The sequence below is a fragment of the Pristiophorus japonicus genome, chromosome 7 (genome assembly GCF_044704955.1).
Source record: "Pristiophorus japonicus isolate sPriJap1 chromosome 7, sPriJap1.hap1, whole genome shotgun sequence".
Taxonomy (NCBI): domain Eukaryota; kingdom Metazoa; phylum Chordata; class Chondrichthyes; family Pristiophoridae; genus Pristiophorus; species Pristiophorus japonicus.
Genome location: NC_091983.1, coordinates 238,166,396 through 238,310,574, shown reverse-complemented (window position 1 = coordinate 238,310,574; position 144,179 = coordinate 238,166,396). Strand labels below are relative to the sequence as shown.

Below are 144,179 nucleotides of genomic sequence, written 5' to 3'. Positions count from 1 at the left end.
TAGCCCATTTGCTTAACCTATCCAAATCTCCTTGCAGTCTCTCTGAGTCCTCTACACAACCCGCTTTCCCACGAATCTTAGTGTCATCTGCAAATTTTATTACATTACACTCTGTCCCCTCTTCCAGGTCATCTATGTATATTATAAACAGTTGTGGTCCCAGCACCGATCCCTGTGGCACATCACTAACCACCAATTTCCAACCCGAAAAGGACCCATTTATCCCGACTCTCTGCTTTCTGTTTGCCAGCCAATTCTCTATCCATGCTAATATATTTCCTCTGACTCCGCATATCCTTATCTTCTGCAGTAACCTTTTGTGTGGCACCTTATCGAATGTCTTTTGGAAATCTAAATACACCACATCCATCGGTACACCTCTATCCACCATGCTTGTTATATCCTCAAAGAATTCTAGTAAATCAGTTAAACATGATTTCCCCTTCATGAATCCATGCTGCGTCTGCTTGATTGCACTATTCCTATCCAGATGTCCCGCTATTTCTTCCTTAATGATAGTTTCAAGCATTTTCCCCACTACAGATGTTAAACTAACCAGCCTGTAGTTACCTGCCTTTTGTCTGCCTGCTTTTTTAAACAGAGGCGTTGCATTAGCTGTATTCCAATCCGTTGGTACCTCCCCAGAATCCAGAGACTTTTGGTAGATTATAACGAATGCATCTGCCATAACTTCCGCCATCTCTTTTAATACCCTGGGATGCATTTCCACAGGACCAGGGGACTTGTCTACCTTGAGTCCCATTAGCCTGTCCAGCACAACCCCTGTTGTAGGCATTAGGCACCTGCTGAATATATCAAAACACTAGGCATTATGCACCTGCTGAATATATCTAAACTCATATAGGTTTAAAGTAGCCACATATAAAACGGCTGCCCAAGCATGATGGGAACTCAGTTAGTCAAGTAATGAACTGGGGCTGACCGAGCAATGACCGAGCAATGACCCTGTGAGGCCCACTACCGGGAATGCCTTGGCTCACTCACTTGAGACAAGATAACTATAAGGAACCATTATAGTACCTGATGTGGAATGTCCTTTGATTAAGGACTTCACACAGCAGAGTCCGAGGAACAGAGATAAGGGAGGGGGGGGGCCCCCCTCACATAACGAAGTCATTAATCAGCCCGAGCTGACAAAAATCGAACATGCAGCCCCTGAGGTATCAGGGGAATTTTATTGGGTTAAAGAAACCTATATGTAATCTATAATCGTTATGATTGGATTGTGTCCAGCCGAAGTGGGCTGAGTAACTGTAAATAACTATTGTAAAACAGATAAATATCGATGAATTTCTTTGTTCGTTGGAGAGAAGTGCCTGGATTCAGTCCTGAGGCTTCCTCCCCGCCGGTTAAAATAAGGGCCGCATTGGCGTTGGAACTGACTCTGAGTGTTGAGTGATTCTTCCGAGAAAATATTCACGCTAACAACCCCCCTAGTGATAGTGATTGACTCAAGGTCCTCCCTTTTCACATTCCTGTGACCAGCAATTTTTGGCATGGTTTTTGTGTCTTCCACTCTGAAGACCGAAGCAAAATAATTGTTTAAGGTCTCAGCCATTTCCACATTTCCCATTATTAAATCCCCCTTCTCATCTTCTAAGGGACCAACATTTACTTTAGTCACTCTTTTCTGTTTTGTATATCTGTAAAAGCTTTTACTATCTGTTTTTATGTTTTGCCCAAGTTTACCTTCGTAATCTATCTTTCCTTTCTTTATTGCTTTCTGAGTCATTCTTTGCTGTTGTTTAAAATTTTCCCAATCTTCTTGTTTCCCACTAACCTTGGCAACCTTATATGCATTGGTTTTTAATTTGATACTCTCCTTTATTTCCTTGGTTATCCACGGCTGGTTATCCCTTCTCTTACCACGCTTCTTTTTCACTGGAATATATTTTTGTTGAGCACTATGAAAGAGCTCCTTAAAAGTCCTCCACTGTTCCTCAATTGTGCCACCGTTTAGTCTGTGTTTCCAGTCTACTTTAGCCAACTCTGCCCTCATCCCATTTTGTCCCCTTTGTTTAAGCATAGTACGCTCGTTTGAGACACTAGTTCCTCACCCTCAATCTGTATTTCAAATTCAACCATACTGTGATCACTCATTCCGAGAGGATCTTTTACTTGGAGATCGTTTATTATTCCTGTCTCATTACACAGGACCAGATCTAAGATAGCTTGCTCCCTTGTAGGTTCTGTAACATACTGTTCGAAGAAACAATCCCGTATGCATTCTATGAATTCCTCCTCAAGGCTACCGCGTGCGATTTAATTTGACCAATCGATATGTAGGTTAAAATCCCCCATGATTACTGCCATTCCTTTTTCACATGCCTCCATTATTCCCTAGATTATTGCCTACCCCGCCGTGAAGTTATTATTTGGGGGCCTGTAAACTATGCCCATCAGTGACTTTTTCCCCTTACTATCTCTAATCTCCACCCACAATGATTCACATTTTGTTCATTAGAGCCAATATCTTCTCTCACAACTGCCCTGATATCATCCTTTATTAACAGAGCTACCCCACCTCCTTTCCCTTCTTGTCTATCTTTCCGAATCGTCAGATACCCCTGTATGTTTAATTCCCAGTCTTGGCCACCCTGCAACCACGTTTCTGTAATGGCCAGCAAATCATACCCATTTGTAATGATTTGTGCCATCAACTCATTTACTTTATTTCGAATGCTGCGTGCGTTTAGGTAGAGTTTTTTAATACTAGTTTTTAAACCATGATTTTTAGTTTTGATCGCTCCTGTAGCCCCGTTATAATTCGTGGCCCTTTTTGTTTTTTGCCTTGTGTTTCTCTGCCCTCCACTTTTACTCATCTCCTTTCTGTCTTTTGCTTTTGTCTCCTTTTTGTTTCCCTCTGTCTCCCTGCATTGGTTCCCATCCCCCTGCCATATTAGTTTAACTCCTCCCCAACAGCACGAGCAAACACTCCCCCTAGAACATTGGTTCCAGTCCTGCCTAGGTGCAGACCGTCCGGTTTGTACTGGTCCCACCTCCCCCAGAACCGGTTCCAATACCCCAGGAATTTGAATCCCTCCCTGCTGCAACACAGCTCAAGCCACGTATTCATCTGAGCTATCCTGCGATTCCTACTCTGACTAGCACGTGGCACTGGTAGCAATTGAAGATTAATACTTTTGAGGTCCTACGTTTTAATTTAGCTCCTAGCTCCTTAAATTTGTATCATAGGACCTCATCCCTTATTTTACCTATATCTTTGGTACCAATGTGCACCACGACAACTGGCTGTTCAGCCTCCCTTTTCAGAATGTCCTGCACCCGCTCCAAGACATCCTTGACCCTTGCACCAGGGAGGCAACATACCATCCTGGAATCTCGGTTGTGGCCGCAGAAACGCCTATCTATTCCCCTTACAATCGAATCCCCTATCACTATTGCTCTCCCACTCTTTTTCCTGCCCTCCTGTGCAGCAGAGCCAGCCACAGTGCCATGAACTTGGCTGCTGCTGCCCTCCCCTGACGAGTCATCCCCCTCAACAGTACTCAAGACGGTGTATCTGTTTTGCAGGGGGATGACCGCAGGGGACCCTTGCACTGCTCTTCCTGCTGGTCTTCCATTCCCTAGCTGGCTGTGGACCCTTCACCTGTGGTAAGATCAACTCACTACACGTGCTACTCACGTCATTCTCAGCATCATGGATGCTCCAGAGTGAATCCACCCTCAGCTCCAATTCAAAAAGATCACCTCTCATTCTTCTGAACTCTAATGTGTATAGGCCCAACCTACTCAACCTGTGCTCATAAATCAACCCCCTTGTGTCTGGAATGAACCTAGTGAACTTTCTCTCAACAACCTCCAATGCAAGTATATCCTTCCTTAAATACTGAGACCAAAACTGTACACATTACTCCAGGTGTGGCCTCACCAATACCCTATACTGTTGTAGCAGGATTTATCTGCTTTTATACTCTATCCCCCTTGCAATAAAGGCCAACATTCCATTTGCCTTCCTGATTACTTGTTGTACCTGATTACCTTTTGTGTTTCATGCACAAGGAACCCCAGGTCTCTCTATACTGCCACACTTTGCAATTTTTCTCCATTTAAATTATAATTTGCTTTTCTATTATTTCTGCCAAAGTGGCTAACCTCACATTTTCCCACATTATACTCCATCTGCCAAATTTTTGCCCACTTACTTAGCCTCTCTATATCCCTTTGCAGATTATTTGTGTCCTCCCCACTAATTGCTTTCCCACCCGTCTTTGTGTCATTAACAAACTTGGTTACATTACACTCGGTCCCTTCATCCAACTCATTAATATAGATTGTAAATAGTTGAGGCCCCAGCACCGATCCCTGCGGCACCCTATTAGTCACTGTTTTGTTTGTCAACTGGAAAATTATCTATTTATCCTGACTCTCTGTTTTCTGTTAATTAGCCAATCCTCTATCCATGCTAATATATTACCCCTAACCCCATGAGCTTTTATCTTGTGCAGTAACCTCTTATGTGGCACATTATCGAAAGTCTTCTGGAAATGCAAATACACCACATCTACTGGTTCCCCCTTAACCGTCCTGCTCATTTCATCCTCAAAGAACTCCAACAGGTTTGTCAAATGTGATTTGCCTTTCATACAACCATGCTGACTCTGCTTGATTGAATCATGCTTTTCCAAATGTCCTGCTACTGCTTGCTGAATAATGGACTCCAGCATTTTTCCAACGACAGATTTTAGTTTCCTTGTCTATAGTTTCCTGCTTTCCTCCTCTGAACCGCCCCCCAATTACTTTTAATCTATAAATGCTCAGCAGTCGGGCAGTCCGGGGAGCGTCGAGAGAGGCGGGAGTCGGGGAGAGGCAGCGGCCTATAAAGGCTCAGCAGTCGGGCAGTCCGGGGAGCGTCGAGAGAGGCGGGAGTCGGTGAGAGGCAGCGGCCTATAAAGGCTCAGCAGTCGGGCAGTCTGGGGAGAGTCGAGAGAGGCGGGAGTCGGTGAGAGGCAGCGGCCTATAAAGGCTCAGCAGTCGGGCAGTCTGGGGAGCGTCGAGAGAGGCGGGAGTCGGTGAGAGGCAGCGGTTTATAAAGGCTCAGCAGTCGGGCAGTCTGGGGAGTGTCGAGAGAGGCGGGAGTCGGTGAGAGGCAGCGGCCTATAAAGGCTCAGCAGTCGGGCAGTCTGGGGAGAGTCGAGAGAGGCGGGAGTCAGCGAGAGGCAGCGGTTTATAAAGGCTCAGCAGTCGGGCAGTCCGGGGAGAGTCGAGAGAGGCGGGAGTCGGTGAGAGGCAGCGGCCTATAAAGGCTCAGCAGTCGGGCAGTCTGGGGAGTGTCGAGAGAGGCGGGAGTCGGTGAGAGGCAGCGGCCTATAAAGGCTCAGCAGTCGGGCAGTCCGGGGAGAGTCGAGAGAGGCGGGAGTCAGCGAGAGGCAGCGGCCTATAACGGCTCAGCAGTCGGGCAGTCTGGGGAGAGTCGAGAGAGGCGGGAGTCGGTGAGAGGCAGCGGCCTATAACGGCTCAGCAGTCGGGCAGTCCGGGGAGAGTCGAGAGAGGCGGAGCTTGTACAGCTCCAGCTTGGAGAGAAAGCAAAAAAGAAGTAGAATGAAATCAAGAGGTGACGTCACAGCCAAGGGGGTAAGTGATTGGCTGGTGATTGGTTAGTAGCTTTTCATTTTCTTTCTTTTTTATATCAGTCAGTAACTTTTAGCATTGTTATTGCCAATTTAAGTGCATCTAAGGGTTAAGTCATGGCAGGGGAGCTCGGTCACGTGATATGCTCCTCCTGTACCATGTGGGAACTCAGGGACACTTCCGGTGTCCCTGACGACTACATCTGCGGGAAGTGTATCCGCCTCCAGCTCCTGACGGACCGCGTTGTGGAATTGGAGCTAAGGGTGGATTCACTCTGGAGCATCCACGATGCTGAGAATGACATGAGTAGCATGTGTAGCGAGTTGGTCATACCGCAGGTGAAGGGTCCACAGCCAGCTAGGGAATGGAAGACCAGCAGGAAGAGTAGTGCAAGGAAGGTAGTGCAGGGGTCCCCTGTGGTCATCCCCCTGCAAAAGTGATACACTGCTTTGAGTATTGTTGAGGGGGATGACTCATCAGGGGAGGGCAGCAGCAGCCAAGTTCATGGCACCGTGGCTGGCTCTGCTGCAAAGGAGGGCAGGAAAAAGAGTGGGAGAGCGATAGTGATAGGGGAGTTAATTGTAAAGGAAATAGATAGGCACTTCTGTGGCTGCAACCGAGACTCCAGGATGCTATGTTGCCTCCCTGACGCAAGGGTCAAGGATGTCTCAGAGCGGGTGCAGGACATTCTAAAAATGGAGGGAGAACAGCCAGTTGTCGTGGTACACATTGGTACCAACGACATAGGTAAAAAAAGGGATGAGGTCCTACGAAACAAATTTAAGGAGCGAGGAGCTAAATTAAAAAGTAGGACCTCAAAAGTAGTAATCTCGGGATTGCTACCAGTGCCACGTGCTAGTCAGAGTAGGAATCGCAGGATAGCGCAGATGAATACGTGGCTTTAGCAGTGGTGCAGCAGGGAGGGATTCAAATTTCTGGGGCATTGGAACCGGTTCTGGGTGAGGTGGGACCAGTACAAACCGGACGGTCTGCACCTGGGCAGGACCAGAACCAATGTCCTCGGGGGAGTGTTTGCCAGTGCTGCTGGGGAGGAGTTAAACTAATATGGCAGGGGGATGGGAACCAATGCAGGGAGACAGAGGGAAACAAAAAGGAGACAAAAACAAAAGACAGAAAGGAGATGAGGAAAAGTGGAGGGCAGAGAAATCCAAGGCAAAGAACAAAAAGGGCCAATGTACAGCAAAATTCTAAAAGGACAAAGGGTGTTAAAAAAACAAGCCTGAAGGCTTTGTGTCTTAATGCAAGGAGTATCCGTAATAAGGTGGATGAATTAACTGTGCAAATAGGTGTTAAGAAATATGATGTGATTGGGATTACAGAGACGTGGCTCCAGGTTGATCAGGGCTGGGAACTCAACATCCAGGGGTATTCAACATTCAGGAAGGATAGAATAAAAGGAAAAGGAGGTGGGGTAGCATTGCTGGTTAAAGAGGAGATTAATGCAATATTTAGGAAGGACATTAGCTTGGATGATGTGGAATCTATATGGGTAGAGCTGCAGAACACCAAAGGGCAAAAAACGTTAGTGGGAATTGTGTACAGACCTCCAAACAGTAGTAGTGATGTTGGGGAGGGCATCAAACAGGAAATTAGGGGTGCATGCAACAAAGGTGCAGCAGTTATAATGGGTGACATTAATATGCACATAGATTGGGCTAACCAAACTGGAAGCAATACGGGGGCGGAGGATTTCCTGGAGTGCATAAGGGATGGTTTTCTAGACCAATATGTCGAGGAACCAACTAGGGGGGAGGACATCTTAGACTGGGTGTTGTGTAATGAGAGAGGATTAAGTAGCAATCTCATTGTGCAAGGCCCCTTGGGGAAGAGTGACCATAATATGGTGGAATTCTGCATTAGGATGGAGAATGAAACAGTTAATTCAGAGACCATGGTCCAGAACTTAAAGAAGGGTAACTTTGAAGGTATGAGGCGTGAATTGGCTAGGATAGATTGGCGAATGATACTTAAGGGGTTGACTGTGGATGGGCAATGGCAGACATTTAGAGACCGCATGGATGAACTACAACAATTGTACATTCCTGTCTGGCGTAATAATAAAAAAGGGAATGTGGCTCAACCGTGGCTATCAAGGGAAATCAGGGATAGTATTAAAGCCAAGGAAGTGGCATACAAATTGGCCAGAAATAGCAGCGAACCCGGGGACTGGGAGAAATTTAGAACTCAGCAGAGGAGGACAAAGGGTTTGATTAGGGCAGGGAAAATGGAGTATGAGAAGAAGCTTGCAGGGAACATTAAGACGGATTGCAAAAGTTTCTGTAGATATGTAAAGAGAAAAAGGTTAGTAAAGACAAACGTAGGTCCCCTGTAGTCAGAATCAGGGGAAGTCATAACGGGGAACAAAGAAATGGCAGACCAATTGAACAAGTACTTTGGTTCAGTATTCACTGAGGAGGACACAAACAACCTTCCGGATATAAAAGGGGTCAGATGGTCGAGTAAGGTGGAGGAACTGAGGGAAATCCTTATTAGTCGGGAAATTGTGTTGGGGAAATTGATGGGATTGAAGGCCGATAAATCCCCAGGGCTTGATGGACTGCATCCCAGAGTACTTAAGGAGGTGGCCTTGGAAATAGCGGATGCATTGACAGTCATTTTACAACATTCCATTGATTCTGGATCAATTCCTATCGAGTGGAGGGTAGCCAATGTAACTCCACTTTTTAAAAAAGGAGGGAGAGAGAAAACAGGGAATTATACACCGGTTAGCCTGACATCAGTAGTGGAGAAAATGTTGGAATCAATTATTAAGGTTATCATAGCAGCACATTTGGAAAGAGGTGACATGATAGGTCCAAGTCAGCATGGATTTGTGAAAGGGAAATCATGCTTGACAAAATTTCTGGAATTTTTTTAGGATGTTTCCAGTATAGTGAACAAGGGAGAACCAGTTGATGTGGTGTATTTGGACTTTCAGAAGGCTTTCGACACGGTCCCACACAAGAGATTAATGTGCAAAGTTAAAGCACATGGGATTGGGGGTAGTGTGCTGACGTGGATTGAGAACTGGTTGTCAGACAGGAAACAAAGAGTCGGAGTAAATGGGTACTTTTCAGAATGGCAGGCAGTGACTAGTGGGGTACCGCAAGGTTCTATGCTGGGGCCCCAGCTGTTTACATTGTACATTAATGATTTCGACGAGGGGATTAAATGTAGTAACTCCAAATTTGCAGATGACACTAAGTTAGGTGGCAGTGTGAGCTGCGAGGAGGATGCTATGAGGCTGCAGAGTGACTTGGATAGGTTTGGTGAATGGGCAAATGCATGGCAGATGAAGTATAATGTGGATAAATGTGAAGTTATCTACTTTCGTGGTAAAAACAGAGAGACAGACTATTATCTAAATGGTGAAAGATTAGCAAAAGGGGAGGTGCAATGAGACCTGGGTATCATGGTACATCAGTCATTGAAGGTTGGCATGCAGGTACAGCAGGCGGTTAAGAAAGCAAATGGCATGTTGGCCTTCATAGCGAGGGGATTTGAGTACAGGGGCAGGGAGGTGTTGCTACAGTTGTACAGGGCCTTGGTGAGGCCACACCTGGAGTATTGTGTACGGTTTTGGTCTCCTAACTTGAGGAAGGACATTCTTGCTATTGAGGGAGTGCAGCGAAGTTTCACCAGACTGATTCCTGGGATGGCGGGACTGACCTATCAAGAAAGATTGGATCAACTGGGCTTGTATTCACTGGAGTTCAGAAGAATGAGAGGGGACCTCATAGAAATGTTTAAAATTCTGATGGGTTCAGACAGGTTAGATGAAGGAAGAATATTCCCAATGTTGGGGAAGTCCAGAACCAGGGGTCACAGTCTAAGGATAAGGGGTAAGCCATTTAGGACCGAGATGAGGAGAAACTTCTTCACCCAGAGAGTGGTGAACCTGTGGAATTCTCTACCACAGAAAATTGTTGAGTCCAATTCACTAAATATATTCAAAAAGGAGTTAGATGAAGTCCTTACTACTAGGGGGATCAAGGGGTATGGCGAGAAAGAAGGAATGGGGTACTGAAGTTGCATGTTCAGCCATGAACTCATTGAATGGCGGTGCAGGCTAGAAGGGCCGAATGGCCTACTCTTGCACCAATTTTCTATGTTTCTATGTTTCTATGCCCTCTGGTTGTTGACCGCTCTGCCAAGGGAATCAAGTCCTTCCTATCCACTCTATCCAGGCCCCTCATAATTTTATATATGTCAATCAGGTCTCTGCTCAGCCTCCTCAGTTCCAAAGAAAACAGACCCAGCATCTCTAATCTTTCCTCACAGCCAAAATTCTCCAGTCCAGGCAACATTCCTCTAAATCTGCTCTGCACCCTTTCCAGTGAAATCGCATCTTTCCTGTAATGTGGTGACCAGAACTGCACACGGTACTCCAGCTGCGGCCTAACCAGTGTTTTATACAATTCAAGCAACCCCTCCTAGCTCTTGTGTTCCATGCCTCGACTAATAAAGGCAAGTATTCCATATGCCTTCTTAACCATCTTATCTACCTGGTCTGCTATCTTCAGGGATCTGTGGACCTGCACTCCAAGGTCCTTCTGTTCCTCTGCACTTCTCAGTACCATTTAATATATATATATCCCCTTTCCTTGCTAGCCCTCCCCAAATGCATTGCCTCACACTTATCTGGATTGAATAGCAACATAGAAAATAGGTGCAGGAGTAGGCCCTTCGGCCCTTCGAGCCTGCACCGCCATTCAATGAGTTCATGGCTGAACATGCAACTTCAGTACCCCATTCCTGTTTCTCGCCATACCCCTTGATCCCCTAGTAGTAAGGACTATATCCAACTCCTTCTTGAATATATTTAGTGAATTGGCCGCAACAACTTTCTGTGGTAGAGAATTCTACAGGTTCACCACTCTCTGGGTGAAGAAGTTTCTTCTCATCTCGGTCCTAAATGGCTTACCCTTTATCCTTAGACTGTAACCCCCGGATCTGGACTCCCCCAACATTGGGAACATTCTTCCTGCATCTAACCTGTCTAAACCCATCAGAATTTTAAACGTTTCTATGAGGTCCCCTCTCATTCGTCTGAACTCCAGTGAATACAAGCCCAGTTTATCCAGTCTTTCTTGATATGTTAGTTCCGCCATCCCGGGAATCAGTCTGGTGAACCTTCGCTGCACTCCCTCAATAGCAAGAATGTCCTTCCTCAAGTTAAGAGACCAAAACTGTACACAATACTCCAGGTGTGGCCTCACCAAGGCCCTGTACAACTGTAGTAACACCTCCCTGCCCCTGTACTCAAATCTCCTCGCTATGAAGGCCAACATGCCATTTGCTTTCTTAACCGCCTGCTGTACCTGCATGCCAACCTTCAATGACTGATGTACCATGATACCAGGTCTCGTTGCACCTCCCCTTTTCCTAATCTGTCACAATTCAGATAATAGGCTGGCTCTTAGTTTTTACCACTAAAATTGATAACCTCACATTTATCTACATTATACTTCATCTGCCATGCATTTGCCCACTCACCTAACCTATCCAAGTCACTCTGCAGCCTCATAGCATCCTCCTCGCAGCTCACACTGCCACACAATTTAGAGTCATCCACAAATTTTGAGATACTACATTTAATCCCCTCGTCTAAATCATTAATGTACAATGTAAACAGCTGGGGCCCCAGCACAGAACCTTGACTAGTCACTGCCTGCCATTCTGAAAAGTACCCATTTACTCCTACTCTTTGCTTCCTGTCTGACAACCAGTTCTCAATCCCAATCCACGTCAGCACACTAACCCCAATCCCATGTGCTTTAACTTTGCATATTAATCTCTTGTGTGGGACCTTGTCGAAAGCCTTCTGAAAGTCCAAATACACCACATCAACTGGTTCTCCCTTGTCCACTATACTGGAAACATCCTCAAAAAATTACAGAAGATTTGTCAAGCATGATTTCCCTTTCACAAATCCATGCTGACTTGGACCTATCATGTCACCTCTTTCCAAATGCGCTGCTATTACATCCTTAATAATTGATTCCATCATTTTACCCACTACCGATGTCAGGCTGACCGGTCGATAATTCCCTGGTTTCTCTCTCCCTCCTTTTTTTAAAAGTGGGGTTACATTGGCTACCCTCCACTCGATAGGAACTGATCCAGAGTCTATGGAATGTTGGAAAATGACTGTCAATGCAAGCGCTATTTCCAACGCCATCTCTTTAAGTACTCTGGGATGCAGACCATCAGGCCCTGGGAATTTATCGGCCTTCAGTCCCATCAATTTCCCCAACATAATTTCTCAACTAATAAGGATAACCCTCAGTTCCTCCTTCTGACAAGACCCTTTGACCCCTTTTATGTCCTCTTTAGTGACTACTGAACCAAATTACTTGTTCAATTGGTCTGCCATTTTTTTGTTCCCAGTTATGACTTCCCCTGATTCTGACTGCAGGGGACCTACATTTGTCTTTACTAACCTTTTTCTCTTTACATATCTATAGAAGCTTATGCAGTCCATTTTAATGTTCCCTGCAAGCTTCCTCTCGTACTCTATTTTCCCTGCCCTAATCAAACCCTTCGTCCTCCTCTGCTGAGTTCAAGTCACCCATGATAACTGCTGCACCTTTATTGCATGCACCCCTAATTTCCTGTTTGATGCCCTCCCCAACATCACTCCTACTGTTTGGAGGTCTGTACACAACTCCCACTAGCGTTTTCTGCCCCTTGGTATTCCGTTGCTCCACCCATACCGATTCCACATTATCCAAGCTAATGTCTTTCCTTACAATTGCCTTAATTTCCTCTTTAACCAGCAATGCCACACCGCCTCCTTTTCCTTTCTGTCTATCCTTCCTAAATGTTGAGTACCCTTGGATGTTGAGTTCCCAGCCTTGGTCACCCTGGAGCCATGTCTCCGTGATGCCAACCACATCGTATCCATTAACTGCTATCTGCACAGTTAATTCGTCCAACTTATTCCGAATACTCCTCGCATTGAGGCACAGAGCCTTCAGGCTTGCCTTTTTAACACACTCGGACTCTTTAGAATTTTGCTGCAAAGTGGCCCTTCTTGTTTTTTGCCTTGGGTTTCTCTGCCCTCCACTTTTACTCATCTCCTTTCTGTCTTTTGCTTCTGTCTCCAATTTGTTCCCCTCGTCTCCCTGCATTGGTTCCCATCCCCCTGCCATATTAGTTTAAATCCTCCCCAACAGCACTAGCAAACACTCCTGCTAGGACATTGGTTCCGGTCCTGCCTAGGTGCAGACCATCTGGTTTGTACTGGTCCCACCTCCCCCAGAACCGGTTCCAAAGCCCCAAGAATTTGAATCCCTCCCTGCTGCACCACTGCTGAAGATATCTTGCGATTCCTACTCTGACTAGCACGTGGCACTGGTAGCAATCCCGAGATTACTTTTTTGATGTCCTACTTTTTAATTTAGCTCCTAGCTCCTTAAATTCATCTTGTAGGACCTCATCCCATTTTTTACCGATATCGTTGGTACCAATGTGCACCACGACAACTGGCTGTCCACCCTTCCTTTTCAGAATGTCCTGCACCCGCTACGAGACATCCATGACCCTTGCACCAGGGAGGCAACATACCATCCTGGCGTCTCGGTTGTGGCCGCAGAATCACCTATCTATTCCCCTTACAATCGAATCCCCTATCACTATCGCTCTCCCACTCTTTTTCCTGCCCTCCTGTGCAGCAGAGCCAGCCACGGTGCCATGAACTTGGCTGCTGCTGCTCCCCCCTGATGAGTCATCCCCCTCAACAGTACTCAAAACCACTGTTCTGCCCACTGACCAGTATATTGTTATCTTCCTGCAGTCCGCAGCTTTCTTCTTCATTATCAACCATACAGCTTATTTTAGTGTCATCTCCCAACTTCTTAATCATACCCCCAACATTCTATTCCAAGTCATTGATATATATCACAAAAAGCAAGGAACCCAGCATTGAGCCCTGTGGAATGCTACTGGATACAGCCTTCCAGCCAAAAAAGCACCCATCAACCATTACCCTTTGTTTCCTGCCTCTCAGCCAATTTTGGATCGAACTTGCCACTTTGCCCTGGATCCCATGGGCTTTTACTTTCATGACGAGTCTGCCATGTGGGACCTTATCAAAAGCTTTGCTACAATCCATATACACTACATCATATGCACTGCGCTCATCAACCCTCCCGGTTGTCTCCTCGAAAAATTCAATCAAGTTCGTCAGACAGGACCTTCTCTTAACAAATCCATGCTGAATAACCTTGATTAATCCATATCTTTCCAAATGAAGATTTATCTTGTCCCTCAGGATATTTTCCAATAAATTTCCCACCACTGACTGGCCTGTAATTACTCGGTCTATCGCTTTCTCCCTTTTTAAACAAAGGTACAACATTAGAAGTCTTCCAGTCCTCTCTGGCTCCACACGTGTAGCCAGAGAGGACTGGAAAATGATGGTCAGAACCTCTGATATTGCCTCTTTTGCTTCTCAACAGCCTGGGCTACATTTCATCTGGGCCTACGGATTTATGCACTTTCAAAGCTGCTAAGCCCTGCAATACTTCCTCTCTCACTATGTTTATCTTATCTAATATTTCACACTCCTCCTCCCTCATTGGAAAGTCTGCATCACCCCTCTTCTTTGTGAAAACAGATGCAAAGTATTCATTAAGAACCATCCCCACATCTTCTGCCTCTACACATAGATTTCCTTTATGGTCTCTAATAGGCCCCAATCTTTCTCTAATTATCCTCTTGCTCTTCATGTCTTTAAAAACCATCTTTGGGTTTTCCCTGATTTTACTTGCCAACATTCTTTCATGCTCTCTCTTTATTTTCCTGATCTATTTTTTAGTTGCACCCCTGCACTTCTTATACTCCGCTAGAGTTTCTGCAGTATTGAGTTCTCGGTATCTGTCATAAGCTTCTCTGCTTTTCTTTATCTTACCATGTATGTCCCTTGACATCAAGAGGGCTCTAGATTTGTTCGGCCTACCCTTTTTTTTAGGGGAACATACTTGCTCTGTACCGTCAGGATCTCCTCCTTGAATGTCTCCCACTGCTCTGACACTGAGTTACAATCAAGTCCACTTTGGCCAAATCCCATCTCAGCTCAGCAAAATTGGCTTTACTCCAATTGAGAACTTTTATTCCTGGACCACCTTTGTTCTTTTCCATAACTACCCTAAATCTTACTGAATTATGATCACTGACACCAACATGCTCTCTCACTGATACCCCTTCCACCTGCCCCTCTTCATTCCCCAAAATTAAGTCCAGAACCGCCGCTCCCTTGTTGGGCGAGTTACATACTGGCTAAAGAATTACTCCTGAATGCATTTTAGGAATTCTGCACCTTCTGTACCATTCACACTACTTTTTTCCCCAGTTAATATTAGGGTAGTTGAAATCCCCCACTATTACAGCTCTATAGTTTTTGCACTTTGCAGCAATTTGCCCACATGTTTATTCTTCTATCTCCCTCTGACTGTTTGGGGTCTATAGTATACTCCCAGTAGTGTGATCACCCTTTGTTTGTTGTTCAATTCAACACATATGGTGTCATTTGATGACCACTCTAACATATCATTCCTTCTCACAGATGTAATTGTTTCTTTAATTAATATTGCCTTTTTTATCCCCCTCTCAATCTCATCTGAAAACCCTGTAACCAGGAATGTTGAGCTGCCATACCTGCCCTTCTTTCAACCATGTCTCTAATAGTTATAATATCGGACTCTCAAATGTCAATCTGTGCTCTCAGTTCATCTGCCAAATTCCCTATACTCCTTGCACTGAAGTATATACCATTTAGCACTGCCAAACTCACTTGATGTCTATTTTCCAGCCCTTGTTTCCTGTCTTCCAAATTCACTTTCTGCTTTTCTGGTGATTTTATCATAACAACTTTATTTCAGTGACTCATTTGGTCTTCCATTTATAATAAATGATATGCAAATAATAAAACCTGGTTCCTAGGCTCCGACCATCTCCGACAACACTCTCTGATCTCCGAGAACAACACAAGTCCTGGGGTGATCAGCTCCTGCCCTCCTGGCCCTCCGTGCGGTTGTATCCTGACCCATGAGAACGCCCTGAAGTTGAAGGGGTCCTGGTTCTATTCTTATACTATAATACAACCTTGGCCCGTCCTACGCAATATGTAAATTGTACGCTCAGCTGAGGCCGCAGCTTCTAATCTTTTCACATTTGCCCCTATGCTACGAGCTTTGTTTATAGTACAGTAAGTGGTTAGGTCAAATCTTTTGCCTGTTCCCTCATCCTGTTGTTTATATCTGGAGACAAGATTAAGTTCCATTCTCTCACATTTGCTCTATGATGAAAAATGCTAAAAGAAAGAGATGCTGGAGTAGATTGATTTTTTAAATGAAGGACTGCAGCTCAGCACCACCTTCTCAAGGGCAATTAGAGACGGGCAACACCCACATTCCGGGAATTAATTAAAAAATATGCATTTCATAAAATAAGATCAAAGTAGTCACTGCAATGTGTTATTATGAAAACCACAGCGGAATTACTGTGTCCGGATTAACAACTCTTTGTTGTGAAGGTAACCACAGAGAAACATAGAAACATAGAAAATAGATGCCGGAGTAGGCCATTCGGCCCTTCGAGCCTGCACCACCATTCAATAAGATCATGGCTGATCATTCACCTCCAAACCCCTTTCCTGCTTTCTCTCCATACCCCTTGATCCCTTTAGCCATAAGGGCCATATTTAACTCATCCCTGCTCCTATACTCAAATCCCCTAGCTTTGAAGGCCAACATGCCATTTGCCTTCTTCACCGCCTGCTGTACCTGCTTGTAACTTTCAATGACTGATTTACCATGACACCCGTGTCTCATTGCACCTCCCCTTTTCCTAATCTGCCGCCATTTAGATAATATTCTGCCTTCACGTTTTTGCCAACAAAGTGGATAACCTCACATTTATCCACATTATACTGCATCTGCCATACATTTGCCCACTCACGTAACCTGACCAAGTCACATTGCAGCCCCTGAGCATCCCCCTCACAGCTCACACCGCCATCCAGCTTAGTGTCATCTGCAAACTTGGAGATAATACACTCAATTCCTTCATCTAAATCATTGATGCATATTGTAAATAGCTGGGGTCCCAGCACTGAGCCCTGCGACACTCCACTAGTCACTGCCTGCCATTCTGAAAAGTAACCATCTATCCCGACTCTCTGCTTCCTGTCTGCCAACCAGTTCTCTATCCGCGTCTGTACATTACCCCCAATACCATGTGCTTTAATTTTGCACAACAATCTCTTGTGTGGGACCTTGTTAAAAGCCTTTTGAAATTCCAAGTACAGCACATCCACTGGTTCTCCCTTGTCCACTCTGCTAGTTACATCCTCAAAAAATTCTAAAAGATTTGTCACGCATGATTTACCTTTCATAAATCCATGCTGACTTAGACTGATCATATCATTGCTTTCCAAATGCGCTGCTATTTCATCTTTAATAATTGATTCCAACATTTTCCTCAGTACCGATGTAACGCTAACCAGTGTATAATTCCCCGTTTTCTCTCTCCCTCCTTTTTTAAAAAGTCGTGTTACATTAGCTACCCAGCAGTCCATAGGAACTGATCCAGATTCGATAGCTTGTCGGAAAATGACCATCAATGCATCCACTATTTCTAGGGCCTCTTCCTTAAGTACTCTGGGATGCAGACTATCAGGCCCTGGCGAATTATCGGCGTTCAATCCCATCAATTTCCCGAACACAATATCCTGACTAATAATGATTTCCTTCAGTTCTTCTTGCTAGATCCTCTGTCGCCTAGTATTTCCAGAAGGTTAATTGTGTCTTCCTTCGTGAAGACAGAGCCAAAAGTATTTGTTCAATTGGTCTGCCATTTTTCTGTTCCCCATTATAAATTCACCTGATTCTGACTGTAAGGGATCTATGTTTATCTTCACTAATCTCTTTCTCTTCACATATCTATAGAAGGTTTTGCAGTCAGTTTTTATGTTCCCTGCAAGCTTCCTCTCATACTCTATTTTTCCCCTCCTAATTAAACACGTTGTCCTCCTCTGCTGGATTCTAAATTTCTCCCAGTCCTCAGGTTTGCTGCTTTTTCTCGCCAATTTATATGCCTCTTCCTTGCATTTAACACTATCCCTAATTTCCCTTGTTATCCACAGTTGAGCCACCTTCCCAGTTTTATTTTTACTCCAGACAGAGATGTACAATTATTGAAATTCATCCATATGATATTTAAATGCCTGCCATTGCCTATCCACCGTCAACCCTTTAACTATAATTCCGAAGTCTAATCTCGCCAATTCCCATCTCATACCATGAACATTACCTTTCCTGAAGTTCTGGACGCTAGTCTCTGAAATAACTATGTCACTCTCCATCTTAATAAAGAATCCTACCATATTATAGTCACTCTTCCCCAAGGGACCTCGCACAACAAGATTGCTAATTAGTCCTTGCTAGTTAGTTCCTCGACATATTGGTCGAGAAAATCATCCCTAATACACTCCAGGAAATCCTCCTCCACCGTATTGCTATCAGTTTGTTAGTCCAATCTATATGTAGATTAAAGTCGCCCATGATAACAGCTGTACCTTTATTGCACGCATCACTACTTTCTTGTTTGATGTTGCCCCCAACCTTCCAACTACTGTTTGGTAGTCTGTACACAACTCCCACTAGCGTTTTCTGCCCTTTGGTATTCCGCAGCTCTACCCATACAGATTCCATATCATCCAAGCTAATGTCCTTCCTTACTATTGCGTTAATTTCCTCTTTAACCAGCAATGCTACCCCATCTCCTTTTCCTTTCTGTCTATCCTTCCTGAATGTTGAATACCCCTGGATGTTGAGTTCCCAGCCTTGGTCACCCTGGAGCCATGTCTCCGTGATGCCAATTATATGATATTCGTTAATAGCTGCCTGCGCAGGTAATTCATCCACCTTGTTAAGAATACTCCTCGCATTGAGGCGCAGAACCTTCAGGCTTGTTTTTTTTAACACACTTTGTCCCTTTAGAATTTTGCTGTAATGCTGCCCTTCACTTTTACTTTTCTTCTTTCTATCTTTTGCTTCTGACTCCATTTTATTTCCCTCTGTCTCCCTGCCTAAGTTCCCATCCCCCTGCTATATTAGTTTAACCCCTCCCCAACAGCACTAGCAAACACTCCCCCAAGGACATTGGTTCCGGTCCTGCCCAGGTGCAGACCGTCCAGTTTGTACTGGTCCCACCTCCCCTAGAACCGGTTCCAATGTCCCAGGAATTTGAATCCCGCCCTCCTGCACCACTGCTCAAGCCACATATTCATCTTAGCTATCCTGCAATTCCTAATCTGACGAGCACGTGGCACTGGTAGCAATCCTGAGATTACTACCTTTGAGGTCCTGCTTTTTAATTTAATTCCTAGCTGCCTAAATTCAGCTTGCAGGACCTCATCCCATTTTTTTACCTATATCGTCGGTACCTATATGCACCATGACAACTGGCTGTTCACCCTCCCCCTCCAAAATGTCCTGCATCCGCTCTGAGACATCCTTGACCCTTGCACCAGGGAGGCAACATACCATCCTGGAGTCTCGATTGTGGCCGCAGAAACGCCTATCGATACCCCTTACAATAGAATCCCCTACCACTATAGCTCTCCCACTCTATTTGCTGCCCTCCTGTGCAGCAGAGTCACCCATGGTGCCATGAACTTGGCTGCTACTGCCCTCCCCTGATGAGTTATGCCCCGCAACAGTACACAAAATGGTGTATCTGTTTTGCAGGTTGATGAGCACAGGGGACCCCTGCACTACCTTCCTTCCACTGCCCTTCCTGCTGGTCACCCATTCTCTCTCTGTCTTTGTAACCTTTGTCTACGGTGTAACCAACTCACTAAACATGCTATTCACGATATCCTCAGCATCGCGGCTGCTTCAGAGTGAATCCATGCGCAGCTCCAGTGCCGCAATACTGTCTGTCAGGAGCTGCAGTTGGATACACTTCCTGCACAATTTGTTGTCATGGACGCTGGAAGCGTCCCTGAGTTCCCATATAGCACAGGAGGAGCATAACATGTGTCTGGGCTCTCCTGCCATGACTTAACCCTTAAATTAACATAATTTGGCAACAATGATAAAGGTTACCTAATGATAAAGGAAAAGAAAAAGAAGAAAAACTGCTCACCAGCCAATCACTTACATCCTTGGCTGTGACGTCACCCTTCGATTTCTTTCTAATATTTTTTGCAGTTCTCTCCCTGCTCCAACTGGATCCTCATCCACGCTGCCGCTCTCCGAGTGTTGGGCCTTTTATAGGCCTCCAGACTCACCGCGCCTCCTCCTCGACCCGCTAACATTGGTGTCCCTGGGTGAGCACCAGTTAAAGGTGGGAGATGACAGTGTTAATAGAGTGGCTGGTTTCCGACAGGAGAATGGATTAGCTTAAGCCTAATATTGGAAGGAGAAGGAAAGCACACAGGCGTGAATCACTGTGGACTCAGGGTGAATGAGACCGCTGAATGAAAGGGTTAAGCGGCATTTGATCTTTGCCACCACTGTGCTCTTCGAGTGTATCAGCTTCACGGGCGTGATCTTTGGCTGGGCTTGTCTTCATACTGAAGAAGGATGAATATTTCTCCAACCTCTGTATCCCACTGCACAACTCCAGCAACCTCAAAGCGAATAATGGCACCAGAGAGTGTCCGGGGTGGGGCGGGGGGCGGCGGTGTCGGGAGGCGGTGAGGGAGAGCGAGAACGAACGCAAGGAAAAAGTGCAAGAGTGAGAGTGGGAGCGATCAAAGGAGGGAGGGAGGGAGAGAGAAATCACGCATGAGGACATATAGAACATAAGAACATAAGAATTAGGAACAGGAGTAGGCCATCTAGCCCCTCGAGCCTGCTCCGCCATTCAACAAGATCATGACTGATCTGGCCGTGGACTCAGCTCCACTTACCCGCCCGTTCCCCATAACCCTTAATTCCCTTATTGGTTAAAAATCTTTCTATCTGTGATTTGATTACATTCACTGAGCTAGCCTCAACTGCTTCCTTGGGCAGAGAATTCCACAGATTCAAAACCCTCTGGGAGAAGAAATACCTTCTCAACTCAGTTTTAAATTGGCTCCCCCGTATTTTGAGGCTGTGCCCCCTAGTTCTAGTCTCCCCGACCAGTGGAAACCACCTCTCTGCCTCTATCTTGTCTTAAGGGAGAGGAAGGGAGAGAAAGAAGGAGGAAGCGAGAGGGAGAGGGAGACAGTGCAGCACACCCTCAGTCCTGCCTCCTCCAACAATGCAGTGCTCCCTCAGTACTGTCACTCAAACGTGCAGCGCTCCCTCAGTACTTCCCTTCCGACAGTGCAGTGCTCCCTCAGTACTGCCCCTCCGACAGTTCAGTGCTCCCTCAGTACTGCCCCTCTGACAGTGCAGCACTCCCTCAGTACTGCCCCTCTGACTGTGCAGCACTCCCTCAGTACTGCCCCTCTGACTGTGCTGCACTCACTCAGTATTGCCCTCCGACATTGTAAGGCCCTCTCAGTACTGTCCCTCTGACAGTGCAGCGCTCCCTTAGTAATGCCCTCCTGACAGTGCAGCACTTCCTCGGTACTGCCCCTCCGACAGTGCAGCACTTCCTCGGTACTGCCCCTCTGAAAGTGCAGTACTTCTTCAGTACTGCCTCTCTGACCGTGCAATACTCCCTTATTACTGCCCCTCTGATTATGCAGTGCTCCCTCAGTACTGCCCCTCTGACAGTGTAGCGCTCCCTCAGTACTGACCCTCTGACTGTGCACTGCTCCCTCAGTACTGCCCCTCTGAGAGTGCAGCGCTCCCTCAGTACTGCCCTTCTGACAGTGCAGCACTCCGTCAGTACTGCCCATCTGAATGTGGAGTGCTGCCTCAGTACTGCCCCTTTGACAGTGCACCGCTCCCTCAGTACTGCCTCTCCGACAGTGCAGCACTCCCTCAGTACTGCCCCTCTGACAGTGCAGCACTCCCTCAGTACTGCCCTTCTGACAGTGCAGCACTCCCTCAGTACTGCCTCTGCGTCAGTGCAGCAGTGAACGGGCGGTGCTGAATCACGCACTTATATGGGCAGTTGGAGTTTGGAATATCACTATTTTGGGAAGGGAATTTATTTGAACTTTAAGGAAGTTTTGCAAAGGTAATATGACAAATATTTTTATCTGCGGGTCCCTGTATCTTTCAGCATCAATGAGCTGTCTTTTATTTTTAGCGTCTCGTTAATGTTTTCTATAGCTCCATCAAATGTTCTGTATTTCAACAAAAGTGATATGGGTAGTGAGAGAGAGAGAAAAAGAAAGTGAGGGAGAGACAAAGGGAGGGAGCGAGGGAGAGAGAAAGAGAGGAGAGAGAAATAAATCAAGTATTGAAGGGCAGTACATTTGTCACGATTGTGGTAAAATGCAAAATTATCCACTTAGGTAGGAAAAATAGAAAAGCAGATTATTTTTTAACTGGTGAGAGATTGGTGTTCAGAGGAAGCTGGGTGTCTTTGGACACGGATCACTGAAAGTTCACTTGCAGATACAGGAAGCAATTAAGAAAGCAAATGGTATGTTGGCTCGACATCTTACTACAATTATATAGGGCCCTGGTGAGACGGCACCTGGAGCATTGTGTACAGTTTTGGGGCTGAAATTGCCCCTTTTTCTTTAAGAGATGTGACCACATTAAAGAGGCAGCAGGAGGACATTAAGGACTCACCGCCTTGTGAGCATGGAGTCACCAACATTTATGAAATTGCCCTCCATTTGTTTACCAGCGGTGTTGGTCCGCTCCAAACCCCACCCACCGGCGGCAACCCTTTTCCACCCCGCGTGGGAAATTGCCCGGCGGGAAATTGCCCGCAGGAGCGGATAGGCCGTCGCTCGATGCCCCCGACAGCGTTCTCCTGCAGGAAGCTGAGTGTGGCTGGGCAGTGCGTCCGTCCTTAAAGGGGAGGTCGCTCTGCCGCTGCCGCCATTTTATTTCAATTGTCAGCCGATTACAAGTTAGGCCCGACAATGGCGGCCACGGGTTTGGCCGGGCCTCCAGGAGGCAGCCCGGCAACCCTCTTGGGTACCGGGCGGCTGGCCCGGCCAAACCCTCCCTGGTGGCCCAGTGGACCAAATTAAACTAAGTGCAGAGCTCACAGCGGCCTTCCCCTTTAACTGAGGGGAGGGACGTTGTGACGCATCAACACAACACTGATGACTTTGAGTGATGTCCGCTCTGCTCCAAGTGTACTTCCGTCCCGCAGCTGCCCCAAACACCGCCCCGACCAGAAAAAAAATCAAAGAACTGAATTTTGTTCTCCTTCAGGATCGGCGAGTGCGAACCCTTTCAGTCGGAGAACAATTTTGCCCCTTGATCTCCTTACCTAAGGAAGTATATACTTGCCATAGAGGGAGTGTAACAGTGGTTTACCAGACTGATTCCAGGGATGGGGGGATTGTCCTGTGGGGAGAGATTGAATAGACTAGGTGTATATTCTCTAGAGATTAGAAGAATGAGAGGGGATCTCATTGAAACATAAAAAATGATTGCAGGACTTGACAGGGTAGATGCAGGGAGGATGTTTCCCCTGGCTGGGGAGTCTAGAAACAGGGGTCACTGTCTCAGAGTAAGGGGTTGGCCATTTCGGACTGAGATGAGGAGAAATCTCTTCACTCTGACGGTGGTAAATCTTTGGAATTCTCTACCCCTGAGGGCGATGGAGGCTCAGTAGTTGAGTGTATTCAAGACGGAGATTGATAGATATTTGAATATTAAGGAATCAAGGGATATATGGATAGTGTAGGAAAGTGGAGTTGATCTAGAAGATCAGCCATGATCTTATTGAATGGTGGAGCAGGCTCGAGGGGCCGAATGGCCTACTCCTGCTCCTAATTCTTATGTTCTTATGATTTTCCTCCCATGGGCGAATGATCATTTTCAGAAAGTACAATCGAGCCCACGGAATTCTTTCCAACAATGTTGCAGGAGACTTGGCAACGTTTTCAGATGGACTTTCTTGGCACATTACTGATATTACATTCTTCTGCATAGATTATTGTCATGGATGTACTTTGGGATCATTAGCACTAGATGGTGGCACTGGGAGGCCATTGGGCTGCACCAAGTGTGTGCAGCCCAAGTATAAAAGGCCAGCCATTTTGTATATTAGTCACTTTGGGCCTTAATAAAGCAGAGCCAAGGTTATACCTCTTGGAGTTAAACAGTACTCAGTCTAACAGTTACTGCATACACAACATTTGGCGATGAGGCAACAAGAACCTTTGCATGCAAAAATGAGCACAATTGGATTGTTGGAGTGATTTGTGGAAGGAGAAGATTGAGCAGACTTTGTGAGCTGTTTGAGCCAGTTCTTCATGGCCAACAAAATGGAGGAGGTCGGCGACGCAGATCGGCGCCAGGTGGTGTTCCTCGTGGTTTGCGGTTCAACAATTTATGGTCTGATAAAGAATCTACTCCTGTTTGTGAGTCCAACAGAGAAGACATATGAAGAATTGTGTACACTGGTACAGGACCACCTTAAGACAGACAAAGGCATCATCATCTCGAGATACAGATTTAAACACACGTTCGCTCAGAGGGCCAGAATGCGGCAGAATTTGTTGCTGACCTGTGACATCTAGCGGGACCGTGTAAGTTCGGGGCTGTGTTGGCAGACATGCTGCGGGACTTCTTTGTAGTCGGCATGAACCACGAGGTGATCCTGCGTTAGCTACTGGCAGTGGAGACATTGGACTTGAATAGGGCCATCATGATCGCTCAGTCATACATGACGACGGATAGAAGTCTAAAGCAGATATCAGTGAAAAATCGAAAATCAGGAAGTACTGTAAATATGATTGATTCGGCGTTCGGCAGAACGACACATGGCAGGGCCTACCTGACTGCGTATGCAAAACCTGTTGCTGCCCAAAGTCCGCCAGCGGCAATTAATCTGATTTCTCTGTGTTGGCATTGTGGGGGAAATCACCGGCACCAGCAGTGCTGATTTAAGCAATATAGTTGCAAAGGTTGTCTGAGAGTGGGGCAAGTGTCTGCAGATGAGCAAGCGTGCTGCAACACACCATGTGGAGGATGATGGTCAGAAGTGCGGATCTAGATACGCAATCCATGATACCAGAGGAGGAAGTGTATGGACTGTACTCATTTCTAATGAAGAGCAAACCAATAATGATCAACATGAAATTTAATGGGGTACCGGTATCGATGGAACTGGACATGAGGGCGAGTCGATCGATAATGAGCCAGAGGGCATTCAACAAGCTGTGGAACATTAAGGCTGTGAGGCCCAGGCTGATTCCAGTCACTGCCAAGTTGCGCACGTACACCAAAGAACTCATAACGATGATTGGCAGTGCCACATTTAAAGTGTCGTATGACAGTGCGGTTCATGAGTTACTGCTGTGGATTGTCCCAAGCAACGGCCCAATGCTGTTCGGCAGGAACTGGCTTGAAAAAATATGATGTGACTGGAATGACGTCAAGGCATTGTCGTCGGAGGAAGATACATGTGCCCAAATATTGAAAAAGTTCCCCTCACTGTTCGAACCAGGCATCGACAACTTCACGGGAGCCAAGGTACAGATCCACGTGGACTTGGATGCAAGGCCCGTCCATCATAAAGCTCGGCAATTCCATATATGATGAGGGAGCAGGTCGAAATCGAACTGGACAGACTCCAGCATGAAGGGATCATATCACTGGTTGAATTTAATGAATAGGCCAGCTCCATTGTTCCTGTGCTGAAAAGTGATGGCACAGTCAGAATCTGTGGAGACTACAAGGCTACGATCAACAGGGTTTCGAAACAGGATCAGTACCCATTACCGAAGGCTGATGACTTGTTGCAATGCTAGCCGGAGGGGAAGTCGTTTACCAAACTGGACTTGATGTTGGCCTACTTGACACAGGAGCTGGTCGAGAAGTCGAAGAGACTTCCATGCATTAACACGCATAAAGGACAGTTTATTTATCACAGGTGGAATTCGCTCGGCTGCAGCAATATTTCAGAGGAACATGGAGAGTCTACTGAAGTCTGTTCCCAGAACCGTCGTGTTCCAACTTGACATCCTGATCACAGATCGTGACTCCGAGGAGCTTCTGAACATCCTGGAAGAGGTTCTACATCGTCTGGACAAAGTGGGACTCAGACTGAAATGCTCGAAGTGCGTCTTCATGGCACCAGAGGTTGAATTCCTGGGGAGGAAAATTGCTGCTGACGGCATCAGGCCCACGGACGCAAAAACCAAGGACATCAAGAATGCACCCAAGCCGCAGAATGTGACGGAGCTGCATTTGTTCCTGGGTCGACTCAACTACTTCGGTAACTTCCTATCTAAATTGAGCACCATATTAGAACCACTGCACATGCTGCTAAAAAAAGGCGTCAACTGGGTGTGGGATGCGTCTCACGACAGAGCTTTTGAGAAAGCCACTAATCTGCTTTGCTCTAACAAGCTGTTGGTACATTATGACCCATGTAAACATTTAGTATTGGCCTGCGATGTTTCGTCATATGGAATTGGTTGCGTACTCCAACAAGCTAATGAGTTGGATAAACTTTAACCAGTCGTGTATGCTTCAAAAAGTTTGTCTAAAGTGGAAAGAGCCTACAGTATAGCAGAGAAAGAAGCACTAGCCTGTGTGTATGGGGTTAAAAAGATGCATCAGTATCTGTTTGGTCTTTGGCTTGAACTGGAGACAGATCACAAGCTGCTCATTTCACTGTTCTCTGAAAACAAAGGTATCAATACCAATGCTCCATCGTGCATCCAGAGGTGGACGCTGACATTATCCGCTTACGATTATGTCATTCGCCATAGACCTGGCACCGAGAATTGTGCCGATATTTTGAGCCATCTGCCGTTGCCCACACCGGAGGTGGAAACACCACAACTGGCGGACCTATTGTTAGTTATGGATGCTTTTGAGAGTGAAGGATTCCCTGTCACGGCTCAACAAGCTAAGACCTGGACCATCCATGACCTGATTTTATCGGTGGTGAAGAGTTGCATCCTCAAAGTTGATTGGTCTGCCATACCCAAGCAAATGTGCGAGGAGACCAAACCTTACATTGGTCGTAAAGACGAACTGTCTATTCAGTCGTGTTGTTATGCCCAAGAAAGGGAGAGAGAAATTTGTGCGTGAGCTACATAGCACACATCCCGGCATTGTAATGATGAAAGCCATCACCAGGTCTCATGTATGGTGGCTAGGAATTGACTCTGAGCTGGAATCATGTGTGCATCAGTGCAACACTTGCATGCAGCTCAGCAAAGCACCAGCGGAACCACCATTGAGTCTGTGGTCGTGACCGTCCAAACCATGGTCCAGGATCCACATAGACTTTGCAGGTCCATTCCTGGAGAAGATGTTTTTAGTTGTGGTGGATGCATATTCGAAGTGGATAGAGTGTATAATCATGTCATCCAGTACATCCACAGCTGCCATTGAGAATGTCAGTGTCATGCTTGCGACACATGGTCTGCCTGACATGGTTGTTAGCGACAACGGATCGTGCTTCACCAGTCAGGATTTATGAAACTCAATAGTATCAAACATGTAAAGTCAGCACGGTTCAACCTACATCCAATTGGCAAGCAGAACGTGCTATCCAAATCATAAAGCAGAGTATGAAGCGAGTAACCCAAGGGTCACTGCAGACCCACCTATCATGCATACTGCTTAGTTACAGGACAAGACCACACACGCTTACCTGGGTCTCACCGGCTGAACTAATGGTGAAGAGAGGTCTTAAGACCAAGCTATCTCTTGTACACCCTGACTTGAATGATCATGTTGAATATAGAAGACAAAGTCAGCACGGGTATCACGATCGCGCTGCTGTGTCACACGATATCTCTGTAAATGATCCTGTATATATTCTGAATTATGGTCAGGGTCCCAAGTGGATCGCTGGCACTGTCATGGCCAAGGAGGGCAACAGAGTATTTATTGTCAAGCTCAAAAATGGCCAAACATGCGGGAAACATATGGATCAGACAAAGCTGTGGCACACAGACGAACCGGAACTGTCAGAGGAAGAGACAATCGATGCGTGCAATAAAGGTGCAGCAGTTATAATGGGTGACTTTAATATGCACATAGATTGGGTTAACCAAACTGGAAGCAATACGGTAGAGGAGGATTTCCTGGAGTGCATAAGGGATGGTTTTTTAGACCAATATGTCGAGGAACCAACTAGGGGGGAGGCCATCTTAGACTGGGTGTTGTGTAATGAGAGAGGATTAATTAGCAATCTCGTTGTGCGAGACCCCTTGGGGAAGAGTGACCATAATATGGTGGAATTCTGCATTAGGATGGAGAATGAAACAGTTAATTCAGAGACCATGGTCCAGAACTTAAAGAAGGGTAACTTTGAAGGTATGAGGCGTGAATTGGCTAGGATAGATTGACGAATGATACTGAAGGGGTTGACTGTGGATGGGCAATGGCAGACATTTAGAGGCCGCATGGATGAACTACAACAATTGTACATTCCTGTCGGTCGTAAAAATAAAAAAGGGAAGGTGGCTCAACCGTGGCTATCAAGGGAAATCAGGGATAGCATTAAAGCCAAGGAAGTGGCATACAAATTGGCCAGAAATAGCAGAGAACCCGGGGACTGGGAGAAATTTAGAACTCAGCAGAGGAGGACAAAGGGTTTGATTCGGGCAGGGAAAATGGAGTATGAGAAGAAGCTTGCAGGGAACATTAAGACGGATTGCAAAAGTTTCTATAGATATGTAAAGAGAAAAAGGTTAGTAAAGACAAACGTAGGTCCCCTGCAGTCAGAATCAGGGGAAGTCATAACGGGGAACAAAGAAATGGCGGACCAATTGAACAAGTACTTTGGTTCGGTATTCACTGAGGAGGACACAAACAACCTTCTGGATATAAAAGGGGTCGGAGGGTCTAGTAAGGAGGAGGAACTGAGGGAAATCCTTATTAGTCGGGAAATTGTGTTGGGGAAATTGATGGGATTGAAGGCCGATAAATCCCCAGGGCCTGATGGACTGCATCCCAGAGTACTTAAGGAGGTGGCCTTGGAAATAGTGGATGCATTGACAGTCATTTTCCAACATTCCATTGACTCTGGATCAGTTCCTATGGAGTGGAGGGTAGCCAATGTAACCCCACTTTTTAAAAAAGGAGGGAGAGAGAAAACAGGGAATTACAGACCGGTCAGCCTGACAGCGGTAGTGGGTAAAATGATGGAATCAATTATTAAGGATGTCATAGCAGTGCATTTGGAAAGAGGTAATATGATAGGTCCAAGTCAGCATGGATTTGTGAAAGGGAAATCATGCTTGACAAATCTTCTGGAATTTTTTGAGGATGTTTCCAGTAGAGTGGACAAGGGAGAACCAGTTGATGTGGTATATTTGGACTTTCAGAAGGCTTTCGACAAGGTCCCACACAAGAGATTAATGTGCAAAGTTAAAGCATATGGGATTGGGGGTAGTGTGCTGACATGGATTGAGAACTGGTTGTCAGACAGGAAGCAAAGAGTAGGAGTAAATGGGGACTTTTCAGAATGGCAGGCAGTGACTAGTGGGGTACCGCAAGGTTCTGTGCTGGGGCCCCAGCTGTTTACACTGTACATTAATGATTTAGACGAGGGGATTAAATGTAGTATCTCCAAATTTGCGGATGACACTAAGTTGGGTGGCAGTGTGAGCTGCAAGGAGGATTCTATGAGGCTGCAGAGCGACTTGGATAGGTTAGGTGAGTGGGCAAATGCATGGCAGATGAAGTATAATGTGGATAAATGTGAGATTATCCACTTTGGTGGTAAAAACAGAGAGACAGACTATTATCTGAATGGTGACAGATTAGGAAAAGGGCAGGTGCAAAGAGACCTGGGTGTCATGGTACATCAGTCATTGAAGGTTGGCATGCAGGTACAGCAGGCGGTTAAGAAAGCAAATGGCATGTTGGCCTTCATAGCGAGGGGATTTGAGTACAAGGGCAGGGAGGTGTTGCTACAATTGTACAGGGCCTTGGTGAGGCCACACCTGGAGTATTGTGTACAGTTTTGGTCTCCTAACCTGAGGAAGGACATTCTTGCTATTGAGGGAGTGCAGCGAAGGTTCACCAGACTGATTCCTGGGATGGCGGGATTGACCTATCAAAAATACTGGATCAACTGGGCTTGTATTCACTGGAGTTCAGAAGAATGAGAGGGGATCTCATAGAAACGTTTAAAATTCTGACGGGGTTAGACAGGTTAGATGCAGGAAGAATGTTCCCAATGTTGGGGAAGTCCAGAACCAGGGGACACAGTCTAAGGATAAGGGGGAAGCCATTTAGGACCGAGATGAGGAGGAATTTCTTCACCCAGAGAGTGGTGAACCTGTGGAATTCTCTACCACAGAAAGTTGTTGAGGCCAATTCACTAAATATATTCAAAAAGGAGTTAGATGAAGTCCTTACTACTCGGGGAATCAAGGGGTATGGTGAGACAGCAGGAATGGGGTACTGAAGTTGCATGTTCAGCCATGAACTCATTGAATGGCGGTGCAGGCTAGAAGGGCCGAATGGCCTACTCCTGCACCTATTTTCTATGTTTCTCTGTTTCTATGACCAACCAACCTACCCCCAGTCATCAGAGGACTCAGTGGTCATCAGTGAACCACGACTTTCAATCACTGACATGTTCAATGAAAATAGACTTTCAATCCCTGACATGGCCATTGCCACTCCCATCAGGTCAGCCACCCAGCCAACAGTCACAACAGACTCTGAACACTCACCCAAGGCTGGAGTTGAATTGAGATGGTCAACCCGAGAGGGTAAAACACCGGACCATCTCAATTTATAAAAGACTGTGTTAATATCTCAGAGGTGGGTATTGTCATGTATGTACTTTCGGGATCACTAGCCACTAGATGGCATCACTGTTGGAGGCCATTGGGCTGCACGCATATGTGTGCAGCCCAAGTATAAAAGGCCAGCCATTTTGTATATTATTCATTTTGGGCCTTACTAAAGCAGAGCCAAGGACATACCTCTTGGAGTTAAACAGTACTCAGTCTAACAGTTGTTGCATACACAACAATTATTATCTACCATAATTTCTTCTTATCTCACCACATTTATTTTTGTTTTGATTTTGAGCACTGTATAATTTGCATTTTAGATTTTACGGAAGTAGTCAGCAAATTATAGATGAATGAGGAAGAGTTTTCCGCAAGTGTAACAAAATATTTACAGCACAGAAAATAGCCATTGGGCCCAACAGGTCTATGCCAGTGGTTATGCTCCACACGGGCCTTCTCCCACCACACTTCATCTCACCCCGTCAACTTATCCTTCAATTGCTTTCTCACACTTGTGATTATCCAGCTTCCCCTTTTTGTATCTCACCTCAATCATGAGTTCCTCATTCTCACCCCTCCCTGGGTAAAATTGAGAATCACTGAACAGGATTCTCCGCATTCCTTTCGGAGTGTAACCAACGATGACGTCTCATGAGGGTGGGACAATACTGGGAGGGTCAGTACTGAGTGAGTGCTGTCCTGTCGGAGGCTCAGTAGTGAGGGAACGCTGTACTTCGGATGGTCAGTACTGAAGGAGCATTGCCCTGTCGGAAGGTCAGTACTGATCGAGCGCTGCCGTGTCGGAGGGTCAGTATTGAGGGAGCTCTTCCCCGTCAGAGGGTCATTACTGAGGGAGCACTGCACTATCGGAGGGTCATTACTGAGGGAGCACTGCACTATCGGAGGGTCAGTACTGAGGGAGTGCTGCACTGTTGTAGGGTCAGTATTGAGGGACGCTGCACTGTTGTAGGGTCAGTACTGAGGGGTGCTGCACTGTTGTAGGGTCAGTACTGAGGGACGCTGCACTGTTGTAGGGTCAGTACTGAGGGACGCTGCACTGTTGTAGGGTCAGTACTGAGGGACGCTGCACTGTTGCAGGGTCAGTACTGAGGGAGCAGTGCATTGTTGTAGGGTCAGTACTGAGCAAGCGCTGCACTGTTGTGGGGTCAGTACTGAGGGAGCAGTGCATTTTTGTAGGATCAGTACTGAGCAAGCGCTGCACTGTTGTGGGGTCAGTACTGAGGGACGCTGTATTGTTGTAGGGTTAGTACTGAGGGAGCACTGCACTGTTGTAGGGTCAGTACTGAGGGAGCACTGCATTGTTGTAGGGTCAGTACTGAGCAAGTGCTGTACTGTTGTAGGGTCAGTACTGAGGGAGCACTGCACTGTTGTAGGTTCAGTACTGAGGGACGCTGCACTGTTGTAGGGTCAGTACTGAGGGAGCACTGCACTGTTGGAGTTTCAGTACTGAGTGAGCACTGCACTGTTGTGGGATCAGTACTGAGGGAGCACTGCACTGTCAGAGGGTCAGTACTGAGGGAGCACTGCACTGTTGTAGGGTCAGTACTGAGGGACGCTGCACTGTTGTGGGATCAGTACTGAGCAAGCACTGCACTGTTGTGGGATCAGTACTGAGGGAGCACTGCACTGTTGTAGGGTCAGTACTGAGGGAGCACTGCATTGTTGCAGGGTCAGTACTGAGGGAGCAGTGCATTGTTGTAGGGTCAGTACTGAGCAAGCGCTGCACTGTTGTGGGGTCAGTACTGAGGGAGCAGTGCATTTTTGTAGGATCAGTACTGAGCAAGCGCTGCACTGTTGTGGGATCAGTACTGAGGGAGCAGTGCATTGTTGTAGGGTCAGTACTGAGGGATGCTGCACTGTTGTAGGGTCAGTACTGAGGGAGCACTGCACTGTTGTAGGGTCAGTACTGAGGGACGCTGCACTGTTGTAGGGTCAGTACTGAGGGAGCACTGCACTGTTGGAGTTTCAGTACTGAGTGAGCACTGCACTGTTGTGGGATCAGTACTGAGGGAGCACTGCACTGTCAGAGGGTCAGTACTGAGGGAGCACTGCACTGTTGTAGGGTCAGTACTGAGGGACGCTGTATTGTTGTAGGGTTAGTACTGAGGGAGCACTGCACTGTTGTAGGGTCAGTACTGAGGGAGCACTGCATTGTTGTAGGGTCAGTACTGAGCAAGTGCTGTACTGTTGTAGGGTCAGTACTGAGGGAGCACTGCACTGTTGTAGGTTCAGTACTGAGGGACGCTGCACTGTTGTAGGGTCAGTACTGAGGGAGCACTGCACTTTTGGAGTTTCAGTACTGAGTGAGCACTGCACTGTTGTGGGATCAGTACTGAGGGAGCACTGCACTGTCAGAGGGTCAGTACTGAGGGAGCACTGCACTGTTGTAGGGTCAGTACTGAGGGATGCTGCACTGTTGTGGGATCAGTACTGAGCAAGCACTGCACTGTTGTGGGATCAGTACTGAGGGAGCACTGCACTGTTGTAGGGTCAGTACTGAGGGAGCACTGCACTGTCAGAGGGTCAGTACTGAGCGAGCACTGCACTGTTGTGGGATCACTACTGAGCGAGCACTGCACTGTTGTAGGGTCACTACTGAGGGACGCTGCACTGTTGTGGGATCAGTACTGAGGGAGCACTGCACTGTTGTAGGGTCAGTACTGAGGGAGCACTGCACTGTCAGAGGGTCAGTACTGAGGGAGCACTGCACTGTTGTAGGGTCAGTACTGAGGGAGCACTGCACTGTTGTAGGGTCAGTACTGAGGGAGCACTGCACTGTTGTAGGGTCAGTACTGAGGGACGCTGCACTGTTGTAGGGTCATTACTGAGGGAGCACTGCACTATCGGAGGGTCATTACTGAGGGAGCACTGCACTATCGGAGGGTCAGTACTGAGGGAGTGCTGCACTGTTGTAGGGTCAGTATTGAGGGACGCTGCACTGTTGTAGGGTCAGTACTGAGGGGTGCTGCACTGTTGTAGGGTCAGTACTGAGGGACGCTGCACTGTTGTAGGGTCAGTACTGAGGGACGCTGCACTGTTGTAGGGTCAGTACTGAGGGACGCTGCACTGTTGCAGGGTCAGTACTGAGGGAGCAGTGCATTGTTGTAGGGTCAGTACTGAGCAAGCGCTGCACTGTTGTGGGGTCAGTACTGAGGGAGCAGTGCATTTTTGTAGGATCAGTACTGAGCAAGCGCTGCACTGTTGTGGGGTCAGTACTGAGGGACGCTGTATTGTTGTAGGGTTAGTACTGAGGGAGCACTGCACTGTTGTAGGGTCAGTACTGAGGGAGCACTGCATTGTTGTAGGGTCAGTACTGAGCAAGTGCTGTACTGTTGTAGGGTCAGTACTGAGGGAGCACTGCACTGTTGTAGGTTCAGTACTGAGGGACGCTGCACTGTTGTAGGGTCAGTACTGAGGGAGCACTGCACTGTTGGAGTTTCAGTACTGAGTGAGCACTGCACTGTTGTGGGATCAGTACTGAGGGAGCACTGCACTGTCAGAGGGTCAGTACTGAGGGAGCACTGCACTGTTGTAGGGTCAGTACTGAGGGACGCTGCACTGTTGTGGGATCAGTACTGAGCAAGCACTGCACTGTTGTGGGATCAGTACTGAGGGAGCACTGCACTGTTGTAGGGTCAGTACTGAGGGAGCACTGCATTGTTGCAGGGTCAGTACTGAGGGAGCAGTGCATTGTTGTAGGGTCAGTACTGAGCAAGCGCTGCACTGTTGTGGGGTCAGTACTGAGGGAGCAGTGCATTTTTGTAGGATCAGTACTGAGCAAGCGCTGCACTGTTGTGGGATCAGTACTGAGGGAGCAGTGCATTGTTGTAGGGTCAGTACTGAGGGATGCTGCACTGTTGTAGGGTCAGTACTGAGGGAGCACTGCACTGTTGTAGGGTCAGTACTGAGGGACGCTGCACTGTTGTAGGGTCAGTACTGAGGGAGCACTGCACTGTTGGAGTTTCAGTACTGAGTGAGCACTGCACTGTTGTGGGATCAGTACTGAGGGAGCACTGCACTGTCAGAGGGTCAGTACTGAGGGAGCACTGCACTGTTGTAGGGTCAGTACTGAGGGACGCTGTATTGTTGTAGGGTTAGTACTGAGGGAGCACTGCACTGTTGTAGGGTCAGTACTGAGGGAGCACTGCATTGTTGTAGGGTCAGTACTGAGCAAGTGCTGTACTGTTGTAGGGTCAGTACTGAGGGAGCACTGCACTGTTGTAGGTTCAGTACTGAGGGACGCTGCACTGTTGTAGGGTCAGTACTGAGGGAGCACTGCACTTTTGGAGTTTCAGTACTGAGTGAGCACTGCACTGTTGTGGGATCAGTACTGAGGGAGCACTGCACTGTCAGAGGGTCAGTACTGAGGGAGCACTGCACTGTTGTAGGGTCAGTACTGAGGGATGCTGCACTGTTGTGGGATCAGTACTGAGCAAGCACTGCACTGTTGTGGGATCAGTACTGAGGGAGCACTGCACTGTTGTAGGGTCAGTACTGAGGGAGCACTGCACTGTCAGAGGGTCAGTACTGAGCGAGCACTGCACTGTTGTGGGATCACTACTGAGCGAGCACTGCACTGTTGTAGGGTCACTACTGAGGGACGCTGCACTGTTGTGGGATCAGTACTGAGGGAGCACTGCACTGTTGTAGGGTCAGTACTGAGGGAGCACTGCACTGTCAGAGGGTCAGTACTGAGGGAGCACTGCACTGTTGTAGGGTCAGTACTGAGGGAGCACTGCACTGTTGTAGGGTCAGTACTGAGGGAGCACTGCACTGTTGTAGGGTCAGTACTGAGGGACGCTGCACTGTTGTAGGGTCAGTACTGAGGGAGCACTGCACTGTTGTAGGGTCAGTACTGAGGGAGCACTGCACTGTCAGAGGGTCAGTACTGAGGGAGCACTGCACTGTAGGATACGCTGTCTTTCGCGATTTTAAACCAAAGTTCCATCTATCCCCATGGGAGGACATAATAGAACCTCTGGCCATTATTGGAAGAAGATCAGGGAATGAGGTTTCTCCCGTGTCCTGGGACCCAATATTTATCCCTTAACCAACATCAATATAAACAGATTATCTGGTCATTGATCACATTGCTGTTTGTGGGTTCTTGCTGTGTGCAAATTGGCTGCGGCGTTTCCTTCATTACAACAATGACTACACTTCAAAAATAGGTCATTGACTGTACAGCGATTGGGATGTCCTGAGGTGGTGAAAGGCACTGTAGAAATGGGAGCTCTTTCTTTCAGGCACTGGATCAGGAACCTCCCAGGTTATAAAAGGGCATTTTACAAGACTCGGGGTCAATGGCACCGTTGAACAAGAAGGTTAAGCGGTATTTGACCTTTGCCACCGGGCTCTTCGAGTGTATCAGCTTCACGGGCGTGATCTTCGGCTGGGCTTCCCTCGTCTTCGTCCTGAAGAAGGAGGAATATTTCTCCGACCTCTGTGTCCCATTGCACAACTCCAGCGACCCCGGCGCGAGGAATGGCACCAGTGAGTATCTGCGGGATGAGGGAAGGGAGGGGGTAGGGGAAAGAGGGAGAGAGAGTGACTGAGTTTGGAATGGCACCAGTAAGTGTCCGAAGGGAGGGAGATAGAGGGACAGAAAGAGAGAGGGACAGAGAGAGAGGGACAGAGAGAGAGGGCAACAGAGAGAGATAGTGACAGAGAACGAGAGAGAGAGACAGAGAGAGAGAAAGGGGTGACAGAGAGAGAGGGACAGAGAGAGAGGAGGAGAGAGAGTGAACGAGAGGGACAGAGGGAGACAGAAATACAGAGAAAGAGAGAGAGAGAGGGACAGAGATTGAGAGAGGGACAGAGAGAGTGAGGGAGGGAGAGGGCCAGAGAGAGAGACAAACAGAGAGACAGAGAGAGAGAGAGAGACACAGAGAGAGAGAGAGAGGGAAACAGAGAGAAAGAGAGAGAGAGAAAAGGGTGACAGAGAGAGGGACAGAGAGAGAGTGAGGGAGAGAGAGAGACACAGAGAGAGAGAAAGAGAGAGAGAGAGAGAGAGGGACAGAGAGAGAGAGAAAGGGGTGACAGAGAGAGAGGGACAGAGAACGAGAGGAACAGAGAGAAAGAGCGAGCGGGACAGAGAGAGAGACAGAAAGACAGAGAATGAGAGAGAGAGGGACAGAGAATGAGAGAGGGACAGAGAGAGAGAGAGTAAGGAGTGACAGAGAGAGAGGGACAGAGAGAGAGCGCGAGAGAGAGTGATGGAGGGAGAGGGACAGAGAGAGAGAGAAACAGAGAGAGAGAGGGAGAGAGAGTGAGGGAGAGGGACAAAGAGAGAGACAGAGAAAGAGAGAGAGGGAAAGAGAGAGACAGGGGTGACAGAGAGGGACAGAGAGAGAGAGGAACAGAGAGAGCGAGGGAGAGGGACAAAGAGAGAGATAGAGAGCGAGAGAAACTGAGAGAGAGAAAGGGATGACAGATCGAGAGAGGGACAGTGAAAAAGAGTGACAGGGAGAGAGGGACAGAGCAAACTATATCAGTATGAGGGGTGACTTGGCTAAGGTAGATTGGGAAACTACATTAAAAGATATGATGGTAGACAAGCAATGGCTAGCATTTAAAGATCTAATACATCATTTACAACAAATATACATTCTTTTAAGACGCAAAAACCTCACAGGAAAACTGGTTAAACATGGCTAACAAGAGATGTTAAAACTACTATTAGATCGAATGAAGAGGCTTGTAATGGTGCCAAAAAGACTAATAAGCCTGAGGATTAGGAGGATTTTAGAATTCAGCAAAGGAGGACCAAGAAATTGATCAAGAAAGAGAAAAAGAATATGGGAGTAAATTAGGAAGAGACATAAAAACAGATTGTAACCATTTCTATAGGTATGTAAATAGGAAGAGATAAGTAAAGGGAATGACATAGGTAGAAAAAGGGGTGAGGTCCTGCAGGCAGAGTTTAGGGAGCTAGGAGAAAGATTAAAAAGCAAGATCTCAAAGGTAGCAATCTCCGTGTTACTCCCGGAGCCACGTGCTAGTGAGTACAGAAATAGGAGGATAGAGAAGATGAATATGTGGCTGCAGAGATGGTGCATGCGGGAGGGCTTTAGATTCCTGAGGCATTGGGACTGTTTCTGGGGGAGATGGGACCTGTCCAAGCCGGACAGGTTGCTCCTCAATATACCCATGACCAATATCCTCGCGGGAGGTTTTGCTATTCTTATTGGGGAGGGTTTAAATTAGCTTGGCAGGGGGATGGGAACTGGAGAATAGATTCAGTGGGAAGAGAAGTAAAGCTGGAATTGGGCATCAGAGTAGTAGAAGTAGAAAGTGAATTTGGAAGATAGATGAAACAAGGGCTGAAAAATAGACAAAAGGGTAGTTTAGCAATACTAAATGTGATATACTTCAATGTAAGGAGTATAGGAAATAAGGCAGATGAGCTGAGAGCACAGATTGACACTTGGCAGTATGATATTATAGCTATTACTGAGACATGGCTGACAGAAGGATAGGTATGACTGCTCTACTTTCCTGGTTACAGGGTTTTCAGACTGGATAGAGAGGGGGGTAAAACAGGAGCGGGTGTACAGTATTGATTAAAGAAACAATCACATCTGTGGGAAGGGATGATATGTTAGAGGAGTCATCAAACGAGGCTATATGGGTTGAATTAAAGAATAAAAAAGGGGCGATCACAATATTGGGAGTGTACTATAGACCCCCAAGCAGTCAGAGTGAGATAGAAGAACAAATATGTGGGCAAATTGCTGCAAAGTGCAAAATCTATCGAGCTGTAATAGTGGGGGATTTCAACTATGCCCATATTAACTTGGAAAAAGGTAGTGTGAATGGTACAGAAGGTGCGGAATTCCTAAAATGCATTCAGGAAAAATTATTTTGTCAGTACATAACAAACCCAACAAGGAAGGGTCAGTTCTGTACTTAGTTTTGGGGAATGAAGAGAGGCAGGTGGAAGGGGTATCAGTGGGAGAGCATTTTGGTGCTAGTGACCATAATTCAGTAAGATTTTGGGTAGTTATGGAAAAGGAAAAAGGGGGACCAGTGAAAACAGTTCTCAACTGGGGAAACGCCAATTTTGCTGAGCTGAGATGGGATTTGGCCAAAGTGGACTGGAAATGGCTACTTGATAGTAAATCAGTGTCAGAGCAGTGGGAGGCATTCGAGGAGGAGATCCTGAGGGTACAAGGCAAATATGTTCCACTAATAAAAGGGTGGGGCTAACAAATCTAGAGCCCTCTGATGTCAGAGGACATATAGAGTAAGATAAAGAAAAAAAGGGAAGCTTATGACAGATACGGAGAACTCAACACTGCAGAAACTCTAGCGGAGTATAAGAATTAAAAAAGATATCAGGAAGTCAGAGAGAGAGCATGAAAGAATGTTGGCAGTAAAATCAGGGAAAAGCCAAAGATGTTTTATAGATATAATGAGCAAGAGGATAACTAGAGAAAGAGTGGGGCCTCTTAGAGACCGTCAATGAAATCTGTGTGTAGAGGCAGAAGATGTCGGTAAGATATATAATGAATACTTTGTATCTGTGCAGCAACTCAGAGTGGGAAAACCGAGTTTGGTAAGTGGGAGAGTCTTAAGGGTTTGGAGGTTGGTGGCAATTGCTAGTCGCCTTTAAGTAAGATTAACAGTTAAATATTTAGCATTCTTTCAGGCTGAGGTAGAGACAAACTAGCTAGCTCGCTCTCCAGTAGTTTGCTAAATAGCCAGTTAGTTAAAACTAGTTAAAACCGTTTTTTGAGCAGCTGACCAGTGGTGACTCATCTGAGCCACAAGCAATTAAAAAATCGAGGGCACGTGCTGTTAGCTCGGAGTGCAGCAGCTCAGAGTGGGAAAACAGGGTTTGGTAAGTGGGAGAGTCTGGTGAAGTGGGGGCGGGAGGTTTTGCTTTGCCTTGTTTTTCCTAACTTTTTCCGCAGAGTGGCAACGTACCTGAGCCGGAGCAGACCGAGGCCCGAGAGTGGGAATAAAAGCCACAGCAGACATAGAAACATAGAAAAATAGGTGCAGGAGCAGGCCATTCGGCCCTTCGAGCCTGCACCACCATTCAATGAGATCATGGCTGCTCATTCACCTCAGTACCCCTTTCCTGCTTTCTCTCCATATGCCTTGATCCCCTTAGCTGTAAGAGCCAAATCTAACTCCCTCTTGAATATATCCAATGAACTGACATCAACAACTCTCTGCAATAAAGAATTCCACAGGTTAACAACTCTCTGAGTGAAGAAGCTTCTCCTCATCTCAGTCCTAAATGGCTTACCCCTTATCCTTAGACTGTGTCCCCTGGTTCTGGACTTCCCCAACATTGGGAACATTCTTCGTGCATCTAATCTGTCCAGTCCCGTCAATTTTAAATGTTTCTATGAGATCCCCTCTCATTCTTCTAAACTCCAGTGAATACAGGCTCCGACGATCCAGTCTCCCTTCATATGTCAGTCCTGCCATCCTGGGAATTAGTCTGGTGAACCTTCGCTGCACTCCTTCAATAGCAAGAATGTCCTTCCTCGGGGTTAGGAGACCAAAACTGAACACAATATTCTAGGTGAGGCCTAACCAAGGCTCTGTATAACTGCAGTAAGACCTCCCTTCTCCTATACTCAAATCACCTAGCTATGAAGGCCAACATACCATTTGCCTTCTTCACTGCCTGCTGTACCTGCATGCCAACTTTCTATGACTGATATACCATGACACCCAGGTCTCGTTGCACCTCCCCTTTTTCGAATCCACCGCCATTCAGATAATATTCTGCCTTCGTGTTTTTGCCACCAAAGTGCATAACCTCACATTTATCCACATTATACTGCATCTGCCATGCATTTGCCTAATCACCTAACCTGTCCAAGTCACCCTGCAGCCTCTGAGCATCCTCCTCACAGCTCTCACCACCACCCAGCTTAGAGTCATCTGCAAGCGTGGAGATATTATACTCAATTCCTTCATCTAAATAATTAATGTATATTGTAAATAGCTGGGGTCACAGCACTGAGCCCTGCAGCACCCCATTAGTCACTGCCTGCCATTCTGAAAAGGACCCATTTATCCTGACTCTCTGCTTCCTGTCTGCCAACCAGTTCTCTATCCACGTCTGTACATTACGCCCAATACCATCTGCTTTAATTTTGCACATCAATCTCTTGTGTGGGACCTTGTCAAAAGCCTTTTGAAAGTCCAAATACACCACATCCATTGGTTCTCCCTTGTCCACTCTACTAGTTACATCCTCAAAAAATTCCAGAAGATTTGTCTAGCATGATTTCCCTTTTACAAATCCATGCTGACTTGGACCGATCTTGTCACTGCTTTCCAAATGCGCTGCTATTTCTTCTTTAATAATTGATTCCATCATTTTCCCCACTACTGATGTCAGTCTAACTGGTGTATAATTCCCCGTTTTCTCTCTCCCTCCTTTTTTAAAAAGTGGTGTTACATTTGCTACCCTCCAGTCCATAGGAACTGATCCAGAGTTTATAGACTGTTGGAAAATTATCACAAGTGCATCCACTATTTCTAGGGCTACTTCCTTAAGTACTCTGGCATGCAGATTACCAGGCCCTGGGGATTTTTCAGCCTTCAATCCCATCAATTTTGCTAACACAATTTCCAGCCTAATAAGGATTTTCTTCAGTTCCTCCTTCTGACTAGACCTTCGGTCCCCTAGTATTTCCGGAAGGTTATTTGTGTCTTCCTTCCTGAAGACAGAAGCAAAGTATTTGTTCAACTGGTCTGCCATTTCTTTGTTCCCCATTATAAATTCAGCTGATTCTGACTGCAAGGGACCTACGGTTGTCTTCACTAATCTTGATCTCTTCATATATCTATAGAAGCTTTTGCAATTTGTTTTTATGTTCCCAGCAAGGTTCCTCTCATACTCTCTTTTCCCCCTCCTGATTAAAGCCTTTGTCCTCCTCTGCTGAATTTTAAATTCCTTGTGGTCCTCAGGTTTGCTGCTTTATATAGCCAATTTATATGCCTCTTTCTTGGATTTAACACGATCCTTAATTTCCCTTGTTAGCCATGGTTGAGCCAGCTTCTCCGTTTTAATTTTACTCCAGACAACGATGTTCAATTGTTGAAGTTCATCCATGTGATCTTTAAATGTTTGCCATTGCCTATCCACCGTCAATCCTTTAAATATCATTCGCCAGTCTATTCTAGCCAATTCATGTCTCATACCATCGAAGTTACCTTTCCTTAAGTTCAGAACCCTAGTCTCTGAATTAACTGTGTCACTCTCCATCTTAAAAAGAATTCTGCCATATTATGGTCACTCTTCCCAAGGGGCCTCGCACAAGAAGATTGCTAATTAGTCCTTTCTCATTACACATCACCCATCTAGGATGGCCAGCCCTCCAGTTGGTTCGTCGACATATTGGTCCAGAAAACCATCCCTAATACACTCCAGGAAATCCTCCTCACCGTATTGCTACCAGTTTGGTCAGCTCCACCCATACAGATTCCACATCATCCAAGCTAATGTCCTTCCTTACTATTGCGTTAATTTCCTCTTTAACCAGCAATGCTACCCCACCTCCTTTTCCTTTCTGTCTATCGTTCATGAATGTTGAATACCCCTGGATGTTGAGCTCCCAGCCTTGGTCACCCTGGAGCCATGTCTCCATGATACCAATTATATCATATTTGTTTTTAACACACTTTACTGCCTGTGCAGTTAATTCCTCCACCTTATTACAAATACGCCTCGCATTGAGGCACAGAGCCTTCAGGCTTGTCCTTTTAACACACTTTGCCCCTTTAGAATTTTGCTGTAATGTGGCCCTTTTTGATTTTTGCCTTAGGTTTCTCTGCCCTCCACTTTTTCTTTTACTTTTCTTCTTTCTATCTTTTGCTTCTGCCCCCATTCTATTTCCCTCTGTCTCCCTGCCTAGTTTCCCATCCCCCTGCCATATTAGTTTAACCCCTCCCCAACAGCACTAGCAAACACTCCCCCTAGGACATTGGTTCCGGTCCTGCCCAGGTGCAGACCGTCCGGTTTGTACTGGTCCCACCATCCGCAGAACTGGTTCCAATGTCCCAGGAATTTAAATCCTTCCCTTCTGCACCATTCCTGAGCTATCCTGCAATTTATCTCAGCTATCCTGCAATTCCTACTCTGACTAGCATGTGGCACTGGTAGCAATCCTGAGATTACTACCTTTGAGGTCCCACTTTTTAAACTAGCTCCTTAAAATCAGCTTGTAGGCCCTCATCCAGTTTTTTACCTATATCTTTGGTACCTATATGCAGCACGACAACTGGCTGTTCACCCTCCCTCTCGAAAATGCCCTGCAGCCGTTCTGAGACATCCTTGACCCTTGCACTCGGGAGGCAACATACCATCAGCATACAGCCAGTGTGATCTCCTGGACTAGTTTTGATCACCTGGTTGGATCGGAGATGAATTTTCCCAGATTTTTCCGCAATTGGCCTGGGTTTTTTTCTGGTTAATGACTCTCCCAGGAGATCGCATGGCTCCGGGTGAGGAGAACCCTGTATGTGACATCACAGGTAATGCAGGTAAGTGATTAGTAGTGATTGTGGGCTAAGTTTTTCTTTTAAATTAATATATAGCATATAACTAAATACTAAAAACTGACCTTTACTTGTTTAACTAATTTGATAAACTATATAGGGTAAATACTTGATTAACGCTAAACTAATTAATTCAATAAAATAATGGGAAAACAGGAGATGTGTTGTTGCTGCAATATGTGTGAGGTTCTAGAAGTTTTGGTCGAGGGCGACTACATCTGCGGTAAGTGTCTGCGGCTCCAGGTTGAGGAGCTGGATTCCGAGCTGCAGCCATTGCGAGACATGAGAGAGGGAGAAAGTTACTTGGACCTGTTGCTCCAGGAGGCAGCCACACCCTCTAGATTAAATACTTTAGAATTGACACATGGTCAGGGACTGGAGCATGTGACTGCGAGTGAAGCAGGTAAGGGGATCCAGGAGGTAGTATTGCAGGAGCCTCAGTCCCTGCACTTGTCCAATAGATTTTAGGTTCTTGCAAAACTTGTGGATAAGTGTGCAGACTGCGGGGTGGACAAGCAGACTGAACAAAGTACCGTGGTGCAGAAAGCCATTCAAGTGCGGGGAGTAAAGAGGCAGATGGTTGTATTGGGGATAGTATAGTTCGGGAGATAGATCGGGTTCTCTGCAGCCGAGAGTGTGCATCCTGAAGGCGATGTTGCCTACCTGGTGCCAGGGTAAAGGACATCTCCTCCGGGCCGGAGGAGAACTTGGAGTGGGAGGGGGAGCATCCAGTTGCCGTGATACATGTAGGTACCAATGACATAGGTAGAACTAAGAAAGAGGTTCTGCTGAGAGAGTTTGAACATCGAGGGACGAAATTGAAAAGCAAAACCACAAAGGTAGTAATCACTGCATTATTTACTGAGCCACGAGCAAATTGGCATAGGGTCAATAGGAGAGGCAGTATTGAGGGAGCACCGCACTGTTGGAGGGCCAGTACTGTGGGAGTGCCACATTGTCGGAGGGGCATTACTGAGGGAGTGCCACACTGTCAGAGGGGCAGTACTGAGGGAGTGCGACACTGTCAGAGGGACAATACTGCAGGACAGCCACACTGTTGGAGGGGCAGTTCTGAGGGAAGGCTACACTGTCGGAAAGTCATTACTGAGGGAACACCAGACTGTTGGAGGGTCCGTCTTTCATATGAGACATTAAACCAAGGCCCCAGTCTGCCCTCTTAGTGGAAGAAAAGTTCCCACAGCCACTATTGGAAGAAGAGCAGGGGCAGTTCTGCCCAAGGTATAGGGACAATATTTATCCCACAACCAATATCACAAAAAAACAGATGATCCGGTCATTAATCACGTTGCTGTTTGTGTGGGCTTGCTGTGTGAAAATTGGCTGCCATGTTTTCTACATTGCAACAGTAACTACACTTCAAAAGGACTTCAGTTGGGACGTCTTGAGTTGGTGAAAGGCGCTGTAGAAATCGATGCTCTTTCTCTCTGTCTGTCTCACTCACTTTCTCGTCCTTTCTTTCTCTCTCTCAGTGGACTGCGATCGGCAGGATGAGCGCTTCACCCTCATCTTCACCCTCGCCTCCTGCATCATCAGCTTTGTGGCCTTCCCCAGTGGTTTACTGTTTGACCACTTTGGCACCATGGTAACCCACATCCTGGCCATGTAAGTACTTGTCCTCTTCTGGGCTTTTGGGTTGTTAGAGGTTGATATGACTTGACACAGTCAGTAGAAGAGAAACAATTAAGACAGAAAGAGAATCATGATAGAGGTAGAGTAAGAGAGAGAGATGTGTAATATTGAATAAGAAGGTTAGAATGAAGAACCATCACCATAAATGGTTAAAGTGGTTACCAGGAATATTAAAGATATATGGTCCTCGCACATATTTGATGATGGAAATGTTAGGTTTGTTCATATTGAAGGAGCTGAAAGTTGAAATGATTCGATTATTTCTGATGAGTCAGATAGTCTTGTTATAAGTAGAGTACCAATAGCAAATCCTACATCTGATGTACTAGAAACAAGTCCAAGAGAAAGTCAGAATTTAAGTCTGAGTCAGGCAGGCAGACAGTCTGAAGTTGTACAGAGTTCAAATGTAGATCAAGGGCATCTCTTGAAGAAAAACTCTCCTCAGGCTCAGCCTAGGATGAGTCTAACTGCGACACCAAGTTTGGAGAACGAAGGTATCCTCATTGAAACAGAAAACCCCTGGTTAAGTTTGATTTGTAAATATGGTAAACTAAGTCCATGGGGCTGAAATTGCTCCTTTCCTTTCGGCTTTTTAACACCGGAAAGTGGCGGCCACACTGCGGAGTGCAATGGCCGCTGACTTTTCGTGTAATGGCTGCCATTATCACAATTCCGCTTCTGTGCTATCCCGGTGGTGACCCGCTCCCCCCCACTGCTCCGCTGTTGCCGATCCGTGCTAAGTACATCATCACAGTGTGTACCGTCGATCTACTCCCCGCCCCGCCCCCATCAACGGCGAAATTCTGCCGTGAAAACTTACGGCCCGCCCGGTGGTACCAAAGCAAGCTTTTTTGTGGTGGTCCAGTGAGGCTGAGGCCTTCTGTAATGGTGGCACATCTCCCCTTAAAGGGGAGGACCTACTGCTGCTGCCGCCATGTTTTTTATTTTGTCGGACGACTGCCATGTCGGCCCGACAATTATTCCTCCAGGTTCGGCCGGGCCACCAACAGACAGCCTGGCACCCCCTTTTCAGTGCCAGGCCGCTGGTCCTGCAGAAACCCAACCTAGAGGCCCAGTCGACCGAAGTTTAAAGATCGCGCAGGCTCTCACCTTTAAGTGAAGGGGAGAGCCGTGGTGATGTGGCATTGTGATGACCTCATCACCGGGACCACTCCACAGCCTCCCCCCGCAACTTCCCCCCTCTAGTCTTGTCACCGCCGCATATCCGCCCCCATTAAGTGCGACTTCCAGGTCCGAGTGAAAAAAACAAAGAGCAGAATTTTGCACAAGAGGCGACCTCACTCGCCATGGCAGTAAAAACCATAGAAACGTGCTGTGTATGGAATATTTCGGGCGGGGGGACATTTTGGCCCGAATATCTTTGATGTGTATAACCATGCAAGTTATGTATGATGATTATTTTGTTATGATTAATTACTCATTAAGGGGGGAGAAGTATAATGTAGCTCCCCCTAGTGGACTACTGTGTAAATACAACTGCTGATGTATATTATAAAAGCATCATGTTCTTGTAGTCCGTGTGTTTGTGATGTCACAAAGAAGCTATCAGAGGTACAGAGGAGGTTTACCGGGAATGAGGAACTTCAGTCATGTGGAGAGATTGAAGAAACTGGGGCTGTTCTCTTTCGAGCAGAGAAAATTGAAGAGAGACCAAATCGAGATACAGTTTGATTGCTATTTTGATTTGTTGTCAGTGTAAACTCTGAGAATAGTTCCCCGAATAAATCCAAAAAACATTCTGTGCATTTATTGGAGCAATTTATGACTGAACTATATACTTTCTCCACCTCAGCATGTCCCAAAACACTTTAAAACCAATGAAGTTCTTTTGAAGTGTAGTCACTGTTCTAATGTAGGAAACGTGGCAGTCAATGTATGCACAGCAAGCTCCCACAGACAGAAATGCAATATGACCGGACACCAACTGTATTTTTAGTAATGTGCGTGAGGGATAAATATTGGCCACAGGATTCCGGGGAGAATTGCCCTGTTCTTCCAGTACCAGCTGTGTGAACTTTTATGTCCACCTCGGAGGGCGGAAGGGACATTGGTTTAGCTTTTCATTTGAAAGAGAGCATCTCTAACAGTGCAGCTCTTCCTCAGTACTTCCACTCCCACAGTGCAGCGCTCGCTCAGTACTGCCCCTCCCACAGTACAGCACTCCTTCAGGACTGCCCCTCCTACTGTGCAACACTCACTCAGTGCAGCACTCCCTCAGTACTGCCCCTCCCACAGTGCAGCGAACCTTCAGTACTGCCCCTCCCACAGTACAGCACTCCTTCAGGACTGCCCCTCCTACTGTGCAACACTCCCTCAGTGCAGCACTCCCTCAGTACTGCCCCTCCCACAGTGCAGCGAACCTTCAGTACTGCCCCTCCCACAGTGCAGCGAACCCTCAGTACTGCCCCTCCTACCGTGCAGCGAACCCACAGTACTGCCCCTCCCACCGTGCAGCGAACCCTCAGTACTGCCCCTCCCACCGTGCAGCGAACCCTCAGTACTGCCCCTCCCACAGTGCAGCGAACCCTCAGTACTGCCCCTCCCACAGTGCAGCACTCCCTCAGTACTGCCTCTCCCATAGTGCAGCACTCCCTCAGTACTGACCCTCCCACAGTGCAGCACTCCCTCAGTACTGCCCCTCCCACAGTGCAGCACTCCCTCAGTACTGCCCCTCCCACAGTGCAGCACTCCCTCAGTACTGCCCCTCCCACAGTGCAGCACTCCCTCAGTACTGCCCCTCCCACAGTGCAGCACTCCCTCAGTACTGCCCCTCCCACAGTGCAGCACTCCCTCAGTACTGCCTCTCCCACAGTGCAGCACTCCCTCAGTACTGCCCCTCCCACAGTGCAGCACTCCCTCAGTACTGCCCCTCCCACAGTGCAGCACTCCCTCAGTACTGCCCCTCTCGCAGTGCTGCACTCCCTCATTACTGCCCCTCTCAGAAACATAGAAACATAGAAAATAGGTGCAGGAGTAGGCCATTCGGCCCTTCTAGCCATTCAATGAGTTCATGGCTGAACATGCAACTTCAGTACCCCATTCCTGCTTTCTCGCCATACCCCTTGATTCCCCTAGTAGTAAGGACTACATCGAACTCCTTTTTGAATATATTTAGTGAATTGGCCTCAACAACTTTCTGTGGTAGAGAATTCCACAGGTTCACCACTCTCTGGGTGAAGAAGTTTCTCCTCATCTCGGTCCTAAATGGCTTACTCCTTATCCTGAGACTGTGAGCCCTGGTTCTGGTCTTCCCCAACATTGGGAACATTCTTCCTGCATCTAACCTGTCTAAACCCGTCAGAATTTTAAACGTTTCTATGAGATCCCCTCTCATTCTTCTGAACTCCAGTGAATAGAAGCCCAGTTGATCCAGTCGTTCTTGATAGGTCAGGTCCGTCATCCCGGGAATCAGTCTGGTGAACCTTCGCTGCATTCCCTCAATAGCAAGAATGTCCTTCCTCAAGTTAGGAGACCAAAACCGTACACAAAAGGCCCTGTACAACTGTAGCAACACCTCCCTGCCCCTGTACTCAAATCCCCTCGCTATGAAGGCCAACATGCCATTTGCTTTCTTAACCACCTGCTGTACCTGCATGCCAACCTTCAATGACTGATGTACCATGACACCCAGGTCTCATTGCACCTCTCCTTAGCCTAATCTGTCACTATTCAGATAATAGTCTGTCTCTCACAGTGCAGCACTCCCTCAGTACGGCCCCTCCCACAGTGCAGTGCTCCCTCATACGGCCCCTCCCACAGTGCAGTGCTCCCTCAGTATGGCCCCTCCCACAGTGCAGCACTCCCTCAGTATGGCCCCTCCCACAGTGCGGTGCTCCCTCAGTACGGCCCCTCCCACAGTGCGGTGCTCCCTCAGTATGGCCCCTCCCACAGTGCGGTGCTCCCTCAGTACTGGCACTGGGACAATGACGATAGGTTTAGAGAGGGCACAGGAGACAATGGGATAAGGGAGAGCATTTTCAGTGGGAGGGTCAGTGTCCTGGGGCTAAGATTGATCAACATCAATAAAAAAAGCTGATCATTATTTGTACATATGTGAACCCGTAAATACCTTGTTTAACCACCGGAGGGCTCATCCCCTGGAGTCCCAAAGGATCCCACAATCCCTTGGGAGCACCTGTACATAAGGAGGCCTCACAGGCTGTAGAGGCACTCTGGAGACCTGTAATAAAGGACTGCGGTCACACCTTACGTTGAGCTCACAGTATCTGGTCAGACTCTTTATTCAATACATAACAATTATCACATTGCTCTTTGTGGGAGCTTGCTGTGCACAAATTGGCTGCCATGTTTCCTGCATTACAATAGTGGCTGCACTTTAAAAAGCACTTATAGAATCATAGACTGATACAGCACAGAAGGAGGTCATTTGGCCCATGCTGCCTGTGCTTTGAAAGAGCTGTCCGATTAGACCCACTTCCCTGCTCTTTCACCATAGTCCTTCAAGTATTGATCCAATTCCTTTTTGAAAATTGTTGTATCTGCTTCCACTGTCCTCAGGCAGTGCATTCCAGATTATAACAACTCGTTGCTTAATTTTTTCCCTCATGTTGCCTCTGGTTCTATCACCAATGACCTTAAATCTGTGTCCTCTGGTTCCTGACCCACCTTCCACTGGAAACAGTTCCTCCTTATTTATTCGATCAAAACCGGTCATCATTTTGAACATCTGTATCAATTATCCTTTTAACCTTCTCTGCTCAAAGGAGAACAACCCTAGGTTCTCCAGTCTCTCCAAATAACAGAAGTCTCTCATCCCTGGTACCATTCTGGTAAATCCCCCCTGCGCCCTCTAGTGCCTTGACATCCTTCCTAAAGTGCGGTGCCCAGAATTGAACACAAGGCTCCAGCTGAGGCCTAACCAGTGGTTTATGAAGGATTTAGCAATAACTTCTTGCTTTTGTACTCTGGGTCTGTTTATCAAGTACTTCATTGGCTGTGAAGCGCTTTGGGTCGTCCTGAGGTGGTGAGAGACGTTGGATAACTGGGAGCTCATTCCTTTCAGGGGAAGGGGAGGTGAATGTGTGGACAAAGGAGTTCAAACTAAGCTCTGATTTTTATCTCCACAGATTCCTCCACACCACCGCGACTCTGATCATCGCCTTCTCCACTGCTGGTAAGTCTAGCCCCTCCCCCTGTCAGAACCCAGTGAGGTCCCACACATGGTCCTTCAATACCTGCATAGAATTACGTAGAATATACAGCACAGAAACAGGCCATTCGGCCCAATCAGTCCATGCCGGCTTTTGTGCTCCACTCCAGCCTCCTCCCATCCTTCCTCATCTAACTCTATCAGCATTATAAAAGTTGGATAGAGTGAAGGATAGAGCACCAGTCCTTAGTTACTGACTCTTTTTCCATGTTGAGTTCAGTGTTTGATGGCTGGTTCCATCTGCCCAATAGAAAAGGGGAGGAGTCCCACATGGAGTAACCTCCACTGGGGAACCCCGCCTCCTCTGCGGGGGAAGATGGCCCACCAAGGCGTGTCCGGACAGCAGACGAGGAAGACAAAGTGGAGAGTGTGCAAGAGTAGCCCGTACAGGAAACCCCTCCGTGCAGAGTGGAAAAGCACGGCAGAGATCTCCAGGAGACGGCTCAAGCTGTGAGGCACCGGATCCCGAGGGAGGATTCGAGCCCTGGTGCCGATGAGAAAACACGGACAGGATCGCTCCATACACTTGAGCCTCCTCGACACGCCTCGTGGAGTCAGGGCTAAGTGCCTCTTTTAGCGTCTCGATTGCTTTGGCCATGGACCAGACACCGTGCCATGACATGCGTTGTGCCAACTCTTCATGGAACATCCAGCCCGCTCCTCCTTTATCCAATAGGCCCCTGACTCTGGTCACCTTGCCAGCCAGTGTCTTTCCCTCTGCCAGTCACGTGACACGCGGACGTGGAGGTACGGATTCCTGAGCAGCAGCTCCCGGAGTATAGCCATCACTCCTGACGGGGGAGAACTCCGGCTGGAGGTGACAGCTTTGCAGATCCTGATCATTACATGGTAAAAGACAGGCAGCTCCTGCAAGGAGGCCCAGCCACACCACAGATTTATTGGCAATAGCTGAGTGCTATAATTGAGGCCATGCAGCTAGCGGAAGAAATACGTCGCCAGCGCACACGATCTGGGAGGATCCCTGACGTACAGATATCTCTACAGGGTCTGAAGACGGAAGATCGCAGCCTGGGTACACACCCACACCAGCGCCTGACCGCCCTCTCTAAGCAGGAGTCGGATAACCATGGCACAGACCCAATGCTTCCCTTTGATCCTGAAGAAGTCAACAAGCATCTTCTGAATCTTGGCGACTGATACGTCCTTACTACACAGTATAAATGCACACGAGGCCCATGCTTGAGAGAAGGTCAGTCTGTGACCTGCCCTTTATTCCTTAGCACTCAAGTGATGAAGGTGGGTGGAAGTTCGCCTTTTATACCTGAAGGTCCAGGTTAGGAGTGTCTCCCACCTCGTGGTCAGTGTTCTCACGGTGTACAACTTAGGTCAGTTTATACATGGGTTACAATGCTGGTTGAATACATGACATCACCTCCCCCCCCCAAAGTCTTATTGGGATCGCAGGTTGAGTCTCTCTGGTGGTTTACGCTCCCTTGTAGAGTGCCTGAGTTGGGGCTCCGGTTGTTGGGCGCTGGCCTGAGTGTCTGCTGTTTGCAGTGCCTCAGGCCTGTCCGGACTGCCCACAGTGACTGGGCCCTCCTCCCTTTGGTTCCGGTGTTCGGTCACCTGTGGTGGAGTGAATTCTATATCGTGTTCTTCCTCTGCTTCTTCTGTGGGGCTGCTGAACCTCCTTTTTGTTTGATCCACATGTTTGCGGCAGATTTGTCCATTGCTAAGTTTAACTACCAGAATCCTATTTCCCTCTTTGGCAACCACAGTGCTTGCGAGCCATTTGGGCCCTGCAGCGTAGTTGAGGACAAAAACAGGATAATTTACATCAATACATCGCGCCCTCGCATTCCTGTCATGGTAGTGATATTGTGACTGGCGCCTGCTCTCGACAATTTCTTTCATGGTGGGGTGTATAAGGGATAATCGGGTTTTGAGCGTCCTTTTCATTAGTAGCTCTGCGGGTGGAACCCCTGTGAGCGAGTGTGGTCGGGTTCTATAGGCCAACAGGAGGCGTGATAAGCGGGTTTGTAGGTAATCCCCTTGGAATCTGAGCATCCCCTGTTTGATTATCTGCACTGCTCGTTCTGCCTGGCCGTTTCAGGCCGGCTTGAATGGTGCCGTTCTAACATGGTTAATTCCATTGCCTGCCAAGAAGTCCTGGAATTCAGTGCTTGTGAAGCATGGGCTATTGTCACTGACCAAGATGTCCGGTAGACCGTGGGCGGCAAACATTGCCCGTAGACTTTCGACCGTGGCAGAGGATGTGCTTGAATTTAAAATGTCACACTCGATCCATTTGGAGTAGGCGTCTACTACAACCAAAAACATTTTCCCCATGAAAGGACCTGCGTAGTCCACATGGATGCGTGACCAAGGCTTGGCGGGCCATGGCCAGGGGCTAAGGAGGGCTTCCCTGGGCGCATGGCCCAGCTGGGCACATGTGTTGCAGCTGCGAATACAAAGTTCCAGATCTGCGTCTATCCCTGGCCACCAAACGTGTGACCTGACAATTGCCTTCATCGTGACAATGCCCGGGTGCCCATTGTGGAGTTCTCTGATGAACACCTCTCTGCCCATCTGGGGCATGACTACGTGGTTTCCCCACAGTAGGCAATCGGCCTGAATCGAGAGTTCATCCTTGCGCCTGTGAAATGGTTTAAATTTCTCAGGGCATGCCCTGTACGTGGCTGCCCAGTCCCCATTCAGGACACATTTCTTGACTAGAGACAATAGCGGGTCTCTATTTGTCCAGACTTTAATCTGACGGGCTGTCACGGGTGAGCCTTCGCTTCCGAAAGCTTCAACAGCCATGACCATCTCAGCACCATGCTCGGTAGCCCCCTCAGTAGTGGCTAGCGAGAGCCTGCTGAGTGCATCGGCGCAGTTTTTGGTGCCCGGTCTGTGCCGAATTGTGTAGTCATAGGCAGCTAACGTGAGTGCCCACCTCTGTATGCGGGCCGATGCGTTTGCATTTATGGCCTTGTTGTCGGCCAAAAGGGATGTTAGGGGTTTGTCATCTGTCTCCAGCTCAAATTTCCTGCCAAACAGGTACTGGTGCATTTTCTTTACCGAATATACACATGCGAGCGCCTCCTTTTCTACCATCCCGTAGCCCCTTTCTGCCTGGAACAGACTCCTGGAGGCATAAGCTACCGGCTGTAACTGACCCTTGGCATTGACATGCTGCAACACACACCCGACACCATAGGACGACGCATCGCACGTTAACACAAGTTTCTTATATGGGTCATATAGCGTTAACAGATTGTTGGAACATAACAAATTGCGTGCTCTATTAAAAGCTCTTTCCTGGCTGTCCCCCCAGACCCATTCGCGACCTTTGCGTAGGAGCACATGTAGCGGCTCTAGCAGCGTGCTCAATTTGGGAAGAAAGTTACCAAAATAGTTCAGGAGCCCCAGGAACGAACACAGCTCCGTCGTGTTACGGGGTCTGGGTGCTCTCTGGATCGCTTCCGTCTTGGATGCAGTAGGGCTGATCCCGTCTGTTGCTACTCTCATCCCCAGTAATTCTATCTCTGGAGCTAGGAAGGCGCACTTCGCCTTTTTCAGTCGCAGACCTACCAGATCCAGTCTGCGTAGCACCTCCTCCATGTTGTGGAGGTGTTCTTCAGTATCGTAACCCGTAATGACGATGTCGTCCTGAAAAACCACCGTCCTTGGAATCGACTTGAGGAGGCTTTCCATATTTCATTGGAAGATCGCGGCGGCCGAGCGAATCCCGAAAGGACATCTGTTGTACTCAAACAACCCCTTGTGTGTCATGATGGTGGTCAGCTTCTTCGACTCACTCGCCAGCTCCTGGGTCATGTAAGCTGAGGTCAGGTCCAATTTTGAAAAAAGTTTGCCACCGGATAGCGTCGCAAAGAGGTCCTCCGCTCTCGGTAGCGGGTACTGGTCTTGGAGTGACACCCGATTGATGGTGGCCTTGTAATCGCCACATATCCTGACCGACCCATCCGCCTTGAGCACCCGCACAATTGGGCTCGCCCAGTCACTGAATTCGACTGGCGAGATGATGCCTTCCCTCAACAGGCGGTCCAATTCGCCTTCTATCTTTTCCCGCATCACGTACGGCACCACTCTGGCCTTGTGGTGTACTGGCCTGGCGTCCGGATTTATGTGAATCATTACCTTGGCCCCCATGAAAGTGCCAATGCCGGGTTGAAATAATGAGTCAAATTTGTCCAGGACCTGTGAGCATGATACTCGCTCCACAGAGGAAATTGCATTGACATCGCCCCATTTCCAGTTCATGACAGCAAGCCAACTCCTCCCCAGTAGTGCGGGACCACCCCCTGGGACAATCCAGAGTGGCAACCTGTTCTCCGAATCTTTGTGGGTCACGACTACCATGGCGCTGCCCAGCACCGGAATGATCTGCTTTGTGTAAGTCCGTAGCTGTGCGTCAATCGGCAATAATTTTGGCCTCCTGGCCTTGGATGCCCACAACTTTTTGAACTGTTTGATACCCATCAGGGACTGGCTGGCACCCGTGTCTAACTCCATTGATACTGGGATGCCATTGAGGAGCACTTTCATCATTATCGGTGGCGTCCTGGTGTATGAACTGTATACGTACTCCACATGAACTCGCTGAACTTCAGCTTCCAGCGATTTCCCCCAGTGTCCATTTCTGCAATTTCTGCAGGTATTTTGCTCATCTCTGCAAACTCCGGCTGAATGTATGCCTCCACGCCTCCAGCATGAGTTGCGGTTTGAAACAAAAGGTCCCTTGCCAGTCGATCGTCCCTGACTGCCCCTGTTATTGTCCTTGAGTGCACCATTAACAGGTGTTGATGGCCCCATTACTGGCTGCATTGTCCCTTGTAATGGCGTGAATCGTTGTTCAGCTTCCCATTGTCTCTGTCGAACTCCCCCTCTGGGTTCGACTACATGTTGGGGCATGCCTGACTGCCCTTGTCTGCCTGGAGAACTGTGTGCTGCTTTAACAATGTTGAATCTCTGTCCCAACCATTCCTTAACACAGTATCTCTCGTCTGTTCTGCTAGTGGCCATGCTCGCGTGGTTTAAATCCCAGTTTCTTGTCGCCATTGATACGTCCTTACTACACAGTATAAATGCACACGAGGCCCATGCTTGAGAGAAGGTCAGTCTGTGACCTGTCCTTTATTCCTTAGCACTCAAGCGATGAAGGTGGGTGGAGCTTCCCCTTTTATACCTGAAGGTCCAGGTTAGGAATGTCTCCCACCTAGTGGTCAGTGTTCTCACGGTGTACAACTTAGGTCAGTTTATACATGGGTTACAATGCTGGTTGAATACATGACAGCAACAGATTCGGGGGAGGGGCGGGGGATGTATCAAAGTGACCAACCAGTACCACAACATAGCGGCCATCAGTTGGTTTATGACCAGCGCCCTACCCCTGTAGGACAGCACTTGGAGCAGTCCTGTCCAGCGCCCTCGGTGAGCAATGACTTTAGCCTCCAGCACTTGCCAGTTTGCCAGCCAGGCTTCCTCAGCAGGGCTAAGGTAAACTCCCAGGTTGAGGAGATGAGTTGTACTCCAGGTATAATTTCTGAGCTCCTCCCACCACTGACTGACCAGGAGTGCGGAACATTTCTCCCAGTTGATCCTCACAGAGGACGCGGCAGATTAGACCCGCTGGCACTCGCGCAACCTCCGCAAAACAACGGCATCCGTGACCATGAGGAGCACGTCAGCGACGTAAGCCGAGAGCACGACCTCCACGCCCGGCCCTTGGAGAGACCGTCCCGTAAACATCTTCCGCAAAAGATGCAGGAAAGTCTCCAGACAGAAAGCATGGAACTGGCCAGACAAGGGGCATTCCTGACGGTCCCATATCCCGAAGCCAAGGGTCGCCGTCAAAGACCCGTTGACCTTAATCAGACACTCCACGCAAGTCAGTTCGAGTTAAAAAAATGTGTCCTGAATCTGAATGTGCGCATGAGCTGAATGTATCCTGAAGAGGCACTCGTGATCCATCCTGTTGAAAACTTTCTCCTGATCCAGGGAAAGGAATGCCACCGACAGACTAGTCCTCTGGGAATGGTGGACCAGGTCCCGAAACAGATGGATGCTGTTGTGGATGGTGCGGCCCTGAACTGTGTAGGACTGGTCGGGGTGGATCATTTGGGCCAGCATGGTGCCAAGGCAAGCAAAGACTTGTCGTTCGTGCTGAGGAGGGAGACCAGGCGCCAGATCTTCAGTAGGGGCAGATTTTCCCTCTTGGGCAGCGGGATGATGACTGCCCTGCACTGAGAGAGGGATATCTCCCCGGCCTCCAGACTTTCCCCAGGACTCACAAGTCGTCGCCCACCCCCACCCCAGAACATCCCAGAACTCCACGGTCTGACCGTCCAGCCCTGGGGACTTTCCCCTCGAGAATGGACTGAGGGCACTGGCCAGCTCCCCCAGGCTTAGCGGGGCATCGAGCTGCTCGCCACCCTTCGGGCTGACCTTCAGCAGGTCCTCGCACAAAACAATGCGAGCAACCTCGATAGGACGGATCCGCAGAGAACAGAGCCCCATAGTAGATACGGGCCTCGGCACTGATGCCCTTCTGATACGAGGCGAGGGATCTGTCGCTGGCCAGTGGCCCCAAGAGCTGCTAACGGAACCCCTCCCTCTTTTTCCATTGAGTAGACGAAGGGCGCCCAATATTTATCCATCAACCAACATCACACTAAAAAAAACAGCAGATCTGATCATTTATCAGGTTGCTGTTTGTGGGAGCTTGCTGGGCACAAATTGACTGCTGGATTTCCTACATTACAATAATGTTAAGATAAAGTAATTAATTGGCTGTAAAGATTTTGGGACGTCCTAAGGTGGTGAAAGGCACTGTATAAATGAAAGTTCTTTCTCTCTTTCTCACACTCCCTCTCTCCCTCTGTTGCAGCTTCAGCAGCACTGTTGTTCCCTGCACTCTGTCTGATGGCAGTGGGAGGAAGGTGTTTTTTCATGACAAACTTTCAGGTAATGTAGGATTGTGTGTGATAGAGCATGAAGTGTACTGAGAGAGTGCTGCACTGTCAGAGGGGCAGTACTGAGGGAGTGCTGCACTGTCAGAGGGGCAGTACTGAGGGAGTGCTGCACTGTCAGAGGGGCAGTACTGAGGGAGAGCTGCACTGTCAGAGGGGCAGTACTGAGGGAGTGCTGCACTGTCAGAGGGGCAGTACTGAGGGAGAGCTGCACTGTCAGAGGGGCAGTACTGAGGGAGTGCTGCACTGTCAGAGGGGCAGTACTGAGAGAGTGCTGCACTGTCAGAGGAGCAGTACCGAGAGAGTGCTGTACTGTCAGAGGGGCAGTACTGAGAGAGTGCTGCACTGTCAGAGGGGCAGTACTGAGGGAGTGCTGCACTGTCAGAGGGGCAGTACTGAGAGAATGCTGCACTGTCACAGGGGCAGTACTGAGGGAGTGCTGCACTGTCAGAGGGGCAGTACTGAGAGAGTGCTGCACTGTCAGAGGAGCAGTACCGAGAGAGTGCTGTACTGTCAGAGGGGCAGTAGTGAGAGAGTGCTGCACTGTCAGAGGGGCAGTAGTGAGAGAGTGCTCCACTGTCAGAGGGGCAGTACTGAGAGAGTGCTGCACTGTCAGAGGGGCAGTACTGAGAGAGTGCTGCACTGTCAGAGGGGCAGTACTGAGGGAGAGCTGCACTGTCAGAGGGGCAGTACTGAGAGAGTGCTGCACTGTCAGAGGGGCAGTACTGAGGGAGTGCTGCACTGTCAGAGGGGCAGTATTGAGAGAGTGCTGCACTGTCAGAGGGGCAGTACTGAGGGAGTGCTGCACTGTCAGAGGGGCAGTACTGAGGGAGTGCTGCACTGTCAGAGGGGCAGTACTGAGAGAGTGCTGCACTGTCAGAGGAGCAGTACTGAGAGAGTGCTGCACTGTCAGAGGGGCAGTAGTGAGAGAGTGCTGCACTGTCAGAGGGGCAGTACTGAGAGAGTGCTGCACTGTCAGAGGGGCAGTACTGAGAGAGTGCTGCACTGTCAGAGGGGCAGTACTGAGAGAGTGCTGCACTGTCAGAGGGACAGTACTGAGAGAGTGCTGCACTGTCAGAGGGGCAGTACTGAGAGAGTGCTGCACTGTCAGAGGAGCAGTACCGAGAGAGTGCTGTACTGTCAGAGGGGCAGTAGTGAGAGAGTGCTGCACTGTCAGAGGGGCAGTACTGAGAGAGTGCTGCACTGTCAGAGGGGCAGTACTGAGAGAGTGCTGCACCTTCAGAGGGGCAGTACTGAGAGAGTGCTGCACTGTCAAAGGGGCAGTACTGAGGGAGTGCTGCACTGTCAGAGGGGCAGTACTGAGAGAGTGCTGCACTGTCAGAGGAGCAGTACCGAGAGAGTGCTGTACTGTCAGAGGGGCAGTAGTGAGAGAGTGCTGCACTGTCAGAGGGGCAGTAGTGAGAGAGTGCTGCACTGTCAGAGGGGCAGTACTGAGAGAGTGCTGCACTGTCAGAGGGGCAGTACTGAGAGAGTGCTGCACTGTCAGAGGGGCAGTACTGAGGGAGAGCTGCACTGTCAGAGGGGCAGTACTGAGAGAGTGCTCCACTGTCAGAGGGGCAGTACTGAGGGAGTGCTGCACTGTCAGAGGGGCAGTACTGAGGGAGTGCTGCACTGTCAGAGGGGCAGTACTGAGAGAGTGCTGCACTGTCAGAGGGGCAGTACTGAGGGAGTGCTGCACTGTCAGAGGAGCAGTACTGAGAGAGTGCTGCACTGTCAAAGGGGCAGTACTGAGAGAGTGCTACACTGTCAGAGGGGCAGTACTGAGAGAGTGCTGCACTGTCAGAGGAGCAGTACTGATGGAGCGCTGCACTGTCAGAGGAGCAGTACTGATGGAGCGCTGCACTGTCAAAGGGGCAGTACTGAGAGAGTGCTGCACTGTCAAAGGGGCAGTGCTGAGGGAGTGCTGCAGTTGCCTGCAGGGATTGTGGGACCACCTCAAAAAGAGGAGGAGGGAGAAAAGGAGGATGAGGAAGCAGAGGAAGAGGAGCAAAAGGAAGTGGAAGATCAGGAAAACGAGGATGTAGGGAGGAGGCAGTAGCTGGACACTTGGAAAATCATGATTCAATCAAGCAGAGCCAACATGGTTTTATGAAAGTGAAATCACGTTTGTCAAATTTGCTGGAGTTCTTTGAGGATGTAACCAGTAGGGTGGTTAGTGGATGTGATGTGTTTGGATTTCCAGAAAGCATTTGATAAGGTACATAAAAGGTTACTGCACAAGATAAAAGTTCATGGGGTTGGGATTAATATATTAGCATGGATAGAGGATTGGCTAACTAACAGAAAACAGAGTCGGGATAAATGAATCATTTTCCAGTTGGCAAACAGTAACTAGTTAGGTGCTGCAGGGATCAGTGCTAGGTCCTCAACTATTTACAATCTACATTAATGATTTGGATGAAGGGACCGAGTGTAAGATAGCCAAGTTTGCTGATAGAAAGATGGGTGGGAGAGCACATTGTAAGGAGGACATGAGAAATCTGCAAAGGGATATAGACAGGCTAAGTGAGTGGGAAAAAATTTGGTAGATGGAGTATAATGTGGGAAACTGTGAGGTTATCCACCTTGGCAGAAAAAATAGAAATGCAAATTATAATTTAAATGGGGAAAAAATTGCAAAGTGCTGCAGTACAGAGGGACCTGAGGTCCTTGTGCATGAAACACAAAAAGTTAGTATGCAGGTACAGCAAGTGATCAGGAAGGCAAATGAAATGTTGGCCTTTATTTAGAAACATAGATACATAGAAAATAGGTGCAGGAGTAGGCCATTCGGCTCTTCGAGCCTGCACCACCAATCAATATGATCATGGCTGATCATTCACCTCAGTATCCCTTTCCCGCTTTCTCTCCATACCCGTTGATCCTTTTAGCCTTAAGGGCCATATCTAACTCCCTCTTGAATATATCCAATGAACTGGCATCAACGACTCTCTGCGGCAGGGAATTCCACAGGTTAACGACTCTCTGAGTGAAGAAGTTCTTCCTCATCTCAGTCCTAAATGGTCTACCCCTTATCCTAAGACTGTGTCCCCTGGTTCTGGACTTCCTCAACATCGGGAACATTCTTCCCGCATCAAACCTGTCCCGTCCCGTCAGAATCTTATACATTTCTATGAGATCCCCTCTCATCCTTCTAAACGCCAGTGTATAAAGGCCCAGTTGATCCAGTCTCTCCGTATTTCAAGGGGGATAGAGTATAAAAGCAGAGAAGTCCTGCAATAACTGTACAGGGTATTGGTGAGGCCACATCTGGAGTGCTGCGAAAGTTTTGGTCTCCGTATTTAAGGATGGATATACTTGCATTGGAGGCTGTTCAGAGAAGGTTCACTAGGTTGATTCTGGAGATGAGGGGGTTGACTTATGAAGATAGGTTGAGTAGGTTGGGCCCATACTCATTGGAGTTCCGACGAATGAGAGGTGATCTTATCGAAGGTAATGAGGGGGCTCGACAAGGTGGATACAGAGAGGATATTTCCATTCATAGTGGAAACTAAAACTAGGGGACATAGTATCAGAATAAGGGATAGCTCATTTAAAACTGAGATGAGGAGGAATTTATTCTCTGAGGGTTGTAAATCTGTGGAATTCTCTGCCCCAGAGAGCTGTGGAGGCTGGTGTTTGAGTATATTTAAGGCGGCGATAGACAGATTTTTGAGCGATAAGGGAATAAAGGATTATGGGGAGCGGGCAGGGAGGCGGAGCTGAGTCCATGATCAGATCAGCCATGATATTAAATGGCGGAGCAGGCTCGAGGGGCCAAATGGCCTACTCCTCATATTTCTTATGTTCTTGTGGGGCAGGCAGCAAATTCCCCTTCCGGACAGGCTGTCCGTGTCGTCTCATCCAAGTCAGATTCCAATGAATGAAGGCCCAGATCCCTGTCACTCACCACATCCCCATCATACCATCCCTCTGTCACAGAACATCGCAGCGTCCTCCTGGGCACAAAGCTGGAATGAGAGCCACCACAAAACAAAAATTCTAAACAAAATTAATGAATTTATAAGTGTTCAATTAACAGTGCAATATCAACCAATCATACTTGTGCAATCCCTTAGTGCCTGCCGTTTGTGTGACCTCTCCTACTCTCGTGCTCCTACGCAGTGCTCCCTCAGTGACTAAAGCATGGCTGGTGGAAGGCTGCTGAGTTTCCAGGGGGGAGACTACAGCTGGCCTTGCAGGCCCACCTCAACCAGGTGTGGATCTAGAAGGCCCAGCTGTAGACTGCACCATCTGGGCTGGCTGTCTGACAGGCAGCAGCAAGTACAATGACGGAGTGGCAGTGGTGGGAGTCGGAATGCTGTCATACTGAGAGAGGGTCCTGCACAGACCCACTGCCACTCCCCGGGACGGCACCTCAGCATTCCTAGCAATCTGTTAGAGGCCAGATTACTGACCTGCAACACCCTGCAAGCCCCATACGATATTCATAAACCCAGCCATGATGGCGGCACTCTCAGCTTCCACTGCAGCTGTGAGACGTTGCGTCACTTCCGCCTGTGCTGCAATGGAAGCTGTGACATCGCCCACCACACACAGTATCATGGCTGGGTCCACAAGGTCTCTCCAAGAATCACAGATTGTTTACAGCACAGAAAGTTCACCAGACTGATTCCCGGGATGGTAGGACTGACATGTGAGGAAAGAGTGGATCGACTAGGCTTGTATTCACTGGAATTTAGAAGAATGAGAGGGAATCTCATAGAAACATATGAAATTCTGACAGGATTGGACAAATTAGATGCAGGAAGAATGTTCCCGATATTGGGGAAGTCCAGAACCAGGGGTCACAGTCTAATGATAAGGGGTAAACCATACAGGATCGAGATGAGGAGAAACCTTTTCACCCAGAGAGTGGTGAACCTGTGGAATTCTCTACCACGGAAAGTGGTGGAGTCCTGTCCGTTAGATATATTCAAAAGGGAGTCAGATGTGACCCTTACGGCTAAGGGGATCGGGGGTATGTAGAGAAAGTGGGAGTAGGGTACTGAAGTTGCATGATCAGCAATGATCATATTGAATGGCGGTGCAGGCTCGAAGGGCTGCTACTGCATTTATTTTCTATGTTTCTATGTTTCTATGTATGCCGGTAATGGTCGGGACACCACAGCCAGCTCCGGTATACAGAGTGGATTGCAAGGGGCCTACATTAGTCTTCACTAATCTTTTTCTCCTCACATATCTAGAGAAGCTTTTGCAGTCAGTATTTGTATTCTCTGCAAGCTTACTCTCATACTCTATTTTCCCCCTCCTTATTAAACCCTTAGTCCTCCTCTGCTGGATTCTAAATTTCCCCAGTCCTCAGGTTTGCTGTTTTTTCTGGCCAAATTATATGTCTCTTCCTTGGATTTAACACTATCCCTAATTTCCCTTGTTAGCTGCGGTTGAGACACCTTTCCTGTTTTATTTTTATGCCAGACAGGGATGTACAAGAGTTGTAATTCATCCATGTGATCTTTAAATGTCTGCCATTGCCTATCCACCGCCAACCCTTTAAGTATCGTTCGCCAGTCTATCCGAGCCAAATCACATCTCATACCATCGAAGTTTCCTTTCTTTAAGTTCAGGACCGAGTCTCTGAATTAACTGTGTCGTCCCCCATCTCACCCATTCCTCCAGCCAGTGTTGCTACTTCAAGTGCCAGTCCCACTAATTCTACCCTCACCCCACCCATGATTTCCAGAAGCAATCTCGTTAAAACATAAGAACATAAGAACATAAGAATTAGGAACAGGAGTAGGCCATCTAGCCCCTCGAGCCTGCTCTGCCATTTAACAAGATCATGGCTGATCTGGCCGTGGACTCAGCTCCACATACCCGCCCACTCCCCATACCCTTAATTCCCTTATTGGTTAAAAATCTATCTATCTGTGACTTGAATACATTCAATGAGCTAGCCTCAACTGCTTCCTTGGGCAGAGAATTCCACAGATTCACAACCCTCTTGGAGAAGAAATTCCTTCTCAACTCGGTTTTAAATTGGCTCCCCCATATTTTAAGGCTGTGCCCCCTAGTTCTAGTCTCCCCGACCAATGGAAACAACCTCTCTGCCTCTATCTTGTCTATCCCTTTCATGATTTTAAATGTTTCTAAAAGATCACCCCTCATCCTTCTGAACTCCAACGAGTAAAGACCCAGTCTACTCAATCTATCATCATAAGGTAACCCCCTCATCTCCGGAATCAGCCTAGTGAATCGTCTCTGTACACCCTCCAAAGCCAGTATATCCTTCCTTAAGTAAGGTGACCAAAACTGCACGCAGTACTCCAGGTGCGGCCTCACCAATACCCTATACAGTTGCAGCAGGACCTCCCTGCTTTTGTACTCCATCCCTCTCGCAATGAAGGCCAACATTCCATTCGCCTTCCTGATTACCTGCTGCACCTGCAAACTAACTTTTTGGGATTCATGCACAAGGACCCCCAGGTCCCTCTGCACCTCAGCATGTTGTAATTTCTCCCCATTCAAATAATACTCCCTTTTATTGTTTTTTTTTTCCCAAGGTGGATGACCTCACACTTTCCGACATTGTATTCCATCTGCCAAACCTTAGCCCATTCGCTTAACCTATCCAAATCGCTTTACAGCCTCTCTGTGTCCTCTACACAACCCGCTTTCCCACTAATCTCAGTGTCATCTGCAAATTTTGTTACACGACACTCTGTCCCCTCTTCCAGGTCATCTATGTATATTGTAAACAGTTGTGGTCCCAGCACCGATCCCTGTGGCACACCACTAACCATCGATTTCCAACCCGAAAAGGACCCATTTATCCCGATTCTCTGCTTTCTGTTCGCCATCCAATTCTCTATCCATGCTAATACATTTCCTCTGACTCTGCGTACCTCTATCTTCTGCAGTAACCTTTTGTGTGGCACCTTATCGAATGCCTTTTGGAAATCTAAATACACCACATCCATCGGTACACCTCTATCCACCATGCTCGTTATATCCTCAAAGAGTTCCAGTAAATTAGTTAAACATGATTTCCCCTTCATGAATCCATGCTGCGTCTGCTTGATTGCACTATTCCTATCTAGATGTCCCGCTATTTCTTCCTTAATGATAGTTTCAAGCATTTTCCCCACTACAGATGTTGAACTAACCGGCCTATAGTTACCTGCCTTTTGTCTGCCCCCTTTTTTAAACAGAGGCGTTACATTAGCTGTTTTCCAATCCGCTGGTACCTCCCCAGAGTCCAGAGAATTTTGGTAGATTATAACGAATGCATCTGCTATAACTTCCGCCATCTCTTTTAATACCCTGGGATGCATTTCATCAGGACCAGGGGACTTGTCTACCCTGAGTCCCATTAGCCTGTCCAGCACTACCCACCTAGTGATAGTGATTGTCTCAAGGTCCTCCCTTCCCACATTCCTGTGACCAGCAATTTTTGGCATGGTTTTTGTGTCTTCCACTGTGAAGACCGAAGCAAAATAATTGTTTAAGGTCTCAGCCATTTCCACATTTCCCATTATTAAATCCCCCTTCTCATCTTCTAAGGGACCAACATTTACTTTAGTCACTCTTTTCCATTTTATATATCTGTAAAAGCTTTTACTATCTGTTTGTATGTTTTGCGCAAGTTTACCTTCGTAATCTATCTTTCCTTTCTTTGTTGCTTTTTTAGTCATTCTTTGCTGTTGTTTAAAATTTTCACAATCCTCTAGTTTCCCACCAACCTTGGCCACCTTATACGCATTGGTCTTTGATTTGATACTCTCTTTTATTTCCTTGGTTATCCACGGCTGGTTATCCCTTCTCTTACCGCCCTTCTTTTTCACTGGAATATATTTTTGTTGTGCACTATGAAAGAGCTTCTTAAAAGTCCTCCACTGTTCCTCAACTGTTAGTCTGTGTTTCCAGTCTACTTTAGCCAACTCTGCCCTCATCCCATTCTAGTCCCCTTTGTTTAAGCAGTGTATACAGTGTCTCAAATGTCCCTACACCTAAACCATGGGGCTTGCTTTATCCACTATACTGTAGGGTCCTATATACAGCAACTCAAACGTCCCTACACCTAAACCATGGGGCTTTCTTTATCCACTATACTGTAGGGTCTTATATACAGTGGCTCAAACGTCCTTACACAGATGTAGTTTTAGACCATCACCTGGTCCCCTACCTTCCACTCGTGCGTTCTGTGGGGTTCGAGCAGCAACTGATTACTCCGGTGTTGCTTCCCCATGTTTCTGGCTGCCTGCCAATGAATCTGCTTCAAACTCTCATACAGATTCTTGACAAACCTATCCTGGTTTACTTCTCTCACTTGACCTTTGGTGAGATCCCGTGCCAGAACATGGCTGGGCGTGCGCATGACCCTACCAGTCATGAGCTCATGTGGGGAATACCATGTGCTTCTGGAGAGGCTGGCACGGACCCCCATCAAAATTAACGGCAGGACCTCATCCTACATTTTCGGGGATGGCCCCGTTTCCTTCCGCAGACTTTCTTTGATGGTCCGATTAAGTTGCTCCATAACCGCCGATGACTATTGGTTGTGAGACGCATGCCATTTCCCTTCTATCCCTAGCACCTTCAAGGTGGCCTGAATCACCTGCCCTGTGAAGTGGCTCCCCTGGTCGGACTCCACGATCTGTGGCAGTCCCCACTGAGAGAACATTTCCCTCACCAAAATCCTTGCCTTTGCCAACGTCATGGCTGATCAGCAAGGGAAGGCTTCCACCCGCTTGGAGAACATGCCTACTAGGACCAAACAGTACTTGTAACCCCGCTTTGTGGTGGGCAATGGCCTGATGTAATTGACCTGTACCGACTTCCATGGTCCCTCTACCCTTCTCATGTGTCCCATGGGAACCTTCCTACATTGCGGATCGGGGTTGTTGTCTGCACACACCAGACAGTTCGCGCAAAAATCGCGGACATCCTCCCTCAGTTGCGGCCACCACCCTGTCTGTTCTACCCTTTGCCAGGTGGTCTCTGGCCCTGGGTGTCCCGCTCCTGGGCCCCAGTGGCCCAACTGGAAGTGCGTCTCGGGAACTATCCACCGATCCCCCTGAAAGAGAATCTCCTCCTTTATAGTGATGCCCGCTACACCGAAAGGACCTTCTACCTTCTTGCCCTTAGCCAGCTGTTCCAGGACGACCTTGAGGATGGGATCCTGTGCCTGCATTTGTCTCAAGTCTGGGGCCAATGCTACCCCTACACTCCCTGGTGTTCCCGCTTTGTCCCAGATTGCTGCTACTGGGTTGGACCCCAAAAAACTCCTTCCCTGGCTCCCTCCTTCACTAACTTGTCTGCCCTTTCGTTACCTTCCCCTCTGGGCTCTGTCTTAGCGTGAGCCTTTACTTTGTGGATGTAATAACTTCCCAGGATCCCCGTGGCCTCTAAAACCTTTCTCAGCAATGGTGCTGTTGCGAAGGGCTTCCCGTTGGCGGATGTGAAACCACGACGAACCCAGATGGCCAAGTATTCGGTGCATGAAATGCACGTAAACATGGAAGCCGAGCAAATGGTGTATGGGGCCAGGAACTCGTCGGCGTTGGTAACGACATACAGCACTGCCGACAGTTCAACGTGCTGCGAGCTCAGGGTGCTCGGGAGTTTAATGGCCCTTGCTATCCCAGCCGTAGGATCATAAATCCCACACCCGGTGAAGCGCTCCACGTTCATCACCGAACTAGACCGTCGACATAGATCTCGAGGCGTGTTGGGTGTAACCCGGCCCAAAATCCTACATCCACGTCCCTTACCCCTTCTACCATACACTTGTGGGCCGTCCCTGCGTAGATCATGTTGGCGGCCAATTTGGGCTCACTCAGGCCTTGCACTCTCAGATGCATTTGTGAGAGCAATAAAGTCCAGTGGGCAATGAGAGCACTGCTTACCGTGCTGTCCTTTATCCTCCCATTTAATAACTTCTGAGTGGGGCTATGGTGGGTTAGTAGAACGATCAGGGACGATTCTGTAAAGAGCTGTGAGCGCTTTATGACCCAATGCATGGCTAGGAGATGCCTCTTGCAATTGGAATATCCCTGATCTACATCCGTAAGGACTCTTGAGGAGTACACCACGGGCCTCAGTTTGCCGTGCCGCTCCTGGAGCAGCACCGCGCTCAAACTGTCCCCGCTGCTGCCACATCGAAAATGAAGTCCTCCCCACCATTAATCGCCCCTAATGCGGGTGCCGTCTGCAGGTCTCCCTTGAAGTGATTAAATGCTGCCGTGCAGTCCTCATCCCATTCCCAGCCGACTCGCTTTTGGAGGAGCCGAAGCAGAGGGGCTGCCGTGGCAGCGTAATCTTCAATAAAATCCCTGCATTACCCAGTGAGCCCCAGGAAGGATCTCACCCCCGGCACTGTCGTGGGGGCTGGTAACTCCTGTACCACTTTCCATTTGGTCTCATCTATAGCCCTTTCCCCAGCCCTCACGGTGAGCCCAAGGAATTTTACTTCCCTCTGACTGATCTGAGCTTTCTTAGGATTGACCTTGAACCCTGTCTCTCTCAGCAGCTCCAGCAGCTCAGCCAGCAGTGGACCATGCTTCTCCCCCTCATCGGAGAACCTCGTCCACATACTGCACCAACTGCTGGGGTCTGCTGAATCACTTTAAGGCATCTGCCATGCACTGGTGGAATATGGAGAGGCTGTTCTGAAATCCCTGGGGAAGGCATGTCCATGTGTACGACTGTCCCTTAAAGGTGAAAGCAAACTTGTACTGGTCATCCCATTTCAGGGGAATTGACCAAAACCTGTTTGAAATGTCCAGCACCGTAAATGTGGTTGCGGTTGCTGAAATACTCTCTATCGGATCAGCTATGGCCGCGACTGTGGGTACGCAGGCTGGGATGTTTCTGTTGAGCACCTGATAGTCCACGGTGGCTCTCCACGACTGGTCCGGTTTCCTAACCGGCCAAAGTGGCGAGTTCACGTGTGTGGCTATGGGCCTCAACACATCCTGTGCTTCCAGGGATCCTATCACCATCTCCAAGTTGGCCTCTGCCTCTCTGGGGAAACTGTACTGCTTCTGTGGCCAGGACATAGGGTCCCCCTGTACTCAGACTTCCACCCCCATCACCCTACCACAGCCATGCTTGTGTGTGGTGAACGATGCGAGATTGTCCCGCACGTAAGCCTGGTACTCGGCCGGGGTAGTTTTGAACAATTGCTCTAGGTCGTAACTCCCTTATGGCTTTATGGTACACGTGTTGCCTTTTCCTTCCCTTTCCTTGGGATCACAACAACTTCATCCTCCTTATCAGAACCCACTGTTCCCCAAAGGCAGTGATTCCTCTAGTCCACTATAATTCTGTGGGCTAACATAAAGTTGGCCCCTACTGTTCCCATTTTATTAGGACACATTCCCACCTGGTGTGGAGGGATGCTAAATCTATGGCTAAGGACCTGGACATCGCCCCCATCTGCTCGTTCCTGGTGAACCCCACCAGACTGTGTGGGACCTTGCTGGACAGGGTGAATCGGTCAGATTCCTCACATGGATCACCGTGCTTGAAGCTCCGGTGTCCACCATGTATTTCCCCTCTACCTTCTCCACCCCCATCCTCACGCATGGTCTACTCCACTCATCGTACATGAGTGAACACAGGTACTCAGGCTGGGTGTGTGCTCGTCAGGGTGGTGGGATGACCGGAATGGTCGGGATTTCCCTGTTCATAGCAACGTCTACCCTTCCCTGCTCTGGCACAAAAGCTATCCGAAGGGCGGCCACCAGAACATCAAATTGTCACACGATTGGTCCCTTCGCCTCGACAGGTTTCATCCTAGGCACTGGAGGATCCCCTTTGCTTTACCCCCTCCTCGGGGCTGGGCAGTCTTGCCTCTAGTGTCTCGACTTCCCACACCCGAAACACGTCCTAGCCTTCCCTGCACTAACCCCTTCCTGATGCCATTCCTTTTTACTATGTTGCTCTAAGGGTTATGTCAAGGCAGGAGAGCTCGGACATGTGTCCTCCTGTGCTATGTGGGAACTCAGGGATGCTTCCAGTGTCCCTGACAACTACATGTGTGGGAACTGTATCTTGCTGCAACTCCTGACAGACCGCATTGCGGCACTGAAGCTGCAGGTGGATTCACTCTGGAGCATCCGCGATGCTGAGGATGCCGTGAATAGTGCGTTTAGTGAGTTGGTCATATCGCAGGTAAAGGATACACAGGCAGATAGGGAATGGGTGACAAATATGAAGAGCAGTGGAAGGAAGGTAATGCAGGAGTCCCCTGTGGCCATCCCCCTCCAAAACAGATACACCATTTTGGGGACTGTTGGGGGTGATGACCCATCAGGGGAGGGCAACAGCAGCCAACTTCATGGCACTGTGGGTGGCTCTGCTGCACAGGAGGGCAGGAAAAAGAGTGGAGAGAGCTATAGTGGTAGGGGATTCTATTGTAAGGGGAAGAGATAGGCATTTCGGCAGTCGCAATCGAGACTCCAGGATGGTATGTTGCCACCCTGGTGCAAGGATCAAGGATGTCTCGGAGCGGCTGCAGGACATTTTGGAGGGGAGGGTGAACAGCCAGTTGTCATGGTACATATACGTACCAATGATATGAGTAAAAAACGGGATGAAGTCTTACAAACTGAATTTAGAGAGCTAGGAGTTAAATTAAAAAGTAGGACCTCAAAGGTAATAATCTCAGAATTGCTACCAGTGCCACGTGCTAGTCAGAGTAGGAATGGCAGGACAGCTAAGATGAATACGTGGCTTGAGGAGTGGTGCAGAAGGAAGGGATTCAAATTCCTGGGACATTGGAACCGTTTCTGGGAGAGCTGGGACCAGTACAAACTGTCCGGTCTGCAACTGGGCAGGAGCAGAGCCAATGTCCCAGGGGGAGTGCTGTTGGGGAGGGGTTAAACTAATATGGCAGGTGGATCGCAACCTATGCAGGGAGTCAGAGGGAAGTAGAATGGGGGCAGAAGCAAAGATAGAAAGAAGAAAAGTAAAAGTGTAGCACAGAGAAACCCAAGGCAAAAATCAAAAAGGGCCACATTACAGCAAAATTCTATAGGGACAAAGTGTGTTAAAAAGACAAGCCTGAAGGCTCTGTGCCTCAATGCGATGAGTATTCATAATAAGGTGGATGAATTAACTGCGCAGGCAGCAATTAACAAAAATGATTTAATTGGCATCACGGAGACATGGCTTCAGGGTGAACAAGGCTGGGAACTCAACATCCAGGGGTATTCAACATTCAGGATGGATCGACAGAAAGGAAAAGGAGGTGGAGTAGCGTTGCTGGTTAAGGAGGAAATTAACGAAATAGTAAGGAAGGACATTAGCTTGGATGATGTGGAATCTTTATGGGTGGAGCTGTGGAATACCAAAGGGCAGACAACGCTAGTGGGATTTTTGTACAGAACACCAAACAGTAGTAATGAGGTTGGGGACAGTATCAAACATGAAATTAGGGATGCGTGCAATAAAGGTACAGCAGTTATCATGGTCGACTTTAATCTACATTAGATTGGGCTAACCAAACTGGTAGCAATACGGTGGAGGATGATTTCCTGGAATGTATTAGGGATGGTTTTCTCGACCAATATATCGAGGAACCAACGAGAGGGTTGGCCATCCTAGACTGGATGATGTGTAATGAGAAAGGAATAATTAGCAATCTTGTTGTGCGAGGCCCCTTGTGGAAGAGTGATCATAATATGGTAGAATTCTTTATTACGATGGAGAGCAACACAGTTAATTCAGAGACTAGGGTCCTGAACTTAAGGAAAGGTAACTTCGATGGTATGAGACATGAATTGGCTCGAAGCGACTGGCAAATGATACTTGAAGGGTTGACGGTGGATTGGCAATGGCAAACATTTAAAGATCACATGGATGAACTTCAACAATTGTACATCCCTGTCTGGAGTAAAAATAAAATGGAGAAGGTGGCTCAAGTATGGCTAACAAGGGAAATTAAGGATTGTGTTAAATCCAAGGAAGAGGCATATAAATTGGCAAGAAAAAGCAGCAAATCTGAGGACTGGAAGAAATTTAGAATTCAGCAGAGGAGGACAAAGGGTTTAATTAGCAGAGGGATAATAGAATATGAGAGGAAGCTTGCTGGGAACATAAAAACTGGCTGCAAAAGCTTCTATAGATATGTGAAGAGAAAAAGATTACTGAAGACAAACGTAGATCCTTTGCAGGCAGAATCAGGTGAATTTATAATGGGGAACAAAGAAATGGCAGACCAGTTGAACAAATACTTTGGTTCTGTCTTCACGAAGGAAAACACAATTAACCTTCCAGAAACACTAGGGGACCGAGTGTCTAGAGAGAAGCAAGAACTGAAGAAAATCCTTATTAGGCGGGAAATTGTCTTGGGGAAATTGATGGGATTGAAGGATGATAAATCCCCGGCGCCTATAGCCTGCATCCCAGAGTATTTAAGTAAGTGGCCCTAGAAAGAATGGATGCATTGGTGATCATTTTCCAACAGTCTATCAAAATTGGATCAGTTCCTATGGACTGGAAGGGAGCTAATGTAACTCTACTTTTTAAAAAAGGAGAGAGAAAATGGTTAATCATGGACCAGTTAGCCTGACATCAGTAGTTGGGAAAATGTTGGAATCAATTATTAAAGATGAAATAGCAGCGCATTTGGAAAGCAGTGACAGCATTGGTCCAAGTCAGCATGGATTTATGAAAGGGAAATCATGCTTGACAAATCTTCCAGAATTTTTTGAGGATGTAACTAGTAGAGTGGACGAGGGAGAACCAGTGGATATGGTGTATTTAGACTTTCAAAAGGCTTTTGACAAGGTCCCACACAAGAGATTGGTGTGCAAATTTAAAGCACATGGCATTGGGGGTAATGTACTGATGTGGATAAAGAATGGTTGGCAGACAGAAAGCAGAGAGTCAGGATAAATGGGCCCTTTTCTGGATGGCAGACAGTGACTAGTGTGGTGCTGCAGGGCTCAGTGCTGGGACCCCAGCTAGTTACAATATTCATCGATGATTTAGATGAAGGAATTGAGTGTAATATCTCCAAGTTTGCAGCTGACACTAAGCTGGGTGGCGGTGTGAGCTGCGAGGAGGATGCTAAAAGGCTGCAGGATGATTTGGACAGGTTAGGTGAGTGGCCAAATGCATAGCAGATGCAGCATAATGTGGATAATGTGAGGTTATCCACATTGGTGGCAGAATCACGAAGGCAGAATATTATCTGAATGGAGGCAGATTAGGAAAAGGGGAGGTGCGACGAGACCTGGGTGTCATGGTACATCAGTCATTGAAAGTTGGCATACAGGTACAGTAGGCGGTGAAGAAGGCAAATGGTATGTTAGCCTTCATAGCTAGGGGATTTGAGTATCGGAGCAGGGAGGTCTTATTGCAGCTGTACAGGGTCTTGGTGAGGCCTCACCTGGAAAATTGTGTTCAGTTTTGTTCTCCTAATTTGAGGAAGGACGTTCTTGCTATTGAGGGAGTGCAGCGAAGTTTCACCAGATTGGTTCCCAGGATGTCTTAATATCACTCAGAGGACCCTTCAGCCCCTCAACTTTACCCATTAACAGGGCGTTCTCCTCCTGTACAACCTGCTCGTTGAGCATGGCCTTGGTGATCTGGCATTGCAGGTACTCTCTGGTGTTATGGGAGGGTTCCTCCTGAGGGCACATTTCCTCCCTCTCCTCGCACAACTCATCCACTAATCTGGTCCCCACTGTGGCCCTTGCGGCTGACTGCTCCTCTGACTCTTGGAGCTCTGCCTTAAGCTTACCAACCTGCTCCCTAAGCAGCTGGACTTGCTTCTACAAACACAGGAGCAAAATGGCCTTTTTTTCTGCCTTTTTGTGCTCCTTACTCCCCATCCACTCAGCGGCTTTTTCCTCAGGACTCTCAGCCCGCAACAGGTCTAACACCCACTAATGAGTTACATTAACATTTCCGAATAAGCACGAGGAAATCCTATTCACCATTGCCAATCGCTTGACCTTGAGATCCTCCATAACTATCTGTTCAATCAAATGTCTCTTCATGGTCACCAGATTCTGTAAGTGGTTTTGCCCTTGGTGGTTTCGAATCAACCTCCTTACAACAGTTCTAGACCCAGGAATTATAGTGGTGAACAGAATACACAGTTATAGACAAATCTTTCAGTCTCAACCATCACAATGCTTTTATTCAAGTTAAAGCATACACCTGCTTCCAGTGAAATACAGCCTGGTGCTGTAAAACAGACAAACACAGTACAACACATACCACTGGCCGTCTGAACAGGTCCCTATTACGAAGTACCCATGATTAAAACAATCCTGCTTGGCTCAATAGGGCATCACCGAATCTGTCCAATGGATTGTGCTTACGCCTATGATCCGCACAGAAACCTCCCCACAAAACCACTAAGGCTTGGTTGAGACACACGACACCGCTGCACACTATGTGGTGATCTTAAGGATGCGTGGGTTGGGATAATGCTCACCAGTTACCCCTCTGGCTTACTCGCTGCTTCTCCCAATGTGTGAGGCTCTCTTTGCTCATAGATGCTGGTTTAGAAACATAGAAACATAGAAAATAGGTGCAGGAGTAGGCTATTCGGCCCTTCGAGCCTGCACCACCATTCAATAAGATCATGGTTGATCATTCCCTCAGTACCCCTTTCCTGCTTTCTCTCCATACCCCTTGATCCCCTTAGCTGTAAGGGCCATATCTAACTCGTCCTGAATATATCCAATGAACTGGCATCAACAACTCCCTGCGGCATGGAATTCCATCGGTTAACAACTCTCTGAGTGAAGAAGTTTCTCCTCATCTCAGTCCTAAATTACATACCCCTTATCCTAAGACTATGTCCCCTGGTTCTGGACTTCCCCAACATCGGGAACAATCTTTCCACATCTAACATGTCCAGTCCTGGCAGAATCTTATACGTTTCTACGAAATGCCCTCTCATCCTTCTAAACTCTAGTGAATAAAGGCCCAGTTGATCCAGTCTCTCCTCATATGACAGTCTAGCCATCCCGGGAATCAGTCTGGTGAACCTTTGCTGCAATTTCTCAATAGCAAGAACATTCTTCCACAGATTAGGAGACCAAAAATGAACACAATATTCCAGGTGAGGCCTCAGTAAGGCCCTGTACAACTCCAGTAAAACCTCCCTGCTCCTATACTCATATCCCCTAGCTATGAAGGCCAACATACCATTTACCTTCTTCACCACCTGCTATACCTGCATGACCACTTTCAGTGACTGATGTACCATGTCACCCAGGTCTCGTTGCAGTTCCCCTTTTCCTAATCTGCCACCATTCAGATAATATTCTGCTTTTGTGTTTTTGCCCCCAAAATGGATAACCTCACATTTATCCACATTATACTGCATCTGCCATGCATTTTCCCAGTCACCTCACCTGTCCAAATCACCCTGCAGCCTCTTAGTGTCCTCCTCACAGCTCACACTGCCACCCAGTTTAGTGTCATCCACAATCTTGGAGATATTACACTCAATTCCTTCATCTAAATCGTTAATGTATATTGTAAAGAACTGGGGTCCCAGCACTGAGCTCTGCGGCACCCCCACTAGTCACTGCCTGCCATTCTGAAAAGGACCCATTTATCCCGACTTTCAGCTTCCTATCTGCCAACCAGTTCTCTATCCACGTCAGTACATTACCCCAATACCATGTGCTTTGATTTTGCATACCAATCTCTTATACGGGACCTTGTCAAAAGCCTTTTGAAAGTCCAAATACATCACATCCACTGGTTCTCCCTTGTCCACTCTACAAGTTACATCCTCACAAAATTCCAGAAAGTTCATCAAACATGATTTCCCTTTCGTAAATCCATGCTGACTTGGTCCGATCCTGTCACTGCTTTCCAAATACGCTGCTATTTCATCCTTAATGATTCCAACATTTTGCCCACTACTGATGTCAGGCTAACCGGTCTATAATTAACTGTTTTCTGTCTCCCTACTTATTTAAAAAGTGGTGTTACATTAGCTATCCTCCAGTCCATAGGAACTGATCCAGAATCGATAGACTGTTGGAAAATGATCACCAATGCATCCACTATTTCTAGGGCCACTTCCTTAAGTACTGTGGGATGTAGACTATCAGGCCCCGGGGATTTATCGGTCTTCAATCCCATCAATTTCCCTAACACAATTTCCCATCTAATAAGGTTAGCCTTCAGTTCCTCCTTCTCACTAGACCCACTGTACCTAGTACATTCGGAAGGTTATTTGTGTCTTCCTTCGTGAAGACAAAACCAAAGTATTTGTTCAATTGGTCTGCCATTTCTTTGTTCCCCATTATAAATTCACCTGAATCCGACTGCAAGGGACCTACGTTTGTCTTCACTAATCTTTTTCTCTTCACATATTTATAGAAGCTTTTGCAGTCAGTTTTTATGTTCCATGCTAGCTTCCTCTCGTACTCTATTATCCCCCTCTTAATTAAACCCTTAGTCTTCCTCTGTTGAATTCTAAATTTCTCCCAGTCCTCAGATTTGTTGCTTTTTCTCGCCAAATTATATGCCTCTTCCTTGGCTTTGACATGATCTTTAATTTCCCTTGTTAGCCATGGTTGAGCCACCTTCCCCATTTTATTTTTACTCCAGACAGGGATGTACAATTGCTGAAGTTCATCCATGTGATCTTTAAATGTTTGCCGTTGCCTATCCACCATCAACCCTTTAAGTATCCTTTGCCAGTCTATTCTAGCCAATTCACGCCTCATACCGTCAATGTTACCTTTCCTAAGTTCAGGACCCTAGTTTTCGAATTAACTGTGTCACTCTCCATCTTAATAAAGAATTCTACCATATTATGGTCACTCTTCCCCAAAGGGCCTCGCACAATAAGATTGCTAATTAGTCCCTTCTCATTACACATCACCCAGTCTAGGATGGCCAGCTCTCTAGTTGGTTCCCCAACATATTGGTCAAGAAAACCATCCCTAATACACTCCAGGAAATCCTCCTCCACCGCATTGCTACCAGTTAGGTTAGCCGAATCAATATGTAGATTAAAGTCGCCCATGATAAATGCTGTATCTTTATTGCACACATCCCTTATTTCTTGTTTGATGCTGTCCCCAACCTCAGTACAACTGTTTGGTGGTCTGTACACAACTCCCACTAGCGTTTTCTGCCCTTCGGAATTCCACAGCTCCACCCATACTGATTCCACATCATCCAGGCTAATGTCCCTCCTTACTATTGCATTAATTTCCTCTTTAACCAGCAACGCCACCCCACCTCCTTTTCCTCTCTGCCTATCCTTCCTAAATGTTGAATTCCCCTGGATGTTGAGTTCCCAGCCTTGGTCACCCTGGAGCCATGTCTCCGTGATGTCAATTTCATCATATCCGTTAAATGCTAACTGCGCAGTTAATTTGTCCACCTTATTCCGAATACTCCTCACATTGAGGCACAGAGCCTTCAGGCTTGTATTTCTAACACACTTTGCCCCTTTAGAATGTTTCTGTAATGTGGCCCTTTTTGTTTTTTGACTTGGGTTTCTCTGCCCTCCACTTTTACTTCTCTCCATCCCAGATGGTGTGCTCTGTCCTTGAGTGCCTTGAATGAAGCAAGTAAGTGTAGAAGAGGAGAGAGAGAGAGAGATGGCTACAAACTGCTGTCTCTTATACCCAAAAAATACTTCTGAATTCTCGCACCAAAAACCAGTCCTTTTCCTGAGGCAGTCCAACTAACAGCAATGAATCACCTCTTCGGCCTGTGCCTTTGTTACTGGGCTGTTCCTGGGGCGAAAGGCTCCATCGTCTGGGCGGCCAAGTGGCTTCCTTTGACCTAAGGTTCCCGCGCTCCGGGGCTCTCAGTCATTTCGATGGCTTGAGCACTGACCAGTTTACCTGATCTCTCACTGATGGGTTCCCATTACATGAAAAAAGGGTCCTGCATCAGTCACCTTCCTGCGATTCACCCGATGTGTATTCCTGTGGAACATGTCTGGACTTATCCCAGTCCTCTATCTGCTCTTCTGCAATAACAGAAAATATGGAAAAGCAATGTCCAAAACTTAAAGTCCAAAATGTTTACGCTGATGCTGTCGATGTTTCCTCCGATTCTTACCTGTGGTGCAGTGTGTTTGGATGGAGTGTGTGAGTGAGTGAGTGTGGTGCAATGTATTTAGGTGGAGTGTGTGAGTGAGTGAGTGTGGTGCAGTGTGTTTGGGTGGAGTATGTGAGTGAGTGAGTGTGGTGCAATGTGTTTGGGTGGAGTGTGTGAGTGAGTGAGTGTGGTGCAGTGTGTTTCAGTGGAGTGTGTGAGTGAGTGAGTGTGGTGCAGTGTGTTTGGGTGGAGTGTGTGAGTGAGTGAGTGTGGTGCAGTGTGTTTCAGTGGAGTGTGTGAGTGAGTGAGTGTGGTGCAGTGTGTTTGGGTGGAGTGTGTGAGTGAGTGAGTGTGGTGCAGTATGTTTGGATGGAGTGTGTGAGTGAGTGAGTGTGGTGCAGTGTGTTTGGATGGAGTGTGTGAGTGAGTGAGTGTGGTGCAGTGTGTTTGGGTGGAGTGTGTGAGTGAGTGAGTGTGGTGCAGTGTGTTTGGGTGGAGTGTGTGAGTGAGTGAGTGTGGTGCAGTGTGTTTGGGTGGAGTGTGTGAGTGAGTGAGTGTGGTGCAGTGTGTTTGGGTGGAGTGTGTGAGTGAGTGAGTGTGGTGCAGTGTGTTTGGGTGGAGTGTGTGAGTGAGTCAGTGTGGTGCAGTGTGTTTGGATGGAGTGTGTGAGTGAGTGAGTGTGGTGCAGTGTGTTTGGGTGGAGTGTGTGAGTGAGTGAGTGTGGTGCAGTGTGTTTGGGTGGAGTGTGTGAGTGAGTGAGTGTGGTGCAATGTATTTAGGTGGAGTGTGTGAGTGAGTGAGTGTGGTGCAGTGTGTTTGGATGGAGTGTGTGAGTGAGTGAGTGTGGTGCAATGTGTTTAGGTGGAGTGTGTGAGTGAGTGAGTGAGGTGCAGTGTGTTTGGGTGGAGTGTGTGAGTGAGTGAGTGTGGTGCAGTGTGTCTGGGTGGAGTGTGTGAGTGAGTCAGTGTGGTGCAGTGTCTTTCAGTGGAGAGTGTGAGTGAGTGAGTGTGGTGCAGTGTGTTTGGGTGGAGTGTGTGAGTGAGTGAGTGTGGTGCAGTGTCTTTGGGTGGAATGTGTGAGTGATTGAGTGTGGTGCAATGTGTTTGGATGATGTGCCTGCCATAGTTGAATAGCTGTCAGTGTGTGCAAGGTGTGATATATGGATGTGAGTTTTGCAGCCATGGTACGGTTGTGAGTGTGAAGTGAAGCTCTGAATGTGAGGTATGAGTGGTGAACGGTAGAGATTGTAGGTAGGTGAGTGATGGGGTGTGGTGTATTGAGCACTGTGAGGCTTGTGGTGCAGATGGTGGGATATGACATTTGCTGAAGCCTTCATTCCCCTTGACCGGCCGTGTGAGGTCATTAAACTTTTATCGGCACTGGATCCAGTTCCGTGGCATGGCACTGTTGGCCGTGACGTACGCAGCTACCTCTTGCCAGTGGGTTTTAATGGCTTCCTGCCACCCTGCGGGAACAGGAACCCACCTTCTCTCCTGTGCCAATACCAATGCCGCGAGACCCTCGGGCTCATTCTCCGTGTTGTTGCTGAGCCATGTCTCCAACTTCACTTACAATGAGGTGCTGCTGCATCATCGCACCTCCCCTTTAAGTAATGGAGAGAGACCAGGCCAAACATTACTGGCCATGAGACTGCGCCCGATATTGACCCACTTGTTGAGCACTAAGCCAACCAGCAGTGCGTTTACTGCTGAGATCAGCTCTCCAATCATGTAAATGAGCAGGCAGCACAAATTTTGCCTGCTGCCTGCACCACTTTGAATTGCTGCAGCCAAATTGCACTGGCCCATGACACCGCCCGTTTTCAGGCCATATCCAATTTCTAGACCTCGGCATCTTTTGTATAAATAAAACTCACATTCCAATCTGAATGGAGGCTGTGTGGTGCCATCTGCTGGCATAAGAGGGTATGACACATAAAGATCACAGGATGCAGCCTGGGCCTTTTCCTGCTGTGTGTGTGTGTGTGTGGGGCTCTGTACCACACCGACTGTGATCAGCTGACTCAGCACAGGCCGGGCATGGAGCCTGGGCCCTTGCTGCTGTGTGTGGCCCAACTAACGATGGATCTGTTTGGGAGCGGCTTCAAGGGCACATAGAGCTCCATTGACTGTTTTTGTTGTGTCTGATCCCCAGGTTGGAAACTTATTTGGGAACAAACGATCCACAGTTATCACACTGTACAATGGAACCTTCAATACCTCATCTGGCGTGTTTCTGCTGGTCAAGGTGAGAGGTGCAGGCAGCAAACTAGCTTATAAAAACAGATGGATTCAAACTGTACTCACTGCCTGGCTTAACATCCAGCTCAGAGGACCAGAGGGTGAAAGGTCAGGGCCTGACCTACTGACCCCACCCAGTGTTATCCATCAGAGAGAGGAGCCCTTCACTCCCTCTGTCTGGGGGAGAGGGGAGAGGGAGAGGAGAGAGTTCTGGCTGTAGAGAGAGAGAGAAGAGAAAGAGAGGGGGCGAAGAGGGAGAGAGAGGTGGAGAGAGAGAGAGAGAGAGAGAGAGGGGGCACACGGAGAAAGAGAGGGAAGGGTTCAGTGTGAGATCAGGGAGGATGCGGGGTGAGGGGTATGGGAGAGAGAGAGGGGAGGGTACGGAGTGAGGGGTGTGGGAGAGAGGGGAGGGGTCAGTGTGAGATCAGGGAGGGTGCGGGGTTAGTGGTGTGGGAGAGAGAGAGGGGAGGGTGCGGAGTGAGGGGTGTGGGAGAGAGAGAGGGGAGGTGCGGAGTGAGATCAGGGAGGGTGTGGGGTGGGATAGGGGAGAGATAAAGGGGGAATGAGGGGCGAGAGATAATGGGGGTGTGGGGGGAGAGATAAAGGGGGAGTGGGTGGAGAGATAAAGGGGAGAGTGCGGAGTGGTGTCAGGCGAGATCTGCTGTTAATGGTCACCTCTTGTTTTATTGCGTCCCACCCTTTCTCCCTGTAGGTGTTGTACGAGGCTGGCTTCTCCCTGAGGCCCATGTTCCTGTTCATCAGCTGCCTGAGCTGCTTGCACATCCTGCGTACCTGCCTCCTGCTCCCCCGCACACACATTCCCTATCCCCTGCCTGAGGAGTACAGCTACGGGTAAGGAGGGCAGGCAGAGTGAGTTACAGCATGGAATCTAATCCAGGGGTTTGGGGGATTATATAGAATAACAAATACCTGGGAGTGAGTTATAGGCTGGGATCTAATCAAGGTGCTCGGTGTGGTTTATATATAGAATACAGGTACAACGTCCCGAATCCGGAAACCTCGTCACCGAGGCCATTCCGGTTTTCGGGTTTTTCCGGATTTCGGAGAAGAAAATCCGACGTTCCAAATCCAGACACCCCTGGGCCGAGTTTCGGGTATTTCTGGATTTTGGAGACAATCCGACGTCCCAAATCCAGAAATATAATACAGAAAATTGCTGTAACTATATTACAGTTGTAAGGTGACCAGGACTGGGAACTGAATATTCAGGGATATTTGACAATTCGGAAGGACAGACAGAAAGGAAAAGGAGGTGGGGTAGCACTGTTAATAAAAGATGAGAACAGTGTGTTAGTGAGAAACGATATTGGTTCAGATGATCAAGATGCTAAATCAGTTTGGGCGGAGATAAAGAATAATAAGGGGAAAAAGTCGCAGGTGGGTGTAGTCGATAAGCTCCCTAACAGTAGCTACACTGTTGGATGGAGTATAAATCAAGAAATAATGGAGGCTTGTAATAAAGGAACGGCAATAATCATGGACGATTTTAACGTTCATATTGATTGGACAAGGCAAATTGTCTAGGGTAGCCTTGAGGAAGAGTTCATAGAGTGTATCCAGGATAGTTTCCCTCAACAGTACATTGCAGAACCAACCAAGGAGCAGGCTATCTTCGATCTGGTACTGTGTAACAAGACAGGATTAATAAATGATCCTTTAGGAATGAGTGACCATAACATGGTTGAATTTCAAATTCAGTTGGAGGGTGAGAAAGTTAGTTCTCAAACTAGGGTTTTGATCTTAAATCAAGGAGACTACAAAGGTATGAGGGCAGAGTTGGCTCAAGTGGACTGGGAACATAGATTAAAGTGTAGGACGGTTGATGAGCAGTGGCATCAAATTGAAAACAAGGGCATACAATGTGGCCAAGACTAGTGGGAGGCCAGAGGATTGGAAACATAGAAACATAGAAACATAGAAAATAGGTGCAGGAATTGGCCATTCGGCCCTTCGAGCCTGCACTGCCATTCAATAAGATCATGTCTGATCATGCAACTTCAGTACCCCTTTCCTGCTTTCTCTCCATACCCCTTGATCTCTTTAGCCGCATCAACAACTCTCTGCGGCAGGAAATTCCACAGGTTAACAACTCACTGAGTGAAGAAGTTCCTCCTCATCTCAGTCCTAAATGGCTTACCCCTTATCCTAAGACTATGTCCCCTTGTTCTGGATTTCGCCAAAACCGGGAACATTCTTCCCGCATCTAACCTGTCCAGTCCTGTCAGAATCTTATACATTTCTATAAGATCCCCTCTCATCTTTCTGAACTCCAGTGAATAAAGGCCCAGTTGATCCAGTCTCTCCTCATATGTCAGTGCACTTTTAAAAGCCAGCAAAGAACGACTAAAACATTGATAAAGCGAGGGATGATAGATTTTGAAAATTAACTAGCACAATATATAAAAACAGATAGTAAGAGTTTCTACAGGTACATAAAAAGGAAGAGTGGCTAAAGTAAATGTTGGTCCCCTAGAGGTGAGACTGGGGAATTAATAATGGAGAACAGGAAAATGCCAGAGACATTGAACAAATATTTTGCATCAGTCTTCATGGTAGAAGACATTAAAAACATCCCAATCGTGGATAATTAAGGGGTTATAGGGATGGAGGAACTTAATACAATCACAATCACTAATGAAGTAGTACTCGGTAAAATAATGGGACTAAAGGCTGACAAGTCCCCTGGACCTGATGGCTTACATCCTAGGGTATTAAAAGAAGTGGCTGCAGAGATAGTGGATGCATTTGTTGTAATCTACCAAAATTCCCTGCCTTCTGGGGCGGTCCCAGCGGATTGTAAAAATGCGAATGTAACGCCCCTATTTAAAAAAGGAGGCAGACAAAAAGCAGGAAACTATCGAAGAGTTAGTCTAACATCTGTCATTGGGAAAATGCTAGAATCCATTATTAAGGAAGCAGTAGCAGGACATTTGGAGAAGCATGATTCAATCAAGCAGAGTCAGGTCAGCATGGTTTTATTAAAGATAAATCATGCTGGAATTCTTTGAGGATGTAACGAGCAGGGTGCATAAGGAGGAACCACTGGATGTGATGCATTTGGATTTCCAGAAGGCATTCGATAAGGTGCCACATAAAAGGTTACTGCACAAGACAAAAGTTCACGGGGATGGGGGTAATATATTAGCATGGATGGAGGATTGGCCAACTAACAGAAAGCAGAGAGTCAGGATAAATGGGTAATTTTCTGGTTGGTAAACAGTGACTAATGGGGTGCTGCACGGATCAGTGCTGGGTCCTCAACTATTTACAATCTATATTAATGACTTGGATGAATGGACCAAATGTAATGTAGCCAATTTGTTGATTATACAAAGATGGGTGGGAAAGCAAATGGTGAGGAGTACACAAAAAATCTGCAAAGGGATACAGACAGGCTAAGTGAGTGGGCAAAAATTTGGCAGATGTAATATAACGTGGGAAAATGTGAGGTTATCCATTTTGGCAGAAAAAATAGAAAAGCAAATTATAATTTAAATGGAGAAAAATTATAAAGTGCTGCAGTTCAGATGGACCTGGGGTCCTTGTGCATGAAACACAAAAAGTTAGTATGCAGGTACATCAAGTCATCATCATCATAGGCAGTCCCTCGAATGAGAATGACTTGCTTCCATGAGTCCACAGGTGTTTCGATGAAGGACCCAATGTTCCAGTCCTGAACTCCAATTGAGGGGGTGGAAGATGCCTGTGCGTGAATTTTTTTAATATGTGGTGACCGTTGCACACCAGCCACCACACGGGTTTTACAGAGTTAGGTCTTGGTCCAGTTGCAAGGAGTAACCAAGACGACTGGAGACCTGCTCTGCTGCACGGACCGAGCGCACGCATATCGCCTCGGCTCTTCTGGGCTCCGTACCCTCATCTGTTGCACCTCCGCCATAATCTCTCACTGCTCCTCCGCCATAAACATTCACCGCATCTCGCCACAAACACTCGCCGCTCATCCGCCCCGACCTTCCCACTCCTCTGTACCTGGGCTCTGCCGATGTTCCTGCCAATGCTCCAAAACGGCAACCAGGGTTTGATGACGTCACCTAGGTGTCCATCTCAAAATCCTTGGAGCAGCTCGCACTGGTAATCAGGAAGGCATATGGAATGTTGGCCTTTATTGCAAGGGGGATGAAGTATAAAAGCAGAGAAGTCCTGCTATAACTGTACAGGATATTGGTGAGGTCACACCTGAAGTATTGCGTACAGTTTTGGTCTCCTTATTTAAGGAAGGATATACTTGCATTGGAGGCTGTTCAGAGAAGGTTCACTAGCATGAGTCCGGAAATGAGGGGGTTGACTTATTAAGATAGGGGTTGGGCCTATACATGTTGGAGTTCAGAAGAATAAGAGGTGATCTTATCGAAACATATAAGATAATGAGGGGACTCGACAAGGTGGATGCAGAGAGGATATTTCCACTCATAGGAGAAACTAAAACTAGGGGACATAGTTTCAGAATAAGGGGCCGCCCATTTAAAACTGAGATGTGGAGGCATTTCTACTCTCAGAGGATTGCAAATCTATGGAATTCTCTGCCCCAGAGAGCTGTGGAGGCTGGGTCATTGAATTTATTTCAGGCGGAGATAGACAGATTTTTGAGTAATAAGGGAGTAAACGGTTATGTGGAGCGGGCAGCGAAGTGGAGCTGAGCCCATGATCAGATCAGCCATGAACTTATTGAAATTAGGGCAGGCAACAAGGTAGGTTTTAAGGAGAAACTTGAAGGAGTAAAGAGAGGTAGAGAAGTGGAGAGGTTTAGGCAGGGAGTTCCAGAGCTTAGGATCTAGACAACAGAAGGCATGGCCACCAATGGCTGAGCGATTATAATCAGGGATGCTCAAAGAGAACAGAATTAGTGGAGCGCAGATATCGCGGGGGGTTGTGGGGCTGAAGGAGATTAAAGAGATAGGGAGGGGCGAGTGCCATGGAAGGATTTGAAAACGATGAGAATTTTAAAATCAAGGCATTGCTTAATGGGGAGCCAATGTTGGTCAGCGAGCACAGCGGTGATGGGTGAGCGGGACTTGGTGCGAGTTAGGACACTGGCAGCCGAGTTTTGGATCACCTCTAGTATACGTAGGATAGAATGTAGGAGACCAGCCAGGAGTGCGTTGGAATAATCAAGTCTAGAGGTAATAAAGGCATGGGTGAGCTGCGGCAAGGCCGGAGACAGGCAATGTTACGGAGGTGGAAATTGTTAATTTTAGTTATGCAGTGGATATGTGGTCGAAAGCTCATTTCAGGGTCAAATATGACACCAAATTTGTAAACAGTGAGATTCAGCCTCAGACAGAGGAAGGGGAGAGGAATGGAGTTAATGGCTAGGGACCGGAGTTTGTGGCAGGTACTAAAAACAATGGCTTTGGTCTTCCCAATATTTAATTGGAGATAATTTCTGCTCATCCAGAACTGGATGTTGGACAAGCAGTCTGACAATTTAGAGACTGTGGAGGGGTCGAGGGAAGGGAAGTGAGGTAGAGCTGGGTTTCATCAGTGTACATGTGAAACTGTGGCTGTGTTTTCAGATGATGTCGCCAAAGGGTAACATGTAGATGAGAAATAGGAGGGGGCCAAGGATAGATCCTTAGAGGACACCAGAGGTAATGATGCGGGGGCAGGAAGAGAAGCCATTGCAGGTGATTCTTTGGCTACAATTAGATAGATAAGAATGGAACCAAGCAAGTGCAGGCCCACCCAGCTGGACGACGATGGAGAGGCGTTAGAGAAGGATAGATTGGTCAAATGTGTCAAAGGCTGAAGACAACTCAGGAAGGAGGAGCAGGGATGTAATTTGTGACTTTGATGAGAGCCGTTTCGGTACTGTGGTAGTCATGGATACTGGATTGGAGGGATTTAAACATGGAATTGAGGGAAAGATGGGCACGGAGTTGGGAGGCGACAACACGTTCAAGAACTTTGGAGAGGAAAGGGAGGTTGGCGATGGGGTGGTAGCTTGCAAACAAAGTGGGGTCAAGGGTTGTTTTTTTTGAGGAGAGGGGTGGTGACAGCAGATTTGAGGGAGAGGGGGACAGTACCTGAGGAGAGAGAACCGTTAACAATGTCAGCTAACATGGGAGACAGAAAAGGAAGTTGGGTGGTCAGCAGTTTGGTGGGAATAGGGTCAAGGGAGCAGGAAGTGGGTCTCATGGACAGGATGAGCTCAGAGTGGTCATGAGGAGAGATTGGAGAGAAACTGGAGAAAGATGTGAGGACAGGAGGGATCCTTAGAGGAAGTTTGGCCCACTGGGCTAGGGGAAGGAAAGCAGAGGTGGCTGAACGGACGGTCTCAAACTTAGAGGCAAAGAAGTCCATGAGCTCCTCACACTTATTGTCAGAGGTGGAGGTGGAGACTGGGGAGAAGGGTTTAAAAAGACGGTTAGCAGTGGAGAATAGAAGCCGGGGTTTAGCTTTACATTTCAGAAGATTCTGGAGTCGTGAGCAATTTTGGCAGATGAGAGCAGGACACGATTATGCTTTATCTGGTCCAGCCAGATCTGGCGGTGAATGGTTAAACCAGTTGTCTGCCACGTCTGTTCAAGTCTACGTCCCTTGGACTTAAGGGAGCGAAGATCAAGTCTGTACCACGGGGAACGGCCAGGGTGAGAATAATTGTTTTATAGCTGTGTCTATTTGTCCTAACTGAAAATCAGCCGTTTCTCTAATTACTCTCCATTTTCATATCACCTATTGCTGATTGGTCCCCTTGGAGGATAAGCCACAGCCTGAAGTTCCTTTGGAATGTGTAATTGGAACCATCCAGCCCAAGTTCTGAGTGACTTTCCAATTTGTAATTCGATCCATTTTGAGTTCAGAAGCCACTGAGGATAGATCTCCCCAAAAGTCTCCAAGTTCCAACCGAAGTCCCTTGCCTCAGCGTAAGTGCTGCCTCCACCAGCTGAAGACTCTTGCCCCAGCACATGTGATACCTCCCACAGCTGAAGCCCTGACCCAGTGCAAGTGCATCCCTCCGCCAGCTGAAGACTCTTGCCCCAGCACATGTGCTACCTCCCACTGCCAAGTTCCAGCCGAAATTGCTTACCCCAGTGCAAGACCATACCCCCACATTGCCCAACGCCCCCCCCCCCCCACTGCCCCCATAGGTGGGGCATTGTGAGCAGATTGTTAAGGGATTTATTGGGTGTGAAGTCAATAGTGACAGTGTCGTGACTTATTGATTTCAACCACCGAACGATATCCCTTGTAACACTCGCACCGAGCTTGCAGGCACCAGGGACTTGGAAGAACCAGGGCTCAGCGAGCGACGGGTTCAGAGGCTCGGCGGATGCGTTCGGCTGTAACGTGGTGTTGGACACATGCGCAGAAAAGGCTAAGAGACTTAGAAACAGAGAAAATAGGTGCAGGAGTAGGTCAGTCGGCCCTTCGAGCCTGCACCGCCATTTAATAAGATCATGGCTCATCATTCCCTTAGTATCCCTTTCCTGCTTTCTCTCCATACCTCTTGATCGCTTTAGCCGAAAGGGTCATATTTAACTCCCTTTTGAATATATCCAATGAACTGGTATCAACAACTCTCTGCGGTAGGGAATTCCACAGGTTAACAACTGTCTGAGTGAAGAAGTTTCTCCTCATCTCAGTTCTAAATGGCCTACCCCTTATCCTAAGACTGTGTACCCTGGTTCTGGACTTCCCCATCATCGGGAACATTCTTCCCGCATCTAACCTGTCCAGTCCCGTCAGAATCTTATAAGTTTCTATGAGATCCCCTCTCTTCCTTCTAAACTCCAGTGTATAAACACCCAGTTGATTCAATCTCTGCTCATGTGTCAGTTCCGCCATCCTGGGAATCAGTCTGGTGAATATTTGCTGCACTCCCTCAATAGCAAGAACGTCCTTCCACAGATTAGGAGACCAAAACTGAAAACAATATTCCAGGTGAGACCTCACCAAGGCCCTGTACAAATGCAGTAAGACCTCCCTGCTCTTATACTCAAATTCCCAAGCTATGAAGGCCAACATACCATTTACCTTCTTCACGGCCTGCTGTACCTGCATACCAACTTTCAATGACTGATGAACCATGACACCAAGGTCTCATTGCACCTCCGCCTTTCCTAATTTGCCGCCATTCAGATAATATTCTGCCTTCATGTTTTTGCCTGCAAATTGGATAAGATCACATTTATCCACATTGTACTGCATCTACCATGCCTTTGCCCACTCACCTAACCTGTCCAATCACCCTGCAGCCTTTTAGCATTCTCCTCACAGCTCACACCGCCACCCAGTTTAGTGTCATCTGCAAACTTGGAGATACTACACTCAATTCATTCATCTAAGTCATTAATGTATGTTGTAAAGAGTTGGTGTCCCAGCACTGAGCCCTGCGGCACTCCACTAGTCACTGCCTGCCATTCCGACTCTCTGCTTCCTGTCTGCCAACCAGTTCTCTATCCATGTCGGTACATTACCCCCAATACCATGTGCTTTGATTTTGCACACCAATCTCTCATGTGAGACCTTGTCAAAAGCCTTTTGAAAGTCCAAATACACCACATCCACTGGTTCCCCTTTGTCCACTCTGCGAGTTGCATCCTCAAAAAATTCCAGAAGATTTGTCAAGCATGTTTTCCCTTTCATTAATCCATGCTGACTTGGACTGATCCTGTCACTGCTTTCCAAATGTGCTGCTATTTTATCTTTAATAATTCGTTCCAACATTTTCCCCACTACTGATGTCAGGCTAACCGGTCTATAATTACCCGTTTTCTCTCTCCTTCCATTTTTAAACAATGACGTTACAATAGTTACCCTCCAGTCCAAAGGTACTGATCCAGATTCGATAGACTGTTGGAAAATGATCACCAATGCATCCACTATTTCTATGGCCACTTCCTTAAATACTCATGGATGCAGACTATCTGGCCCCGGGGATTTATGAGCCTTGAATCCCATCAATTTCCCTTACACAATTTCCCGCTTTATAAGGATATCCTTCAGTTCCTCCTCCTCACGAGACCCTCGGTCCCCTAGTATTTCCGGAAGGTTATTTGTGTCTTCCTTCATGAAAACAGAACCAAAGTATTTGTTTAACTGGTCTGCCATTTCTTTGTTCCCCAATAAAAATTCACCTGAACCTGGTTACAAGGGACCTACATTTGTTTTCATTAATTTTTTACTCTTCACATATGTATAGAAGCTTTTGCAGTAAGTTTTTATGTTCCCAGCAAGCTTCCCCTCATACTCTATTTTCCCCTTCATAATTAAACCCTTTGTTCTCCTCTGCTGTATTCCAAAATTCTCCCAGTCCAAAGGTATGCTGTTTTTTCTGGCCAATTTATATGCCTCTTCCTTGGATTTAACATTATCCTGAATTTCCCTTGTTAGCCATGGTTGAGCTACCTTCCCCGTTTTATTTTTACTCCAGCCAGGGATGTCCAATTGTTGAAGTTCATCCATGTGATCTTTAAATGTTTGCCATTGCCTGTCCACCGTCAACCTTTTAAGAATCACTAGCCAGTCTAGTCTAGCCAATTCACATCTCATACCATTGAAGTTATCTTTCCCCAAGTTCAGGACCCTTGTCTCTGAATTAACTGTGTCACTCTCCATCTTAATAAGGGTGTTAAAAGAACAAGCCTGAAGGCTTTGTGTCTTAATGCAAGGAGTATCCGCAATAAAGTGGATGAATTAACTGTGCAAATAGATGTTAACAAATATGATGTGATTGGGATTACGGAGACGTGGCTCCAGGATGATCAGGGCTGGGAACTCAACATCCAGGGGTATTCAACATTCAGGAAAGATAGAATAAAAAGAAAAGGAGGTGGGGTAGCATTGCTGGTTAAGGAGCAAATTAAGGCAATAGTTCGGAAGGACATTAGCTTGGATGATGTGGAATCTATATGGGTAGAGCTGCAGAATACCAAAGGACAAAAAACGTTAGTGGGAGTTGTGTACAGACCTCCAAACAGTAGTAGTGATGTTGGGGAGGGCATCAAACAGGAAATTAGGGGTGCGTGCAATAAAGGTGCAGCAGTTATAATGGGTGACTTTAATATGCACATAGATTGGGTTAACCAAACTGGAAGCAATACGGTAGAGGAGGATTTCCTGGAGTGCATAAGGGATGGTTTTTTAGACCAATATGTCGAGGAACCAACTAGGGGGGAGGCCATCTTAGACTGGGTGTTGTGTAATGAGAGAGGATTAATTAGCAATCTCGTTGTGCGAGGCCCCTTGGGGAAGAGTGACCATAATATGGTGGAATTCTGCATTAGGATGGAGAATGAAACAGTTAATTCAGAGACCATGGTCCAGAACTTAAAGAAGGGTAACTTTGAAACTTTGAAGGTATGAAGCGTGAATTGGCTAGGATAGATTGGCGAATGATACTGAAGGGATTGACTGTGGATGGGCAATGGCAGACATTTAGAGAACGCATGGATGAACTACAACAATTGTACATTCCTGTCTGTTGTAAAAATAAAAAAGGGAAGGTGGCTCAACCGTGGCTATCAAGGGAAATCAGGGATAGCATTAAAGCCAAGGAAGTGGCATACAAATTGGCCAGAAATAGCAGAGAACCCGGGGACTGGGAGAAATTTAGAACTCAGCAGAGGAGGACAAAGGGTTTGATTAGGGCAGGGAAAATGGAGTATGAGAAGAAGCTTGCAGGAAACATTAAGACGGATTGCAAAAGTTTCTATAGATATGTAAAGAGAAAAAGGTTAGTAAAGACAAACGTAGGTCCCCTGCAGTCAGAATCAGGGGAAGTCATAACGGGGAACAAAGAAATGGTGGACCAATTGAACAAGTACTTTGGTTCGGTATTCACTGAGGAAGACACAAACAACCTTCCGGATATAAAAGGGGTCGGAGGGTCTAGTAAGGAGGAGGAACTGAGGGAAATCCTTATTAGTCGGGAAATTGTGTTGGGGAAATTGATGGGATTGAAGGCCGATAAATCCCCAGGGCCTGATGGACTGCATCCCAGAGTACTTAAGGAAGTGGCCTTGGAAATAGTGGATGCATTGACAGTCATTTTCCAACATTCCATTGACTCTGGATCAGTTCCTATGGAGTGGAGGGTAGCCAATGTAACCCCACTTTTTAAAAAAGGAGGGAGAGAGAAAACAGGGAATTACAGACCGGTCAGCCTGACATCGGTAGTGGGTAAAATGATGGAATCAATTATTAAGGATGTCATCGCAGTGCATTTGGAAAGAGGTAATATGATAGGTCCAAGTCAGCATGGATTTGTGAAAGGGAAATCATGCTTGACAAATCTTCTGGAATTTTTTGAGGATGTTTCCAGTAGAGTGGACAAGGGAGAACCAGTTGATGTGGTATATTTGGACTTTCAGAAGGCTTTCGACAAGGTCCCACACAAGAGATTAATGTGCAAAGTTAAAGCACATGGGATTGGGGGTAGTGTGCTGACATGGATTGAGAACTGGTTGTCAGACAGGAAGCAAAGAGTAGGAGTAAATGGGGACTTTTCAGAATGGCAGGCAGTGACTAGTGGGGTACCGCAAGGTTCTGTGCTGGGGCCCCAGCTGTTTACACTGTACATTAACGATTTAGACGAGGGGATTAAATGTAGTATCTCCAAATTTGCGGATGACACTAAGTTGGGTGGCAGTGTGAGCTGCAAGGAGGATTCTATGAGGCTGCAGAGCGACTTGGATAGGTTAGGTGAGTGGGCAAATGCATGGCAGATGAAGTATAATGTGGATAAATGTGAGGTTATCCACTTTGGTGGTAAAAACAGAGAGACAGACTATTATCTGAATGGTGACAGATTAGGAAAAGGGCAGGTGCAAAGAGACCTGGGTGTCATGGTACATCAGTCATTGAAGGTTGGCATGCAGGTACAGCAGACGGTTAAGAAAGCAAATGGCATGTTGGCCTTCATAGCGAGGGGATTTGAGTACAAGGGCAGGGAGGTGTTGCTACAATTGTACAGGGCCTTGGTGAGGCCACACCTGGAGTATTGTGTACAGTTTTGGTCTCCTAACCTGAGGAAGGACATTCTTGCTATTGAGGGAGTGCAGCGAAGGTTCACCAGACTGATTCCCGGGATGGCGGGACTGACCTATCAAGAAAGACTGGATCAACTGGGCTTGTATTCACTGGAGTTCAGAAGAATGAGAAGGGACCTCATAGAAACGTTTAAAATTCTGACGGGGTTAGACAGTTAGATGCAGGAAGAATGTTCCCAATGTTGGGGAAGTCCAGAACCAGGGGACACAGTCTAAGGATAAGGGGGAAGCCATTTAGGACCGAGATGAGGAGGAATTTCTTCACCCAGAGAGTGGTGAACCTGTGGAATTCTCTACCACAGAAAGTTGTTGAGGCCAATTCACTAAATATATTCAAAAAGGAGTTGGATGAAGTCCTTACTACTAGGGGAATCAAGGGGTATGGTGAGAAAGCAGGAATGGGGTACTGAAGTTGCATGTTCAGCCATGAACTCATTGAATGGCGGTGCAGGCTAGAAGGGCCGAATGGCCTACTCCTGCACCTATTTTCTATGTTTCTATGTTTCTATGTAAAGAATTCTACCATATTATGGTCACTCTTCCTCAAGGGGCCTCACACAACAATTAATTAGTCCTTTCTCATTACACATCACCCAGCCTCGGATGGCTGGCCCTCTAGTTGGTTCCTTGATATATTGGTCCAGAAAACCATCCCTAATACACTCCAGGAAATCCTCCTCCAACGTATTGCTACCAGTTTGGTTAGTCCAGTCAATATGTAGATTAAAGTCGCCCATGGTAACTGCTGTATCTTTATTGCACAAATCCCTAATTTCTTGTTTGATGCTGTCCGCATCCTCATTACTACTATTTGGTGATCTGTACACAACTCCCACTAGCGGTTTCTGCCCTTTGGTATTCCATAGCTCCACCCATACAGATTCCATATCATCCAAGCTAATGTCCTTCCTTACTATTGCATTAATTTCCTCTTTAACCAGCAACGTCACCCCACCTCCTTTTCCTTTCTGTCTATCCTTCCTAAATGTTGAATACCCCTGGATGTTGAGTTCCCAGCCTTGGTCACCTGGAGCCATGTCTCCGTGATGCCAATTATATCATATCGGTTAACTGCTATCTGCGCATTTAATTCGTCCACCTTATTCCGAATAATCCTCGCATTGAGGCACAGACCCTTCAGGCTTGTCTTTTTAACACCCTTTGCCCCTTTAGGATTTTGCTATAATGTGGTCCTTTTTGCTTTTTGCCTTGGGTTTCTCTGTGCTCCACTTTTACTTTTCTTCTATCTATCTTTTGCTTCTGCCCCCATTCTACTTCCCTCTGTCTCCCTATATAGGTTCCCATCCACCTGCAATATTAGTTTAACCCCTCCACAACAGCACTAACAAACACTCCCCCTAGGACATTGGTTCCAGTCCTGCCTCGGTGCAGACCGTCCAGTTTGTACTGGTCCCACCTCCCCCAGAACCAGTTCCAATGTACCAGGAATTTGAATCCCTCCCTTCTGCACCACTCCTCAAGCTACGTAGTCACCTGAGCTATCCTGCAATTCCTACTCTGACTAGCATGTGGCACTGGTAGCAATCCTGAAATTACTACTTTTGAGGTCCTACTTTTTAATTTAGCTCCTAGCTCCCTAAATTCGTCTTGTAGGACCTCATCCCATTTTTACCTATATCATTGGTACCTATATGCACCATGACAACTGTATGTTCACACTCCCTCTTCAAAATGTCCTCAACCCGCTCCGAGACATCCTTGACCCTTGCACCAGGGAGGCAACATACCATCGTGGAGTTGGAATTGCGCTGGGGGAGGGGCGGAGTCGGTGATATTTTCCTAACTCTTGCGTTGGGAGACACATGTGCAGAAGGGAGACTTAGTACAAATAGCTACTCCGTTGTTTCAACAGGGACGAGAGCATCAATGGTGGTGGTGAGGGTGTGAATTACAAACTGGAATCTAATTGAGGAATTTGGGGTTGTTTATATAGAGCATAACAGATACCCCGGAGTTTAACAGGCTAGAATCTAATCGATGATCATTTATATATAGAATAACAGAAATTCTGGGAGTGAATTACAAGCTGGAATCTAATCGAGGGGTTTGAACAGTTTATAAATAAAACCAAGAGTAAGTTAAAGGCTGGAATCTAATTGCGGGGTTTGCGGGTGTTTATATATCGCACAACAGATACTCCAGAGTGTTACAGGCTGGAATCTAATCAATGGGTTCAGATGGTTTATATTTAGAATAACAGATACCCCGGGGTGGGTGTTAATTGAAAGAATTAGACGCTGTATTTAACGAGGAATTTCTTGCTTTGTTCGGACAGGATGATTTGTGCGAAGTTTGAATTGAAAACCTTCTCCTGCGTGGAAGGGACTGAGAGCCAGAGGAAGCCTTACGGAGGGATGGATGGAGATAGGAGCGAGACAAGGGAAGAGACAGAAGGAGTCAGGGGAGAGAGAAGGGAAGAGACAGAAGGAGACAGGGGGGAGAGAAGGGAAGAGACAGAAGGAGACAGGGGAGAGAGAAGGGAAGAGACAGAAGGAGACAGGGGAGAGAGAAGGGAAGAGACAGAAGGAGACAGGGGGGAGAGAAGGGAAGAGACAGAAGGAGACAGGGGAGAGAGAAGGGAAGAGACAGAAGGAGACAGGGGAGAGAGAAGGGAAGAGACAGAAGGAGACAGGGGGGAGAGAAGGGAAGAGACAGAAGGAGACAGGGGGGAGAGAAGGGAAGAGACAGAGGGAGATAGCGGGGAGAGAAGGGAAGAGACAGAGGGAGACAGGGGAGAGAGAAGGGAAGAGACAGAAGGAGACAGGGGGGAGAGAAGGGAAGAGACAGAGGGAGATAGCGGGGAGAGAAGGGAAGAGACAGAGGGAGACAGGGGAGAGAGAAGGGAAGAGACAGAAGGAGACAGGGGGGAGAGAAGGGAAGAGACAGAAGGAGACACGGGGGAGAGAAGGAAAGTGACAGAGGGAGATAGCGGGGAGAGAAGGGAAGAGACAGAGGGAGACAGGGGAGAGAGAAGGGAAGAGACAGAAGGAGACAGGGGGGAGAGAAGGAAAGTGACAGAGGGAGACAGGAGCGAGAGTCACGAAGAGATGGAGATAATTGATGGTGTGAATCCCCGGTTGCTTGGACCAAGAGGTGAGAACATCTTCCCCCTCCGCGCCCACCTCCCCTATCCCTCTACCCCTCCTCCTCACCTTCCCCATTCCCCTTCTCTCTCCATCTCCCCTCCCTGTCACATTCTCTCTTCCCTCTCCCAATCCCCTCCATCCCCCTCTCTCCCCCTCTCTTCTCACTCTCCCTTTCAACTTTCCTGTCCCCCTCTCCCCCACTCCAGCTCCTCCCTCACCCACTCCTCTCTCCCCCATTCCTCTCCCCTCTTCACCCTTCTCCCTTACACCTTCCCACTTTACCCTCTCCTTTCCTCTCCCTTTCCCCTTCCGCTCTTTCTTTCCCCCTTTCCCACTCCCTTTTCCCCTTCCGCATTTCTCCCTTCCCCCTTTTGATTGCACCCTTTCCTTTTCCCCTCACCCCTTCCCATTCTCCCCTTCCCTCTTTCCTTTTCCCCGATCACCCTTTCCCCTTCCCCTTCCCTTTTACTACCCTTCCCTTTCCATTTTTCCCTTTCCCCTTGTCTCTCCATTTCCCCTTCTCTCTTCCCCTCTTTTCCATGTAGGCTCCTTTGTTTTATTTGTGGAGGCATAGGCCGAGAAATCCATCTCTGCTGGTGGTGCACAATGGCGGTATCGGACCGGCCCCCCGTTACACGCAGACCCTGGAATTCAGGTCCATTTCAGCCCGAGAGGAATTTCTAGGCCAGAGAGTTCAAAAGCAAGGAAGTTATTGCTAAACCTTGGTTAGGGCTCAGCTGGAGTATTGTGGCCAATTCTGGGCCCCACACTTTAGGAAGGATGTCAAGGCCTGAGAGAAGGTTAAGGGGAGATTTACCAGAAGGGTTCCCGGGATGAGGGACTTCAGTTATGTGGAGACTGGAAAAGCTGGGGTTGTTCTCCTTACAGCAGAGAAGGTTAAGGGGAGATTTGATGGAGATATTCAAAGTCCTGAAGGGTTTTGATTGAGTAAATAGAGAGAAACTGTTTCCACAGGCAGGAGATGGGTAACCAGAGGGCACAGGTTTATGATAATCGGCAAAAGAACCAGAGGGAAGATGAGGATAATTTATTTTTACACTGTGAGTCGTTGTGATCCGGAATGCGTTGCGTGAAAGGACGGTGGAAGCAGATTCAATAATAACGTTCAAAAGGGGAATGAGATAAATACTTGAAGGGGAACTCCATTTGCAGGGCTATGGGGACAGAGCAGAGGGGAAGTGGAACTAATTGAATGGAATCTTTCAAAGTGCCAGCACAGGTAGGATGGGCCGATTGGCCTCCTTCTGTGCTATAAGTTAGGGTGGGAAAGGGCGAGGATTTCCAGTCGGCCGCCCTGGTCGAAATTGTTCTGTGAAATGTCTGAAGACTGCGATACATTTTTCCTTGGCTAATTCTTGCTCCATTTAACTCTTTGTTTCTCCTCCCCTCCCACTACAAACTCGGAGGCAGAAGGGAATGAGGAGGAGATTTCCTCCTTCAGGAGCTGCATCTTCTCCAAGCTCTTCCTCACTCACATGCTTTGGCTCTCCATCATGCAGCTCCGACTCAACCTGTTCATCGGCACCCTGAACCCCATGCTCAGCCTGCTCGCCAGCGGTGACTCCAGACAAGGAAAGGGGCAGAGGTCACTCGCTGATTATAGGGTGGGGAGAGGGGTAGAAGGGGAGAGGGAGAGAGATGGTGAGGGGGAAAGGGGGGAGAGAAAGGAGGAGAGAGAGAGGGGGAGAGAGAGAGTGAGGGGGAGTGAGGGGGGGGAGAGTAAAGAAGGGGAACAAGGTGAAGAGTGATACAGGGAGAGAGGGGGAGGGGTGAGGGGGATAGTCATGGGGGAGAGTGCGGGGAGACACAGGGAGAGAGGGGAGTGGAGGATAGAAAGAGAGGGGAGACAGAGGAAGAGAGAGAGAGAGAGAGAAGGGGAAGAGTGAGGGAGGGACAGAGTGGGAGAGAGAGAGAGAGAGGTGGAGACAGGGAGGGTGGAGAGTGGGAGAGGAGGGAGAGAGGGGAGAGGGGGAGGGACAGAGAGAGGGAGTAAGGGAATGGGAGAGAGAGAGAGGGGAGAGAGAGGTAGGGGAGAGAGAGGAGAGATGGAGGGAGGGCAGAGAGAGAGAGAGAGAGATGGAGGAGGAGAGAAATCTGGAGGTCGAGAGGGAGATGGAAGGGAGGGAGAGAGAAGAAGGGAGAGAGGAGATGGATGAGAAAGCAAAGAGAGGGGGAGAGAGAGGAAGGGAGAGGGAAAGGAGAGGGGAGAGAGAGAAAGGGATGAGGGAGAGACAGAGGGTGAGTGGCGAGGGAGGGGAAGAGGGAGAGCGGAGGGAGAGTTAAATGGGGGAAGAGAGAATGGGGGAGTGGAGATTGGGGGAGAGGTGGGGAGAACGAGTCGGGAGAGAGAGAGGGAAAGGGGAGAGAAGTTGGTGAATGAGCCTTTGTTCACTCCCAGCCCGATCACATCTCAGTGAGGTGAGGTGTCCAGGGAGCAGATGGGGTGTGAGGAGCAGGGTCACCTGTCTGTCTCTCTCTCTCCCTCTCTCTCTCCCTCTCTAAGGCACAGAGCAGTAAAGGCCCAGGCTCCATCCCCGACCTGTGCTCAGTTAGCTAATCTCACACCCTGTGTGGTACTGAGCCCCACACACACAGAGCAGGAGAGGCCTACACAACCACTGTGATGTCATTGCATGGGCGCCAACCTCTGTGATGTCATCGCGTGGGCTCCAACCCATGATGTCATCACGTGGGCGCCAACTGTCATCGCGTGGGCAAAAACCCCTGTGATGTCATCACATGGGCGCCAACCCCTGTGATGTCATCGCATGGGCACCAACCCCTGTGATGTCATCGTGTGGGCGCCAACCTCTGTGATGTCATCGCGTGGGCGCCAACCTCTTTGATGTCATCACGTGGGCTCCAACCTCTGTGATGTCATTGGGTGTCTCCTTGTCTGTCGATTTTCCTCTCGTATCCCAATCCGCATGTCATATCCCAATCCACACCTTGTATTCCAATCCGCACCTCGTATCCCAATCCACACCTCGTATCCCTATCCGCATCGAGACTCGAATCCCAATGCACACTGAGACTTGAATCCCAATGCATACCGTGACTTGTATCCCAATCCACACCTCGTAGTCCACTCCGCATTGAGACTCGAATCCCAATCCGCACCTTGTATCCCAATCTGCACCGAGACTTGTATCCCAATCAACACTAAAACTCACATCCCAAGTTGTGTGTCTATCTGTGGGAGAGCAGGATTTGGCTTCACCATTCTAAATCCCACTCCCTCATGTGTGGGACTCATCCCAAACGACACCTCAGGAAAAAAAATCACAAAATATTGAGCAAAAAAGCAGCAAAATGTTGTTTGATTCTAACTATCTGCCTCTGTCTGTTTCTCCCTCTTTACCTCTCTCTCACTCTCTCCCTGCCTCTCTCTCACTGACTCCCTGCCTCTCTCTCTCTCTCTCTGTCTCTCTCTATGTCTTTGTCTGTCTCTGGTTTCCATCTTTGTCTCTGTCTCTCTGTGTCTCTCTGTCTGTCTCTGTCTCCCTCTGTATCTCTCTCTGTCTCTCTCTGCCTCTCTCTCTGTCCTTGTCTCTGTTACTCTCTCTGTCTCGTTCTGTCTCTGTTCTCTCTATGTTTCTCTCTCTGCCTTGGTATCTGTAACTCTGTCTCTCTCTATATCTTTTTCTGTCTCTGCCACTCTCTGCCTATCTCTCTCTCTTTCTCTGTCTCTATGTTTCACTCTCTGTCCTTGTCTCTGTCACACTATCTCTCTCTTTCTGATTCTGTTCTCTGTATTTCTCTCTCTCTCTGTCTCTTTCTCTTTCTCTCTTTTTCCATGTGCCTCTCTCTCTCTATCTCTATCTTTTCTCTATGTCTCTCTCTCTCTGTCCCTCTCTCTCTCTCTCTCTTCAGTCAGCAGGTTTACAAACGCGTTTGCCTTCACACTATTGTGTGGTATTCTCTGCGCCCCCTGGAATGGGCTAATCATGGACCGGCACAAAGGCAGAGCCCAACCTTCTGATAATGTCTCAGCTGTGAACACACAGTCGATCCCAGTCTCAGGTAATCCAGCTGTGAACACACAGTCGATCACAGTCTCAGGTAATCCAGCTGTGAACACACAGTCGATCCCAGTCTCAGGTAATCCAGCTGTGAACACACAGTCGATCCCAGTCTCAGGTAATCCAGCTGTGAACACACAGTCGATCCCAGTCTCAGGTAATCCAGCTGTGAACACACAGTCGATCCCAGTCTCAGGTAATCCAGCTGTGAACACACAGTCGATCCCAGTCTCAGGTAATCCAGCTGTGAACACACAGTCGATCCCAGTCTCAGGAAATCCAGCTGTGAACACACAGTCGATCCCAGTCTCAGGTAATCCAGCTGTGAACACACAGTCGATCCCAGTCTCAGGTAATCCAGCTGTGAACACACACCTGTCCCAGGTACACAAACCTCTGATCTCTGGGGCCAGGGATCAAATTCAGCCCCAGACAATTGGAGATGAAGGGCTCCTGTGACTCTGTTTTTGGGACAGTTGGGGTATGGGGGATTTGGGGGAGTCTCTCACTCTCTGGGACAGTTTGGGTACGGGCGATTTGGGGGAGCCTCTCTATTACTGGAACAGTTGGGGTACGGGGGATTTGGGGGAGCCTCTCTATCTCTGGGACAGTTGGGGTACGGGCGATTTGGGGGGAGCCTCTCTACCTCTGGGAAAGTTGGGGTACGGGGGATTTGGGGGAGCCACTCTCTGGTGCAGTTGGGGTATGGGGGATTTGGAGGAGCCTCTCTCTCTGGGACAGTTGGGGTAGAGGGATTTGGGGGGAGCCTCTCTCTGGGACAGTTGGGGTATGGGGGATATGGGGGCAGCCTCTCTCTCTGGGACAGTTGGGGTATGGGGGATTTGGGGGCAGCCTCTCTCTCTGGGACAGTTGGGGTATGGGGGATTTGGGGGAGCCTCTCTCTCTGGGACAGTTGGGGTATGGGGGATTTGGAGGAGCCTCTCTCTCTGGGACAGTTGGGGTAGAGGGATTTGGGGGGAGCCTCTCTCTGGGACAGTTGGGGTATGGGGGATTTGGGGGCAGCCTCTCTCTCTGGGACAGTTGGGGTATGGGGGATTTGGGGGAGCCTCTCTCTCTCTCTGGGATGGTTGGGGTATGGGGGATTTGGGGGGAGCCTCTCTCTGGGATGGTTGGGGCACGGGGGATTTGGGGGAGTCTCTATCTCTGGGAAAGTTGGGGTATGGGGGATTTGGGGGGAGCCTCTCTACCTCTAGGATGGTTGGGGTACGGGGATTTGGGGGAGTCTCTATCTCTGGGACAGTTGGGGTACGGGAGATTTGGGGATCCTCTCTATAGAAATTTTAAGGGGGAGACTTTCGCCGTATTTTTTGGGCGTTTTTTATGAGAGAAACCGCCCGGCGAAAGTTTGCCACTTACCTTTTGAATGGGACCGCCCAGATCGCGACATGACCGCTGGGATCAAAACCTGTGTGCACCGCCGAGCGAAGTGCCCGGGCCTAAGTTTGGCCTCAATGGAAGCCCATCCAGATCGCTGAGGGAACTGCCCACAGAAAGCTGCTTTTTCAGCCCGGTCGGTGAGTACTCTGCAAAGAAAGGTGAGTTAAAGATTCTTTCGTTTTTTTTAATTGTAAAACGGCGATTAGCTTTAAAACTGTCTTGGGTATGTTTTTTTACTTTTTATTTTTTAATATTGTAATGTCTGTAAGCTTGTAATGTTTGTAGCTCCACACTGTGGATGTGGACGTATTGTGTACTGCAAGTGCATAGTTAATCATTAAGCAGAACGAGGCAGTTTCCGGGGTCTTCCGAGAGAGCTGCCTCCATGTTAGGAGCTGTGTGTGTTGTGCTCTGTGAATATATCACATTTGGCAACTGAGATGGGATTTTTCGGATGATTTAAAGCTTAATTTTTGTTGGTGAAGGATTCAGCCAGCCGACAGAGAGACTTTGGAAGTTTCTGTCTTTGGAAAAAAGCTACAAAATCCGAGGTAAACTACAGCACATGGTGTGAACAGCTAAAGATTAAAATGGCAGGTGTATTGGGACATTTGTGTGAGTATAGACACGACCGGAAACATTTTAAAGCGTACGTGGATCAGCTAGAAATGTATTTCACTGCAAATAACATAATCGAAGTTCCAGACAATGCAGTCCAGAACCAGGCTGTGTTGGAACGTAAGAGTGCGATCTTCTTATCCAAGGCAGGTCTGGCATTATACGAAACCCTTGTAAATCTGCTTGTGCTTAACGAGCCAAAAGACACAATGCTTAAAGAGATTTTAACAAAGCTGGAGCAGCACTATAACCCCAAACCGTTAGAAATTGCTGAAAGCTATCGTTTTGGGATTCGGAGTCAAAAGGCTGATGAAAGTATTGGTGATTACATCATAGCATTAAAAAAGCTATCGATGCACTGTAATTTTGGACACTTTCAAAACCGAGCATTATGGGATCGTTTTGTTTGTGGGGTGAAAAATGATGCGATCAGAAGGAAGTTATTGACAACAGATGACTTGACTTTTGAGAGCATGGCCGAACAATATTCCTGAGAATTAAATAATGATTACGGTTGTCAGTCAACCGAGGTAAATCACCTGCAGGTTCAAAGTAAAAGACGGGCATGGCCGAATGTCTCAGAAACTGGAAATTCTACCAGAGCGTCGAAGTCATGCGATAGGTGCTTGGGATAACACATTGCTCAAAATTGCCCATACATGAAGGCAGAGTGTTTCTTCTGCAGGAAGACTGGGCATCTTGCGAAGGCACGCCGACTGAAGGGTAAACCAGCTTTTAAAGCTATGAGTCCAGCGTTCAAAGCTATGAGTAGAAATCCAAAGAGACTACATAGCATGGAAGAACAGCAATAGGACGAGGAGATGTTAGAGTTACACGTCATCAGAAGCACGAGGTTAACGGACAGCGATTCGGAAAGCATCAAAATCCACATAGCTGTTGCGGGATTCAAGATACCAATGGAAATTGACACGGGTGCATCCGTGAGTGTTGTACCGGGGTCACTGTACTACGACAAATTGCATGATTTCCAACTGAAGAAATCCAAGATAGAGCTGTAAGGCTACTCGGGAGAGAAAATTCCTGTGGTAGGTCGTATCACCATACCGGTGAAATATAAAGATCAATTTCAGAACTTGCCTCTAATAGTAGTGAAAGGAGACAAGTCTGCCTTACGAGGAAGAAATTGGTTGAGCTCACTGAAGCTGGATTGGAGTAAGATTTTCTGTGTGGAAGCGAGATTTTCATCAACGGAAGAGGTTATCAAGCAGTATCTGAAGGTGTTCTGCGAAATGAGCAGTCCGATCCAAAGTTTCAAGGCGGGTGTCAGGGTACAGAAGGACGCTAGATCGGTTTACTACAAGCCACGTTCCATACCATAAGCACTCAAGGAGAAAGTTGAGCAAGAAATCAAAAAAGTAGAGACTGAGAACATTATTTGTAAGATAGATCGATGTAATTCGGCTACACCCATTGTTGTTGTACCTAAGTCCGATGGCAAGGTAAGATTGTGTGGTGATTATAAAGAAACCGTAAACCAGGTTCTAGAGGGTAATGTCCCCAATACATTGCCGAATATAAAAGATTTGTTCACAACACTGACAGGTGGTCAGATCTTCTCAAAATTGGATCTTACGAATGCCTGCTTCCAGCTTGAACTAGATGAGGAGTCCAAGTCATGTTTGACTATCAATACTCATCTAGGCCTATATCAATTTAATAGGCTACCGTTTGGAGTGTCTTCCGCCCCTGCCATATTCCAAGGTGTGATGAACCAGATTTTGCAAGGTATTGAAGGGGTAGTATGTTATTTGGATGACATACTAATTTCAGCACCAAATAGGCAAATTCATAATAACATATTGAATGAAGTCCTCAAACGGCTAGAGAAGCACAAAGTACGAGTGTCTGCTCGTAAGTGTGAGTTATTTAAAAACTCAGTGGAGTACTTAGGGTACAGAGTAGACAAAGATGGTTTACATCCAACCATGGAAAAATTGGATGCAATTAGAAATGAACCCACTCCCAGGAATGTCACTGAACTTCGTTCATTCTTGTGTCTTTGGAACTATTATGGGAAGTTCATACCAAATTTGGCTACATTATTACATCCACTGAATGAACTTTTGAAAAAACAGGCCCATTGGAAGTGGCCAAAAGAATGCAATACAGCATTCAAGAAGTGTAAAAGCAAATTGGTAGAGAGCACCATGTTAGTTCACTATGACATATCTGAGGAGATTAAGCTAGCATGTGATGCCTCTCCGTATGGATTTGGGGCAATAATCTCTCATGTATTAAGTAGTGGGGAGGAGAGACCAATTGCTTTTGCTTCACGCACTCTCAGTGCCAATGAGAGTAATTATGCGCAAATTGAAAGTGAAGCTTTGGCATTAATTTTTGGGGTCAAGAAGTTTCACAAATACTTGAATGGTCGTAAGCTTACCATCGTTAAGGACCATAATCCCCTAACAGCAATCCTCCATCCAAAGTCCCCAGTTCCAACCTTAGCTGCAGCCCGAATGCAGAGATGGGCTTTGACTTTGTCAGCATATACATATGATATTGAATACAGACGATCAGCTGATCACAGTAATGATGATGCAATGTCTAGATTGTCTTCCCCATCACAAGTTACACCCGATAGGGAAGAAGTTTTTTATTTTTCATACATTGATGAACTGCCAGTCACAGCTGAAGAGATTGGTAGAGCAACCAAACGTGACCCAGTGATGTCAAAGGTGTATGAGTATATTGCAAATGGATGGCCAAACCAGATAACAGCCAAAGATACACATCCATTCTTCATTCGTAGGAATGAATTATCAGTCGATAAAGATTGTATCATGTGGGGTGCAAGAGTGGTTATACCAAATAAATTCAGTTCCAAATTATGAGGAGACCTCCATGACCAGCACCTCGGAATGTGCTTGACCAAGATTTTTGCACGCAGTTATTTATGGTGGCCAGGTCTTGAAAAAGATATAGAGTACATCGTGAGGCAGTGTACAACATGTCAATCGGTAAGCAAGCAACCACCACCAGTACCATTACAGCCATGGAAATAGCCTCCCAGGGTGTGGCAAACGCTACATATTGATTTTGCTGAGTTAGAAGGACAATTGTTCATTGTGAATTATAGCTATTCGAAGTGGGTTGAGGTGTTTCCAATGTGGAAAATAACAACAAGTAAAACCTTGGACATTTTGCGAAAATTATTTTCTGCATTTGGCCTCCCTGAAGAAATTGTTTCGGATAATGGACCACAATTTCGTTCAGAAGAATTTGCACAATTCACGAACAAAAATGGTGTGAAACATACCAAGGTTCCACCATACCATTCTGCTTTGAATGGTGCAACAGCGCGCAATGTACAAATTATAACACGTGCCCTCATAAAACAAATGTTAGATCCTAATCCAAGGAAACAACAGTTGTCATTGGATCATAAATTGGCTAATGGTTTGATTACATATCGAAACACTCCTCATACAACTACTGGTAGGACACCAGCAGAGTTGTTTCTCAAATGACAGCCACGAACCAGATTCTCGTTGTTAAAGCCAAATTTGGCACAGTCCGTAGAAGAGACACAATTAAGACAGAAAGAGAATCATGATAAAGGTAGAGTAAAAGAGAGAATTTTGAAATTAAGGCAGAAGAGGAGAGTGAAGAACCATCATCATAAATGGTTAAAGTGGTTACCAGGAAGAGTGGTGAAGATATGTGGTACTCGCACATATTTGATGAAGATGTTTGATAATGGACAGGTTAGGTTTGTTCATATTGATCATATTTACCTACAGACAGGGAAGGAGTTGAAGGTGGGAATGATTCAATTATTTATGACTCATCAGACAGTTTTGATACACCAGTAGCAAATCCTAAAGTCAATGTACTGGAAACAAATCCAGGAGAGAATCAGAATGAAAATCTGAGTCCGAGTCGGGAAAACAAAGAGCCTGAAGTTAGAGTGAGTTCAAATGAAAATCAAGGACATTCCGTGGGGGAAAATGTTCCTCCGGATGAGCCTCGAATGAGTTTAGATTCGACACCATGTTTGGAATGTTTTGTTTGAAAGTGAAGGTATCCTTTTCGAAACAGAAAACAAGTGGTGAAGTTAAATTTGTAAATATGGAAAAAAAATAAGTTTATATCCTGTGTTATGTATAAACATGAAAGTTATGTATGATGGTTGTTGTGATGGCTTCTTCATTAAGGAGGGAGAAGTGTAATGTCTGTAAGCTTGTAATGTTTGTAGCTCCACACTGTGGATGTGGATGTATTGTGTACTGCAAGTGCATAGTTAATCATTAAACAGAACTAGGCAGTTTCCAGGGACTTCCGAGAGAGCTGCCTCCATGTTAGGAGCTGTGTGTGCTGTGCTCTCTGAATATATCACAAATATAGCCTCTTTTTTAATTTTAAATGTACTTAATTCATTATTAATCTCATCATTCAATGATGTAGAAACATAGAAACATAGTAATTTGCAGCGCAGTAGGAAGCCATTTCGGCTCACCGTGTCCGTGCCGGCCGACAAAGAGCCACACGGCCCTCGGTCAGCAGCCCTGAAGGTTACATATAAACCTATGAACAATAATCAATGGCGAAAGGTAAATAGCATCCGGCCCAACCAGCCCGCCCCACAAAACTGCAATATTCCATGCATCATAACATTTTTAACTCCACCCCACCTGGAGGCATGCGATCTCATGGGAGAGGTAAAAAAACAGAATAAAAACCCAGGCCAATTGGGGAAAGAAAATCTCGGAAAATTCCTCTCCGACCCATCCACGTGATCGAAACTAGTTCAGGAGATCATTCTGGCTGTATTCAATTCCCTGAAGTACTTACCATCGTATCTGCGCCAGCCAACAGAGGTTATCCAGTCTAATCCCACTTACCAGCTCTAGATCCATAACCTCCACCTCAAGTGCCCATCCAAGCATCTTTTTAATGTGGTGAGGGTTTCTGCCTCTACAATCTTTCCAGGTAGTGAGTTCCAGACCTCCACAATCCACTCCGTGAAGAAGCTTCCCCTCAAATCCCCTCTCAACCTTTCACCAACCACCTTAAACCTATGCTCCTTGTAATTGACACTTCCACCAAGGGAAAGAGGCCCTTGCTATCCACTATATCTAGGCCCCTCAAAGTGTCATACACCTCAATGAGGTCTTCTCTCAGCCTCCTCTGTTCCAATGAGAAAAAACCCAACCTATCCAATCTGTCCTCATAGCTAAGTTTCTCCATTTCACGCAGCATCCTTGTAAATCTCTTCTGCACCATCTCCTGTTACAATCAGGTCCTTTCTATAATACGGCGACCAGAACTGCACACAGTACTCCAGCTGTGGCCTAACCAGGGTATTATACAATTTAAGCATAACCTCCCTGCTCTTGTATTCTATGCCTCGGCAGCGAAAGACAAGCATTCTGTGTGCCTTTTTAGCAGTATCGGCATTGCCCCTTTCCTTTGTGAAAACATACACAAAGTATTTATTAAGAACCATACCAACATCTTTCACCTCCACACACAGATTACCTTTGGCCTGCTACTTTCAGGGATCTGTGGACAAGCACTCTAAGTCCCTATGTTAATTTACATTTCTAAATGGCCTTCCGATTAATGTGTATGCCCTTTCATTATTAGCCCTCCCCAAGTGCATTATCTCACACTTTTCTAAATTAAATTCCATTTTCCACTGTTCTGCTCATCCGACCAATAGATTGATATCCTCCCGCAGGCCATGACTTTCCTCTTTAGTATCAACCACACAGCCAATTTTAGTGTCATCTGCAAACTTCTTAATCGTATATTCAAATCTAGATCATTAATGTGTACCACAAAAAGCAAGGGACCCAGTACTGAGCCCTGCGGAACTCCACTGGAAACATCCTTCCAATCACAAAAAGATCCATCAACCATTTGCTTCCGACCTTTAAGCCAATTTTGGATCCAACTTGCCACTTTGCCCTGGATCCCATGTGATTTTACCTTTGTGACCAGTCTGCCGTGTGGAACCTTATCAAAAGCTTTACTAAATCCTTATACACTATGTCGTATGCACTACCCTCATCGACCCTCCTGGTTACCTCCTCAAAAAATTCAAACAGATTAGTTAAACACGATCTTCCCTTAACAAATCCATGTTGACTGTCCCTGAGTAATCCTTGCCTTTCTAAATGTAGATTTAATCTGTCCTTCAGGATTCTTTCCAATAATTTTCCCACCACTGAGGTTAGGCTAACAGGCCTGTAATTATCCGGCCTATCCCTTTCTCCCTTCTTAAACAAGGGTACCATATTAGCAGTCCTCCGGCACCATGCCTGAATCCAAAGAGGACTGGAAAATGATGGTCAAGGACTCTGCTATTTCCTCTTTTGCTTCGCTCAACAGCCTGGGATGCATTTCATCCAGGCCTGGGGAATTATCCACTTTCAAAGCTGCTAAACCCCTCCATACCTTCTCTCTCACGATGTTTAATTCAGCCAGAATTTCACACTCCTCCTCGATAGCAGTATCGGCATTGCCCCTTTCCTTTGTGAAAACAGACACAAAGTATTTATTAAGAACCATACCAACATCTTTCACCTCCACACACAGATTACCTTCATGGGGCTCAAATTTCCCCAGGAGATGCCCCGCTTTTTTTGGTGCAAGTAGCTTTTTTTGGAGTAACTTAAAAATCGCAAATTTCCCCATTTAACCTGCTCCAGTGTAAGTCAGTTAGTTAGGTTTTTTATTAGTTTAGTTTTTTTTCTCCAAAAGGAGGCATTACCAGCCACTTCCACCTCTTTTGGCCATAGAAGCAAATTTGGCCAGCTAAGAGTTACTCCAAACTAACTTAGGCCAGTGTATGTGGCCACTTTTGTAGGCACAGAAAACCTTACGTACATATAAGAAATCAGCACAGGTAGCTCGAGATGGGGGTGAGGGGGTGGGGGGGGGGTGGGGGCAGGTGAGTTAGAGGATTCTAAAGCACTAAATACCTTCACAGCATCAGCACAACATCACGATATCTTCAGCACAACCTCTTCACAACATCATCAAAAATAAAGGAAAGACAAATCAGTTACTGAAAATAGAGCAGTCCTGCCTTGCTGACTGCAGAACGCTTCGGCTAGCCCTTCAGCTGGGGCGAGGGGCAGCAGGCACACATGACTGTAGGGGTGAGGGTTTGTTTTTCTTTTACAGTTGTTCCTAAATGTTGTGTGGTGATAATGGAACATGATTCAGTCTTAATGCAAAATATATTTTATTGGAAAGTTTACAATGCACTTCAACAACAACAGCAACAATAGCAACAACAGCAAAGAAAGGCTGCACCCATCCCTCACCCACATCTCGGGGAAAGTGCACTTCCTCATAGGGTCGGTGATGGTGGTGGGGGGGATTGGGGGCCCGACTTGTGTCTCACCGGTGGCTGGTGCGTGAATTGAAATGGGAGTGGCATTTGAGTATCTGGCCTTTGTGCCCTTATTGTAGCAGCTAGTTCCCTCATGACATCTGCCATCGTTTGCACACCCTCCAAAATGCCTGCCCTCAGTTTCCGTCTCAGTGCTGATATTTCTCCTGACAGTGTCGCTACCTCATCACACACCCCACTGACGGTCGCCACGAGTGATCTTGTAAGAACATTGGTCTACTTACCCAATGACATAACCTGATTAACTTCTGATGAAGGCTAGATCTCAGGAGAGACTGGTCGGCTTCTCCTTCCCCTCGCCATGGGTCTGCCTAGTGACACCCCTCCAGTGTGAGGCGCAGGCTGGGACGGTGGAGCACTGGGTGTTCCAACATGTATTTCACCACCGCCACTGGGACCCGCAACCTCGGAAGGTGTGAAACCATGGAATGTCGCCGTGGAGCTCATGGAGGTTTCTGGCAGTGTGCTGCCCTGTACTATGGACTGATCCATATCACGATCAGCATTCTCCCGTGAACATATTTCCATGGACCGCTCCTCCCCTCACTTGCCTTGGTCTGGAGAGCACACATCTGGATCTTCAGGTGGATCTTCAGGATGTTCAGGATTGTCTTCTTCTTCTGCAAAATACAACAGAACAGTCAAATGCTGAGCAACACAGGATGGGGCAGGATGGGTGGCATGAATAGTCTTATGCGTATCAGGCCAGTCAGCAGGTTGATTTGAAGGGTGACAATGATTTTAATGACTCACCCTCACCCTCGCGTGTGGGTCCAGCTTGTGCACAGCTGATACTTTTTCTGCAGGTGCGACTCAGCAGGGCAGCTACCCTTTGTTCTAGGGGTGATAGTTGGTGCAGATTTGACGGTCCTCCTCCTGTTTTAAGTCTTTCCCTTTTGTTGTGGGCCAATTTCTTCTGCAAAGATGAAAATACAACATTTCACACATGGTGCACTTCTGATGGTGGGACTTATACAGATGGTCACGTTTACAATTGCAATTACATTTAAAGGTGAAGATATTACTTACACTCACTACTTGACCAACGTCCTGCCATTTCTTTTTGCACTGGCTTTCAGATCTTGCGGTATTCATTCCTGCGGAGTATTCTTCTGCAACTAGGTTCCATCGTCTTCTCATTTCTTTGGGTGGAACTTTTGTGAGACCACTCTTACTGATATCCAGCTCCAGCCATTTGTCAGTGACAATGACAGTGACTAGTTTCTCCACTTCCTCATGGAGGAAATTCTTTGTTCTTGTTGCACACTCTTACGTCATTGGTGTATTGGACTTACACTTGAAAAATCACAGTTCTCACCTTTCTTCCACCTATGCAACAGTCTTTTCTACTCCCTCAGCCACCCAAAAATCACTATTCACACCTTACCTTTATATATGGTCCATTGCCAATGATGCTGAGGCACTGAGGACGCTGTCCCTTTAATTGGCCGATTGCCCAGCTTCCTGCTCCATTGCGCATGCGCGCACGCTGAAACGGACATGCGTCCCCCTGTTGGCACGTGAAGAGATGCTGGCCCAAGCCCCGCCCCCATGCCGGCTGCGCTGAGCATGCACGGTAGAAGCTCCGCCCCCACCCCCCGCAGGCTCTGCAGCGCCACGCCACTGGACCAGAACGATGAAGGAGCGGCCAAATTAAAAGGTAAATTTTCGCCGCGTTTTTTGTCCCACAAAGTCGGCGTACCATGGCTAACTACGCCGCTCTAGGCAGCTGGGGAAATTTGGGCCCATTGTCTCGAATAGGCCTGACCCTTTCTTTAGTTATCCTCTTGTTCAATATATTTATAGAGCATCTTTGGCTTTTCCTTGATTTTACTTGCCAAGAATTTTTCATGCTCTCTCTTAGAATTCCTAATATCATTTTTCAATTTACCTCTGAACTTTCTACATTCCTCCTGAGATTCTATAGTATTTAAGCTTCCCTTTTTTTCCTTATCCTCCCCTGTAAGTCCCTAGACATCCTGAGGGTTCTAGAATTGTTACACGCACCCTTTTTCTTTAATGGCACATGTTTGGCCTGAGCTTTCCGGATCTCCTCCTTGAATGCCTCCCACTGTTCCGACACAGATTTACCTTCAAGTAGCTGTTTCCAGGCCACTGTGGCCAATTCACCTATCAACTTAGCAAAGTTAGCTTTTCCTCAATTGTGGACTTTTATTCCTGGTCTATCCTTGTCATTATCCATAACTACCTTGAATCTGACTGAAATATGGCTACTGGCACCTAAGTGCTCTCCCATTAATACTCCTTCCACCTGCCCAGCTTCATTCCCCAAAACTAAATCCAGAACCGCCCCCCTCCCGTGTTGGGCTTGTTACATACTGACTAAAAAAGTTCTTTTGAATGCATTTTAGTAATTCCACACCCTCTATACACATCACACTATATTTGTCCCAATCAATATTTGGATAGTTGAAATATCCTATTATTTCTGCCCTATGGTTTTTAGACTTTACAGAAATTTGCCGACATATTTGCTCCTCTATCTCCCTCCCACTGTTTGGTAGTCTAAAATACATGCCGAGTGTGATTGCCCCGTTTATATTTTTCAGTTCAACCCATATGGCCTCATTTGATAATCCCTCAAACACATCATCCCTCCTCACAGCTGGAATAGTTTCTTTAATCAATACTGTGACCCCACCCCCATTTTACCCCCCTTTCTGACTTCTCTAAAAATCCTGTAACCAGGAATATTGAGCTGCCAAACCTGCCCCTCCTTCAGCCATGTCTCTGTAATGGCTATAATGTCATACTCACAAGTGTCTACCTGTGCTCTCAGCTTATCTGCCCTATTCGCTATACGCCTTGCATTAAAGTTTAGACCAGTTGACATGGAAAGACCTGCTTGATTGCTACTTACTAACCTGTGTTTCCTCTGTCTTACAGATTCGCTTTCTGCATTCTTGCTTTCAAATTTCAGCTTTACATCCTTCGCTATTGAATTTGTTCTCAGGTTCCCATCCTTCTGCCGAACTATCTCTCGGATGGTTGGGATATGGGGGATTTGGGGGAGCCCCTCTCTCGCTGGGACAGTTGGGATATGGGGGATTTTGGGGAGCCTGTCTCTATCTCTGGGACAGTTGGGGTACGGGGGATTTGGGGGGAGCCTCTCTCTGGGACAGTTGGGGTATGGGGGATTTGGAGGAGCCTCTCTCTCTCTGTGACAGTTGGGGTACGGGGGATTTGCGGGGAGCCTCTCTCTCTGGGACAGTTGGGGTATGGCGGATTTGGAGGAGCCTCTCTCTCTCTGTGACAGTTGGGGTACGGGGGATTTGCGGGGAGCCTCTCTCTCTGGGACAGTTGGGGTATGGGGAATTTGGGAGGAGCCTCTGTCTGGGACAATTTGGGTACGGGGATTTGGAGGAGTCTCTCTCTCTCTGGGACTGTTAGGGTACAGGGGATTTGTGGGGGCTTCTCTCTCTCTGGGACAGTTTGGGTACTGGGGATTTGGGGGAGCCCCTCTCTCTGGGACAGTTAACGTACAGTGGATGATATTGGGGAGTCGCTCTATCTGGGACAGTTGGGGTACGGGGTATTTGGGGGGAGCCTCTCTCTCTGGGATAATTTGGATACAGGGGATTTGGGGCAGCCCCTCTCTCTGGGAGAGTTGGGGTACAACGGGTGATATGGGGGAGCCCCTCTCTCTGGGACAGTTGGGGTACAGTGGGTGGTATGGGGGAGCCCCTCCCTCTCTCTGGGATGGTTGGGGTATGAGGGGGATTCGGGGATGTGCTGAGCCCAGATTAAGTGTTTTATTTTCTCCTCTTTCTCGTCCCCCCTCAGATTCCACCGTCTCACAGAGACTGGCTGACATGAAGTCAGCGGTGCTCTCGCTCACTATCACAGTCACGCAAAGCATCCTGTTCTCTATCAGTGCCGCTATCCCCGTGCTGAAGGTCCAGTATCTGACCTTCATCCTGCAGTTGGTCAACAGTTCATTCCTGTACGGAAGTCACACTGCATTCACCGCCATCACGTAAGTCAGCCCACGATATCCAAGGAAGGGAGACCCCATTCGGGGGCCAAAGTGCGTACCGGTACATCTGGGATTGTGAGACAGGGAGCTAGAAATTCATTAACGCCCGGCTGGAGCGTCAACTTTAGAAAAGTTGTAAGTTTAGCGCCAGGCGCTAATCAACCTCCACGCCCGCGAAATTGAGTCTCTGCACTGAAAGAATGCAGGGGAGCGCTAAATCAGGCGCTAATTGCGTAGGTGAGTGGCGTTAGGCTTCAAGCGATAACGAAAATGAGGTGTGGTGTAATTGGCATTGGTGAAGGCACCTTCCAGCCATTAGAAGAGAGGGCGACTGGAGTCTGCACACCAGCCCTCAATGAATCAGGGAATGCAAAAAGATAGAAACATAGAAACATAGAAAATAGGTGCAGGAATAGGCCATTCGGCCCTTCGAGCCTACACCACCATTCAATATGATCATGGCTGATCATGCGACTTCATTCCTGCTTTCTCTCCATACCCCTTGATCCTTTCAGCCGTAAGTGCCACATCTAACTCCCTTTTGAATATATCTATGAACTGGCCTCAACAACTTTCTGTGGTCGAGATTTCCACAGGTTCACAATTCTCTGAATGAAGAAGTTTCTCCTCATCTTGGTTCTAAATGACTTACCCCTTATCCTTAGACTGTGACCCCTGGTTCTGGACTTCGCCAACATCGGGAACATTCTTCCTGCATCTAACCTGTCCAATGCCATCAGAATGGCGATATGCTGTCGGATGAAGTTCAAAGTCCTTTGATGGCCCACAACACGAAGCAGCATTTATCTGTCTGCAGATACATCACGCGCTCACTTGCCGCATAACTGACCTTTAGAACGGAAGCACATCCCTTTAAGTAGCGCCCCGCCAGCCACCAGCTGACTGGTTTACGCCTCCGCTCGCTGTCGCTGTCGGTGCGAGGCGGTATGGCGGGGGGTGCTAATGAAGTTTGCAGATCGGGCGCTCAGCGAGCGTTGCACACTCATTGATGTCACGATCTGCATGGGGAAAAGTGCCGAGGCACTAATTGTTAGTGCCATCCTCCAAGGCAATCTGCCGTGTCCCCCATGGAAAGTCAGCATCCTTCCAGCAGCCATGCTGCAGCCACTGGGGCAGCACTGTGTAGGAGCACTAGGACAGGCAAAGGACAAAATACAGAAAATAAGGGAATGCACAAGGGTTATTAGTTGACATTTAATGTAATATTAGAATTAATCATAAAATATGTCAGGAATTTTTTTGTGGTGATTTTCATTTTGGCATTTTGCCCAAGAGGACGCTGTGATGTTCCGTGACAGAGGGATGGTAAGGTGGGGAAGTGTTGATCAACGGGGATCTGGGGTTTCAATCCAGGGAACTGGAATTTGATTATGTGCTCACGGTCAGCCCAGCCAGAAGAGAGATTTGCAGGCTGACTCCTCCCATTTCCCTTTTTCTCTTCCTCTTCCTCCTGAGGTTGTCACAGAACCCGTGGTGGAAAGGGCTGTGCCCTCATGATGGCCAAGTTTTGGAGGATGCAGCAGACCACCACAAGTTGGGACACCCGCTCCGATGAGTACTGGAGCAGTCAAGAAAGCAGAACCATTGCTTGAGCTCCCCAAAGGTCTGCTCGATTAAGTTCCTCGTGGCAGCATGGCTGTCATTATATGATTGCTGGCCACGAGTAGTGGGATTGAGGAAGGGATTCATCAGCCGGGGGTAGAGCGGATAGCGCTTGTTGCCTAGCAGCCATCCTCGGGTTTGACATGGTGGCTGGAAGATTCCTGGTACAGCGGACTGGCACTGGATGAAGACATCATGAGTGCTGCCAGGATAGCGGGCATTCACCATCTCGATGTGTTTGGCGTGGTCGCACACCAACTGTACATTAAGAGAGTGGTAGCCTTTGCAGTTATGTGACAGCTCAGCATTGACATGCCTCATGCACAAATCCACGTGGTAGAGCTGCGAAACACCAAAGGGCAGAAAACATTAGTGGGAGTTGTGTACAGACCACCAAACAGTAGTAGGGAGTTTGGGGATGGAATCAAAAGGAAATTAGGGACGCGTGCAATAAGGGTGCAGCAGTTATCATGGCTGACTTTATTCTGCATATTGATTGGGCTAACCAAACTGGTAGCAGTACTATGGAGGAGGATTTCCTGGAGTGTATAAGGGATGGTTTTATAGACCAATATGTCGAGGAACCAACTCGAGAGCAAGCCATCCTAGACTGGGTCTTGTGTAACGAGAGAGGATTAATTAGCAATCTGGTCATGTGGGGTCCCATGGGAAGAGTGACCATAACATGATAGAATTCTTCATTAAGATGGAGAGTGACATAGTTAATTCAGAGACTAGGGTCCTGAACTTAAAGAAAGGAAACTTCGACGGTATGAGATGTGAATTGACTAGGATAGACTGGAGAATGATACTTAGAGGGTTGACGGTGGATAGGCAATGGCAGACATTTAAATATCACATGGCTGAACTACAACAATTGTACATCCCTGTGTGGCATAAGAATAAAAAAAGGGAAGGTGGCTCAATCGTGGTTAACAAGGGAAATTAGGGAAAGTGTTAAATCCAAGGAAGAGGCACATAAATTGGCCAGAATAAGCAGCAAACCTGAGGACAGGGAGAAATTTAGAATTCAGCAGAGGAGGATTAAGGGCTTAATTAGGAGAGGGAAAATAGAGTATGAGAGTAAGCTTGCAGGGAATATAAATACTGACTACAAAAGCTTCTATATATATGTGAAGAGAAAAAGATTAGTGAAGACTAATTTAGGTCCCTTGCAGTCAGAATCAGGGTGATTCATAATGGGAAACAAGGAAATGGCAGACCAATTGAACAAATACTTTTCTTCTGTCTTCACTAAGGAACACATGAATAACCTCCCAAAAATACTGGGGAACCGAGGGTCTAGCCAGAATGGGGAACTGAGTGAAATCCTTATTAGTCAGGAAATGGTGTTCGGGAAATTGAAGGGACTGAAGGCTGATAAATCCCCAGGGCCTGATAGTCTGCATCCCAGAATATTTAAGGAAGTGGCCCTAGAAATAGTGGATGCATTGGTAGTCATTTTCCATCAGTCTATAGACTCTGGTTCAGTTCCTATGGCCTGGAGGGTAGCTAATGTAACCCCATTTTTTAAAAAAGGAGGGAGAGAAAACACGGAATTATAGACTGGTTAGCCTGACATCGGTAGTGGGAAAAATGTTGGAATCAATTATTAAAGATGTAATAGCAGCGCATTTGGAAAGCAGTGAGAGGATCGGTCCAAGTCAGCATGGATTCATAAAAGGGAAATCATGCTTGACAAAGCTTCTAGAATTTTTTTAAGATGTAACTAGTGGAGTGGATAAGGGAGAACCAGTTGATGTGGTGTATTTGGACTTTCAAAAAGATTTTGACAAGGTGCCACACAAGAGATTAGTGTGCAAAATTAAGGCACTTGATATTGGGGTCAATGTATTGACGTGGATAGAGAACTAGCTGGCAGACAGGAAGCAAAGAGTGGGAATAAACGGGTCCTTTTCAGAATGGCAGGCAGTGTCTACTGGGGTGTCACAGGATTCAGTGCTGGGACTCCAGCTATTTACAATATACATTCATGATTTAGACAAAGGAATTGAATGTAATATCTCCAAGTTTGCAGATGACACTGAGCTGGGTGGCAGTGTGAGGTGCGAGGAGGATGCTCGGAGCCTGCAGGGGGACTTGGACAGGTTAGGTGAATGGGCAAATGCATGGCAGATGCAGTATAATGTAGATAAGTGTGAGGTTATCCACTTTGGTTGCAAAAACAGGAAGGCAGATTATTATCGGAATGGTGACAGATTAATAAAAGGGGCGGTGCAACGAGACCTGGGTGTCATGATACATCAGTCATTGAAAGTAGGCAATACAGGTACAGCAGGCAGTAAAGAAGGCAAATGGCATGCTGACCTTCATAACGAGGTGATTTTAGTATAGGAGCAGGGAGATCTTACTGCAATTGTACAGGGCCTTGGTGAGACCACACCTTGAGTAATGTGTGCAGTTTTGGTCCCCTAATCTGAGGAAGGACATTCTTGCTATTGAGGGAGTGCAGCAAAGGTTCACCAGACTGATTCCCGGGATGGCAGGACTGACCTATAAAGATAGACTGGATCGACTAGGCTTATATTCACTGGAATGTAGAAGAATGAGAGAGATCTCATCGAAACATGTAAAATTCTGATGGGATTGGACAGGTTAGATGCAGGAAGAATGTTCCCGATGTTGGGGAAGTCCAGAACCAGGGGTCACAGTCTAAGGATAAGAGATGAGCCATTTAGGACCGAGATAAGGAGAAACTTCTTCACTCAGAGAGTTGTGAACCTGTGGAATTCTTTACCACAGAAAGTTGTTGTGTCCAGTTCGTTCGATATATTCAAAAGGGAGTTAGATGTGGCTGTTACGGCTAAAGGGATGAAGGGGTATGGAGAGAAAGCAGGAATGGGGAACTGAAGTTGCATGATCAGCCATGATCTTATTGAATAGTGGTGCAGGCTCGAAGGGCCGAATGACCTACTCCTGCACCTATTTTCTATGTTTCTATGTTTCTATGTGAGAAGACAGTGAAGTCCCTTCTACTGGAGTTCAAAGCCTCTGTGACCTAGTAGATGTAGCGATGGATAGCAAACTGTGAGATGTTAGCGCTGACATCTGTTCCAGCCCAGAAGAATCAGTTGGGGAAAAATTCAGGGCCAAGTCACCTTGAGGGCATCTGGCAGCAATGTCGTCGCCCCGATCTCAGGCTGCAGGTCTGGATGTTGGAGGTGGCAGAAATCTGTGACTACATCCTTGGTGACACGGAGCCTCCCAACACACTGCTCCTGGTTTAGGTGTAGGAATGAGAAGTGCTCCCTGAAGACACTCGGTGGGTAAGGCCTCTGCTGACAGCCCTTCTCCCCCTCCTCCACCTCCCATTGTGGGCAGCTTGTCTTTGCTGCCACTGCTCCATCTCCATGTTATGCTGCAATGTGAGGGGGACTACAGGTAGAGCCCCTTTGACTGGCAGCAAGTGGTGTATTCAGAGGCCTTCCAGTTCCAACCAATGCCTTCCCATGTCCAGCAGCACTCCCTGCATACTTTAACAATGTTATAAATGTCTTCCAACAAGCCAGTATTGATATGAACACTGCAAGAGCCAGTACAAGAGAAATAATCAACTGACCACAGTGACTACACTTCAAAAGTACTTCATTGGCTGTAAAGCGCTTTGAGAAGTCCGGTGGTCGTGAAAGGCGCTATACAAATGCAAGTTGAATGTTTCCCTTTAAATAGCGCTGGTGGGGTCCCTCGTGTAGCTGATCACATGTCCAGCTGTGTGTGTTTCGGAGAAGCCGTTGTTTGGGACGGCGATGTCCAAAATGGCAGGTCATGCATCAAATCAGCATTGCACGCTGACTGACGTCACGATCTGCCGACTCTGCACACGGCCTACACACGCTCGTCCTGCCCGTGTTATCGCTCGCACCAAGATGGCGACCAGTGTGGGCCGTGCCGGAAGTGGGTGGAAGCGAGGCAGCCGCCATTTTTCGCCCTAACCCAAACCGGCCTTAACTGCCGGCGCTAAGGTGCCAAATTTCAGGGCCCAGGAGTTCATTCAGACTCCAATACTCATTGTTAGATCTGGGATTCCGAGACCAGGAGTCCATTCAGACTCCCCACACACACACACACAGGTAAATCTGGGACCCTGAGACCAGGAGTTCATTCAGACTCCCCACACATACACACACAGGTAAATCTGGAGCCCTGAGACCAGGAGTCCATTCAGACTCCCCACACACACAGACACACACACACACACAGGTAAATCTGGAACCCTGAGACCAGGAGTCCATTCAGACTCCCCACACACACAGACACACACACACACACAGGTAAATCTGGAACCCTGAGACCAGGAGTCCATTCAGACTCCCCACACACACACTATGATTAGAGAAGATGGTTCCAATTGTGGGAAGGGCGCAAAACTAGGAAATCATCAATCGAAAATTGTCACAAATAAATCCCGTAGGAAAGGAGAAACTTCTTTACCCAGAGAGTGGTTAGAAAAAGAAAAGAAAAAGAAAGACTTGAATTTATATAGTGCCTTTCACGACCACCAGACATCTCAAAACACTTCTCAGCCAATGAGACCTGGGTAATATGGTACATCAGTCATTGAAGTTTGTCATGCAGTTACAGCTGGTGGTGAAGAAGGCAAATGGCATGTTGGCCTTCATAGCTAGAGGATTTGCGCATAGGAGCAGGGAGGTCTTAATACAGTTGTACAGGGCCTTGGTGAGGCCACACCTGGAATATTATGTTCAGTTTTGGTCCCCTCATCTGAGGAAGGACGTTCTTGCTATTGAAGGAGTACAGCGAAGCTTCACCAGATTGATTCCTGGGATGGCAGGACTGACATATGAGGAAAGACTGGATCAACTGGGCTTGTATCCACTGGAGTTTAGAAGAATGAGAGGGGATCTCATAGAAACATATAAAATTCTGACGGGATTGGACAGGTTAGAGGCAGGAAGAATGTTCCTGTTGCTGGGGAGTTCCAGAACCAGGGGTCACAGTCTAAGAATAAGAGGTAACCATTTAGGACCGAGATGAGGGGAAACTTCTTCACTCAGAGAGTGGTTAACCTGTGCAATTATCTACCACAGAAAGTTATTGAGGCCAGTTCATTAGATATATTCAAAAGGGAATTAGATATGGCCCTTACAGCCAAGGGGATCAAGGGATCTGGAGAGAAAGCAGGAAAAGGAAACTGAGGTTGAATGATCAGCCATGATCTTATTGAATGGCGGAGCAGGCTCGAAGGGCCGAATGGCCTGCTCCTGCACCTAATTTCTATGTTTCTATGTTTCTATGGAGTGCAGTCACTGGTGCAATGTAGGAAACGCGGCAACCAATTTACACACAAGCAAGCTGTGTGGAACTCGCTACCAAATAGCAGAGATACATTTAAGGGGAAGCTAGATAAACACATGAAGGAGAAAGGAATAGAGGGATATGTTGACGGGGTGAGATGAAGAGGGGTGGGAGGAGACTCAAATGGAGTATAAACGCCGGCATGGACCAGTTCGGTCAAATGGTCTATTTCTGTGCTGTCGACCCAATGTAATTCTCTGAACCTCCTCCTCTCTCTCTGCTTGTTCCCTGCAGGTTCCCTCCTCGCCACTTTGGGAAGGTCTATGGACTGCTACTGGCTCTTGCGGCAATTGTAAATCTGCTCCAGTACCCTTGCTTCATTCTGGTCAAGGGACCCTTGCACGGTGACCCCTTGTATGTGAGTATCGGGAGGTCCGGGTCTCCCTGTGATCTGTGCCAGACAGTCACGGGTACAGTGAGATAGAGAGAGACAGTAGGCTTTATAAATAGAGGCATAGAGTACAAAAGTCAGGAAGTTATGCTGAACCTTTATAAGACATTGGTTCGGCCCTAGCTGAAGTACTGCGTCCAATTCTGGGCACCACACGTTAGGAAAGACCTGAAGGCCTTGGGGAATGCAGAAGAGATTTCGGAGAATCTGGAAAAGCTGGGGCTTTTCTCCTTAGAGCAGAGAAGGCTAAGAGGAGATTTGAAGAAGTGTTGAAAAACCTGAAGGGTTTACATAGAGTAAATAAAGAGGAACTGTTTCCAGTGGCTGAAGGGACCGGAGGGACAGATTGGTAAAAGAACCAGAGGCGTCTGAGCAAACATTTTTTTCCACAACAAGTGGTTAGGATTTGGAATGCACTGCCTGGTAGGGTGGTGGATACAGATTCAAAAGTAACTTTCAAAAGGGAATTGGATAAATACTTAAAATGAGAAAAAATTGCAGGGATATGGGGTAAGAGCGGGGAGTGGGACTAACTGGATTGCTCTTCGAAAGAGCTGGCACAGACTCGATGGGCCGAATGGCCACCTTCTGTGCTGTACTATTCTATGATTCTATGATAAGGGTTTGAGATTGCTGTTGCCTGAACACAAACTCTCTGTTTGCCTTTTTTTGTCCCTCTTGACGCAGTTGAACATCGGATTAATCATCCTGGTAACCTTGACATATGTCCATCCCATCAATGTTTACCTGCACTGCCGACGGGAAACCCAGCAGAGAGGCACAGTGAAGCACTACCGAGTCGAAGTGCCAGGCTTGGGAGAGACGGACGATCAACCTGTGTCGGGAAACGATATCTGAGCTGGACATCTGCTTGGGGTGGGAGGTGTTGGGGATGGTGTCAAGTGGGGGTGGGGTGGGGGGTGTTCTGGAGTGGGTGTGGGCAGGTGTAGTATGGGGGCTCATGGTTGGAGGGGTGCTCTGTACAGGTTTGGGTTTGTGAGCATGTAAGTTGGGAGATGGGGGGGGTTGGGGTTGGGTGTGTGGGGTATTGGGGTGTGGGTTTGGGGGCTGTAGATTGGGGCGTCGGGGGCCAGGGTTGGGGGGTGTATGGGGTGTTGGGGTGTTGGTTTGGGAGCATGTAGGTATGGGGGTTGGTGTTGGAGGGGATGTGGGGTGTTGGGGTGTGAGTTTGCGGGGGTGTAGGTTGGGGAATGGGGGGGTCAAGTTGGGAGGGTGTGAGGAGTTGGAGTGGGTTTGGAAGGGTGCAGGTTAGGGGGGGGTCAGTGTTAGGGGGATGTGGGGTGTTGAGGTGTGGGTTTGAGGTGGTGTAGGTTGGGGGTGGGGGTGTGTGGGGTGTTGAGTTGTGGGTTTGGGGGGGTGTAGGATGGGGGTGGGGGGTGGGGGTGTGTGGGATGTTGGGTTGTGGGTTTTGGGGGGTGTAGGATGGGGGAGTTGGGGGGTGTTGGGGTTGGGTTTTGAGGGTGTAGCATGGGGGAGTTGAGGTTGGGGGGTGTTGGGGTGTAGGTTAGTGGGGTGTAGGATGGGGGGTGGGGGTGTTGGAGTGTGGTTTGGGGGGTGTAGGATGGGGGTGTTGGAGTGTGGTTTGGGGGGTGTAGGATGGGGGTGTTGGAGTGTGGTTTGGGGGGTTTAGGATGGGGGGTGGGGGTGTTGGAGTGTGGTTTGGGGGTGTAGGATAGGGGGTGGGGTTGGGGGATGTTGAGGTTTTGAGGTGTGGGTTGGGAGGGTGTAGGTTGGGAGGGGTGAGGGTAAGCCGGGGTGAAGTTTGGTTTCAAGCAATTCCCAAACAAATCATTTACAAAAAAGATCAATTGGAAACAGTGCTGTTTCCCGGGATCCCGGAGAATGAGATCTTTTCTTCAGAAGACCGGGTCAGAGACAGATTATGGACAATGTTAATTCTTTATAAGCAAACATTTTGTTTTAATCTGTGGGATTATCCAATGCAAATAGTCCTCTTCTCCCCTCCTCCCCTCCCCTCTCTCCTTCTCCCCTCCCCTCTCTCCTTCTCCCCGCCTCTCTCCTTCTCCCCTCCCCTCTCCTTCTCCCCTCCTCTCTCCTTCTCCCCTCCTCTCTCCTTCTCCCCTCCTCTCTCCATCTCCCCTCCCCTCTCCTCCTCCCCTCCCCTCTCTCCTTCTACCCTCCTCTCTCCTTCTCCCCTCCTCTCTCCTTCTCCCCTCCACTCTCTCCTTCTCCCCTCCCCTCTCTCCTTCTCCCCTCCTCTCTCCTTCTCCCCTCCTCTCTCCTCTCCTCCCCTCTCCTTCTCCCCTCCCCTCTCCTTCTCCACTCCCCTCTCCTTCTCCCCTCCTCTCTCTTTCTCCCCTCCTCTCTCGTTCTCCCCTCCTCTCCTTCCCTCTCTCCTTCTCCCCTCCTCTCTCCTTCTCCCCTCCCCTCTCCTCCTCCCTTCCCCTCTCTTCTTCTCCTCTCCCCTCCTCTCTCCTTCTCCACTCTCTCCTTCTCCCCTCCCCTCTCCTCCTCCCTTCCCCTCTCTCCTTCTCCTCTCCCCTCCTCTCTCCTTCTCCCCTCCTCTCCCCTTTTCCCCTTCCCTCTCTCCTGCTCTCATTCCCTCTCTCCTTCTCCCCTCCCCTCTCCCCTTCATCCCTCCTCTTTCTTTCTCCCCTTCCCTCTTTTTCTTTCCCGTTCCTTCCCTCTCTCTCTCTCTCTCTCTCTCTCCTTCCAAGGGACTGAGTGTAATGTAGCCAAGTTTGCTGATGAGACAAAGATGAGAGGAAAAGCAATGTGTGAGGAGGATACAAAAAACCTGCAAAAGGACATAGACAGGCTAAGTGAGTGGGCAAAAATTTGTCAGATGGAGTATAATGTTGGAAAGTGTGAGGTTATGCACTTTGGCAGAAAAAAACGAAGAGCAAGTTATTATTTGAATGGAGAAAAATTGCAAAGTGCTGCAGTACAGCAGGACCTGGGGGTACTCGTGCATGAAACACATAAGGTTGGTATGCCAATACAGCAAGTGATCAGGAAGGCCAATGGAATCTTGGCTTTTATTGCAAAGGAGATGGAGTATAAAAGTCTTGCTACAGTTATACAGGGTATTGGTGAGGCCACACCTGGAATACTGCGTGCAGTTTTGGTTTCTATATTTAAGAAAGGATATACTTGCTTTGGAGGCAGTTCAGAGAAGGTTCACTCGATTGATTCTGGGGATGAGGGGGTTGACTTATGAGTAAAGGTTGAGTAGGTTGGGCTTCTACTCATTGGAATTCAGAAGAATGAGAGGTGATCTTATCGAAATGTATAAGATTATGAGGGGGCTTGACAATGTGGATGCAAAGAGGATGTTTCCACTGTTAAGGGAGACTAGAGCTAGGGGGCATAATCTTAGAATAAGGGGCCGCCCATTTAAAACTGAGATGAGGAGGAATTTCTTCTCTCAGAGGGTTGTAAATCTGTGGAATTCGCTGCCTCAGAGAGCTGCGGAAGCTGGGTCATTGAATAAATTTAAGACAAAGATAGACAGTTCTTAACCGATAAGGGAATAAGAGATTATGGGGAGCGGGCAGGAAAGTGGACCTGAGTCCATGAGATCAGCCATGATTTTATTGAATGGTGGAGCATGCTCGAGGGGCCGTATGGCCTACTCCTGCTCTTATTTCTTATGTTCTTATCTCCCCTCTCTCTCTCCTACTCCCCTTCCCCCTCTTCGTTTCTTCTCCCCTCCATCTTCCCTCCTCTCTCTACTTCTCCATTTCCCCTCTCCTTCTCCCTTCCCCTCTTCTACTTCTTCCCCCCCTCTCTCCTTCTGCTCTGCTTGTTCTTTCCTCTCTCTCCTTCTCCCCTTCTATCCTTCTACCCTTTCCCCTCTCCTTCTCTCTTTCCCTCTCTCCCTCTGCTCTCCTTTTCCCCACCTATCTTTTCTCCACCATCCCCCCTCTCATTCTTCCCTCCCCCTCTCTCCTTCCCTTCGCCTCCTTACTTACTTGCCAGCTTCATTATACCTTTTACGCTGCATGATCAAGGTCTCCACAATTGTTAGAGGTTTTGTACTGTTCCCATTAAAGAATTTCCCTTTTAAGGGTGCCGGAAGTGGTGCCTGCAATGACACCAGAGTGTTTTGCAGGAGTACATTTCCCTTTTAAGGATGCCAGAAAGGGCACTGCTGCAGGAAGAAGTGTCACACCAGTTATCTGAGAAATGGATTTCCTTTTTAAGGATGGCAGTGTGGGGCCCACAGAAGCAACAGTGTTCTTTATGAAGAATACCTGTACGCAATGTGCAGAGTGTACGGCTCCCTGTAGAGGACAAGCAACTCACAACAAGTCAAAATAATGGCTAGTGTGCTTAAGATTAATGTTTGGTTGGTTTGAGTGTTTAAGAGCAGTGTTGGTTGGTAATAAGTGAAGTGAATTATCAATCATATTACTGTCTCTACCTGTGCAAATGTGTTTAAAGGATAAGGAAGGAATTATCCAACAATTGTAATGTAGGGAAAAACTGCAGCCAAATTGTGCACAGCAAGCTCCCACAACAGTAATATGATCACTGACCAGATAATCTGTGTGTTTTATGATGTTGATTGAGGAATAAATATTGGGCCCAGGACACCAGGGAGAACTCCACTCTTCCACGGGATCTTTTACGTCCACTGTCATGTATTTAACCATCTTGCAATGATATAGTCATGTAACTGTAACTCATGTACACGGTACATGGACACGGTACCTGTACCCTAGAAATGCACACCCTGACCACAGGGGGTGAACTTGCAGGAGACACTCCTCACCTGGGTTTCCAGGAATAAAAGGGGAGGTCCCACCCAGGGTCAGCACTCCTTGGTCCTGGCAATAAAGGTGAAGGTCACAGAGTGACTGTGTCTGATATATCTATGCCTCGTGTGAGTTTGTGTTAAGGTGCAAGGACACTATATTTGGTGATGTAAAACGGGATTCACCAAACCTCGAGGATGGCCACCGGTGGCACAGAGGAATGTTACTGTGTGGATGAGGACTGGGACGACTTCGTGGAAAGACTCCAGCAGAGCTTTGTCACAAAGGACTGGCTGGAAGAGAGAGCGGCTGACAAGCGGAGGGCGCATCTACTGACCAGCTACGGACCACAGACCTATGCGCTGATGGAAGACCTGCTCGCACCCCAAAAGCCGGTGGACAAGTCCTTTGAAGAGCTCAGCCAGCTGATCAGTGAGCATCTCAAGCCAGCGAGTAGCATACACATGGCACGGCACCGGTTCTACTCTCACCGGCGTCGGGAGGGACAAAACGTCTCGGACTTCGTGACGGAACTGTGGCGCTTGGCCAGTGTCTGTACGTTCTCCGATACCTGCAGGTGGGAGATGATAAGGGACTTTTTCATCAAGGGCATTAATCATGCCGGCATTTTCAGGAAGCTCATAAAGACTAAGGACTTGACTTTAGAAGGGGCGGTGCTGATAGCTCATACCTTTATGGCAGGGGAAGAGGAGACTAAGCTAAGTTACGCGCGCAGCCCTGGTCCAAATAGTGGCGACGGACCAGGGAGTTAACATGGTGAACGCGGCTCGGGACCCCGCAGGCAGGCAAGGGCATTTTGAAACCGCCCAGGCAGCAACAGGCTCTAGGGTCGGCTCGCAACAAGGACAATGGAAAGGGGATCGGCAATACACGCCATCTCGAGGAACAATGCGTCCCACGATGGGACCATTAACACCCACCATCAGAGTGCTTAGAAACAGCCAAATGGGCAATCAGAGAGGAATGCCTGGTAATAGTCCTTTTGTTAACAGCAATCTCAATCTCAGCTCATGCTGGAGGTGCAGGGGTAGACACACTGTGAAAAGCTGCAGGTTCCAGCAATATATCTGTAGGATTTGTAATGTCAGTGGACACTTGGCCAGGATGTACAAAAAGGCAGTAGTGAGGCTAATCTCTGAGACAGAGGAACCCGACGAGGGGTCTGCAATGCAGGATGAGGCCTCGGGTAAAGCCATAGATGCTGAAGTTCAGCGGGTTCATGTGGCTGATGTCCACAGCTCATACACCAAAACGCCACCCATGACGATGAATGTCTTACTGAATGGCATCCTGGTACACATGGAGCTGGATGCAGGAGCAAGCCAGTCATTCATGAGCGCCCAACAAATTGAGAGTCTATGGCCACGCAGAGCTAGCAGACCCAAACTGGAACGCATTAAGATGCAGCTACGGACGTACACCAAAGAGATATCCCAGTGCTGGGCAGTGCAAACTTGGTGGTAACACATAATGGATTACAGAACCGGCTGCCACTCTGGATCGTTCCGGGAAATGGCCCCGCGCTTGTGGGGAGGAGTTGACTAGCCGAGATGAATTGGAAATGGGGGGATGTGCTCACCATTTCATCCGTGGAACGAAGTTCATGCTCACAGGTCCTGCAAAAATTCGGGTCACTGTTTCAACCCGGTGTCGGAACGTTCAAGGGCACTAAAGTAGTGATACGCATCACTCCGGACGCCAGACCAGTGCACCACAAAGCCAGAGCGATGCGTGAAAAATTTGAATGTGAACAGGACAGGCTGCTCAGAGAGGGCTAATTTCAGCCGTTGAATTCAGCAACTAGGCAAGTCCCATTCTTCCCGTCCTCAAAGCAGATGGCTCGGTCAGGATTTGTGGCGACTACAAAGCCACCATTAACCGAGTATTGCTGCAAGACCAATACCCGCTTCCGAGAGTGAAGGACCTTTTTGCCACACTGGCAGGTGGCAAGCTGTTCACGAAGTTGGACCTCACTTCGGCCTACATGACTCAGGAACTGGCTAAAGAATCCAAGCTTCTGACCACCATCACGACACACAAGGGATTATTTGTCTACAACAGGTGTCCATTTGGCATTCGTTCGGCAGCAGCTATCTTTCAGAGAAACATGGAAAGTTTGCTCAAATCCATTCCTGGAACAATCGTATTCCGAGACGACATTCTCACAATGGGTAGAGACACCGAAGAACATCTCCACAGCCTGGAGGAGGTGCTACGCCGATTGTATCGGGTAGGCTTGCGGCTAAAAAAGGTCAAGTGTGTGTTTTTGGCCCCAGAGGTCGAGTTTTAGGGCAGGAGGGTTGGCTCATACAGGATCCGGCCCACTGAATCAAAAACGGAGGCGATCCACTGGGCACCCAGGCCCGGCAACACGTAGGAGTTGCAAACATTCATGGGACTTTTGAACCATTTCGGGAACTTTCTGCCGAACTTAAGCACATTGTTGGAGCCATTACACATGCTCCTGCGTAAAGGGTGTGAATGGTTTTGCGGGGGACTGTCAAGAATGGGCTTTCAATAAGGCGAGGAACCTGCTGTGTTCCAACAAACTGTTGACTTTGTATGACCTCTGTAAAAAACTGGTCTTAACATGCGATGCATCAACCTACAGGGTTGGGTGTATGTTGCAGCAGGGCAACGATGACAGTCGACTCCAACCGGTGGCTTACGCCTCCAGGTCGCTCTCCCAGGCAGAGCGTAGATACGGCATGGTTGAGAAGGAAGCACTTGCATGTGTTTACGGTGTGAAAAAGATGCACCAGTACCTTTTTGGTAGAAAGTTCGAGCTAGAGACAGACCACAAGCCGTTAACATCCTTATTGTCCGACAGCAAGGCTGTCAACGCCAATGCGTCAGCTCGCATACAGTGCTGGGCCCTCACGCTGGCTGCATATGCCGACACCATACAGCACTGGCCAGGCACCGAAAATTGCACTGACGCGCTCAGCAGGCTCCCACTGGCCACCACCGAGGGGGCGTTGGAGCAGAGCACCGAGATGCTCATGGCCGTTGAGGCTTTTGACACTGCGGGCACCCCCATCACAGCCTGCCAGATCAAACTCTGGACTAACAGGGACCCCCTCCTATCCATGATAAAGAAATGTGTCCTGACTGGGGATTGGGCGCCCGCACACAGGGCGTGCCCCGAGGAAGTCAAACCATTTCAGAGACGGATGGATGAGCTCTCCATCCAAGCCGACTGCCTGCAATGGGGCAGCCAGGTAGTCATGCCCCAGAAAGGAAGGGAAGCGTTCATCAGGGAACTCCACAGTGAGCACCCTGGCATCGTGTTAATGAAGGCCATTGCCCGGTCACATGTATGGTGGCCAGGGATTGACTCAGACCTGGAACATTGGGTTCGCAGGTGCACGACATGCCCGTGGCCCTGGCCCACCAGACCATGGTCACGTATTCACGTAGACTATGCGGGCCCGTTCATGGGGAAAATGTTCCTGATCGTTGTCGATGCATACTCGAAGTGGATCGAGGGCATCATATTGAACTAGTGCATGACATCCATCACTGTGGAGAGTCTGCTTACGGTTTTCGCGACCCATGGCTTGCTGAACATCCTGGTCAGTAACAATGGCCCGTGTTTCACCAGCCATGAATTCCAGGAGTTTATGTCGGGCAATGGTATCAAACACGTCCGGACAGCGCCGTTCAAGCCGGCTTCCAATGGTCAAGCGGAACGAGCGGTCCAAGTCATAAAACAGGCATGCTACGCATTCAAGGACCCTCCCTTCAGTACCGCCTATTGCGCCTCCTGCTGGCCTACAGGTCCCGCCCGCACTCGCTCATGGGAGTCCCGCCAGCGGAACTCCTCATGAAACGCATGCTAAAGACGCGCTGTCCCTCATTCACCCAGCCCTGGCAGACATTGTTGAGGGCAAGCGCCAGTCCCAAACCTAGCGCCATAATCGAAACTCAAGGGGGAGGTGTATAGAAATAGATGACCCAGTATTTGTTCTTAACCATGCTTTGGGACCCAAGTGACTTGAGGGCACCGTAATTGGGCAAAGAAGGAAATAGAGTCATGGTGGTCCGACTAAACAATGGGCAGATATGCCGCAAACACTTGGAGCAAGTAAAGAAAAGGTTCAGCATAGACACGGAGGAACCTGAAGAAGAGCATGAGATGGCACCCACACCACTGCTAGCAATGAGCAACAAAGACAGTCCTCAGCATGCACAGTCCCTGCGACCAGCCCGGACAGGCCGGAATCACCTCACGTGACAGAGACGCGTGCCGAGGCTCAGCCACCAGAGCCACAACTGTGTCGCTCCACGAGAGAGCGATGACCACCTGACAGACTTAACCTCTGTAACAAAAAGACTGAAGGGGGGAGGTGATGGCATGTATTTAACCATCTTGCAATGACATAGTCATGTAACTGTAACTCATGTACACGGTACCTGTACCCTAGAAATGCACACCCTGACCACAGGGAGACTTGTGGGAGACACTCCTCACCTGGGTTTCCAGGTATAAAAGGGGACATCCCACCCAGGGTCAGCACTCCTTGGTCCTGGCAATAAAGGTGAAGGTCACAGAGTGACCGTGTCTGATATATCTATGCCTCGTGTGAGTTTGTATTAAGGTGCAGGGACACTACATCCACCAGAGAGGGCAGTCCCCTCGACTACATTTGTGCAGTGAATTGTTCCCAGAGCGGGGTGGGAACCTGAGAGTAGATTCAGAAGGAAAAGAAGAAAAGCTGGAAATGGAAGGTAGAAAATTAGTAAACGAGTTTGGAAGTCAGAGAAAATGAAGGCTCGAAAATAGACAACAAAGGAGTTTGGCCATGCTAAATGGTATATACTTCAATGCAAGGAGTCGAGGGAACAAGCAGATGAGCTGAGGACACAGATAGACACTTGGGAGTATTATATTATAGCTATTACTGAGAAACGGCTCAAAGAAGGGCAGGAATGGCAGCTCAACATTCCTGATTACAGGGTATTCAGACTAGGGGGTTAAAATATTGATTAAAGAAACAATTACAGTTGTGATGGGGATGATATGCACGAAGGATCATCAAATGAGACAATATGGATCGAATTGAAGAACAAAAAAGGGGCAGTGACATTGCTGGAAGTGTACTATAGACCCCCAAACAAGAAGTGCAAAAACAATGGGGCAGTAATAGTGGGGAATTTCAACTACCCTAATATTACCTGGGATAGAATTGGTGCAAAAGGTATAGAGGGAGCAGAACCTTTTTCGCCAGTGCATAGCAAGGCCAATAATAAAGGGGGCGGTTCTCAAAGATTCATAGATTCTAGAAGTTTACAGCACATTTCGGCCCACCTGCAGGTTACGGCACTTCAAGTGCACATCCAAGTATTTTTCAATGTGGTGAGGGTTTCTGCCTCTACCACCCTTTCAAGCAGTGAGCTCCAGATGACCAAAATCGTCTGTGTGAAGAAATTTCCACTCAGTTCCCTCTAATCCTTCTACCAATTACTTTAAATTTAATGTCCCCTGGCTGTTGACACCCCCGCTAAAAGAAACAGGCCCTTTCTATCTACTATATCCAGGCCCCTCATAATTTTATACACCTCAATGTGGTCGCCCCTCAGCCTCCTCTGTTCCAAGGAAAACAAACCCAGCCTATCCAAACTGTCCTCATAGCTAAGGTTCTCCACTCCCGGCAACATCCTCATAAATCTCCTCTGTACCCTCTCCAGTGCAACCACGTCCTTCTTGTAATGCTGCAGGGTGTTTTGTGTGCTCCGTGTCTCTATGACTCTCCCGTGAGTCGACCCATGCTTTAAAACTCCCCGGTTTGAGTTGTTTCCCTTTGGATGGCAGGAGCTTTTGCCAATAGTTCCTGCCTAGCCCGTTGATTAGCGGGTAATCCCACACAGAGAGAGACCAAGGTCAGATAGGTCTTCTCCTATGTCCGATACGCAGCATCCCCAGCGGGATTACTGTGTAACCCGGCCGTGAGCGGATGCCACCCGGTTGGTCTTCCGAATTATACCGCGAACCACAAGCCCCACAACCCCCAAGTTCGGACACAAGGAGTTACTATGGATAGATTATAATTGACTCTGGCAAAACGCAATGGTTCAGGTTGGTCAAAGATCGATTCCTTTTATTACACTCACAAAACGACAACCCCTACTCCTCTCGCTTATGGCTTAAAGAGTAGGTGACTGTGGACACTAGCTTAAAACCTCAGACCAAATACCCAGCCTGTCAGTTACGCCAAACCAACCCCCTTCCTAGAATCTAAGTCTAGATAATAGAAAGCCTTCTAACTAAACCCCTCTCCTGGTTTGGTCAGAACCCACACTTGGAAGCCTCCTCACACACACACATGTGAGCCTGCATCTTGGACACCTGCAGTTCCTCAGCAGCCAAACACACTGGTGGTCTTGGGGATTTCCAGAGGTGTATGCTGGATATAATTACCAGCCCTTGTCGTTGATTCATGCGGTCCCGGGTCCGTTCGACTCTAAAGACAAAACCGTGCAAATAGAGGCGTGCGATGAGGCCTAGAGTGTTACATTCAGGTGTTACAGCGAAGCACTCACTTTGGGCGTTCCTGGAGAGTTGACGGACGCGTAGCCACGTGGGGAACACCGTTCCAGATGGTGGAGAAAAGTAAGCACTGAATCCGCCAAAGTTCAGTATCTTTATACACCGTATAATACACAAAACTGACTGGGCAGTTCCTGGTTACCATGGTCGCAGAGATGCTAGTTGGTCTTCCTGGTGACGTCTCTGTCCTGGATTGGTCAACTTGATGAAAACAATGGTAGGCCATTTCTGTAGATGAGCAGTTCTCGAAGTGCAAACTGTTTGTTGAGTTCTTGACTGCTCCTTCACTGAAAGAGTCCAGAGGTGTTACAATTGGCCTGCAAACCTCATTGTCCATCCAGACATCCCGGACAAAAGGTGTCTTTCCACAAATCACACAAAGTTCAAAATGAAAGCTCCTGCTATCAGTCCTTTTTAAAGTCCAAATGTTCAAACTCAATTTTGAAACACAGCCCATGTGCATCTCCATTTTAAAAGGGTACAGATCCATTTTAAAAGTCCAAAAATCCTTCCGGCCCATACACACAGTGATGTTGGCACTGGCCAAATCCTACAGCTCACAGTGGCTGCTAGGGCACGGAATGTACTCTGGGTGGCATCTTCAATATTCATCACCAAGACTGGCTCAGTAGTACCAACGTTGACAGAGCTGGCTGAGTCCTGAAGGACATCGCTGCCAGACTGGGCTCACGATGGGTGGTGAGAGAACAAACACAAGGAAAAATCCTACTTGGTCTCGGCCTCACTTCTTCCGTCGCAGATGCATCTGTGCATGACAGTATTGGTAGCAGTGACCACTGCACAATCCGTGTGGAGAAGAAGTCCCATCTTCACAGAGAGAACACTCATTCATCGTATTGTTGGCACTATCACTGTGCTAAAAGGGATAGATTAAGAACACTTCAGCAGCACAGAACTGGGTATCCATGAGACTGAAGGATATGCCAGCCAATGAGGTTATGGATTGTGGTGGAATACAATTCTGCTGCTGACATCAGAAGCAACAGAATTATATTTCACCACAATCTATAACCTCATGGGCTGGCATATCCTTCACGCTACCATTACCATCAAACCAATCCTGGTTCAATGAGGAGTGTTGAAGAGCATGCCAGGAGCTGCACTAGCTGTACCTGAAAATCAGATACCAACTTGGTGAAGCCACAACACAGGACTCTAGGCATGCTAACCAGCAGAGGCAGTAGGCTACAGACAGAGCTAAGCAATCCCACACTCAATGGATCAGATCAAAGCTCTGCAGTCCTGCCACATTCAGTCATGAATGATGAAGGACAATAAAACAACTAATGGGAGGACGAGGCTCCATGAACATCCCTATTCTCAACTGTGGCACAGCATGTGAGTGCAAAAGACAAGGCTGAAGCCTTCGCAATCATCTACAGCCAGAAATGCCGTGTGCATGACCAATCTTGGCTTCCTCCTGAGGTCCCACCATCATCACAGATGCCAGTCTTCAGCCAATTCGATTCACTCAACGTGATATCAAGAAACGGCAGAGCGCAGCGGATACAGCAAAGGCTATGGGCTATGACAACATCTTGGCTTTACAGTTGAAGGTCTTTGCTCCAGAACTAGCCGCACCTCTAGCCAAGCTAATCCAACAGTCAGTTACCGCCCCATCAGCCATTCCTCAATCCGCAGTGAAGTGATGGGGGCTGTCATCGACAATGCTATCATCAAGCAGCACTTACGTACAATTAACCTGCTCACCGATGCTCACTTTGGTTTCCGCCAGGAACTCTGCTCCTGACCTCATTACAGCCGTGGTTCAAACATGGTCAAACGAGCTGAATTCCAGAAGTGCGATGAGAGAGGCTGCCCTCAATATCAAGTCACATTTGTGCGGCATCAAGGGGCTCGAGTAAAACTGAAGTCAATGGGGCTCAGGGGGAAACCTCTCTACTGGATGGTGTCATATCTAGCACAAAGGAAGATTGTTGTGGTTGTTGGAAGGCAATGTCCTCGTTATCACAAATTAGCACTTTCCTTCCTTCTGTTTTTCCTTCCTTCCTGCAGGGTCAAATTTAATCTGTCTATAATTCAGATCTTACCATTGATCAATACGTCAGTGCTATTTATCTTTGTCCTGTTTGGTTTCCAATACCTGGGAGTTCGGGAGCAGTGGGAGTTTGAGGAGGCCAGCTGGTGCAGACGCAGGGGCAGAAGGTAAACAAAGAAGTAGAAAGAAATCGAAGGGTGACGTCACAGCCAGGCTGGTAAGTGATTGACTGGTGGATTGGTGAGTATATAATCTTTTTTTTCTTCTCTTTATTTCCTTATCAGTAGGTAACCTTTGACATTGTTGCCAAATTAAGTTAATCTCAGGGTTAAATCATGGCAGGAGAGCCCAGACCCATGTCATGCTCCTCCTGTGCTACGTGGGAAGCCAGGGACGCTTCCAGTGTCCCCGATGACTACATGTGCAGGAAGTGTATCCTGCTGCAGGTCCTGACAGACCACATTGCGGCACTGGAGCAGTGCATGGATTCACTCTGGGGCATCCGCAATGCTGAGGTTGTCGTGAATAGCACGTTTAGTGAGTTGGTCACACTACAGGCAAAGGTTACTCAGGCAGATAGGGAATGGGTGACCATCAGGCAGAGCAATGGAAGGAAGGTAGTGCAGGGGTCCCCTGCGTTCATCTCCCTCCAAAACAGATACACTGTTTTGGGTACTGTTGCGGGGAATGACTCATCCGGGGAAGGCAGCAGTAGCCAAGTTCATGGCACCATGGGTGGCTCTGCACACAGGAGGGCAGGAAGATGAGTGGGACAGCTAAAGTGGTAGGGGATTCTATCGTAAGGGGAATAGATAGATGTTTCTGTGGCCGCAATTGAGACTCCAGGATGGTATGTTGCCTCCCTGGTGCAAGGGTCAAGGATTTCTCGGAGCGGCTGCAGGACATTTTAGAAGGGGAAGGTGAACAGCCAGTTGTCGTGGTGCATATAGGTAACAATGATATAGGTAAAAAGCAGGATGAGGTCCGAAAAGCTGAATTTAGGAAGCTAGGAGTTAAATTTAAAAGCAGGACCTCAAAGGTAGTAATCTCAGGATTGCTACCAGTGCCACGTGCTAGTCAGAGTAGGAATTGCAGGATAGCTCAGATCAATTCGTGGCTTGAGGAGTGGTGCAGGAGGGAGGGATTCAAATTCCTGGGACACTGAAACCGGTTCTGGAGGAGATGGGACCAGTACAAACCGGACGGTCTGCACCTGGGCAGGACCGGAACCAATGTCCTCGGGGGAGTGCTTGCTAGTGCTGTTGGGGAGGGGTTAAGTTAATATGGCAGGGGAATGGGAACCTATGCAGGTAGACAGAGGGAAGTAAAATGGGGCAGAAGCAAAAGATAGAATGAAGAAAAGTAAAAGTGGAAGGCAGCGAAACCCAAGGCAAAAATCAAAAAGGGCCATGTTACAGCAAAAGTCTAAAGGGACAAAGTGTGTGAAAAAGACAAGCCTGAAGGCTCTGTGCCTCAATGCGAGGAGTATTCGTAATAAGGTGGATGAATTAACTGCACAGGCAGCTAGTAACGAATATGATATAATTGGATTACGGAGACATGGCTCCAGGGTGACCAAGGCTGGGAACTCAATATCCAGCGGTATTCAACATTCAGGAAGGATAGACAAAAAAGAAAAGGAGATGGGGTAGTGTTGCTGGTTAAAGAGGAAATTAACGCAATAGTAAGGAAGGACATTAGCTTGGATGATGTGGAATCTGTATGGGTAGTGCTGCGGAATACCAAAGGGCAGAAAACATGAGTGGGAGTTGTGTACAGACCACCAAACAGTAGTAGTGAGGTGGGGGACAATATCAACCACAAATTAGGGATGCATGCAATAAAGGTACAGCAGTTATCATGGGCAACTTTAATCTACATATAGATTGGGATGACCAAACTGATAGTAGTACGGTGGCGGAGGATTTCCTGGAGTGTATTATGGATGGTTTTCTAGACGAATATTTCGAGGAACCAACTAGAGGGCTGGCCATCCTAGACTGGGTGATATCTAACGAGAAAGCCCTAATTAGCAATCTTGTTGTACGAGGCCCCTTGGAGAAGAGTGACCATAATATGGTCGAATTCTTTATTAAGATGGAGAGTGAAACAGTTAAATCAGAGACTAGAGTCCTGAACATAAAGAAAGGGTACTTCGACAGTATGAGACGTGAATTGGCTCGGGCTCAAATAGACTGGCGAATGATACTTAAAGAGTTGCCGGTGGATAGGCAAACATTTAAAGATCACATTGATGAACTTCAACAATTGTACATCCCTGTCTGGAGTAAAAATAAAATGGGGAAGGTGGCTCAACCGTGGCTAACAAGGGAAATTAAGGATAGTGCTAAATCCAAGGAAGAGGCATATAAATTGGCCAGAACAAGCAGCAAACCTGAGGACTGGGAGAAATATAGAATTCAGCAGAGGGGGAAAATAGAATATGAGAGAAAGCTTGCCGGGAACATAAAAACTGACTGCAAAAGCTTCTATAGATATATGAAGAGAAAAAGATTAGTGAAGACAAACGTAGGTTCCTTGCAGTCAGAATCAAGGGAATTTACAATGGGGAACAAAAAAATGGCAGACCAATTGAACAAATACTTTGGTTCTGTCTTCACGAAGGAAGACAAAAATAATGTTCCGGAAAAACTGAGCGTCTAGCGAGAAGGAAGAACGAAAGGAAATCCTTATTAGTCAGGAAATTGTGTACGCGAAATTGATGGGACTGAAGGCCGATAAATCCCCAGGGCCTAATAGATTGCATCCCAATGTTCTTAAGGAATTGGCCCTAGAAATAGTGGATGCATTGCTGATCATTTTCCAACAGTCTATCAACTCTGGATCAGTTCCTATGGACTGGAGGGTAGCAAATGTGACACCACTTTTCAAAAAAGGAGGGAGAGAAAACAGGAAATTATAGATCGGTTAGCCTGACATCAGTAGTGGGGAAAATGTTGGAATCAATTATTAAAGATGAAATAGCAGCGCATTTGGAAAACAGTGACAGGATCGGTCCTAGTCAGCATGGATTTATGAAAGGGAAATCATGCTTGACCAATCTTCTAGAATTTTTTGAGGATGTAACTGGTAGAGTGGACAAGGGAGAACCAGTGGATGTGGTGTATTTGGACTTTCAAAAGGCATTTGACAAGATCCCATACAAAAGATTAGTGTGCAAAATTAAAGCACATGGTATTGGGGGTAATGTATTGACATGGATAGAGAACTAGCTGGCAGACAGGAAGCAGAGAGTCTGGATGAACGGGTCCTTTTCAGAATGGCAGGCAGTGACTAGTGCGGTGCCGCAGGGCTCAGTGCTGGAACACCAGCTATTTACATTATACATCAATGATTTAGATGAAGGAATTGGATATAATATCTCCAAGTTTGCAGAAGACACTAAGCTGGGTGATGATGTGAGCAGTGAGGAGGATGCTAAGAGGCTGCAGGGTGACTTGGACAGGTTAGTTGAGTGGGCAAATGCATGGCAGATGTGGATAAATGTGAGATTATCCACTTTGGTGGCAAAAACATGAAGGCAGAATATTATCTGAATGGCATCAGATTAGGAAAAGGGGAGGTGCAACAAGACCTGGGTGTCATGGGACATCAGTCATTGAAGGTTGGCATGCAGGTGCAGCAGGCGGTGAAGAAGGCAAATGGCATGTTGGCCTTCATAGCTGGAGGATTTGAGTATCAGAGTAGGGAGGTCTTGCTGCAGTCTTGGTGAGGCCACACCTGGAATATTGTGTTCAGTTTTGGTCTCCTAATCTGAGGAAGGTTGTTCTTGCTATTGAGGGAGTGCAGCGAAGGTTCACCAGACTGATTCCCGGAATGGCAGGACTGACATATGAGGAGAGACTGGATCGACTGGGCCTGTATTCATTGAAGTTTAGAAGAATGAGAGGGGATCTCATAGAAACATATAAAATTCTGACGGTACTGGAAAGGTTAGATGCAGGAAGAATGTTCCCGATGTTGGGGGAGTCCAGAACCAGGGGACACAGTCTAAGGATAAGGGGTAATCCATTTAGGACCGAGATGAGGAGAAACATCTTCACTCAGGGAGTTATTAACCTGTGGAATTCTCTTCCACAGAGAGTTTTTGATGCCAGTTCTTGACATATATTCAGGAGGGAGTTGGATATTGCCCTTATGGCTGAAGGGATCAAGGGGTATGGAGAGAAAGCAGGAAAGGGATACTGAGGTGAATGATCAGCCATGATCTTATTGAGTGGTGGTGCAGGCTCGAAGGGCAGAATGGCCTGCTCCTGCACCTATTTTCTATGTTTCTATGTTTCCATGTTTCTGTGTAACAGGCCTCATATGTGTTAGTCTGGAATTGACTGTTACTCCTCTTGAGCTGCAGCATTCAGGATGAATTGTGGACAACAAATATTTCTGACACATGTATCTGGAATGAATATTCCAACATGTTCTGGTGAACCTCATTTGCTCAGAATCCAGTTGCTCAAAGCTTTACATTTCCTGATTCTTTCCGTCACCATCTCTTGCGTCGAGTGACTGAAAGTCTTTTGCACCAGAACTGCCATTGCCTCCCTCCACAGGGGATCTCCAGCATTTCTCGATCTGCTACAGCCCAGCACCAGGTCTGGGTAAGGTGGATGTTGCTGAGTGTCACTGTACAAGTCCTACCTCTTTGGTGTCACTCTCCTGTCACTTGACCAGTACTGGGAATGTACTGTCAGGTAATGCGTGACATCTGAAGGACAGTCCTGGTCTTCAAAGAATAGCTGAAATAAAATAATTGAAGAGGTCAAAGATGATAATTTCCTTCGGCTTGATGTCACACACCTGCAATATTCCAACTGTACCCACAAGAAAATTATAAATTAGGCTGGGCGCGGACAGGGGTTCCTCTCTAGAGGTTGCTGATTTACCTGTAGAGGTAGTGTCGCACCATCCCAGGGTCAGCTCCTGTGACTGGGATCTTTTCTGCTCTCATGCTGATCTCTGTGTGTATACGGAATGTATCTGAGTTCAGGCCAGTACTGGGTATATGACAGAAATAGTCAATGAAGGTATCAGCCAGTCTCAGTTAAATGCAGAGTAAAACTCCCTCTAAACTGTCCCATCAAACACTCACAGGACAGGTACAGCACAGGTTAGATACAGAGTAAAGCTCCCTCTAACTGTCCTATCAAACACTCCCAGGACAGATAGAGCACAGGTTAAGTACAGAGTAAAGCTCCCTGTACACTGTCCTATCAAACACTCCCAGGCCAAGTAGAGCATGGGTTAGAAACAGAGTAAAGCTCCCTCTACACTGTCCAATCAAACACTCCCAGACCTGGTATAGCGTGTGTTAGATACAGAGTATAGCCTTCCACTGCACATGACCATCTAACAATCCCAGGCCAGGTACAGCACGAGTTAAGCTCTCCCTAAATTGGTTCATCAAACACAGCCAACTGAGATACACAGCAATTATTAAATTCAGCGTACAGCTCCCTTGACACTATCCAATGAAGCACACCAGCTCAGGTACAGCATGGGATCAATAGAGAATAAAAATCCAGCTACATGTAAATGTCATGCAGTCCCAGGTATGGGCCAGCTTTACATATGAGTTAAGCTCTGTTGGATTTGCTGCATCAAAGGCGGACCCTTATGGCATCGATCGAAGAAGCTCCCAGTAGATGGTTAGACTCTCACCTTGGCAATATCCTGGACTGATGGGATCCTCAGTAAAGTTCCTCACCTTTACAATCATTGTTGAGGCTTCATGTTTTATCCCATCATTGACATTGAGGGTCTTGGTCCCAGCAGATCTGCTCTGTGAATCCAGTGACATTTCTCCAGTCCCAGTTCGTGTGATGATGATTCGAATCCTCTCTCTCCACATTCCTCAGATACTGTTCACTCCAAGAACATTTTAATGTAAAATTAATATTCATTCTAGAATCTGTAATTGGAATACAGTCGGACTATTTTAGTGACTATGATTATTTTTAACGTGAATATATTGGTAATTAATGACATTTGGTTGAACTTACCTCAATATTAAATTGTTCTTTCCTTTCCCCTATTTATATGGACTAAAATCACTCGCAGTGTCAGCTGCCAAGTGCAGCTCCTCCCACAGTGACTCCCACTGATGCTGTGTAACCAGGGGCGGAAACCCGTCTCCAGGTGACATCACAAAGGAGCCCAACCGCCTCCCACTCAAGGTACTCCAGGGTCACATGACCAGGCTCTGCTCCTGGTGTGCAGTCTCACTGAGCATGAACGCAGGTTGTACATTCAGTCCCGTCTCCAAACCTGCTGCCATATACTGAGATTCCCCAAATTACCACTTCTAAATTATGCCTTGCATCTTCCAAATGTGACGTCCTATTATTCAATGTCCGCCATGTCTACCTCTTGCTTATGCACCAATGTCTCCACTCTCTTTAAATTGTGTCTCTCTCCTGCAATGGCAGAGAGAGACAATTTGTGGAAATTGTGTTTGGGATGAGGCAAGGTTATTACAACATCATTTATGCTCTGAAAGAAGTCTATCACTGAAACAGGAAAGGCATTAGAGGCAATATGTGGAGGAATCTTCAGGGGTGTCAAGGAGTGGAATCATCGGAGCATTAATTGGAAGGTGCATCCTGGGCAATAATGGAGTAAAGCTCCCTCTGTACTATCCCATCAAACACTCCTAGGCCAGATACAGCATGGGTTAGACACAGGATAAAGTTACATCTACCCTGTCCAATCAAATAGTCCCAGCGCATTTACAGCACGGGTTAGATACATTGTAAAGCTCCATTTCCCCTGTCCCATCAAACACGCCCAGGGCAAGTACAGCACGGGTTTGATAGAGTAACGCTCCCTGTACACTGCCCCATCAAACACTCCCAGGGCAGGTACTGCACGGGTTCGATAGAGTAACGCTCCCTCTACAGTGTCCCATCAAACACACCCAGGGCATGTACAACACGGGTTAGATGCTGAATGAATCTCTGTCTAAATTGGTTCACACAATATACCAACTCAGATCAAGCCTGTATTAAATGCAGCATACAGCTCCTCTGATACTGTGTATTAAAGCACACCGGGCCTGAAATTCAGTACCACTGGAAAGCTGGTGCTCCCCCCACCTTTTTGTGGCCATGAGCACCAACATTTTTCCGTGGCTGGGCCACCCTATATTCAGCACCAAAAGTGAACAAATGGTTCCAATGCCAATGAACCCTTCCAAAGTGGATTTTTCAGCGGTGTGGCTGTCTTAATCTGAGTGTTATCACCACTGAGAAATTCAGCATGCAGGTAAGGGTTTCTAATGCCAGCTGCTCCCTGGTCTTTTTAAAGGCCAGGGTTTGCAGCAAAGCCCTGAGGGGGGGAAGGAGGTTGGAAGGAGGTTGGAAGAGGTGCAAGAGTTGTAACAGAGCCAACAGGTTCACTGATATGAAGCTAGAGACACTGATGGATGGTGTGGAGGACAGAAGAAGAATACTGTTTCCTGATGTGGGGAGACCTGGCAGACCGCCAGTACATAATGCATGGAGGGAGATTGCAGGGGAGGTGTCAGGCACCTCCATATATGTGAGGACGCACCCTCCTAGGAGGGTGCTGGCCAGTCTGCACCCGGCCCTTCCAGGGTGGCGATGGGCCGATGCCTCCTAGCTCTGGGGCGACAGGGATCCTCCTCCTCCTCAGGTGGTACTGCTGGCTCGACCTCCAGCGACTGTCCCCTCATGATGGTCATGTTGTGCAGTATACAGCAGACCATGACGATTATGGAGACTCGTTGAGAGTACTGCACGGTGCCACCAGAGGATCCGAAATCTCTGCTTAAGGATGTCTCTGCACTGCTCGACGATACACCTGGTGGCACAATGAGCGTCATTGTAAGCAGGCTCTGGCACTGTCCTGGGGTTCCGCAGAGGAGTGAGCAGCCACAGGGGATATCCCTTGTCCCCAAGCAGCCAACCACAATCCTGATTCGGGCCGGTGAAGACAGCGGGCACACTGGTGTGGCACAGAATGAACGAATCATGGCTGCTCCCTCCCTTGCCCGCTGCCTGTCTGCATGGTGCTGACGGCGATGCCTTCTCCTGCGTGCCACCCTACTTCTGAGCAGGTGTACCAGGTGTCGCCCTCCCAACACTCATCCCATCCTCAGGGTGAAACCTGCCAAGCAGCTCTCTGCAGCCCACTAAAGAGTCAGACCTGAAAGTTATACAAAAGTACAGAGTTATGTGAAAACCTCTGAGCAGCACTCAGCAGGTTTACTGGAACCAAAACAATTAATAAAACTATATCAAGAGATAAATACTGCGGACCATGGAAAATGAAGTAAAAACAATAATAATAATAAAAATGTTTTCAAAAGATAAATACTGCGGATGCATGCTGAAAAATGAAATAAAATCAATAGTAAGTAATAAAACTATTTACCTTCCAAAGGGCCCCAGCGATGTCGCGTTCGAGCACCGCATCGAAAACCTCGCGGGGGCACTGCCGGGAAAAGTCCGACCGTTTCCTCGGTGAAGTTCGCTGTCCTGGTGGCTTTTCAGCAGCCTGCACGCTGCTTCCCTCTCCGCTGGAAACTTCCCTTTACAGCGGCTTCACCGCGCCCTTCCCGGCGGAGGTGAACACCGCTGAAATCCTCCCCGAGCTGAATATGGCTCGGGGAGGGAAAATTACCCGACTGCAGCGGCCCATCGATTTTCTCGATCGACTGCCCAAACTCCCCTTTGGGGACGGTGAATTTCGGGCCCACCAGCTCAGGTACTGCATTGTAAGAATACAAAATAAAACACCTTCTACATACAAGTGACAAGTATTCCCAGGTGAAGTATTGGCTGGCTTCACACACAGGTTAAGCTCGGGTCAAGTTGTCACATCAAAGGCCGAGCCTTATGGCATCTATCGAAGAAACTCCCAATAGATGGTTAGACTTTCACCTCAGCAATATCCTGGACTGATGGGATCCTCAGTAAAGTTCCTCACCTTTACAATCATTGTTGAGGATTCTTGTTTCATCCCATCTTTGACATTGAGGGTCTTGGTCCCACCAGATCTGCTCTGTGAATCCAGCGACATTTCTCCAGTCCCAGTTAGTGTGATGATGATTTGAATCCTCTCTCTCCACCTTCCTGAGAACTGCTCACTCCATGAACATTTTAATATAAAAATTAATATTAATTATAGAATCTGTAATTGGAATACAGTCAGACTATTTTAGTGACTATGATTATATTTAACGTGAATATATTGGTAATGAATAACATTTAATTGACCTTACCTTAATACTAAATTGTTGTTTCCTTTCCCCTATTTGCATGGACGAAACTCACTCGCAGTGTCAGCTGCCAAGTAAAGCTCCTCCCACAGTGACTCCCACTGATGCTATGTAACCAGGGGCGGAAACCTGTCTCCAGGTGATATCACAAAGGAACCCAAGCCCCTCCCACTCTAGGTACTACAGGGTCACATGACCAGGCTCTGCTCCTGGTGTGTAGTCTCACTGGGCATGAATGCAGGTTTGACATTCAGTCCCGTCTCCAACCCTGCTCCCACATAGTGAGACTCCAGGCAGAGAGCACTGACTCCCAAAATTATCACTTATAAATTATTACTCCCATGCTACAAATGTGACATCCCACTATTCAATGGTGCAGGACATTCTGAAATGGGAGGGAGAAAATCCAGTTGTCGTGGTGCATATTGGTACTAACAACATAGGTAAAAAAAGGGATGAGGTCCTACGAAATGAATTTAAGGAGCTAGGAGCTAAATTAAAAAGTAGGACCTCAAAAGTAGTAATCTCGGGATTGCTACCAGTGCCACGTGATAGTCAGAGTAGGAATCACAGGATAGCGCAGATGAATACGTGGCTTGAGCAGTGGTGCAGCAGGGAGGGATTCAAATTCCTGGGGCATTGGGACCGGTTCTGGGGGAGGTGGGACCAGTACAAACCGGACGGTCTGCACCTGGGCAGGACTGGAACCAATGTCCTAGGGGGAGTGTTTGCTAGTGCTGTTGGGGAGGATTTCAACTAATATGGCAGGGGGATGGGAACCAATGCAGGGAGACAGAGGGAAACAAAAAGGAGGCAAAAGCAAAAGACAGAAAGGAGATGAGGAAAAGTGGAGGGCAGAGAAACCCAAGGCAAAGAACAAAAAGGGCCACTGTACAGCAAAATTCTAAAAGAACAAAGGGTGTTAAAAAAAACAAGCCTGAAGGCTTTGTGTCTTAATGCAAGGAGTATCCGCAATAAGGTGGATGAATTAATTGTGCAAATAGATGTTAACAAATATGATGTGATTGGGATTACGGAGACATGGCTCCAGGATGATCAGGGCTGGGAACTCAACATTCAGGGGTATTCAACATTCAGGAAGGATAGAATAAAAGGAAAAGGAGGTGGGGTAGCATTGCTGGTTAAAGAGGAGATTAATGCAATAGTTAGGAAAGACATTAGCTTGGATGATGTGGAATCTATATGGGTAGAGCTGCAGAACACCAAAGAGCAAAAAACGTTAGTGGGAGTTGTGTACTGACCTCCAAACAGTAATAGGGATGTTGGGGAGGGCATCAAACAGGAAATTAGGGGTGCATGCAATAAAGGTGTAGCAGTTATAATGGGTGACTTTAATATGCACATAGATTGGGCTAGCCAAACTGGAAGCAATACGGTGGAGGAGGATTTCCTGGAGTGCATAAGGGATGGTTTTCTAGACCAATATGTTGAGGAACCAACTAGGGGGGAGGCCATCTTAGACTGGGTGTTGTGTAATGAGAGAGGATTAATTAGCAATCTCATTGTGCGAGGCCCCTTGGGGAAGAGTGACCATAATATGTTGGAATTCTGCATTAGGATGGAGAATGAAACAGTAAATTCAGAGACCATGGTCCAGAACTTAAAGAAGGGTAACTTTGAAGGTATGAGGCGTGAATTGGCTAGGATAGATTGGCGAATGATACTTAGGGGGTTGCCTGTGGATGGGCAATGGCAGACATTTAGAGACCGCATGGATGAATTACAACAATTGTACATTCCTGTCTGGCGTAAAAATAAAAAAGGGAAGGTGGCTCAACCGTGGCTATCTAGGGAAATCAGGGATAGTATTAAAGCCAAGGAAGTGGCATACAAATTGGCCAGAAATAGCAGCAAACCTGGGGACTGGGAGAAATTTAGAACTCAGCAGAGGAGGACAAAGGGTTTGAATAGGGCAGGGAAAATGGAGTACGAGAAGAAGCTTGCAGGGAACATCAAGGCGGAATGCAAAAGTTTCTATAGGTATGTAAAGGGAAAAAGGTTAGTAAAGACAAACGTAGATCCCCTGCAGTCAGAATCAGGGGAAGTCATAACGGGGAACAAAGAAATGGCAGACCAATTGAACAAGTACTTTGGTTCGTTATTCACTAAGGAGGATACAAACAACCTTCCGGATATAAAAGGGGTCAGAGAGTCTAGTAAGGAGGGGGAACTGAGGGAAATCTTTATTAGTTGGGAAATTGTGTTGGGGAAATTGATGGGATTGAAGGCCGATAAATCCCCAGGGCCTGATGGACTGCATCCCAGAGTACTTAAGGAGGTGGCCTTGGAAATAGCGGATGCATTGACAGTCATTTTCCAACATTCCATTGACTCTGGATCAGTTCCTATGGAGTGGAGGGTAGCCAATGTAACCCCACTTTTTAAAAAAGGAGGGAGAGAGAAAACAGGGAACTATAGACCGGTCAGCCTGACCTCAGTAGTGGGTAAAATGATGGAATCAATTATTAAGGATGTCATAGCAGTGCATCTGGAAAATGGTGACATGATAGGTCCAAGTCAGCATGGATTTGTGAAAGGGAAATCATGCTTGACAAATCTTCTGGAATTTTTTGAGGATGTTTCCAGTAAAGTGGACAAAGG

At 47.5% G+C, this 144,179-nt stretch overlaps 1 protein-coding gene across 1 annotated transcript; it reads left to right on the top strand.

Moving 5' to 3' along the window:
- Window positions 1-35,760: 35,760 nt before the first annotated feature.
- LOC139266707 (equilibrative nucleobase transporter 1-like) lies at window positions 35,761-119,823 on the top strand. Its single transcript, XM_070884294.1, has 12 exons — window positions 35,761-35,950; window positions 44,476-44,608; window positions 49,744-49,790; window positions 56,701-56,777; window positions 78,947-79,039; window positions 79,745-79,884; window positions 93,361-93,578; window positions 95,558-95,777; window positions 98,070-98,215; window positions 111,422-111,614; window positions 118,809-118,932; window positions 119,653-119,823. Exons 1-12 carry the CDS (start codon window positions 35,761-35,763, stop codon window positions 119,821-119,823), a joined length of 1,752 nt encoding a protein of 583 aa, XP_070740395.1.
- The last annotated feature ends 24,356 nt before the right edge of the window (window positions 119,824-144,179 follow it).

What these genes read in the sequence shown, in the direction of transcription:
- LOC139266707 (XM_070884294.1), top strand. Translation starts at nt 35,761, where the DNA reads ATGGCACCGTTGAACAAGAAGGTTAAGCGGTATTTGACCTTTGCCACC. An exon ending in CGGCGCGAGGAATGGCACCA is followed by an intron (nt 35,951 to 44,475) that starts GTGAGTATCTGC and finishes TCTCTCTCTCAG; the next exon opens with TGGACTGCGATCGGCAGGAT. An exon ending in GTAACCCACATCCTGGCCAT is followed by an intron (nt 44,609 to 49,743) that starts GTAAGTACTTGT and finishes TTATCTCCACAG; the next exon opens with ATTCCTCCACACCACCGCGA.